Source organism: Rhinolophus sinicus, chromosome X, assembly GCF_036562045.2.
Source record: "Rhinolophus sinicus isolate RSC01 chromosome X, ASM3656204v1, whole genome shotgun sequence".
NCBI lineage: Eukaryota > Metazoa > Chordata > Mammalia > Chiroptera > Rhinolophidae > Rhinolophus > Rhinolophus sinicus.
Genome location: NC_133768.1, coordinates 11815971 through 11960149, shown reverse-complemented (window position 1 = coordinate 11960149; position 144179 = coordinate 11815971). Strand labels below are relative to the sequence as shown.

The following is a 144179-nucleotide window of genomic DNA, read 5'->3' as shown; positions in this document are numbered from 1 at the left end:
GGTAGGAAGCCACGCCCAGCAACCAGAGCGGCTCAGGCTCAGGAGAACAGTCAGTGTTGCAGGAAACAAAATAGACTCTCAATACACATGCATTTATGAAGCAGTTTCAAGGTAGTGGGCTGGCTACATTAGCATTACTAATGAATTCCTTTTCTTAGGTGCATGTGGGGTCAAAGAGCATAAGCCCTGAGGAGGAAAGGTTAAAAAACCTAGGGTTTTGAAGAAAGCCAATATTTAAAACCTGCGTTAATTCAAGATGAAACGTGGAAAACGTGTAAAATATACTTAGACTTTCATGAGACACCTCTCCACCAGCACACACACATTACCCTCTCCTAGCACGCCGGCTTCTCTACCAGGTCTACTTCGTCCCTCAGGGGACACTCAGGAATGTCGGGGACATTTAAGGATGCCATCCAATATCCTACAGTGCACAGACAGCCCCCACAACACAGAAGGACCCACCCTATGCCAGCAGTGCCGCCCGGGGGACACATGGATGGTAACTCAGATTTCAGCAGCAGGATGAGGCGAGAGGGTCCCAGGAAAAGCATCTGCTGCTCACTTGATGTGCTGTGTCCACAGCAGAACACACACTGGGCCAGCTGGCCAGCTAGAAGTAACTGCCATTTGTAACTCAGGAAGGAAGATGCCAGAGTGTGAGGCTACTCTTCTGAGCTGCTTGCAAACATGAATATGCAACTTCCAGAATGTTACCATGCACAGAAATCGTTCGCACTCTGGATCAACCTCAGTGAAGAGACGACAGCTAACAAGAAACATAAACAACAGGTTCCAAAGTCCTTGGAACGGGGACATCTTCCTTGGGCTATCTCTGCGTGACATCATTTTAACATGTTACAACTGTTCAAGGAAAGGCCTTTCTAAGCCTAACTGTGCCTAATCATTTGACAGTATATATGTGGATCAAATCACCACTTTGTACACCTCAGACTTACTCACACGTTGTATTGCAACTGTATGTGAGGAAAGCTGGGGAAAAGAACTTTCTGCATTGATGGCAGAGGACAAGTAGAGAAACAAGTAGTTAATTCTCAGTCTTAAGGCCTAATAGCCCCCCTGGAATGCCACTGACATCCTATCTACAAGTCCTAAACACGCATCATTCTTACGCCGCAACAAGCCTCCTGCCCTTTAAGGCAGCCGTGTACTCACGGGCTCGGTTCCGGGTTTTGTACGTGCAGGTGTAGAGGCTGCAGGGCCTCGCTGGCACAGACCTCGGAAGCTGGAACCTTCTCCACAGCCATTTGTATGGAGAGCCTTGAAGAATGACCCTCAGGCCATTCATCACCCCCATGTTTGGCCGAAACCTTGATCAGCTCCCGAAGGACTGGCAGGAACCCAGTAACCTAGAGGCAGGACAGGAGGAGAAGCTGTCAGCTGTAGGCACTGACGATCACGTGGAGACCTCTCATTAGCACAACATTCAGACTATGGATACACGCCATGGGGGGGGGGGCCCTAGGGAGAGCCAATCGTTTATCCATTTTCCTCAAACTCACTGGTCAGCCTAGGACGACAGACCCATCTGCTGGCGGTCCCGTCCACTTTCTGCTCCAGCCTGCACACAAGCCACATGGACTTCAGTTTTTCCACGTCGGATGCTGCCTCCTTCCCTGGCCCACCCTCCCTGCCTCACGGCCTGGGGCATTCCTACCCACCCTCTGATGATCACATCCACCATCATTGTCTAGAAGCCTCCCTCGCCTGTCTCCTCTCTTGCTGAGCCCAGTGGCCTCTCCTTGGTCACGGTGCTCGTCACAGATGAAGTCAATCCCTCGCCAGGAATGTAATTCGTGACTCCATCTCCTTAGTATCTAAGCCCGTGTTAGCGACTGAGTCTGTCTCGGTCACAGCTGCATCTCTTAGGGACACGGAGCCTGGTACGTGATGGCTGCTTGATGACCTGAGTCGGCTTCCTTGGTGATGGAAAAGATGCAGACCCTTATTTCATGAACCAAGAACTATGAAGTGACTGCCGGCATGTTCGCGGTATTGAGAGTTTCTCCTTTCCCTACGTGCCGCCAACACCCGTGTGTGGGTTATTAATACTTTGGAAACACTTTTATTTTAAGTGCTTGTCTTCTACGAGGAGGGTCCCATATCCTCCCGATAAGATCTGAAGGCCCCCCAAAGTTCTGCCTGATCTGAGAGAGGAACCTCTCCGCATATGGACCTAACCTGGTCTCACAGGGATGACAGTTCCGCCAGTCATCATTTTCCTTTCAGCAGGTACTGCTGTTTCCTTTGCTCCCGGCACTGTGTTGGGTGTGGGATGCTGAGATGAACAAGGGCACGAAAAGGAAGCCCCGACCCATGCTCCACGTGGATGACCCTACAAACCACGATGCCAAGGGAACGAAGCCAGACACAAAAGGTCACATATGGTAGGATAACATTCACACGACATACTTAGAAAAGGGAAACCTAGACAGAGAGAGCAGTTTGGTGGTGGCCAGGGGTGGCAGGGAGGGGGAGATAGGGACTAGGTGATAAATGGGTACAGGATTTTCTTTTGGGGTGATGTAATTGTTTTGGGACTAGATAGAGTTGGTAGTTGAACAACATTGTGAACGTTCTATCGCTCCTGAGTGAACTCTTTCACACGGTCCATTTTGTGTTGCTGAATAAGAAAATAGCATCGTGGGGAAGGGAAACACACCAATCCGGTTCTCAGCAGCTGTTAGTGCCTCCTCGGTGTGCCTCCGGGTTCCTGGAGGCCTTTCCACAGTGTGGCAATGCCGGGGGAGGGCAGGTGCCAACAGGCACAAAACAGAAACGGAGAGGGCACTAAACACAGGTCACTGGCACACTTGAACCGTATCATTCACACCATCTTTGCAAGAAGAGTGTAAGATGCAAAACAGCACCTCAGGATCCCCAGCAAGGAAGAGAAAGGAGGCACACGGTCTGATTTCACCCTCCCCTCTTCATCTACTTCCCTGCGATTGGCTGTGAAGTAGCTCTTCTCCCCGTTCTGCTGCCGTGCTCCCCGCCAGATCGGAGCTAGAGGGAAGGCCACACCCAAGGAAAGGGGAGAATTGTACCTGCGGTGTGTCCACTGAAAGCAGGAAGCAGTTACTTCCGCTTACTACCCTGAAAGGAACAACTGAGGGCTCCAGGCAGAACGCTTTATAATGAATTAGCCATTAACAAACCACGTGCCCGGATTGTACGTGAGGTGTGACAAGGAGGCAGCCTCCCAGTCCGGGGCCGTGTGCTCCACTGTCCACGTCACCTAGCAGTGAACACACTGACCTCGGGGACTGGAGATTCTCGTCACCGCATGAAAGGGGACCATACGTAGGGAGTTCATGAAGCCCACGGAGGCTCCTCACCTGCAGGCCTAACTCCCTACCTGAGATTTAGGCCACTGACACCTAAAGTAGGTTTTCCCTGCCAAAAAGTGTTAGAAATTCTCAAAGCAAGTTAATCACTTTTGTCCATAGTTTTAGGTGCGTGTTTCTAATGTATACATTGTGGAGGGAGCAGGTATGTCAGAATGTGCCTTCATTCTGTTCTTCTTTCTCTGTCTGACTTGAATAATGAGCGACTGACTGTCTCATGCAAAGCAGTGTGCCGAGTAAAGATGGAAGTCATGTTTCCCCCATTGCCACAAGCTGGCAATGTACAAGCAATAACTATTTAAACAAATAATTCCTGGGATTTTTAGTTACCTTTTTTATTGTGGTGAAATATACAAAATGTTTATAACTTTTACCTTGTTTTATGTGTTCAATTCAGTGGCGTTAAATACATTCACAACCTTGTGTACCCACCGCCACTGTCTATACCCCAAACTTTTTCATCATCCCCTACATGTTCTACCCATGACACAGTAACTCCCCACTGCTCCTGACCCCCAAACTCTAGTAACCTCTATTCTACATTCTGTCTCTATGCATTTGCCTATTGTACACACTTCGTATAAGTGGAATCATGTATTTCTCCTGCGTCTTCCTTATTTCATTTCGCATAATTAAACAAATGCTTCATCAAAGCCAGACGTATTGACAGCCCTGACTTAATGAGAACATGGGGCAGAGGCTCTAAGTATCAAGAGGTGGTGAATCGGACCATGTGTCGTAGGAGAGAGACAATTTTAACAGGAGGGGCAAAGGCAGAGCGATGCACAGCAGTAATGTCAGCCTGATGAGGACATTTGGGGGGGGGGCATAGGAGCCAAGGCCAGAGAGGACAACAGAGGTTGCAAAAGCAGAACCTGGGTTTATTCAGTAATCAGTCTCAGCGTCAGGGGGAGGTGGGCAAATATGTGGAAAAGGAGTCCTTTCTTGCGTACAATCTAGATAAAAAAAGAGACTTAGTAATTCCTGGGAACACAGTGCCAAGTGCAATGTATACTCAACAGAAGGGACGCGCTGGTTTGTCCTTCAAAGAGGAGGTGGTGATAAGACAAGGCCAACGGCAGGCCTGACCAGGAAGGGAGCGGTGCAGATGAGCAGGCATGCTCCTGGCCGACTCAAGGGGCCAGTGAGGGTGAGGCCCGTCACCACCCAGCTCCAGAGCCAGCAGGAAAGCCCCAAGGAGGCTGAGCTGGCGCAGGGAGGCTGGCACTGACCTCCAGGGCATTTCATACATGCCAGACACATTTCTAGGTCCACTGGGGAACCAAGCAAAGTCTCTACCCTCGTGGAACGCACATTCTAGTCGCGGGAGACAGACAACAAATGAGAATTTAATAACTAAGACAGTTGTAGAGACAATTACATTAAAATATGTCAGTGGCAAGCAGAACAGAAGATGAATTTGGAGTCCACTGAGAAGGGCGGGTTGGATTTTTAAATAAATTGCTCAGGGGGGAGGTCTTATTGAGAAGGTGAAATTTGAGCAAAGACTTGAAGGAGGTAAAGGAATGTGATCGATGGCTATCGGGGGAAGGGTGCTCCTGGCAGCGGGAATTAACTGCTGTGCACAGGCTGTGAGGTGGGAGTGTGTGCGGCACATACAAGGGGCAACGAGGCCAACATGGCAGGCGTGGACGGAACCAGGAAGACGGCAGCAGGAGACGAGGTCGAGAGGTACTGGATGCGAAATAAGATTTCTAGGCCCCTGTAAAGGTTCTTTCTTTAACTGAGATTTCTCACCCTCGGCATTGTTGACATTTCTGATCAGACAACTGTGGTTTAGGGGCTGTCCTGTGCGCTGTAGGAGGTTTAGCAGCATTCCTGGGCTCTAGACACTAGATGCCAGTGGCACCCTCCCTCCAACAGTGACAACCAAAAGCATCTCCAGACATTGCAGATGTCCTTTGGAGAAGGGGGATCACCTCTAATTGGGAACCGCTGCTTGAACAGAAATGGGGACACAATGCAGTTTTAGAGCAGAGGAGGGACAAAACCCGATTTGTATTTCTAAAAGATCATTCGGGTGCCCCACTGGAAATGGGGTAGGATGGGAGGCAGGAAGGCAGCAGGGAGACCATTCAGGATAATCCAGGGGCCGGAAGTAAGGACGTCGCAGTGGTGGTGGTGAGAAGTGCTTGGGTGTTGGCTGTACCTTGGAAATACAGCCAGTAGGACGCACAAAAAGGGCGTCCAGGATGCCTGGAAGATTCGTGGCCGAAGCAACTGGAAGAACAAAGTTGCCATGAACTGACGTGAGGACAACAGTGTGTGGGACAGGTTTTGGGTGGGAAATCAGTACTCAGATTTGGGCATGTGGAATCTCAAATGAAATTCCCACAATCCAAGTGGAGAAAATGAAGCACCGAACCGGGCAGTGGCAGCAGAGATGGACAAGGTATCTGGTATTGAAGAGATCACCATTTTGGTAAAACAAAACAAAACAAAACAAAACATGGGTTTGCACTGAACTGGAGGGGAGAAAAGGGAAGTCGTTGAGGAAGGCCTCGTGGTGTTACAGATGGACGATGCTGGTGGTAGAAAGAGAATGAATCCCTGAACAGAGAAATGGAAACCCGCACACGGAGCAGATGGGAAGGGAAAGATGGCACTCTTCCTCCACTTCCACAGTGGATTTGAGCTGCAAGGGACAGCTGAGAGGAAAGGTCTAGGAGGGGAGTTGGCAATACAGCTCTGGTGCAGGCAGGGGTCATGAGGCTAGAGAGAGATGGAAACCCCTCCCCCAGGAGTAATAGGTGTGTTGAGGGAGCCTGACAACATGGAGTCATTAGGAGGCCAAGAGATGAAGAAGGAACAGTCAAAGGCTATTAAGGAAGGAACGGAGCCTGGAAGGTCAGGGGTGAGGAGGGTTCCAGGAAACTCCAAATAAACAGAAACTCAATTTAGCTAATGCTAGGTTCTAACACCTGTAACAGTACATGAGATTATTTATGTCTGGGAATATGCTTCAGGAAGAAATATGCTTATCAAAAAAATGTTAATGAATTTGTTCCTAGACTATAAATTGCAAATTTCAGCATTAAAAATACACTGTCATTATGAAATAGCCTCCAGGGGAATCCTGGAATGTATAAATGTAGGATGTATTTCCTTAATAAGTTATATTTTGTAATGCAGGCACAGGAAAAATGGATAACACTGATTAAAATTATAACTGTTTTATATTGCTATTAATCATTGTGTATGAGGATAAATAGATCACTGGATAAAGTTTTAGAACAAAAATATTTCCCTTTTGATTTATAGATGATGTAATACAGAATTGTACACCTGAAATCTATGTAATTATACTAACAATTGTCACCCTAATAAATTAAAAAAAAAAATTTCCCTTTCTCAGAAGCCATATTCAAAGTAATAGCATTTCAAATGTATAAAATAATGCTCACTTTGACCAACACTATTCAGCTCTGCCTTAGGAACAGAATTATACACCAGAACATAAAATGGGAGACACTTTAGAGAACAGGTGTATACTGTAGAAGGTCATCAACGGTGCCTAAAGACAATCACTGAGCTTAAATTAATAGTAATCATTTAATGAGCAGTGGTTATTTAAAGTTACCCACAGATCTCATAAAACCCAAGCTTGTGAAATCACAAATAATGTTAATCCTCAAACATAACACACAACAATGAACTCCCAGCATTACTTTACTGGATTTCATAAACAATCTGTCCTTATTTCTGTGCATAAAGATGGGACCGCAGGCTGTAAGTGCCCCAGGGAAGCTACACTTCCTGTGCCATGTGCCTTTTGCTATCACTGATATTTTATGTACGTCCTTGGGTTTTACTTACACATTCTTTATGTTGTGCAGACTTGAAAATGTGTGAAAAAAGATTCTAACAGCCGTTTGAAATTATTCATAAATCATGTATTTATTAAATGCTTCAGCTCATGAACTCTGCCATGTACGTGTGTGGCAAACACCAAAAAAAAGGTACCTACCAAAGGTTACAATTACATTGAAAAAAATTCCTTGCTTCTTATCAGATTGACCCTTTATTTTCTTACCTCCTGATCTATATCGAAAGGAAGCCAGGATCTTGCAAGTCTCTGGATTTATATTGGAAGATATGTTTCCATGTCTTGACTGAGAAAGCTCAGCTTCCTCCTCTCACCCACTTTTCTGTATGTTCCTAATCTGGGATTGCCAAAGGTTTCAAAATATATTTCTTAACCTGGTTTGTGTGCTGCAACTAACTTCCCCAGAGCAGCCAATGATATGAAATGTATTATCTTCCTTCCATCTGATTTCCCCAATATTTATCTTCAGCCAAAATTCACTTAACTTTTATCGTGTTCTAACTGTGTGGTGGTAGCCTTTTGCCTGGCAGGTGTGTGTACAGGAGCAGGAATGGTGCCCCTCACTGCTCTTGGCCTTTAGGTGAATTTCACTGCTGGTACTGAGTTTACAATTTCTGATTGGAAGAAAGCCCTAGAGAACTGAAAGGTTTTCATTTCCAAAATATTCAAGAACACTGCAGCTCTTTACCAGGGCCAGGAAGGGAGGAGGGGCTGGGGTGAACTTTGGTTCACTGTGGACGCCAATGCAGGCTGAGAACAGGGATCTTTCTGAGGTATGTGCAGAGGCAGCTTATTGGTAGCGTGTGGGGCAGCTAGCTTCTATCACCAGAGATTTATGACTTCTCTCCATACTCCAGCAAGACTTTGGAATAGCAAAGTGGAGATGGCCAGATTGTAAGTAAAGGAAGAAGGCAAACCAGAAAGCAATGCGGTTTTCACTGACAGAATAAATCCTACCCAAGTTAAGGTGTACACATCTTCGTTACCTCCACATATTTCTCAGGCTTTCTCAGCAAAAATAAACGAGGAGGAATTACTGTGATAACAACAACGAGATTCCAGAAGCCTCAGAGCAGTAGCTTTCAACTCATGACACAGAGAATCATACCCACCCACAACGTTTATGTTTCGTAGGTTCTTCCCCTCCAACTCCGGGCGGGGCACAAAAGAAAAAAAATAGAAGAATTGAGGACTAGTGAAGGCTTCGAGTTGTCCACAGGGCACAGCTATGCTGCCAACCTCCTGCCCTGGGGGTAGCTGTGGATCTGTTTATAGCGCCTGGCACGGTGAGGGGAAAGACAGTGCAAGTCTGAGGAAGTCCCAGCTTGCTGCGACTGTTTCTGGAACCCCCTCAGCTCCCAAATGCTGTGAGCCAGCTGTTCTACCTTTAAATGGACAGAGCCCTAAGGGAGTGTAGCTGTCCGGCGGCCCTACAGGGTTAGAATAGGGAAGGGGCGATTCCCTGCCCCCTCCCCACCATTCTTCAGAGAAGTCCCGCCCGGACTAGGCCAACTTCGCGGGGTCAACAGCTGTCCCAGCTCCGGGGCGCATCGCACCGCGTGGCCGTGTGTGGGGCAGGGTCCCTGTCCTCTCTGGTAGGCTACGCCCCCCTGCTGCCCACCCAGCACATCGCCGCCGGACCTTACTCGAACGTTTACCTGAACGGGAACCCCTCCAACCGCTACAGGGATGAGAAGCTCATGCGCGCGGCCATCTTGGTCACGCCCCCTTTCGCTTCGTCACGCCCCTCACGCCAAGTACGTCATTTCGCTCACACGTCACGTCCCCCTGCGTCCGACTCACATCCCGGACAATGTCTCAAGCCGCGCCCCGGCCACGCTCCCACCGGCACCTCCACTGTCCTCGCCCCGGGTCTTCAGCCTCAGTCTCACGCCTGCGCGCTAACTTGGTCACCCCGCTTCCCTCCGCTTGGGCCCAACCCGTTTTCCCGCTGAAACCTCTCTGTGACGCCCCACGCACGGGCCGCGCCCTCACGTTCATGGTACGTCCTTGCGCTCCGCCTACAACCATGCCCCTTCTGCTACGTCATTTGCGTCCCGTACGCTACTCCGTGGCCCTGCTTCTCCATTGGTGTCCATGGGACACCTGATCTGAATTCTTTCACAGCCTGTTATGCCCCTAGGCTACCCACATTCTGCTGACTCCGTGTCTCTCCTTTGTGCCCAGGTCCCTGCTTTTAACTCTGGTAATTCTTCTGCCTGAGCTAACTACTCCCACAATCTCGACCAACTGTCAAGCCCTTACGAGTGGCCACACGCCGACTAAGACACTTTTTCAGGTCAAGGCCCTGGACTATGCCTAGGCCACGCCCCTCCCAACTTGGCCGTCCCCGGCACTACTTCCCACGGTTCCAGGCCCCGCCCCTCAGGCCCAGGTCACATTATTTCCCTCCTGCTTTCCACGCCCCTCCGTCCTGGCCTATTCCGACGCTTTGTATCATTGGCCACACTCAAGCCGGGCATGCGCATTCTCCTGTTTCGTTTTGGCCGCTCCCTGGGTTCCCAGGCTTTTCACGCTTGGTTCTACTGTGGCTGAGTCCACGCCTTTCGCTCTTTCTCCGCTGGCGGAGCCTGGTCCTAGGAAGCCGCTGAGGAGCGGGCAGGGCCCACGAGTTTCCAGACAAAACTCCCAAATCTCAGAGCTAGACGTCAGCGGCATTTATATAATGGAACAAGTCTGCACGTCCTAGTCTAAAAATCGACTTTCTTCATATTCCTCCCAGCTCCAAACAGAATGAGGAGAATCCGGATAGGAAGCAAGTGGGGACCTACTGGAACTGTGTTCCTACCATTCCTTCAACCGACCTTAGGTGCTAGTCAGCTGCAGGGAGTAAGCACACTCTAATTCCTGATGTGTCCCTCAGGTGATTTCTTGGGACCCTTAGTGCCCTGCTGTTGTCTAGGGTCAGTGGAGACACCACCACACTTAGATTCTGCCTACAGCCACCTGCTCCGAGAGTAATACTCCCTCCATTTACAATTCTGGATCCACAGGAAAAAAGCAAAGAGGTTATTACCAGCATTGTTTTTTTGGCTGTCCAGAAATCTCTCCATGGGCACTCCTGGGGGAAGGGCACTTTCCATTAGCCATTCAGTTATTAATTTAAATCATATTTATGGAGTACTATGTTCCAGTGATGAGTAAGACAAACCCCAAGGAGCTTACAGCCTGAAGTTCCCCCACTTGGGTTTGGCTGGGACTAGAATTGATGAGCAAGTTAAGGAAGATGTGGTCGAGGGGGAGGGTTTGGTTAATATGTGAAAAAGGACTTGGTAAGTGCTGGTCTTTTTTTTCTTATTTGAGGTATAATTGACATAACACTAATTTCAGGTGTACAACATAATGATTCAATATTTGTGTATTTGTCAAAATGATCACAATAAGTCTAACATATATCACTACACATAGTACAGATTTTTTCTTCTGATAAGAACTAAGATTTATTATCTTAGCAACTTTCAAATATATAATACAGTTATTAACTATAATCATCATACTGTATATCACATCCCCATGACATATTTATTTTATAACTGGAAGTTTGTACCTTTTGACCCCTTTCACCCATTTCACTCCTCCCTCTCCCCCATCTCTGGCAAACACCAGTCTGCTCTCCGTATCTATGAGTTTGGGTTTTTTTGTTTTTGTTAGTTTGTTTTTTACATTTCACGTGTAACTGAGATCATACGGTAGTTTTCTTTATCTGTCTGACTTATTTCATTTAGCATTATGCTCTCCTGGTCTGTTATTTGTTTGCTTTTGAGAAGCACTGTTTTTCTTGACTTTTAGTCCCAAGGGGAATCTTGATTCCTCATCATGCTGATACTGTGCACTAAGTAGGAAACAAAGTGTCGTAAGGAGTTTCTTATAGATATCCTCAATGTAAACTATTGCCGCAATCACAAAGCATGGTGCATTAACTCAATTCTATGAACCACCCAAATTTATTTGTTCATAGGCCCATTACCCTCAATTGTATGGCTTTATTCAGGCCACCATTTAGATCACCATTTTCCCATAAGTTTCAACTTATACGTCATCTGACTGAGTAACTGCGTTTGGAAGTTTTGTGGCTGAGTCCACAAACGGAAAGAAAAAGTTCTGTGATAGAGTAACAATGTCTGTCATGGGTGCAGGATGGATAAGTGGCTACAACAACTTATCTGGCATCTCTGATTTGTAGTAACAGAGGTCTCGCATGCATGACTTTTAGGCAGTCAAAAACAGCGTTTCTTACTATAAGCCTTTGATGATTTTCCGACAATCAAGGTCATTGTCCCTGGCCAAAACTTAGGGGCAGAAACTTTGATATATTGAGTAATTCATATGTTTTGTATATCAACCAGAGAGAAGTTAGTTTAAGATTCTGATATGTAAACGAGAGCATCTCATCTAAAAGATACGTGGCCCAACGGGCCCCTCCACATCTTTATAGGGGTTGGCAAAGGAAGTACCTATAAGCAAGGCTAACCGTCACTGGGTGACACTAACTGGCAGCCAAACAGAAGATTAAGGATGGAAAATGCTACTGCAATAATTTTAGCCAGAAAGAAATCATGACTTGCCAAAACTATGAAAAAACTCTTTATGTAACAACTAAGGAACATCGGAAAGAGTTAAACATCTAGGAAGAAATATCAATAAAATCTTGCTTTTACTGCACAGGACTCATTTTAATGTATTGGTCCTCATGCACAAGACGAGACACGCAGACAAGCACACATGCATTCTGTTTAAGAAACTCCTTTAAATTCCTACCTTAGGAATATTAAGTTGGCAGGGTTACACTCACTCAGTTTGTCTGAATTAATCTTTATTTCCAAACAGTAGTGATTAACTTTCTGTGAACCAGAAAAATGCTACCCTGTGAAAAAAGAGACAAAGTTCACAATGGTTATGGCTTTTGATTAACCTACAAAATTTGATGAGCCTTCTGAATAGTGTAGCTTCAGAATTATTTTCTCATCTTAAAAAGGACATAAGGTTTGGGAGTGGAGACAAAACTATTCCAAAGCCTGGGATTCCTTGCTTATTACAGATACTGGAAGTTGTTCTTCTCTGGCTAGGAATGTAAAAAAAAAAGCATTGCAGTGTACCTCATGATACTTCATTTCCACAGTCTCGAGCTTCTTAGAATGCCACTGTACAAATCATGTAAGTCAATTCAGTTGTATTAAATTATCAAATATTCACAGGCCATAAGAAATGCAGAATTAAACCAATATAATCCCTGCCCTCTGGGAACTTAAAATTTGTAGGACACAAAAGTGTTAGCAATAGATGCATGTACGAATGGAAACAAAATGCTATGGGAACCAGCAGAAGGAGAGAATAAAAAATTAGATTGTACAAGTCTACAACAAATAAAAATCTGTAACAAAAACAAAAGAAAGATTTCTCAAAGATGATAATTGAGATAGACTTGTAACAATGGCTAAAATGTTTCTAGGTAAAAAAGGAAAGCGCACAGTATTGACGTTAACTAAATAGTGTGAAAACAAACACACACAAAGAACAAAGGGACTAGCTGGCAGAATGGCTCAGAGGAGGATGGGGAGGTGGCATTCGTGTAGATACATCTGACAGCCCAAGTTAGGTCTTACAGGTCAAAGAATTTGGATTTTCTGACATAGGCACTGGGGTGCTAATGAAGATTTTTTTTAAGTTAAAGTTTATTGGGGTGACAATTGTTAGTAAAGTTACATATATTTCAGGTGTACAATTCTGTATTACATCATCTATAAATCCCATTGTGTGTTCACCACCTAGAGTCAGTTCTCCTTCCATCACCATATAGTTGATCCCCCTTACCCTCATCTCCCACCCCCGACCCCCCCTTACCCTCTGGTAACCACTAAACTATTGTCTGTGTCTATGAGTTTCTGTTTCTCATTTGTTTGTCTTGTTCTTTTGTTGTTTTTGGTTCATACACCACATATCAGTGAAATCATATGGTTCTCTGCTTTTTCTGTCTGACTTATTTCGCTTAGCATTGTAATCTCAAGATCCATCCATGTTGTCACAAATGTTCCTATTTCATCTTTTCTTACCGCTGAATAGTATTCCATTGTGTATATATACCACAACTTCTTTATCCATTCATCTATCGAAGGACATTTTGGTTGTTTCCATGTCTTGGCCACTGTAAACAAAGCTGCAATGAACATTGGAGCACACGTGTCTTTATCTCTAAATGTTTTCAGATTTTTTGGGTAGATACCCAGGAGAGGGATTGCTGGGTCATATGGTAATTCTATTCGTAATTTTTTGAGGAACCTCCACACTGCCTTCCAACTAATGAAGATTTTAATGTGGAAATGATTTCAATGTAAATGACAAGGAGAAGACAGGCAATGGAAGGTAGAAAGGTCATTCAATGACAGTGAGTTGTAGAAGTCCCTGTACATATCAATCATGGGCTGTTGGATTGACTCCAGCAACCAGGCAATTGTTCTTTCTCATTAGCCATCTTAATAAAAAGATAAATGGGTTTATGTGAATAATTTCAGAATATGGAACAAATGATGTTAAAATCTCATAGTATGCTTGATTTTACACACACACACACACACACACACACACGCACACACACACGGTTCCCTTTTGTCACCTGTTCTTCCTTTTGCGAGTTATTTGCCCAAATGCAAGGAGAAAAAAGTACCAGATAAAGGCTTAAATGATGTTTCTAAAGTTTATGGGATGTTCAGCAGCATCCCTGGCCTCTACTTAGTAGCATCCCCCCCCCCCAATTTGTGATGAGAAATCTCTCCAGACATTGCTAAAATGTCTTCTGGAGGGCACCCCCTCTCCATTGAGAACCACTGAGTTAAAGTATAGTAGTTTTTACAATAGACAAAAATACTTTATCTCCCCATGCATCTAACTACTGACAATTTAAAGAGAGTAAAATAATTTTTACCTCCTCATTATACTGAACATATTAGACTAATAGCTATGAACATCTTGATATTGTTTATTTTATAGTATATCAATTTCATTTCAGCTTAAATGATGAAGGATCATATTCAAAATTCTACAACTTCTAGAAAATGATTGAGTGGAGCCATTAGTTTAAAAAGTGCAAGGTTTTTATCTTATAAAAATTTACATGCTCAGCTATTAACAATTTGATTTCTTTTAATGTGTTGCAGCTAGATACATTTCCCCAAACCCAATAAAAATGTACAGAATAAAGTAACATTTGAAATGGTTGCACAGTTGACTAGTTTTGGGTGTTATAGGTTTATGAAATACCATTTGTGACGATAATCAGGGTCAAAATTTAAAAGCAACTTTGAGTCTCCCTGCCTCTTGCTTTACTGAAGGTAAATAGAGCATACATATCCCCACGTGCTTCTACAGCTCTGATGAACTTTAAAAGGAGTCTCACATGAATAAAAAGAATGACTCACATGTTTTCTTTTCATGTGATCTCATATTTTATTTCCCTTCAGAGCAGTAGATCAATAGTTATGTGCCGAGAAACTGCTTTTCACTAGTGTTGTGGAGTATGAAAAAACATGGAGAAATCAATTTCTTTTTCCTGTGTCAGGAGACATGCTTCCTTTTGTATTGCTCATGGCAACAGTAATCTCAATCTTTTGTTTACATTCTCTAATCTCTGAACATTGGGAGTCAATACTAACATATTTAGAATGATTGAAACTGCTTTACTTGTCATTACCACTGCTACTAATAAGTTATTAGGCTCCTATAGGTGGAATTGCTGAAATGAGCATTGGAGGTTTAATACTTAAAATTGTGCATGGAAATAAAGACAAAATTTGTGCAAGATTTTGAAAAGCGTTAAGAAAGTAAAGACAGTTTGTTAAAAGGCAAGAACATACAAATGTCTAGTTTTGTGTCTCAGCTATTTTACTGAGCTATCAAGTTCTTTATTAAATCATTTTTAGCATGTTTGAAGGATCCATACCTTGTAAGAGTTTTCATACTTTAAGTCAGTGTCTTACTTTATAGTAGTTATACATTTTTTCTGTTTTTATTCACCTGACAGGACCTATGGAAGTTGATATTTTTTATCATTCCATTTTGGGCTGCTGTTTATTTTGCGATTATCAGATACTTTTCTAAGCAAATACAGGAGTATAGAAAAATTAAAACTGTAATTATAGATTATTTAGAAAAGAAGAATGAGATCACTGTACATTTATACTTCTTATGTCATGTGCCAGAAAAGTACTCCAAGGAAAATTCATAGCCACAGATATTTTCATTATTAACTGAGAAAGATTAAAAATAAATAAGCTTATTAGCCAGCTCAAGAGTTATAATAAAAAGAACAAGAAAATTGCTATAATGGCAACAGGAAAAGGACTTAATAAATGTAAATAGGATTGATGAATCACAAAGTAAAAAGAAAAGAATTGAAAATTAAATCTAAGATCTTGTACTTTGATTAAGCAACAAAAATAGATAAACCTCTGGCAAGATAATGGGAAATGAGAAAAATATACACACTAGAAAATATAAAGGGAATATAAACAATCAATGTAGATATTTTATGGGAAATATTGTATAAAGTCCATGAGAATATTGGAAAATCTTGATGAAGTGAATGATTTTCTTGGAAATTGTAAATAGGCAAAATGGACTCAGAAAAAAATATCAAACCTGCAATAAATGACAATATAAGAAATGGAAGTTTTGAAAGAACTCTTCTCCCAAAATATGCATGGTCCAGAGTCTTCAACTCTGAATTTTTTTTATTTCTTACACATTTTTAAGTATTTGTAAACACAGACAATGTTAGAAATCTTTCTATACCATTTTCAAGATGGTAATACAAGAGCAGGAAAAAAACAAACTTCAAGAATCAGCACTTGAAAAGGAACCTACGTGATATTCCTCTATGAAAATAGATTTAAAAACCTAAGGGGAAAAAGCAGCAATTAAGTCCAGAAGTGCTCAAAATTACCAAACTGAGTTTATTGAAGGCATCAATGTCAAGAAATTTAATTTAATGAACCAAATGGTAAAACTGTAGAATCATATTAAGAGATGCTGAAAAAGCCGTTGATAAAGTTCAACATCAGTTATTGATAAAAGGAATTTTCAGTAAACTAGAAATAAAGGGAGACTTTTATCTCAGGACACATCAAATTTAAAGTGTCTCACCAGATCCTGTGGAGAAGTAGCATTCCCATTAGGGTGAGAAAGAAGACGGGGTCCATGTTATAACCATGACATTGCTCTGTTCCCGTAGTGCTGCTACAGTGAGAACAACAGCAACATCGCACAGGAACACAGAAGATCCAACGCTAAGGAAGGTGTGTTTCAACTATTACAATATATTAACGTCTGTCATCTGTGCTGGTGGCACTGTGGGTGTGTTGTACTTTTCTCCTTTTGCTTCTCTGTGTTTTCTGTACAGAACTTCTATTGTTCTTTTTTCTGTCGTTTTTAAAATGATACAACAAACACTGGAAAATCGTAATGTTTGGGAACTGAGTTCATGAAGAGGCAGCATGGTAGAGAAGAAAGCCGTGACAGCGACCCGCTGGGGGGCTTCTACTGGCCTCTGCAGAATGCCCACCAGGGGAAGAGTCTTCTGCACTCACTCTTGTCAGAGCACCTCTGAGGCTTTGTTGCAATGTCAGTTTATCCCAGGATGACCTGAGCCGCAGTGCAGTGTGGTTCTTCCGTGTGGTGGAGACAGGGTTCAAGTGCCACCCAGTCCACTCCCCCCAGAGTCACCCATGCCTGAAACACCGATCCTTGATTTCCTCAGATGGAAGATCATTACAACAGCAGCAACCGTGAGGCGCTGTTTTGAGGACCAGAGGCGTACATACTCCGCAAACCTAGCTCGTGGTCGGTAGCTCTTCATGACTGTTCTAGAGCTGCCCTGACCCGTGTACTCACCAGCCACACGCGGCTGCTGAAACGAATCACAAACTCAGTTCTGCAGCAGCACAAGCCCCCGAGCCCCATTCCACGTGCTCAGCAGCCACCTGCGTCTGCGGGCCTCCATCTTGGCTAGTGCAGCTGCAGAGCATTTCCATCAGCACGGAATGGCCCACTGGCCAGCACTGCTCTGTATCTCTCACTTTGATTTTACACAACTGCCACGCCTTAGGGCTGACCGACATCTTTCCCTTTGAATTGGAAGCTCTCCTCGGATGTTTGCCTGCCTGTGGAAGTGAGTCAGGTTAGGCCCCTCTTGGAAGGCCTTTGTTCACCAGAGACAGAAAGGAGTGATATCTGTTTGCCACATTAACACAGTTTATCTGGGAGCCAGCTATCTTAGGCCTGAAAAGATGGGAAGCTCATGCCCAGGAAAGCCTTCAGAGGGGCCTCAATGCTCTCCACCCTGCACTTAACCAGACAACAAAAGGGGCTGGGGGATTTGGACTTGAAGTCAGCAGAGGAAACATTCTTTCAAGGTAGAGTTTGGAATGGGCAACTAATCTGTTTTCCAAAGGGATTTTTGTAAATAACTGACAGGAGATGGGCTGCTTCCATCCAAGTATTAACCCAAGTGATGGGGGTTAATCATTAAACCCTCTAGCTGGTGGCTGGCTTATTTCTCTGATACTCTAATCCGGGTCACAGAATGGCTAAGGCAGCTTTAAGTGGAGGGTGGATTATTGTTCCCTTCGTATGCCTTGTGTTTTCCACTCTGAAAGAATGTTGTGGCTTCTCTTTTTTCTGGTGACTGCTATACACGCTGAACTCTGTCAACCAGGTAGGTAGCCTTGAAACTTAAAAATAGAGTAACAGTTTTCTAAATGTTTGACAAGTCTTTTACTGAAAGACCTCTTTGTTTTTCTAAATCTGCAGATGTGTTGTAGCTTGAAAGTTGACCCTGTGACTGTTTTATGAATTTGAGAGAAAAACTTAAACCATCTAAGATGATTTCAGTTACATTTCTAGGAGATTTAGGGGCAGTTTAATTGCCCTTCTGTTGATTTGATTTGATTTGCATTAAATATTAGAATTTATCAAGCTCTGTTTTGGCAGATTTATCATATACAGCTCTTTTTTCTTTCTGACAGATGCAGAAAATGCTTTTAAAGTGAGACTTAGTATCAGAACAGCACTGGGAGATAAAGCAGTAAGTGGAGAACGTGCATGTTCATTTTAAATTTTGTTTGCTAGTAACACTGTGCTTGCTCAAATATTGAGCCTCTCTGCATGGTTATCTTAAACTTGTATGGATTATTTCTAAAGACCTGAAGTCTGATATTTTCTTAAAGTAAAAAAGAAATTATAGTGATAGAAATTGTTAATAAAATGATTTTGCCTAAAATATTTCATCTGCAATGTATGCTAGAAAATACATGAAATTTTGTATTACACAAAACAGTTTTGCAAACTTGAACATTTCAACTCAGCAGAGTGGAGTACAGCAGCCTGAGTCAGGCTCTCAGGTCTGGGTTGGGCTCTGTGCCTCACTCTTGTGGTTATTTGAATTTTGTTAGCCTCAGCTTTCTAATCATTGAAAAGAGGTCATGTTCCACCTACATAAGACCTTTAATAGCAAAAATTTTTCAAATTCTAATGAGAAGTTTCTTTAATTCTTCTTAATATCTAACAACATGAAATATGTGCTTATGAAATGGAAATTTAAAAAACACTCATGGAGCTCGTGTAGCTATAGGAACAGTAAAGACTGTTGAATTAATAAGATGGTACAGTGTAATTCTAGTTTCAGTTTTCCAGTGTGGTGTGTGAAAATTTCCCCCAAGAGAAGGTGATATTAAGATGCCTCAGGCTAGAAACAGTAAAAGAGTGGTAAGGAAACTTCGAGGTATTCTGTTTTCAGGTCCATCTACCAACGTATGATTTTATTCACTCAATGGGTAATAATTGTATGACAGCCAACATTTATTGAGAACCTAGTTTACTTTCTAGCTGGGCCCCTTCTAAGCACTTTGCTCACATCAGTTGACTTAGCCCTCACAGTCATCCTTTGAAGAAGGTAATACAGGTATTCCCATTCTCCGTGGATGGATGAGAGGTGCAAAGAAGTGAAATAAACTGCTCTAGATCTCAAGTCAGCAGGTGGCAGAGGTAAGATTTGAACCCGGGCAATCTGACTGCAGAATCCACTCTCTACTAGTGTATGGTGTTGCTTATCCCAGGCTCCTCTGAGGGTGGGCATGTGCTGGACGCTGGGGATGCAGTGCAGCTAAAACCAGACTTGTCCATGCCCTCGTGGAGTTTATAGTAGTATGAGAATCGGTTGTCCATTAAATTTTCAGTGAACCAAGTGCAAATGTGCAATCTGGACAAGTATTACACGAAGGAAAACACAAGTGGTCTTTGGCCTCGTCAGGGGCGCCAGTACCTGGCATTTGCTGTGAAGGCTAAAGCAGAAGTGAACCAAGGGATAAGAGAAAAAAGGGCAGGGAGAACGGTGTGTGGAAAGGCTTATTACACGAAGAAACTTGGCGAGAGTGAGCGATGGAAGGGAAGACTCAGGTGCCTGTACATGGGAAGTGAGGATAAGCAGGGCACGTGATGAGCTTAGAGAGGAAGGGGTCAGGCTAAAGAATATGTGGGCTGTGTTAGGGAGTTCTGATATTATCTTTAAAGCAAGTGGGGGTTTTATGGAAGAGATGTCATGATAGAATTAGTGTTTGGAAGGCGGATTAGAGGGGACTAGAGTAGAAAGGAGGAACCAGTTAGGAGGTGATTGAAGTAGTGTAGGTGAGAGGTGATGTCCATTTGAAATACTGTGTGTTGGTGGAGAGAGAGTAGTGAAGGGAATCGAGAGCCACAGGGGCGGTATGACAAGGAAGGGAGAAGAAGGGGCCAAGGATGAAGCTTTTGTTTCTAGTTATGCAACTGGATGGGTGATGGCCCATTTATGAGTCAGGCAACCAGGTGCAGACAAGAACAAGCTTTAATTTTGGACTTGTTGTGTTTGAGCTATTATTGACAAGTAGGCAAGGTCAGAGCTGGCTTGAGATGTACATACCTGAGTCATTGGCACTAAGGTGACAGTGGAAGGCTGGGGTTGATGACAGTACTGAGGGAGAAAGTTCAGAGTGCCGAGAGGAGAGGGTCTAGCAGAGAGTTTCGAGGTTCTCTCACACCTGAAGCTGTTGTAGAAGAGGGTCAACCTGCAAAGGGGGGCAGGGGCGGGGGCAGACCAGGAAAATCTTGTATCGCAATGGGGAAGAGAGTGTGGCAAGATGAAGGGAGTATTCAAGAGCATCAGATGCTATTGAGAGGCCACGCAAGATGAGACTGGGAAATGCTCCTCCTGTCGATGGCTGTTCCACCCACCTCTGGTAGGAACAATTCCCTTCTGCCCTTCTCAGGATCTAAACAGTATCAGTTCCCCCGCTTCTGTGTGTTCAATGCTGACTCGAGCATGTCCATTGACTTTCAAGCACACTCGTCTTTCCCAATAAAACAGCAGCAGAACCAAATCACTTTACTCAGTCCTCCTCCTTCCACCTCCTGCTTTCTCTTTCCTGCCCTTCACAGCCAAAATTCTCAAAATGCCATACTTCTGTCATTATATGTTCACCGCCCTTCTTAACCCCCTCCGTGATGTGCCTCCGAGTTACCACTGACCTCCGCATTGCTTAACACAATGAGCATTTCCCAGTCTCATCTTGCGTGGCCTCTCAACAGCATCTGCTGCTCTTGAATACCCCCTTCATCTTGCCACACTCTCTTCCCCATTGTGATACAAGATTTTCCTGGTCTGCCCCCTGCCCCTGCCCCCCTTTGCAGGTTGACCCTCTTCTACAACAGCTTCAGGTGCCCACCATCCCTTACGGGACTCGAGGAATTAAACTGGCAACCTTGTGGTTGAGAGCCCACTGGCCCATGTGGGAATCGAACTGGCAGCCTTCAGAGTTAGGAGCATGGAGCTCCAACCGCCTGAGCTACTGGGCCGGCCCCTTTTCTTTTTTTTTAACTTTTATTTATTTAGTGTGTTTTTCCAGGACCCATTGGCTCCAAGTCAAGTAGTTTCAATCTAGTTGTGGAGAATGCAGCTCATGGTGGCCTATGTGGGGATCGAACCGGCAACCTTGTTGTTAAGAGCACCGTGCTCTAACCAACTGAGCTAACTGGCTGCCCCAAACTTCCTTTCCTTACAAGGACACTAGTCATATTGCATGAGGGCCCACCCAATTGACCTCATTTTAACCTAATCACCTCTATAAAGACACTATTTCCAAATATGATTACATTCGGAGACACTGGGGTTAGGACTTCAATATATAAATTACTTTTTTGGGGGTGCGGGGGGAGAGGAAGGAGTGACACAATTTCAGCCCATAACATGCACATACACCCAAGTTTCCAGCTAAGAAAATAAAATGAAAAATTGTACTGATGTTAAAGGGAGGGAGAAAGGGAGGAAGGGAACCGACTATATACGTCCAGGATGAGATGTCCAAATACCCGACTTGCTGACTGGCTACTGATACTGCAGGTTCTGAAGAAGGTAATGCGACGGGAAACACACCACATTTGGAATGATAGAATGTCCAAGAAACTCTATGCTGGACATTATGGTGACATGATTTATCATAGTCTCCAGTGTTTAGTGTGTGACAAAGATGAGGGGTGGGCACCAACACCACTGTGGGCACAATTAGAGCCCAATGAACCATGTTTTACCTCATGCGTCTTCACTTTACATTTTCTGGTTTACTTCTCTCTCAGTATGTCTGGGATACAAATGAAGAATATCTCTTCAAGGCGATGGTGGCTTTCTCCATGAGAAAAGTTCCCAACAGAGAAACGACAGAGTAAGTAAATGTCAGCATTCTTTCCACAACTATTTATGATAACTTTTTTCAGTAAAAATTAGATAATAGCATTATTAAAAAAAATTGAAAATAAAAAAATATTTAAGGAAAAAAGCCACTGGTCATCTCATAATGCTAATCCCTCAACTACTCTCTTTTTATCTTCGGGTCCTTGCTCATCAGGTTTTATAGTGGCTTTGTTCATGGTGCTTTTGCTTCCTCTAAGTGCCTAAATTTCACCTTGTGAATGGCTATGTTAAATCACATGTTTCCATTCTTAGGAAAAGTGCATTTCAACATTTCAGATTGATTTTGAAGAATTTGCTTCTGAAAAAAAAATGTTTTGGTAGTTGGGACATTGTGTAGGAGGAGTCTGGGAATATCGGGCCTGGTTTATTTGCAAAAATGTTTTTCTTGGAATTGGGTGCACAAGACACGTAGAGGGATTTGTTGCCAATACCACTTGAAAAAAATCAAAAAGTGCAAAATTAGATCAGGGGTCACAAAACTTTTTTCTGTATGGCTCACACGGTATGATTCCCAGCAGTAGTGCTGCCAGGGGCCGAGTGATGAGGCTGCCTAATGAATCGGGACGTGTTTAAAATGCAATCCCATTGCTGGGCCTACGTCTACATGCACGGCCAGTACACAAAAGGGCTTTCCCTATGGGGAAAGGCAGCACAAAATGCGAGCTGGGGCTGAAGACACTTTGAGAGAGGCGGCCAGACTGAGGGTGGCGGTGGATGGAAGATACCAGCAGCTTGGCAGCTGGGTCAGGTTTGAAATGTTCTGCCTTGCACAGGGCTTTTGGTGCCAGTGTGAGGCAGAGAGGATTCTGGAGGGTGAGAAACATCCCTCTCCAGGACGACTTCAGGGGTTCAAATCGTGAACCCTTGCTGTTTTTGTTTTCCTGCCCCGTTATGGCTTATTCTATGAATAATATAGAAAACTGGAGATACTGAGATGCACTGGATTGAAAATGTAAAGAGTAACTCCTAAAGATAGTCAAGTTATAAACAGGATAATGAACTCTCGTCATCCCACCTTTTGCCCTGTCCTTGCTACAGTATCTCTCATTATCAAGCGTGATCACCTCCAGTGACACAGAGCTCAGTGTCTCCTGTGGGTGTCCCTGCAGATTTGCAGACCTACACTTGGTGATTCCTTGATCCAGAATAAACCTGACTGATTGTGCAAGAGGAAGCCCTTTCTAAACAGAGTCCCCGGCTGCACCCAGGCAGGACGTGTTGGAGAGCTGAGCTGGTGCAGTCACCGGTCAGCCAGCAGACAGTGAAATAGAAGGCTGGAGGGTCAGAGAGGCAGAGGGGGTGGGCCTGCAGAGGCTGCAGCGTTTCCACTCCCTCCCCACGGGACAGAGATAGGAACGTGTCCCAGTGTGTACACAGCATGCAGCCAGGCGGGGTGCTGCCAGCTGGGCCCAGGCTGACGAGCTGGTGCCTCTGCCACACCGGTGATTGCGTGTTTTGAGTGACAGCCTTGCTTGTTTCCCTGCCTGCTTCAAGTCAGGCAGAAAACTGCTCAGAGAGTGGAGTTGTCTGTGAGGAGAGACTGGTGTCTCATCTGCTGGTCAGATGCTTCTCGACTTGCAGACTTCTCAGAACTAGTTCAGGCTCCACCTGAGCAGCAGCACCTGCAGTTCTAGACACTCACGGCGCTGTCCCCAGTTGTTGAGGTGCCCGGGAACGGAAACTGGGCCTGCCTGTAAGCAGGCTTGAGCCTCTGGGAATGGGACGAGGGTAGCTTTGCCAGCAGTCTGCACTTGAGTGCGTTGCTGGGGCCAAGTGGGGGTCTGCTGAGGGGAACTGGGTGGAGTCACTGCCTGTTGGGTGGAGAACCACCCGCAGGGCAGACATGGCTGGAGAGCCAGGCTGGAAGTGCAGCATTGGCAACAAGGTAGCCAGAGTGCCTCAGCCATGTCGGGAGGGTGCAGTGCCCAGGGCCCCAGACAGCTCCCCAAAGGCCCCACAAGTGCACTCTTCATGGAGAACATGAGGACTCCCACCAAGACAGAAGGCCATACAGCGAGAGGGACCTCAAAGAGCCCTGGCTAAGGACAAAGAACTTTACCTTGCTCTTCTCTGATTCCTGCCCTCTGCCATCTAGCTCCCTTTTCGATCCTTAAATGAGCAAGAATGTGTGTGTGTGTGTGGGGGGCGACATGCAGGAGGAAGTGGAGCTCTGAGTAAAAGAATGGCGCATGACCCTCAGGCCCGCGCTGCTGGCAGGAGAGAAGCTGTATGTTGTGGGCAGGAAGACAGTTTGGGTCTGGATTTTGATTAGACTGTCCTGCACTTTTTAATGGCCAGAGTGACAGGAAAGCTATACCAACTGCCCCAAATGCCATCAAGGGGTGTGGAAGCAAGAGCTGACAGAGCCCCCAAAGGCAGTGGTGTGAGAAGCAGGAGCCTGCCATTATTGTGACCTACTGAGGCCAGCCTGGTGACCCGCTTTGCTGGGTGGGATCCATAGAAATAAGTAACCTTTATTGGAAGCCTCTTGTGTGCTGGGCCCTGAAATTAATGTGATGGAGGAGACCAAATCCAGCCTGATCCTGTTTTTATACAGCTAACAAGCAAAGGATGAGTTTTACACTTTTAAATGGTAGGAAAATGAAAATGAAGAATATTTGTGGCACCTGAAAATGATGTGAAATTCAAATTTCTGTGTTCCACATAGTTTCAGGAACACAGCCATGGTCATTTGGGTACCTGTTGTCTATGGCTGCTCTCCTGTTACAATGGAAGACTGGAAATACAGAGGGTGCCAAAAAGATGTATACACATTTTACGCAAGGAAAAAACAATTAAAATTGTAATACTCAATATATACCGATAACAAAAGATGACTACAAGTCACATCTGACTTCTGCAATTACAAGAGGTGCTCAAAGTGGTTACCATCAGCGTCCAGACACTTCTGATGATGGTGAACTACTGCTTGAGCAACGCTGACCAAAGTGTCCACTTGTATACATTTTGGTGACTCCCCTGGTGTCATGCAGGGTGTCATGTGGGTTCTCAGCTCCCGCTCCCCACATAAGAAAACAGGACATGGTGAGGCCAAAAAGGAACACCCACGGAGCCATAGGTAGGGGAGTCATACCACTATATTCTTGCTGGCGGCTGGGTTGGGGACACAGGAAGCAGGAGCCACATGATACGCAACCTGCCATCCACTTCTCTGCCAAACAACCAACAACCAGCCCCCTAGCATAGCCACGGCAGTTATGGCTCACTGGTTACAGCTGATGGCCAACTAGTCACAACTAATGGCCACCTACTACCTGAGCCAGCTACCTTTCCCCATGAGGCTGAGAGCCTGGAAACTGCTCTCTGGGATTCTGTCCCCACAGCTGGTATGCATTTGGCTCTTTACAGAAAAGCTTGCTGACCCCCACAGAAGACCATAGTCTCTGATCCCAAAGGAAGTCAGTCTAGCAAGAGAGACCTCTTGGAAATAATTCGGGGTGGCTGGTTAGCTCAGTTGGTTAGAGCGTGATGCGCATAGCTCCAGCGTTGCCGGTTCGATCCCCGCATGGGCCAGTGTGAGCTGCGCCCTCCACAACTAGACTGAAACAACTACTTGACTTAGAGCTGGTGGGTCCTGGAAAAATACACTTAAAATAAAGAAAAGTTTTTTTTAAAAAAGAAAATAATTCAATGACAAATTATAATGTGTTTCTAAAATTTTAAAAGACGTGATGTGGTTTATTACTTTTAATCCGTAGAGTGAATCTATCTTAATCTTTCATTGTGAACAGCTAGCGATCTTACAATCAGATCAAATTAAATAATATGGACTACTTTGAAGCATACTGGGAAGAACCCTGAGTGTTACAAATTATTAATCTGTGTGGCACTCCCATTGTGCTATTCTCTAGCTGTAGCTGTAAAAATCAGGAAGGGGTATTTAATTTGCAGGATGCCGTGCAAAATGAAAATGCAGGGCCTTTTGTTAAAAAATGGGTAACAATTTCAAGATGGCAACAGCAGAGCATTAAACTAAGGGTAGAACCCTGGAAAGGGCAGGGGCCTGTGTGTCTACACAGGTCCCATGCCCAAGAAGCTGGCCCTGGTAAAAATTCTAGGAAGATAGATTAAATGTGATGGAAACAAGGCAATTCCATAGAAGTATTATTTACAAATTTTGGTAGGAAATGTTTTCTTATTATTTCCTTCCTTCCTTCCTTCCTTCCTTCCTTCCTTCCTTCCTTCCTTCCTTCCTTCCTGTCTGTCTTTCAGCAGAAAGGAAGGTAGATGAAAACATTTAGTTGATAGAAAGCTCTAGTTAAATTAGGTCAGGTTACTTGAGGTTTTCATGCAACTTTGATTGAAGATGGCCACCAGATGTTTTCAAGTTTTTACAGTAAGATTTCGGCCAGATTTATTAAAGCAGTTTCACAGGGATTTAAAAAATTGAAATATAGTTGATGTATAACATTATATAAGTTGAAGGTGTACAGCATGTTGATTTGATACATTTATGCATTGTAATGATTGCCACTGTGGCATTAGCTAACACCCCCATGATGTCACATAATTAGCAGTTTGTTGTGGTGGGAATACTTAAGACCTAGTCTGTTAGTATGTTTGATGTTTACAATTCAGTGTCGTTGTCCAAATTCATTATACTGTGCATTAGATCTTTAGGACTTATTTATCTACTAATTGCAAGTCACAAGGATATCACAGTGTTGAAAGTAGTTTCTAAGAAGGCTGTCATCTACATTTAAAGTGTACACTCTTTGCCAAGTTTTCTCAAATCATGTGTTTTTAGAATAATCTATCATTTTTAGCAAGAGAGGTAGGAAGTCTAATTGAGGCATAGTATTCTCTGAGTTAAATGTGTAGGGCCTGAAATGGATTTCTTCCTCTGCCTGGTTGTTCAGAGGTAAGTCCTGTGATCTAAAAAGGAACAACGTGCTGTTGTATCCATGGTAAGGGGATTAATGGTCTTGTGCTTATAAGATGGCAGCCTGGCTCCTATTTAGTCCCTTTGATTTCCCAAAACAAGCGCCCGATTCTTCCTACTGTTTGGATACATTTGGCCCTGTCTAGTGCCATTGATGAGAAATGGCAGTGAAGCCAGTTCTTAGAGAGAGTCACCTTCAGACCAGGGCTCCCCACACTTGAGAAAAGGGAGTGGACACTTTTACCTTTTTAGTGATTTGCTGAGAGAAGCCATTTGGTTTCCCATAAGTAGTATTACTTTGTAAAAGTGTTGGACAAAAATGGTTACTGAAGTGAATTCAAAGAATTCCATTAGACCCATCTATATGTACACTCTTGAAAAATGGCTTGTTCCAGTTCTTAGCTGTGACAGAGTGCTGCGAACAACATCCTCATTGATTGTGTGTGTGTGTGTGTGTGTGTGTGTGTGTGTGTGTAAGAGAGTTGCTGGTAATTGCACTCTCTTCTGGGAAGTACTTCAAATGCCCCTCCCCAATGGTGAGACCCACAGACAGCACAGCACTGCCTGGGCTCTCCATCTCTTTACCAGCATTTGATACTCATTTTTGCCTGAAGAGCTTAAATAAGTAACTGATTTAAACACAAGTTTACATTGTCTGATTATTACTAAAGGCAAAACCAGGAATAAGTCCCACGCCAGCATTCTACAAAATTGGGGGAAATGTTTTTGCCAACCACGCACTGCTTCATTTTGTTCCTCTCTGTATCTTTGATGTGTGTTAAAACCACATACGTATTTTGGGAAACCAAGCTTGACTGTTTCTGCCAGTAGAGGTCACTGTCCCTCAGCGGTTGTCCGCTAGTGTGATTGTCTTTTTTCATTTACAATTGACATTTCAGTACTATTTTATATTAGTTTCAGGTGTACAGCATAGTGGTTAGACATTTATATAATTCATGCAGTGATCCCCCTGGCTAATCTAGTACCCAGCTGGCATTATACATAGTTATTTCCATATTATTGACTATACTCTCTATGCTGTACTTTACATCCCTGTGACTATTCTGTAACTGCCAATTTGTATTTCTTGGTCCCTTCACCTTTTTCACCCAGCCTCCCAACCCTCCCATCTGGCAACTATCAGTTTGTTCTCTGTATCCATGAGTCTATTTCTGTTTTGTTTGTTTATTTTGTTCTTTAGATTCCACATATATATGAGATCATATGGTATTTGTCTTTCTCTGTCTGACGTATTTCACTTAGCAGAATATCCTTTACTTCCATCCATGTTGTTGCAAATGGTTGGATTTTATTTTTTTATGGCTGAGTAATATTCTATTGTACATATGTACTATCTCTTCTGTATCCAGCCATCTATTGATGGGAATTTTTGGTTGTTTCCATATCTCGGCTATTGTAAATAACGCTGCAGTGAACACAGGGGTGCATATATCTTTTCAAATTCGTGTCTTGGATTTCTTTGGATAAATACCCAGGAGTGGAATTGCTGGGTCTTAAGGTACTTCCATTTTTAGTTTTTTGAGGAACCTCTATACTGTTTTCCATAGTCGCTGCACCAATTTTCAATCCCACCAACAGTGCATGAGGGTTCCCTTTTCTCCACATCCTCACCAACACTTGTTGTTTGTTGACTTATTGATGATAGCCATTCTGACAGGTGTGAGGTGATGTCTCGTTGTGGTTTTAATTTGCATTTCTCTGATGGTTAGTGATGTCGAGCATCTTTTATGCATTTATTGGCCATCTGTATGTCCTCTTTGGAGAAATAGCTGTTCAAGTGTTCTGCCCATTTTTAAAATTGGATTGTTTGTATTTTGTTGTTGTTGAGTTGTGTGAGTTCTTCATACATTTTGGATATTAACCCCTTATCAGATGTATCATTGGCAAATGTCTTCTCCCATTCAGTAGGCTGTCTTTTTTCATTTTGTTGATGGTTTCCTGTGCTGTGCAAAAACTTTTTAGTTTGATGTAGTCCCATTTGTTTATTTTTTATTTTGTTTCCCTTGCCTAAGGAGATATATAAGAAAAAATATTGGTAAGACATTGAAGAAGGAAAATGAAGAAGATACAAATAAATGGAAGCATATACCATGCTTATAGGTAGGAGGAATTAACATCGTTAAAATGTACATACTACCCAAAGCAATCTATAGATTCAGTGCAATCCCTATCAAACTACCACTGGCCTTTTTCACAGAACTAGAACAAATAATCCTAAAATTTATATTGAACAACTAGTATGATTTTTCTGTTTGTCAGTCTCACACACACACTCCATACCTCCGTGGAATATTTGGCAATGATTGGACATATTTTTATTTTCACAATGTGGGTATGCTGCTGACACCTACGGGTTAGAGACCAGGGATTCTGCTAAAACCCTAAATGCAGAGGAGAGAACCCAGCAAACAACAAAGAATTATCTGGCCCCAAATGTTAAGAGTGCCAAGGTAGAGAAGCTAGGTGTTTGGATAAAATCCCAATACATGAATCTTTGAAAGAAAGACTGACAATCTCCGTGATGATAATGCTACCTATTGTTATTTAAAATTAGTACAAACTTAACTATACAAACTGGGCAAACGGGAGAAAGATACCTTCCTGGTAAGTGTATTCCCGGGGAGAAGGCCGGAGTGGGCGGGCGGGAGGAAGGCAAAGCTTTGATCCCAGCAGCGTTCCTGCCTGTGGGCTCTGCAGCCTGAGGAGAGGGGGCTCTGGGCCTGGCAGACCTGCCAGCTGGGGTGGTGGGCTGAGCTGGTGGTGTCAGTGGCTCCTGCAGGAGTAGGGCAGGGCTCACCAGGGTAAAAGGACTGTGGGTTTGAGTCTCAGTAGGTGGCGGCGGCAGGTCCTGGACTCTTAGGACCCAAGGGGGGTCCTCAGGCCCTGGGGAGAGCTGATCCCCTCCCGGCTCTCCAGCTGAGGCTGACAGTGGCCCCGGCTGATGATGTCCTTGCAGCAGGGCGTCAATGCCGTCTTCTGGGACACCCTTGTCAGAGGCCCAGGCCTGAGCACAACGGTGAGGACCACTCCCTTTCTCCGCACAGGCTTGAAGGCAGGTGGCCCGCGCCGGGGCTCTGCCTCCTCCTCTGGGCGTCCGTGGTCTCAAACCACAGCGGTCCGTTGAGCTTCCCTTTTCCTTTGTTGCCCCCGCTAAGGGCCCTCAGCACGGTCCCCTTGGCACAGGAATCCAGGCGCTCCTGGGTGGGTGGACACCATGGAAGCACCCTCTGCACTCTGGAGGAGCAATTTTGATGGTCCCCACGCTCCAGATGCTTCTGGGGTTGTGGGTGTTCCAGAGCCACCGCTTCACGAAACTCTTCCGATTGCCAGAAAAATCCAGCCCCATGAAATACTAGGGGGTGGGCAGGGGGCAGGGGGCCTGCTGGGAAAGCTCCTCTAAGCCTTGGGCACCATCACCATCTGGACTCTGGCGTAGACCCAGCCAGGTGGTGTGGTGGGCAGCTGTCGGCTCCGGATCCAGAGCTTCTGGTGGATGTAAGTGACTTGGCATTGATTCTAGACCCGCTGGCCGTGGGCGGGCCTGGGTCGAGGGTACCAGCGCACCCCGGCAGGGAGCCGCAGCTCGGCCTTGACTGTGCTCAGGTACCTGCCCAGGTAGCTGCCCATGACCGTGGTGCAGTGGAGTCGGGGCCTTTGAGGAGGGATTCTGCTCCCAGACGTTCCTACTGTTTGCAGTAGCCAAGTGCGCAGGGCTAGGCTGACGGTTGCCATAGGAGCACAAGGACAGCGCATGGGGTTGTCTGCATGTTGGAGACCTCCCGGCACTGGGTCCTGCACGTGCCAGGACAGTGTACCCTGGAACGTCACCGGATTCCCCCTGCTCTCAGAGACCACGGGAACCTCCAGTTTCCCACTGCTGGTCCCAGGCACTTGGCCCTGGGCAGAGGGGTCTAGGAGCACCTTGCTGCTGTACGTGAAGTTTGAAGGGAGAAAATACAATAATTCTACCAGGTTCTGAGAAGTATAGAAAATTATAGAAGGGCACTATATTTTGTTGCTGTAAAAATCAGCATAAGGCACTTGAATGCTCTTCTAAGGAAAAACAAAGTATTTACTTTTATTAGTAAAGGGGATGTGTGTTTCATTTTCCAGACTAGTTGCTAATGTCATTTTTTGCAATTTTGCTCTTAAGGAAATGGTGAAAGCCATTCAGGATTTTATGTTTTTACACCGGCAACATTTATTTAATGTGGACTCTTCCGTAATTTTCAACTTTTATACGTTCATATATAGGTGGTCTTCAGTCTATGCGCTCGTGCCATTTCTTTCTTGTCATTTCTGGTAATCCATGTGTGCAGAGTAGAGTGAGGCACATTTCCAATTGCTAGTTGGAAAGCATCTGCAGAAACAGTGTTCAAAGGCTTATGGTAAGCTGATTGTAGCACTTCCATTTGAAGGTCTGTTATTGGTCTGGCCCCAATATGGAGTGAGAGAGGGACAGAAATAGTAGCCAGCAGAGCAAGTATTGGATTAGGAGCAGGCCACAGATTTGTCTGGCTCTGCGAGGTGGAAAACTGAATGAGAACACTGCAGAGAGCTTGAGGAGGAAGCACAAGCCTTCTGTGCTTCCGAGAGGTTGAGTGTTGGAAAAGCAGGGGGTCTGTCAGCTAACAGGCGAAGGCGACTGAGCTCCCTAACGCTCTCTACTGAGTAATTCTTTGTTTTCTCTTTTTTGGTAGATTCCTTACTTAAGGAATGATCCTTAAGTATATGATTTTGAAACAAAGGAACTTTCCTCTATAATTTTCTTCTTAATAAGACTTTATAATTGTACCTTGTTTCCCCGAAAATAAGACCTAGCTGGACAATCAGGTCTAATGCGTCTTTTGGAGCAAAAATTAATATAAGACCTGGTAATATCATATCATATCATATCATATCATATCATATCATATCATATCATATCATATATCATATCATATCATATCATAAAGACCCGGTCTTGTATTATAGTAAAATAAGACTGGGTCTTATATTAATTTTTGCTCCAAAAGATGCATTAGAGCTAATTGTCTGCCTAGGTCTTATTTTTGGGGAAACACAGTAGAAACGACTTTTCATTCATAGCTAAGATACCTCTTAAGATGGTAATAATAACACCAGAGTGGATGGTCTAATGAAATTTGGTAATATTTGCTTACAATGTATTTTTTTCTTCCCATCATCTGCAGAATTTCCCATGTCCTACTTTGCAATGTAACCCAGCGGGTGTCATTCTGGTTTGTGGTTACAGATCCTTCAAAAAATCACACCCTTCCTGCTCATGAGGTACAGTCAGCCATAAGGTAATCACTGTTACACATGCCTTCTACCAGAAATCAACTTACTGATTAATTCAACTGTATTGATAAATATTGAAGAATTCTCTCTCTGCTTCACAATGATTTATTAAGATATCAAAGATTTCATTTTGTTAGTTTGTATTAGAGATTAGTGTAGACCAGTGGGTCACATTCGGGGTAATTTTGCCTCCAATGAGATATTTGGCAGTGTCTGCAGACGTTTTTGTTGTCACAGTTGTGGGGAAGCTTGTGACCAGCATCGAATAGGCAGAAGTTAGGGATGCTGCTAAACATCCAGCTGTGGCCCGGACAGCACCTCATAACAAAGAACTATTCAACCCCAAAGGTCACTCATGCTTTGGTTGAGTGACCCTAGTTTAAATATTAGCTAAGAATGTGTAGTACTGGGTTCTTTTGGCAAGAACACCATGTGTGGTACTATTGTGTGATGGTTCAGTCACTTGGGTTCTGGAGCCCGAATGCTTAGGTTTTGAATTCTGGTTTTGCTTCTTGCTAACTATTTGAATCCAGACAGGTTACTTCCACTGTTATGTTTTTCTCTTATCCTCTATAAAATGAGAATAATTATGGTACCCCTGTCTCAGAGCTGTTGAGATTAAATGAGTTAATAACTGTAAGGTGTTTTGAGGGACAAGTCATACCTTTTACTTTTATTTTGAAACCATAAACATATTCCAATTTCTTGGGTCTCTAAGGAATTACCTTCCTTAGTCAATGTACAGTCTTTATCTTTAAAAGATACATTTTTTAAAAAATGCAAAATTGTGATTCATGTAAATAAAAAATAAATGCTAACAAAGATTTTGTTACTTCATTGATTAAAGAGGAAACTAGTAGGATGTTAAAACCAGTTCAAAGGAGACTTCAAGGACCCATGCGTACATAGGAATTGAGGCATGGTGATGTTCATTTACAAAAAGATGCACCGGTCTATCCAGCAGGCAGCAATCAATTGTGTTCCACCAGACACAATTCACTTGATTTTCTGTGGACAAGAATCATTTACATTATGTTAGTTTTATACAATGTACAGATTTGCAAAATAACTGAAAGACAATAAAGATTAGAAATTGTCCAGAAATATGCACTTGCTGGATACTCAGTAATATTTTTTACCCATTTCAAGATTTACAGTTTTTCCTGACAGTTCCCCTCCTCCTCTCTTTGTGATCATAACAAACTTTCAAAAGTGAAATGTATTCTTTACTTCAGAGAAGCAGGAGGATGCAGTTTGTTTTTATTTTAATTAATGTGCACTGTATGTGTGTCAAAACTGCAAATCCCACATGATCGATGTTGGGCAAAGGTATATCTGAAGAAACAAACTATTTTTGGAAAAAGAAAGAATGAAACAAAGTAACTCTCTTTACAAGGCATTTATAAATTACTGAAATGCATATTATTCTCTTACCAAGGAGAAATATCTAGTGAAAGAACTCATTTGCTCTCTGTAAAATATTAACATTCAAGATAATGAGTATATAATCAAATCCCAAAAGTTTTGTATGAACAATCATCTATTTCCCTTGCTGAAATAAAGTCTTTGAGGATCTATACCAATGGGAAATTATTTAATCTGCTTTAACAAGAAGGTTTGAACTAAGGTGTTTCTGCCCTTTTGCTACTAAGAATACTGTTAAGACCCAGCAGTTAGGCACTAAGAATTAGGAATAGCGTATTTCATGTGAAAAGGGATTTTATTCAAGCCCTGTGATTTGGGAGGGCTACAAGGAAAATGGAGGCACTGTAGTTAAACCAGGCTTCAGTTCATGCAAGGAAGAAGAGTGAGTGTTTGGGATGAAGGTCAAGGATGTAGATGAATATGTTCACAAGAAAATGTCTGTTTCAAGGTTCTAGCAGGAGAAGCTGGGGGTGAGGATGGACAATAGAATGCGAATTTATGTCAGGGAATGGATAGGGTTCGTCAGGATTGGATGAAAATACAGGAAACGATACCAAGAGGGAAAAGAGCGCAGGTGAGAGAAATTTCGCAGTAAGAGAAATTTCAAGGCGGAAGAAGCTATATGGATGGGCAAAATAGTACTAGTTCCACCTTATCCGCAGAGTACTTTTTGGTTCACAAGGTATGTTCTTATGCAACTGTGGCATTTAATATCAACACCAGTCATTTTTGAGTAAGTATCCTTATCCCTGGCTTATAAGTGAGGAAATTGAGGCTTGGCAAGATTAATTGATTTGCCAAGGCCACTATGCTAGAAAAATCAAGAGTGAGGACTTCAACCCAGGCATGCTGCCATGATTCTTCCTCTCGATTAGAGTGTCCACAGCCTGTGGACTTAGGTGAGGGAATACCTGACCAGTTCTAAGATACCTGTTTTAGCTGTGTTATGAGGGTCTGCCCTTATTCAAGGCCAATCTTGGCTGAAAGATATTCATGTTGATGGATACCTGTTGGGGATTTCGGTGGTGGATGGACATTTAGTCTATACTGAACTAGAACTTGTAATCAGCCCGAGAGGTGATAGAACAGTGAAGGGTTAGCCAACTAGGTAGACAGAATGAGAATGCAGAGCAACTTTTCATTTTATTCTGAGTTCTACCTTACTAGTGGGGTTCACGATTTTGTAGAAAGGTTTGTGTTCCCAGATTATCAATATTAGTTTATGAAAAACAACAACATTTTATAGTTTGGTAAAAAAATTATGTTGACATTATCCCCTGCTGTAGATTACCCGGTTGGGATTCTCCTTCACATTCATGAATAATCATGTCTCAGCATAGGTTTTATTTACTAAAGGGGGTCTTTCCTGGTAGCCTGGTGCAGGTCTGCAGACAGTCTCCAGCTACTATCAAATTCAAGGCCCGCTCTGTGCAGTACATTAGTCACCAGCCACGTGTGGCTGTTGAACACTTGAAATGTCACCAATGGAAGATTAGATGTGCTGTAAGTGTAAGGTACACACGGAATTTGAAAGTACAAAATACAATGTGAACCAACCCAATATTGATCACATGTTGAAATTGTGGTTTTTGGATATATTAGGCAAAACCATATTATCAAAATTAACTTCACCCGTTTCTTTTTAAACAAATGCAGCTTCCAGAAAATGCTCAGTCACACATGAGACTCACATATTTCTATTTTCCGGTGCTGCTCTAGAGGTAGACGAAGTCAGCTTGTCTAGCATGAATTCTGTAACGGCTATACAATAGCTCCAAGAAGTCTCCTCATCTAGTTTGGAAGTTCCAGTCAGAAATCCACTTTTTTCGTTTCAGTCAGATAAGACTTTGCTACTAGCCTTTCCCTAACTGCTACCCCCACCAAAAGTGCAGATTCTCCCCAGGAAAAGTAGCATGTTTTCCTTTAAGTTTTCCAGACTTTTGGACTCCGAAAGCACCATTTACTTTAGTCATGTGGACCTACTTGCAGTTTATTAGCAAATCACACTATACCATGTCTCCGTTCCTGTGCTCACTATGCACTTTGGTGTAAAGAACTCTGACTTGTTCCTCAAAATAGCTCCCAAGTTGCCGTCTAAGGAAAGCAGCCCTGACTTCTCACTGTGATGTACTTAGCCCTCCACTGTGCTCCCACTGTGCCCTCATTTGCCTCTTTCATAGAACGTTTTGCACTGCACTGTGATTGTGGAGGGGCTGATCTGCCATTCTTCTAGACTGTAAGCTCCTTGGTATAGTTATTTCACTTTGTCATCAGCACAGTAGCTGCTATTAGGTTGGTGCAAAAGTAATTGTGGTTTAAAAGGTTAAAAATAATTGCAAAAACAGCAATTACCTTTGCACCAAATTTTCAGCAAATGTTTATTGAAAAAAAAAAAAAGATCAAGTTGATGGATTTGCAGCTGCTCCAGGCTTCATGATTTTTTTTCTCTTCCTGGTTTTCTTTTGTTGTCATATTTATCACCACTTTTTTACATATAATTTTATCTTTTGGGCTGTTGGTATTTATGTAAGTCACCTTGAATGGTGACTTAAACTTAGAGTCCTGAGATTTTAATCTAGAAGCTACCTCTCAAGAAATAACACATGAGGGAGAGCTCAAAGCTCAGGACTTCCAGTTAGACATTCGAAACAATGGAGGGCAGTAGCACACAGAAGTGTACCTCTCTGGCAGCCAGCACTGCAGCTTGTGAAAAGGATACATAGCATCACCTCATCAAACTGCATAGTCAACCTGCAGTCTCTTGCTACAAGGATGCTATGTTTATAGAGATAGTTATAATCATGCAGAGATAGGTCGGTACCTTCTGTTTCTAATGTTCTCTTCTGTCTTGTTTTGCTTGTTTTTGATTCTCATTATGTTTTAGAATGAATAGGAACCGGATCAACAATGCCTTCTTTTTGAATGACCAGACTCTGGAATTTTTAAAAATCCCTTCCACTCTTGCACCACCCACTGACCCATCTGTGCCCATCTGGATTATTGTATTTGGTGTGGTATTTTGCATCGTCATAGTTGCAATCACCCTATTGGTTTTATCAGGAATCCGGCAACGTAGAAGGTAAGATATTGAAAGGGAGTGATTTAAAGAGCATTTTCTATTTGTTATGAGATGGAAAAATAAGGAGAGGATTTTCCCTAGCTAAAGATAATGCTTTATATCTGAAACTTTGAAAAAAAGTGATTTTCAAAATACCACTTACGCTCTTGCTTTTAGAGACTTTTTGGAGTCCAGCGTCCGTTACTTAACAATGGCTCCTTCCATGACTGCTGTTCTCTCTGTCACACACCACATGAATGTTACATATCCAGAGTCATTTTAATATCCATGTCATGATTGTGTAAGCTGGTGTCATGCGGGGAGGCATGCGGGGTCTCTGCTCCCGCACCCCACACAAGAACGCAGGACATGGTGAGGCCAAAAAGGAACACCCACGGAGCCATAGGCAGGGGAGTCATACCACTATATTCTCGCTGGCGGCACTATACTCTCACTGGAGGCTCAATCCACACTGTCCGCAAACCGCCATCCACACTTGCCAGCCCAGCCGCCATCTTCTTGCTAGCCCCCATTCTTTTTCTCTCTCTTCTCTGCTAGCGTAGCCACAGCAGTTATATTAGTGGCCAATGGCTCACTGGTCACAGCTGACGGCCAACTAGCCACAGCTGATGGCCATCCAGTCACAGTTGATGGCCATTTACTACCTGAGCCAGCACCTCTCTATGTGAGGCCGAGAGCCTGGAAACTACTTTCTGGGGCTCTGCCCCCACAGCTGGATATACCGAGCTAAGCAGACTTTGTGGGTAGGCAGAGTTAATCTTTGGTAGTCACCTACATCCGAGTGCTAGCAGGTCCACAGCTCTTTCCGTGCCTCCCCTCCTTGGCTTGCCTCTTCTTGGCCCAGTGCCTGCAGCCGTCACCTTGTCCCAGATACTTTGTTGCTGCTTTATACTTCCCTCCCTTTGATGGATGCTCATCCCTCTACTGCCTATGATGCTATTCTCCCAACATCGGAAAATAATTTTGTTTCCAAGTACCTCTCATCCAGAGGAGAAGAGGAGGGCATCCTTAGCTCTTCACTAGACACTTTCATGCTCCTAAACCTTCTCTTCTAATACAGAGGAAGAAGAATTCTGGTAAGTGGGAATCACATGGACGTTCATTGGTTTCCAAAAAGGTTGGTGCCTAGATAGGGAATGTGCTATGTGTTTAGCCAAGTATGTGTTCAACTAAATGTTTCTGCTTAGGTTTACTACTTTCCATGTGTTTCACCCTGGTTACTAACAGAAGGTAATCGTTTTAAATCTTGGGCTTTGTAAATTTTTTCACAAATGAGAAAGGAAATGCTATGGAATAAATCTGAGTTATATCTAGTCCCTGAGTTAGACTAAAAGATTAAGATCAAGTTGTGTTTTCTTGGTTTTCTTGATCTTGGCATGACGTGTCATGCAGAGAGGCCTGGTACAAGTTGTTTGTTTTGGTTTGTTTGTTTGTTTTTTAAAGAATATTAAGAAGGATTCTCTTGCAATATTTGAATACCTATGTTTAATATTTTTAAATTTTGCATTAGTCCTAAAATGCTGTGATTCTATGGTTTAAAATGATTGTAACCTTTGTGAATTCACTTTATCTCCTTGGTTCCCAATTTTCTCTGTAGTACCATGTAGTATAAGAGTTAGAAAAATGGACTCTGGAGATAGACTGCTTAGATTCCAAGTATCTAGCTCCTAGATTCTGCTCTTATATATAATCCATTAACTGTACAGATATCAGGAAGCACAGGCAATGAGTCAGGAAACTGGGGAGCTCAGGAGAATATAGTTTGTTGTGCTAGGGTCAAGTTGGTTAAATTATTACCATTATTATTATTGTTATTATCATTATTATTATTTTGCTATCTGTGCATAGATAACTTTGCTAGAGCAACAGCAAGTTATACTGGAAATAATTAACTTAGTAGGATAAAAAAGGTTAATACAGTAAAGTGCTTAGAGTGGTGCCTGGTACACAGTGAGCGCTCAATAAGTGTTAGCTGTTACTATTATTTTATTATCCTGCCATTTGCTGGTCTTTCAGCTAGTTTGTGCTGGGATCAGCTATCTCTTTCCTTCTGAGAAGATTCTGCAGTAATGTCATAACTGGGTGTGTAACATCATAATCTGTTGCCTGGGAGAAGTGAGGCTGTTGTCACAATTTTGCCTTCACAAATTCATTTCATGTTCATACTAGGAAAACAGATGGACAAATCTCTTCGTAAACCTGGAGAACATCAATAATTAACAAATATAGTCAGGACGATTACGACAACCTTCTGAGGATAAATTGACTTTGTTTTAAGTTTGCTACAATCTGTGGTGGGTTTCTCTTAGGCAAAGTATTGCTTCAAAGGTGAGGAGAGGGTGCAGTGTGAAGTGGGAAGAGCCCTGATAATTGTGATGAAAGCCCTTTCTCATCATGGGAAAGATAGGAGTTGCCCCCAAAGCCTTTCGTCTGGAAGAAGACAAGAAAACTGCATACATATGCTTCCCAGTGATGTCTGTACTAGACCTGTGTCTAGCCCAGACCGGAAGTAGATGTTTCAGTTGTCTGGTCAGCTTCATGATGAAGGAGATGGAAGTGATCATGGTGGTACCGATGGGGACGATGATATTGACGATGCCCGTTATAATGGTGAGGGTGATGTGATCACGGCGATCGTGATGACGTTGACGCTGTGGAAAAGAGCACCGGATCAATGCTCTTGGTTTGGGGTTCCCGTCTCAAGCCCTGGCATGTATTATCTGAGTGACCTTGAGTAGGTCACATAAGGAAAATTAGAATATTTTCCACCTAGCTCCCTAATTGTTGCAGAAATTTTAGAGCTAATAGCTGTTCTTTCTTTGCTGTTCTTAAATGTACATACTCAATAAGAATCAAAGACATGTTTTGAGTGAAGCCTGAAGAGACTAAATAGGGTTCTAGGTCCACTCCTTTCACCAATCTTGTTCTATTCTGAAAGACAAGTTGCTCTACATATTTGAGTCTGAGCTCCTTCCTCTGAAAAACAGGGATACTGATACAATCTGCATTATATTTCAATGGGAATTAAATGAGATGATGTATGCAAAGCATTCTGGTTTCTGCCATCTAATAGATACTAATTATTGTTAGCATCACTATCACATGGCAGATATAAAGCAACTTGCCTGCAGTGGCATGGTTAGAAAGTAGTGGTACCTGTATTTAAAACTAGATGGGCTTTATCCCCAAACCCCCCAATCTCACCGTGCTGCAGTGCCCACTGAGATGGTTCCAGCAGCACTGTTTCCCCCAGGAACCATCCCTATTGATTATGAGGAGAGTCCCAGTTTGCCAGTAACTGATTCTGTGTTTCAAAATCACATTTGTCTGTCCGTTGTTGTTTTCCTGGCTATTCTTGGGCCTTGACTCCTCAGCCCTAGCTTGTGTGGAGGGAGACAAAAACACCCTTTCTGCTTTTAGCCGCCACTACTTGATCTTGAGCAAACCCTATTCCTTAACATGCAGTAGTTCTGAGGGCCACTCGATACTTCTTTTGTCCCCTACTTTCTCTGGATCTATAAGAGAGAGTCACTCTCAAGGCTCCTAGGAGCTTGTTTCAGGTATTTTAGTCACTTTTTGAAATCCTCTTCCTGAATTACCTGACATTGCAGGAAGAGTGGAAGTCATGACCACTCAGTTTTGTTTTTCAGGATAAAGAATTCCTGTTTTTAGCCGAACATCAAATCAGAATGATCCAGAAAGATAGTTAAGTTTTATTATTCTTAGTAAGAGCAAGGCACAGGCAGTGAATCAGTTTATTACAGTACACCCTATGAAATGTGACAAAGTGCTGTATTACTGTTAGATAACCTTTGAGCCGCTTATCATGTCCACCAGCCAGCATGTTACTGACACTGCAGTTTGTGAAGCCCAGCAATGCCAAGACTCTGAACAACTGGCTCTAAGGTCATGAAAAAACAACATGTATCTACTTTGCCACTGACAAAGCTTGATAAATTTCCACAGCAAGTTCGCTTGGAATCTCTTTGGTTGAGAAATCCTCCTTCTAAAGAAGAGAAGCGCCGCCTCATCTGTTTGCATCTTCCTTTTTAATTCTTCCCAATTCCTTTCTGATGCCGGATGGATTATTTTTCTTTTGTGCTTGGGGAGGGGCAGGCAAGATTCCTTGCAGTGATCTGCATGGGTCCAGCTGTCTGCAATTTTTCTTCTAACTCCATAAAAACATTTTTTAAGTGAAGAAACTGATAAACACTGGCAACCATTATTTCTAAGACGGTGTTGCATTGTCACCTACTTCAGACTGCTCCATCCACTAGGATTTTTGTAATATGGCTTTCATACTTATATACAGAAATTTCAGGATAATATTTGACTGTTTAAAATCTGTTTATTATTATGGAAATTATTGTTCACTCCAAGCCCAATGAAGGGTAATTTGGGGGGAAATTGTATGAGCTAGGAATTTTTTTATAATAATTTATAAATATACATTTGTTACCAGGGCGTCATCCTTACTGAAACATCACTCCTCTCTTTTATAATCCATACAAAACTGGGGGGAGGGCATTTGTGAAATTTGGAGTTTTTCCTTTTTATGGATCCTTTCTTTTCACTTTAAGTCAAGGACCGTCTCTTCTAGCACATGGTAGGCACTTAAAATATAGTTACTGAATGAATGTTGGATACTATGAATGAAGTGATGTGATTGGTGGTTATAGCACGTCAAATGCTTTTGCTTTCTGGAGGATATGGAACGTGACAATACTCCTGTCCGCAGGAGGAGGGGCCAAGATATTCTAGTCCTTGGTAGGTGACTTCACGTGGCTGGGGGACCTTCTCATCACATGAAACTCTGTGCCCACCCCAACCTGTGCTGAAAGCTGATCGCTGATGCTTGGAATGGCCAGTGCAGTGTCTTCACTCTGAGGATGGAAAAAAACAGCAGTCTATCTGTTCCTAGGTCTCTGGGACTACAGCCCCATCTTCCAACCCAGCATTGGGTCTGTAGTGACACATTTAACAGTGGTGTATACAATGGCAAAATACTTTCAAGTGATGACAGTGGCATCTACGCTATTGAAATGCTAATTTACCTTGCTTTATGAACTTCAGCAATTTGAAATGATCTAGTAAGCCATCAGGAAAGGCTGACAAAACCTATACTAACTCCCAATTCCTAAGGTAGGAAAATGAATATTTTCCTCCATTCATTTGAAAAAATAACAAGAGATACAAGAAATATCACGTGTATGTTCCCTCCCTCCCTCCCTCCTTTTCTTTCTCTGTCTTGTGGTAGATCCCATTCAAGTTAAACCTTGGGCTACTGTCTGAGTAACTTTGCCTACAGCATTAGTCCATCCATCCATCATCCACCCATCCATCCGTCTGATTTGCTAGCCAGCCACCCATGTGTCTGTCCATCCAACTCTAAGCCTACTCTGTGTTGAGTCCAGATGAGCTGTTTTACAAAATACCTTTAAATTTGGATTTGTCTAGTTACTTCCTCCTGAGAGATTCAAGTCAAAAAATTTGGTGATGAGGTGGAGCAGGAACACAGAATTAAATATATAATATCTAATTTTAGTGTATCTCATCTAGAAGCACTTGTCAGTTTGTCTCGTTGGTGCTGTTCACCAAATTTCTTCCTTGACAAAATACAAATGTCTCCTGATAATTAGTACATTGTGGGGGTGATACATTGCAACCATGTGAAAATCCTGTTCCCTACGCATTTCTCCCTCCATGGTTTTGTATTCATTGATGAGCCTCAGCCCAATCAATTATTATTGTAGTGGTGATTTTCTGTTTCTGTTACTCCTTCTATATTAGTTGCCATTCTAAGAGCTCTCTCTTTTCTCTCCCTACCGCTACCATATTCTTTAAAGCACAGCAAAATGGACTCTTGTGTAGGACTAATGGGAAATTGTACCTCACTCATCACTGGGGCATCTTCACCACCTCCTCTCCTGCCAAAGACTCCCCAAGGTTCTAAGGGGCTGCCACCATGGTAGGAGTCCATCCTGGTCACCACTGCCGTGCTCAGCACCCCAACCGTGTGATCTGCTCGGGTCTGCCTCTTTGGAGTTTCCGTAGATTCCAGGGACAGTAGAATCTTTAACAAGTCTGGGAGCCTTGTGCTTAACATCATGCCTCCCTGGGGCCCCAGCACCTGACTTGTGATAAGCCTCAGCGACACTCTTCCTCCCTCTGGTTGCCTAGAGGTACCCACCTCTCTTTTCTCCCCGCCTCTATGACATCAAGCATAATTGGTCTTTCACAAAAGACAGGAAGAACCGTTGAATTCAAAGCTACAGTGTTCCCCACGCCAAAGAAGTATTAAGGGTCTGGTTACCACTTGGGTTGGGATAGCAGGGTCTACAGAGGGTCTGAGAATGAGAAACTCAAAATTTACCCTGTCATATAGAGTTTTGGAATGACCTGGAGTTACAGCTGTGAGTTGTAATGTAATTAGTAAAGTGATTTTTTTTTTTTTAAGATTTTTTTTTTATTGGTGAAGGGGAACAGGACTTTATTGGGGAACAGTGTGTACTTCCAGGACTTTTTTCCAAGTCAAGTTGTTGTCCTTTCAATTTTAGTTGTGGAGGGTGCCGTTCAGCTTCAAATTGTTGTCCTTTCAGTCTTAGTTGTGGAGGGCGCAGCTCAGCTCCTGGTCCAGTTGCCGTTGCTAGTTGCAGGGGGCGCAGCCCACCATCCCTTGTGGGAGTTGAACTGGCAACCTTATAGTTGAGAGGACGCGCTCCAACCAACGGAGCCATCCGGGTGCTCAGTGGCAGCTCAGCTCAAGGTGCCATGTTCAATTTTAGTTGCAGGGGGTGCGCTGCCCACCATCCCTTGCGGGACTCGAGGAATTGAACTGGCAACCTTGTGGTTGAGAGCCCACTGGCCCATGTGGGAATCCAAATGGCAGCCTTTAGAGGTAGGAGCACGGAGCTCTAACCACCTGAGCCACCGGGCCGGCCCCAGTAAAATGTTTTTTGAGTTTCAAAAACCCAACTTACAAATGAACACAACTATTTTGTAATGAATGGAGCCAAGCAGTGATATCTGCAATTTATAGCAGTTACTACCTTTCTACAAAGTAGTGAGTTTGCTTCTTGATACCTCATTACAATTTGATTTTCACTCAACATTTACAGACCATTAATTTGTCAAATCCTGTGAGAGAAACTTACTACTTTTTTAAATTCAATTTTTGTGCAGTTCTCCCAGAGCTAATTTTTTAACTTGCCAATGTACCATACATTTTCTTCATATTCCAATTTGTGTGTGAATGTATATGTATATATGTGTGTATGCAAACATATTCATTCATATAAATATACATATACATTCATTTATATACATATTCATGTATATTTACTATTTCAAATAAGATCACTTGTTCTGATCAATATGTATATCTCACCCACGCAAATGTCTTATCTTGAAAGCATCTTTTCACCTCATCAGCTTTTTATGATCTTTGACACTTATTTGAAAATATACAGTCATGGATTATTTCATCGTTCTGAGGTTCCTCTCTTCCCCTTTCCTGCTCTCTCTGTTTGTACAGAAGACCATGTTTTCTCTTCGTAGATCCCAATCATTCTTTTTATGTGTATTTAGGAAAAACAAAGGACCATCAGAAATGGATGACACTGAAGATAAGTGTGAAAACACGGTCACAATTGAAAATGGCATCCCCTGTGACCCCCTGGATATGAAGGGAGGGCACATTAATGACACCTTCATGACAGAGGAAGAGCGGCTCACCCCTCTCTGAAGGGCTACTGTTTTGCTTCCCCAAGAAACTCAACACTTGTTTCTGTGCAACTGTTGAGTACCACAAATTAACAAAGGCAGATCACATATTTTGTTTCACCATTCTTCTTTTGTAAGAAATTTTGAATGTGCACGAAAGTGAAAGGCAATCAGTTATATTCGTGAAGACCATTGGAATCATAAGCTGTTGACTACTCCAAATATTCTGAAAGATTTCTCTGTGAACACAGTGTGTAAATGCAGTCATGTGGTGTTTGTAATTATTGATTTAAAAATGCATCAGTATTTAAGCATTTCCAGAAATAAGGTCAGGCGACTATGTATACATATATATTTCATACTCTGAAGGCCTAAGGAAAAATATTTTTCCAGTGGAGAATATCTATGATATGATGTAGAAATCATTGAAAATGAATCCTTTTTCTTATTGTTTATATCACACTGTCTACAACTAAGTAAGCAAGAATAAAAAGTAATTATTGTAAATGGGATGGATAAAAATGAGAGTGTTGACGCATAAAGTGGAATTTGATCCTGTTATCCTACCAACAGTTGCTTATATATTTTCTGACTGTCAGTCTCTAATAGGGCAGCTCTATTTGTTGGCTATTTGTGCAATTTGTAAAAGTACACTCAATGATAATTTAATAAAGTGATAATCATCTCTTCTTGATTATGTGACTGATTGTAGTCTGAAGTTTATTTTCACACTGTGGAACATAATAAGTGTAATTTTTATTAATTATATTTAATCTGCTCTACAGCCTTGGAAATGAATTATTTCTGTTGTGTGTACCCTCACCTAAAGACACCTTGTAATTTTTAGACTTGATTTTCCTCTCAGGTAGGCCATGTATCTTTCTAATTTTTTTTAAACTTTTATTTATTTTTTAAGTGTGTTTTTCCAGGACCCATTAGCTCCAAGTCAAGTAGTTGCCTCAATCCAGTTGTGGAAGGCGCAGCCCACACTGGCCCACGCAGGGATCAAACCAGCAACCCCATCGTTCAGAGCTCGTGCTCTAACCAACTGAGCTAACCAGCCACCCCTCTAAATCCTTTCCAGAAGCTTGGGATGGGTATGTGGGCCCTGAAGAGGGGACCTGATGGACCCCCAGAATATCTACCACATTCTCTCCAGTCCATTGGCTACAGTGTAGCTTGCATGAATATCCAAAATGCAAACCTAATCCTGTTGTTTCCTAACATAGAAGCTTTTATTTTTATTCATTTTTAAAATTAAGTTTATTGGGGTAACATTGGTTGATAATGACATTGTATCATTTTCAGTTGTGTATGTTTATAATATAACGTCTCTGTACGCTATTGTGTGCTCACTTGTGGGCATCCTCTCTTTAGGCTAAAGCCAGACTCCTTATCACAGGGTCCACTGTTGTTTGGCAACCTTCACTTTTCTCTCGAACTTCGTCTCTCATCTGTCTGTCTCTCTTTCATCAGTCATAGTAGTTCCCTCACTTCTAGACCTTTGAACACCTGTCCCCTATACCGAGGACACGCTTCCCTGTCTCTGAGCCACTCTTGCAGCTTGTCCTTACGGTCTCTTTCCAACAGCTTGCCTTTCTGAAGGTCTTTGCTGCATCTCCTGGACTATGTGCTCCTAGAATGCCCAGAAAATGATACGCATCTTGTTGTACTATAGTTATATTTAAATGTGTTTTATGGAGGAAGGAGGCCACAAGCCAAGAGTGCCGTAGGGCTCACAACCATCCTAATATAACCTTATCTCTCTAATCATTTTCATAACCTACTTCAGTTTGCTCCCACCTCTAACCAGATAGAATTAACCACTGCTTTGTAACCTCACCATATCTACACATCTTTTCAATTACAATGATAATGTTTCATTTTCTTGATTTGCTAACCTTTCTATCTTCACTCTAAATATAATATTTTTAGAGGCAGTCTTCAAGTCACTTAGCATAGCGCCTCGTCTTCCTCTTTCATTCCCTTCCTTTCACCCTTCTTTCTTTCTTTCCTTTATTCTATAATGATGAGAAAAGTTGCATACAATCCCTGGCCTCAGGGAGCTAAAAGTCTCCATAGCCAGAGCTCAATAAATGTGTGATGGACAAGCAAATGTGAGGGTAGCTGTCTCAAGCTCATAGTCTGACCCCTTCTGCAAAGCCTGCACCTCTTTCTGTACATGGAAGAGTTTGAATTGTGGGTGCAAGATTTTTGACTTGAACACCATTTTTAGTTGGCCACCATATGCTCTTTAATATTGTTAGGCCTTTCTTATTTTTAGGAGAGGAATGAGATTTGATCTCTCAGTTGGTAATACGTGATTTACTAAAGAACCATTTTCTATCTTACATCCACTTCAGTTGTTTACTCCCAAATAGGGTAGCTTTGCATAGAGAATCGTTGAAACATCATCTGAATTCAGTCAGTGTGTACTAGCAAGCATTAGCTGAGACATGCATTTTCTTTTTCTTTTTTTTTAAAGTACTGATTACTGTTCTCTATTTTAATTCAAAGTAATTTTTTTTAAAAAGATTTTATTGGGGAAGGGGAACAGGACTTTATTGGGGAATAGTGTGTACTTCTGGGACTTTTCCAAGTCAAGTTGTTGTCCTTTCAGTCTTAGTTGTGGATGGCGCAGCTCAGCTCCAGGTCCAGTTGCAGGTTGTTAGTTGCAGGGGGCGCAGCCCACCATCCCTTGTGGGAGTCGAACTGGCAACCTTGTTGTTGAGAGCCCACTGGCCCATGCGGGAATTGAACCAGCAGCCTTTGGCGTTAGAAGCACGGAGCTCCAACCACCTGAGCCACCGGGCTGGCCCAAAGACATGCATTTTCAAAAGGGTGGAAATTGTTCTTGGTGGGGAGAAAAAAGTTTAGATATTACAATGGTTTATAGTCCTCCAAAGGACCACAGTACATAAATAGATAAAAAGTATTCTATAGTATTAAAAATTCATGGGTGAGCTATTAGGAAAAGAGTCTAAAAGGTCTTAATGGTGGGAAAAATGGTTGAGAAGCACTGATCCTAGGTAAGCTTCTTATTTTTAAGGCCTGGATAAACCAATTTGATCACTAGATCATTTTCTTCACTGTTTATTCTGATGCCAAGGGGGATTTACTCCACTTGCAAAGGTCTGCTCTGCTAAATATACCTTTTGGGGACGTTTTCCATGCTAGCAGAGAGGTGCTATAAACCTGACAGTCAATATAATAGCAAAATGGAGCTTATGTCTCCTGCCTACTGCCTTTGACAAACACTCCGGGTAATTAGAGAGCAGTCAATCATCAACTACACATTTCATTTTTAATTTAATGATCCTGTAATGTGCCACAAGAGAACACATTCTGAGGTGATATGTACTGGAAATAAAATGTTGTAAAGCAATTGGAAATATAGCTGTCATTCCAGTCTCCAAGCCCTTAGCAAAAACTACAATGAAACGGGAAAGACGGGAGTGTCTGAAAACCCAGTCACTACAGAAAAAATTAGCTGGGATGGTGATACCTGGACTTATTTCACAGAAGTATTGTAAATGCAAAACTTTTGGGGGTTTTTGGGTGTAGTTTTATCTTCCATGTTTTCCACAAGGACTAACTAATAGAAAATATCACTGTATAAAAGAATGCAGTGAGTTCTTGAACTTAGAATGATACGTGATCAGATTCCAGATGCGAATATCACCAAGTGAAATATGCACATTTATCATTCCTATATAAGGAACCAAGAATAGGAAAGAACACAGGTTAAGAAACAAAAAGAGTAAAAAACAAAACAAAACAAAACAAAAAACCCTTAGAGTCCAAATCCCAGTTCTTATTCCAAATTCATGGGGCCCCTTAACACATTTTATTTCCCATTTTACATCTTGTTTTCCTTCATAAAAAACATCACATATCTAGCTACCTCAATCACATAAGCAAGTGCATGGAAGTTTTCTTTCCTTCTTTCCTAATATCCTACTATCTTCCTCCCTTCCTTCCTTCCTTCCTTCCTTCCTTCCTTCCTTCCTTCCTTCCTTCCTTCCTTCCTAAGAATTTATTGAATGTCTATTCTATGTAAGATATCATACTAAGTTGAGGAAATATAAACAGAGTAAGAATGTCCTAGAAGGGACCCATTCATTATTTATGACAAGATTAAGTTTATTACTAAGAATACCATTCTCTTTTAGGGAATTTTGGCTTGAATGAATGAATGAACAAATAGATGAATGAATAATTTCTTGTTGTTAGTTATTGAGTTATTTTGCTCTTTATTTTAATAGCATTCTTTAAAAAATGATTTTATGTCAGTTATGAGTATAGAATGAGAGCCAGTTTATAAAGTGTTAGTGTCCTCTTTATTCTAACACAGTGGGGGCAATAGTAGGGTACAGATTGTTGTTGTAAGTCTCTGTGGTGGTACTGGGCAGTAGGGGAATTTGGCCAGTAAAGAAATGACAACGGTGTTCCTACATGTTATTTTTTCACAGTTACCCCTTGATGTTGCTTATATTTTTTGAAAATTAGTGAATATATAACAATAATATGGATGGTGGGGTATTGGATGAAGGGAGACATTTAATCAGACCCAGAGAGACTGATACTATGTTTTTCTTTTCTCAAGTGTTTGATGTCTTTTGTCCCAATCTCAAAGTAGGTTCCCAGAACAGCAGGGCTAGGTCATTTCCAAGCCTGTTGGTAAGGATGGAACAAGAGCTCCTGGGAATGGCATCAAACAAAAGTGAGTGCCAGCCACTGGGGGCAGGTAAGCCTGGAAGGTGCCATTGTCAGGTGCCTTGCTACAGTGAACAAGTGACCCTTACTTCCAAAATTTAGCAAAAGTTTAATTAAGACTTATGTCTTAATTGCTCCTCTACTCCTTTGGTCATCCTAAATCATTGGTTTACAGCCCACCATAATTAGTGAACAATGAAGTATTGTGGCCATATTCAATTTTTATCAAGGTTGCATTTGAAAATTTCTGGGGTTGAGCCATATGAAATTGCTGCTATGCAATCACTTTTGACCTACAAAAATGTCAAATTCCTATGGTTCAAACTATTAGTTTGCTAGCCAGTTCTTTGGAATTTAGGAAATATATTCCACATAAATATGTCATACATGGTAAGACAGCCTTCAGGCCAGCTCACAGGACCATTCTGGCTTCCATTCCCATAACGCTGAGGAAAATGCTCCCAAAGGTCACTAATGAATTTCTGGTTGTCAAGGTCACAATTTCTTTGCCTTCACCCTTCTGAATCTCTTGGATTCATTTTACAGTGTATGGGGCAGTCTGCCCCCTGCCCCCGACACACTCTCCTTTCTTGAATTTTCTGTGACATGGAGATGTTAAAAGAGAGAGAAATAAACAGGTGAAAAATTGAGTGATTTTGTGTAAAGTGTAGTTTAGCTTTCAGAGGTGAAAGAAAGAAGAGAATTGCATCTTGTGCATTCTGAAGACAATGGAGAAAATACTTGGTGTTAATGGTTCTCTCTGATGACCACCATAGGTTGCTATCCAGAGAAGCCTTGGAGTACGAGAGAAAAGGTGTGCAAGTCATTGTATATTAAATGAGTAGTCACTTCACACAGTGGCAGAGAGCAACAGGGCTATAGGAATACATATTCACAATCCCTTGTCTGCAACTTCAAAATCCAAAAACTTCTAAAAACGGTTTGGCAGCAACATCTGACCTGAACAGGTATAATGTTCTATATGATCTTTATTTGTTGTACTTAATGGTCTTCATTTATTGTACTTAATATTATTGAATGCAGAAATATTCAAGTGTTTGGTAATAGGGTACTACTGGGAGTAGATTAATATATGGTATATACACAGTGTTTTCCTGCATGAGTTCTAATCCTAACACCACCATTTGCTCATTGGGTGGCCCCAGGTGAGCAGGGTCATAAAAGTGGAAAAGAGGCAATCCAGTGAAATAACATCTTCATTTGATGTAAATAAACTAGCTTTAAAAAGGAACTAATACTTGCCTTATCTGTCCAAAGGGTGATTGCGAGAATAGAATGAAACAAATACTAAAAAAGCAAAATTAATAAAGAATATGTGATCTGTGAATGAAATTTTTATTAAAATTGACCTGAGACTACTCAACGTGAAGCCATAAAAAGGAATAAAATAGTTTATTTAAGGGAAATATTTTACTATATAAATATATATTCACATCAACAATGGCTGAATCTCAAGTACATAACCTTCCCACCTAGAAAGACACAACCACATGTAGATCTGGTAGGGAGACAGCAGGTGGAAATATAGATAAAGTATCTATTTGCATTTTCAACACAATACAAAACAAAAAACCCCCTACAAAATCTCTGCTAATTGCAAAGAAAAAAACTTCCAAGGACACACTTCTAGCCCCAATAATACTGTAATTATATCCCCGAAGATATCATTCTATATGATCCCTAAAGAGAGAGAGATAGAGAGAAACTTGTGGTAACTCAGCTAATTATCCCAGTATTAACTTTAACTCAATTAGGTAATAATGATCATGTTTTTAAATGATTACTCTTTTATTTTGACTCTATGACTATCATTGAGCTAATTGACATTTGTTGAATCAATTGGCCTACCAATCAATTTAATTAAAAAAATTTGACTTGATGGACAAGCTGTTTTGATGAATTAACTAGTCAATATGGTAGAACTTTGTGCATCCGGTCAAATTCTGATACTTAGACTCTCTTACATTGAGAATTGGAGCCTGTGACTTATCTGCCATGTACAAGGGGATTAGTCACCTATCCTATTTCTTCATTTCTTGGAGCTCTTACAAGCAGACTCAAAGGTCCCTGGGAGGACTGGGCCACAAGCCAACAGAGGAACAATTCATTCATATGATAAACCTTTGCCTTTTATTTAGTATGACTCCATGAACAATCTAACATGTTCTTTGAAAAACTAAAGAAAATTTAAACTAGTGATTACAAGAACTAAAATCTGCTTGCTCAAAAGTGAAAGATACCGTTGCCCTCATTCCAAGGGTGATTGAGGCTCATATTAAATTCCCATCATGTTATAGTATTTGCTTGCTAGATTATCATCTGCTTGGCTATAAAGGGAAATACCAAGGTTCATTTCAGTTATACAATGATTGCAGGAAGCCTCAGTTTATAGTTTCAAACATAATGCTTTGACACAGCACATTCCAATAGATCAGCAAATAAAATGCTATTTATAAAACTCCCCAAGGATTATATCAGAGTCCTTTGGGGTAATTGAGGGTGTTGTGGGGGCTAGAAATCAGTGTACTTGTCCATTTTTCTCGTAATTTTGTAGTTTTTTGTTTCTTTGTGTTGAGAATCCAAATAGGTGCCTTACATATATCTATGTATTCCCTTTCACCGTTTCCCTGCCAGATCTATGTTTTTTTAGATTCCACATATAACTGATCTTCCAAATTGCTGATTTGATCCTCTGCTTCTTCTAATCTGCTGTTGATTCTATCTAATGCATTCTTCATTTCAGTTATTGTATTCTTCATTTATGACTGGTTCTTTTTTATGGTTTCACTCTCTTTGTATAAGTTATCATGAGTTCATCTGTTGTTCCCCTAAGTCCACTGAGCATCCTTATACCAGTGTTTTGAACTCTTTCCGGTAGATTGCTTGTCTTCATTTTGTTTAGTTTTTTTTTTTTTTCCCCCCTGGAGTTTTCTCCTGTTCTTTCATTTGAGACATGTTTCTTTGTTTCCTCATTCTGGCTGCCTCCCTGTGTTTGTTTCCATGTATTATGTAGATCTGCTACATTTTCCAGTCTTGACAGGATAACCTTATGTAGTAGGGGTCCTGTGGGGCCCAGTGGCGCGGTTTTCCTGGTCACTTGAGCTGGGTGCTCCGGGGGTGTCCCTTGTGTGGGTCGTGTGTGTCCTTCTGTTGTAGTTGAGTCTTGATTGTTGTTGGCACATCAGTGGGTGGGATTGACCCTCAGGCTGACTGGCTCTGATGACTGGTTGTGACTATAGCAGACAAGCTGTTGTGCGGGGGCTCACCACACAGATCAGGATTCACTTTAGTGGGGCTCTGGTGCCTGCTGAGTCTACTCTTTGTATGTGTCATTTGTGGAACTAAGTGGGTGGTGCTCTGGTGTGGTCTGAAGCCATCCACTGGGTGTGTTGGTTCTAAGTCCTCTTGGGAGGGACTCCGGTACAGGCCTAGGTCAGCCGCTGCCTGTCAGTGGCCTAAGGCCAACTGGTAGGAGCTATGACGTGATCTGCAGTTGGCAGATGCCTGTGCTGGGTTTAGAGGTGCTTGGGAGAGGCTATGCTGTGAACTGAGGCCTGCTGCCACTAATGCCAGGGGCTGCTTAGCAAGAAGTAAAGGTCACACTGAGGCCAGCCACTGCTTTTCTGGGGTTTGTGGACTTTTAAGAGACTTTAGGAAAGTCCACAGTGTGGGCTGAGGCCAGCAGCCTATGAAGAACAGCCACTGAAAGAGGTTTGGGCTGGTGCACGGGTTGGGTGTGGCAGGGTCTCAGGGAATCATCAGGGCGGGGTGAGTGGTGTTAGCCGAGTAGATGGAGACTCAGATATGGCAATGGCCTGCGCCTGCAGGCTGGGTGGGGGGAAGGCTCAGCAGAGGAACAATAGCATCTGCCAGCACTTTAGTCGGAGAGAGCTGCCCCTCCAGTCCTTGTGCAGGGCACATTTTGGAAGCTCCAGTGAAACTGTAACCAGAACTGCAACTTTCCTTTTTCTTAAAATTAATTTATTTTAAATTATAATTGACATACAGTATTATGTTAGTTTCCGGTGTACAACATAGTGATTCAACATTTATATAGCTTACAAAGTGATCACCACAAAAAAATCTAGTAACCACCTGTCGCCATAGTTATTCCAATGTTATTGACTCTATTCCATACACTGTACATTACATCCCCGGTATATAATGAGAACAGTGCATGCATATACATGTCTAAACAGGATTAGATACTTTGTGCCTGAATGCCTTGGCAGCTTTGCTACTGGGAGTAGGTAATTTACTGTTCTGCCTGGCCTTGATTGAGATGTAGAGAGGTGGAATCATGCATGCATGTTAGTTCTTGAGAGCACTATGTTCATAAGCACTGTCTAGACTGGGGTCATCTAAGTAAATTTTCCCAACAACACAGGTTGTGTGAGCCAAAGACTATGTGTTCTATATGATTTGCATTCTCTCATCCATCTCATATATTGGGTAAATAGTTAATTCTGCCCACTCTTATTTGGTTACATCATATGTAGTAAGTGGGTAAAGGCATCAGGATGATAGTGATACTAAGATGGAAACTCCCTCCAAACCAAGGCACAATTCAGGAAGATCCTCCAAGGTCTGTCTTTTGTGTCTGAAATTCATAAGAACCCATACTCATGGTTGGAATAAAATTTGTACAGAAAATGTCTCCAGAGATAGCCCCCTCTATAGTGGATGGAATAAATACTACCTATAGTATCTATATGAAAGCTATCCCTTCCTATTTCCTTAAGGCAGAGCCAAGTTTACTTGGATGTCTACCATTCTCCAACATGAATCAGGTGTAAATCTTGATTAGTCTAAGCCAATTATCCAACTCCCCTGGGGAAGTTTCCCTTGTTATTAAAAAATTCATTGAAAAAGAGATAGTGCCAGGGTTGAAATCTCAGCTGATTAAAAGATGTAGATTTTTGCCCTCCTCTACTGTTTCTCCAGTTTTCCAAGGAGAATGTTACTTTTGAGCATGGATCCAGACTACCAAAAGTACCTCTAGAGTGCCCCATGCTCGCAAGCATCATAGGTTTTCCAGAAACACCTTTGGATGTTTGGAGTGTTGGCGCTATCTCTGAATTTCAAGTTCATATTGAATCTTTATGGAACTTGGGCCTAAGGACTTCTTGAGCAAATAAATTCAGTGGGGATTCTGAATTATTTCCTAAATAGTATCAAGCTGTCCAGTGAGCTGTAACTGACTCCTGCTCCCCAACTAATTTTAGGGAGATTCCAGTGTTACAATAGGAGAGGAAAAATAAAAAAAACTTTGGACAACACCAATCACAAAATCCAGTGAAAAGGCTGAGCAGAGAAAGACACTCAGTATGAGAGTTCCTCCAAGTGTTTCATCGTTTTTTGCAGAGATTGCTGAGGCTTTGCCTAATCTTATGTAAACCAATGTTTACATAAGATCCAAAAAAAACCACAATGGCATTACTCAAATTCCAAGGCCATGAGGCCTTGATTCCTTTCTGGATTGAGTCCAATCCAAATGAATATTACCAATATCTACCACATTCCGACTGTCCCCAGCAAACAGGCGTGCTGCCTGGGGATTGATATACAGTTTCTAGACACTGAACATACTTCTCAGCCCAAGAAGATTCCTGATGAGATTAAAGACAGGCTCACATCTATTAGGAGTGTCTTTAATGACACAGAATGAAGTAATAGTAAGTCTCTTACCCAACTTAGCTTCTAGTTCTCATATATTCATCGTGACATTACATCTCCTGTGTCATCAAAAGCCAAGAGATTTTGATTAAAATATGGTAGATTCTGAAACCTCAGAAAAGTTCTTATAATTTATGTGCATGTATTCATGTGAGCATGGGATTAAAACTTTTCCCCTTCAATTTTTTTTTTTTTAAAGATTTTATTGGGGAAGGGGAACAAGACTTTTTATTGGGGAACAGTGTGTATTTCCAGGACTTTTTTCCAAGTTAAGTTGTTGTCCTTTCAATCTTAGTTGTGGAGAGGGTGCCGTTCAGCTTCAAGTTGTTGTCCTTTCAGTCTTAGTTATGGAGGGTGCAGCTCAGCTCCAGTTCCAGTTGCCGTTGCTAGTTGCAGGGGGCACAGCCCACCATCCCTTGCGGGACTCAAGGAATCGAACTGGCAACCTTGTGGTTGAGAGCCTGCGCTCCAACAAATTGAGCCATCAGGGAGGCAGCTCAGCTCAAGGTGCCATGTTCAATCTTAGTTGCAGGGGTCGGAGCCCACCATCCCTTGCGGGACATGAGGAGTTGAACTGGCAACCTTGTGGTTGAGAGCCCACTGGCCCATGTGGGAATCGAACCGGCAGCCTTTGGAGTTAGGAGCATGGAGCTCCAACCACCTGAGCCACCGGGCCGGCCCCTCCCCTTCAAGTTTTGACTTCCAGACTCATCCTCCTTGAAGCTCAGATATTAAGCACTCAAGGATTTACAATGTGATTTATCCACTCCCCATCTCTCTGATTTTGGGAACTGGAGTCATTGTACTTTTCCTCTATATCTCCCACTTGCTTGGGTTCCAGAGAGAGAGAACAAAGGAGCCCTACAACCAAATAAACATTAGCACCTTTGGGCAGAGCACCAGTCTCACAGGATAACCTAGAAGAAATCTTCAAAGCCCCAATTAAGCTCCCTTCTCTGGTGCTATAGACTAGGCCAGCAATGTCACTTCTGAGCCTCACTTTGGTCCTTCCAGCTCTTCAGAGCTCGTATGTCTCCAAAGAAGAAGCCTTGCCAGCCTTGAAGCTTACAATCCTTCCAGCACCACCAGTGTTAATTAGCTCTTATCTGGGACATTTTGTGTCAGAGAGGGTAACAAATGGAAAAGAGAATTCTATACGTTGTAGAGTCACTATCGTACACTCTGCCATGCCATTCTATCTATGCAATAACAATTTTTCTCTCTCTGCACTTTTGGAATATCACTAGCTATGACATAACCAAGTATCTTGACTTTATTTCTGTATTCTCAAAATCACATTAATTATGCATTCTGTTTTGAATTGGCCACTCAGCCATCAGTTATGAATCAAACATGTTACACAGAAATCTGGGGTGACATTATTTTCTCATGGGGCCTGGAAATGGAGCCTCAAAGAATCAACAAAAGGGATGGTTTCAAAATACTTTTTGCCTTATTTATCGACCCCATTTTCCTCCTGAGGTCTGGACTAAGTAATACTTTCTAGCACACTGGGATTCTGAAGAAGTAAGATTGTTTTCTCTTGGTCTTAACTGAAAAGACATATTTGACTATCCATCTCTTTTATCCTCTAGGATAAAAGCTCAAGTTTTGCTGACGACTCTCAAATTTTTATCTCCATCCTTGACCTCTCTGCCCAACTGCAGATTTGTTTTTCTAACTGCCTTCTCAATACTCTTACTTGGAGTCTAACAGATATCACAAACTTCCCTCCAAACTGTTTTACCTGCGACCTTCTCCATCTAAATTGATGTCAACATTGCCCTTCCAGTTGTTCAACTTCTTTCACAGCCCACGTCCAATTCACCAGTAAATCCTCTTGGTGTTACCACCAAAATGTATTCAAAATTCTACTGCTACCACCAAGCCACCATCATATCTCACCTGGGTTATTGTAATAGCCTCTTTACTGGTCTCTCTGCTTATAGTCTTGCCCCAATATAGTCTGCTTTCCAAACAGCAGCCAGCAGGATTCTTTTCAAAGATAAGTGAGATTGTGTCATTCCTCTGTTCAAACTCGACCATGAATTCCCATTTTCTTTAGGATAAAAGCTCAAGTTTTGCTTCTAAGACTCTGGATGTAAATTTATGCTAGTGGCTCTAGTGTTACCTGCTATTTTGTACATTTTGGGTGTAAAAAGTAAATTAGGATTACATGGCAAACACCGTAGTATCGTAAATTCAGACCAGTCATAATCAGTACAGCTCCCTTGAATCCATTTTGTCCTCAGAGATTTGAACTCTTGAAAATAATTTGGTTAATGAAGCTTATCTTTGCTCTATCTGTAGGAAAAAGTGACCACCATGCAACTAGAAATGTAAACAGGAAAGAGCTTTAGCTTTTCCTTTGGGCTAAAAAGTCAGCTTGGTATTTATTTTCTGTAAAGCACTTATAAATTCACTTTGTATAATAAATATGTGGTAAAAACCAATTGTACTAAATGCAAATAATTCTTGCATATAAGGTTTAAATTCTCTATGCTTTACATTCCTGATATCCTTTCCTATTTCTGTCAGAGGCATGACTATCAATTTTAAGATAAGAAATTGCACAAAACATCCTTTTTCCCTCTGAAGTTTATTGACGTTATCCTCTAGACTTGGGAACGAGAGGAAGTTTTTGCTACAGCTATGGGGCAACCTCACCATTTATGGCAGTAGGGAGTATGTAAAAAGTTGAGCAATAAGGGACATATGGATCTCAAAGTCTACGCACTTTGCTCCAGCGCAGTGGAGACCCACCCTTGGGTCTGAACCTACGAAGAGGGAGCTTTTCTGATTGAACACTATGGTTATCTAGTTTCCATTTAGGTTTCAGCAGGTAGCAGATCAGAAACAGGGAGGGCATTTGTGGTGGGCAGGGCTACCAGGAGCAGATTCCTTAAGAAGTGACAGCGAATTCAGAGTGTGCATAGACAGCAGAGTTAACAGCAATAAAGCTGCTTGGAGCCATTTAATGTAAAGCCTTGAAGACTTTGTTATGTTACAGCCTTGTCAGTAAAGAATGTTCAAGATGATGACACTGAGTCATCGTTAAAAAAAAAAAAAAGACAAATTCAGGCAACATCCTGATTAGGATGGAATATATTTTAGAAAATATTCTTCCTTAAATGGTTTAAAAATGCAAAACTGCTATAATCCAAGCAGTACATTTTAGTTTTGCCTATGTGATCCTGCTTTTTCTTGGAATACAACAGTTTCCTACAGAACTTCTATGGACAATTCCCTCATTTCCCTCACTTCTCAAAGTTCCCTAATTATTACACAGCTCCTCTCATTTTGAGTGGCTTTTATTCCTAGGTTCCCAGCATACTTCTCTGTGTTCTCATATGTATTAATTCATGTGATACTTACAAACGTCCCTATGAGATAGGTATAATATTGTCATCAGTTTTGAAAGACGGAAATGAAGTGCGGGGGGAATATCACCTGCCTAAAGTCACAGAACCAATAAGTGTCAGAGTAAATGTTTTACTACCGAAGTCATCTTCTATTAGGTTGGTGCAAAAGTAATTGCAGTTTTCACAATTATATTTCATCTGTTAAACCGCAATTCCTTTTGCATCAACCTAATAAATGGCGGTCCCATGATGGAGGAGGGCTGTCTGCCCTCAGTCTTCTCTTCCCTGTCTGAACTGTGCTGCTAATGACATTATTTTAAACCCAGTTAGTACTCTCTTATTTCTTTTCCTCTGGATACTCGCATGTGTCTCTCTAAAAGTGTGGTCCTCAGAAATGAGCGTGATGCTGTCAATTATTTTGTATCTAATACTCTATTAGCAAAATCTAAGAGAGTCTAAGATGGACTTACCTTTTGTTGGGCAGCCAAGGTGGAGTTACAGCTCATATTAAGCTCTTATTCAGCCGCTTGACTGGGCTACTGTAGCAGCTCCCTGGCTGGACCCCCTTCATCTACCCTTAGCCCTCAGTGTCTGCTTGCTAATCGGCAGTGAGAGTGATCCAATTAAAACTTTTGCCAGGTCACTTCTCTGCTCGAAGGCCTCCAATGGCTTCCCACATTACTCAGAGTAAAAGCCAAAGTGCTACAATTGTCTGTAAGGCCCTCCTGGTGTGGCCCTCAGCTTCTCTTTCTCTTCACCTCCTGCTACTTTCCCCTGTGCAATGACTGGGCTCCTGCCACAGAGGCCTCTGATTGTTCTAGAGACCTGCCTACACTCTTCGCACCTGCTGTTCCCTCTGCCCACAACAGTCTTCCCCCAGGTGTCCACATAGCTTTCCCTCTTCCTTCAGGTCTTTGCTCAAATGCCATACTCTCATCCCCGTGCCATCATTCACCGTCCTCCTTTCCTGCTTATTGCAGTCCTAGCATTCATCAGCTGTGTTTCTTCCGTCTACCCCACCTCATATAATATGATATCTACAGGAAGTTTTCCTGTCTTGTGAGTGTATATCCAACACCTGGAATAGTGCCTGGCATGTAGTAGGTAGACAATAAATAATTGTTGAACCAAGATTCTTGTTGTTTTGGACATGAACTGTTGTTGATCAGAGGACCACTTAATCCTATAGTTTGTGATGTCTCTGGGACCTTTAGATCTATCTAATCGTAGAGCTTTACATTTTGTTAAATCCCTTATTGAAACAGAAGATACACGGTGTCTTTGTTTACTGTTCTTTTATCAGAAAGGAAATGAGGCAGACAACATCTGACTTCTTCCTAGTGAATATATATATATATATATATTTCCCACCCAGGAGCAAACCACATTCTACAAATTATATTTGATAGTTTTGTGAGGTGTCAAGATCATGAACTCTTCCCTCTACCCCTTAGGAAATTCACCCTCCAGTTCTTGTAAAAAGCAGAACAGGTTTCCTGCATCTCCAGTCTCCTAATGTTTTCTGGCTCCATTCCTTCGTAAAGACAATCTGTTCCATTAGGCCAGTTGTTTATATGGGTCCCATCCCCTGGGTCTTTAGTGGATTCTTTCAGTTCTCAGAATCGGCTCGGAGAGAATACTTCTGGGTAGCTTTCAGAACAGTGGCATCTTCTCAGTGGGGAGTGGATCAAAATTCCACCAATATAGTCACTGCTTGCAGTTGGCCATCATTGAGCTGGTTTTCCTACAGAATTATTGTGGACAGTTCTCCCATTTCCCTTGCTTCTCAAAATTTCTTGCCTTCCAGAATTTTCCTGCCTCACTGTTATCTCAGGCGCCATGTCCATCTATTTTTAGCTTTTAGATTTTATATCCTGCTTTCTCCATTTCAATTTGATCATGTTAATCTTATTTTCTGCCTCAGTGACTTGAAGTTGGACTACTCCCATTTTTTTTCTAAACCCAAGAGCTTCATTCAGGAAGTGACCTCAGTAGAGTTTTGTTTTAGTCTTTATTAAAGTAATAGTCCAGCTCTTTGTTCAGAGCCCCACGCACTATTCTCCCTTCCCTTGACTGGTTTTTCTCCTAATGCCTGTGAGAACTGAGTAGACTCAGCTTCCTCGAATGTGAGAGTAGCCTTACTGAAACTTCACTGATTCCCCCCCTCCACCAATCTCACTTTCTTTTAACATTCGTTATCATCATTACTTAAATTTGTCAATTACTTTATCTCTTAGAAGGATTGTGTGCTTGAAGTCACATCAAGGTCAGTAAGAATCCACCTCTTTTTGATGCGGTGGAACCAAATCCATCATTGTCCCTGAAGGCACTGACCCTCTGCCACTCTTGGTCTCTGCCTCCATTATTGCTCTTAGACTACTGACTACAATCTAAAGGCCTGTACTCTAGAATCAGGCTGCACGAAATCATGTCCAGGCTCTACCACTTCCTACTAGGTGATTGAAGTTTGGCAATTTATTTAAATTATTTGAGCCTTGGTTTCATAATCTGTGTATTGGTGGTAAAAACTCTTTACCGAATTATAATGGAAAGCACTTTGAGCAGTTGCTTATAAGTATTTTTTCCTATGCTACAGAATATGTACAACTTTGGAATAAGGAGAAGTAGTGGAAACTTTTTTTAAAAGCTTGGTGACTGCCGTTTCACCTGGACTCGGAAGACTTGTTTTTCTGGGTGAAGAAATGTTTTCCCTGTATGAGGGTTTCGTAATCACAGTCAACCAGGCCGATGAGCCTTGCCATTTAAAGTGGCTCCTCTCTTTCTTTCATCTGTGACACCTATACCTACACCACTGGGAATAAGGATACTGGTCCAGCTCCTGAGATTCAGCGGGATAACCACCGAAGTCTCTTTGAACGCTAGATAGCCATGGTCTCACGGCTAAGGATGACCAGAACTTGATGGACACTCCTTGAATTTCATACCATGCAGAGGCATTTTTATTTCCTTGTGACCTTGACTGGGGTTTGAACAGGTAAGTGAAAGGGAAGGAGGCACACAATAGAGTCAGCCAAAGAACCAGCGTTTAACATGGTCAGCTAAGAAATAGAAAATGAATCTTTTGAAGGTTTTCCAAGCCAAATCTGGAGAGTTAACTTGTGGAGGGGAGAGTAGTCTTATTATTTTTAAAACTGACCATAAAAATTAAAATTTATCAGAAAAAAATGAATTCCATAAAGCCAAGGGAAAAGTCATTTATTTAGGAAGGGAAAATGTTACCCAAGTAGAGAGTTTCTGTAAATATGAACTTAAAATAAAAAGAGAGATAACTATTAATGGAATTGTCCGAAAAACATACAAGTACCAAAATTACTCCCATGATGGCTAATTCTAGGCTTCTTTGGTCATTGTAAAATTATAACACCTTCAGTATATCTTTAACAGCTTTTTAGGAACTTATTAACCAAATGTACAAGTTTTGATTTGGCCATAAAAACTAGGAGAACTATAATTCTCTGGGATTAATGAATAACATTTGTTTATTTGATTTACTTTAAAAATCATTCTAAAATATGCTTACATATCTGTCCTTTCCAGGATGAACTTTATATTGGTTCAGCAGATTGTTTACTGTTTCTTCTTCTTTTTTTTTTTCTGTCTTCCCTGCTCAGTGCCCAACCCAAGTTCAAAGGCTGATGAGAGAGAAAATCTCATGAGGAGGTTTTACTCTAGGGAAAGTTGCTCAGTGAATGGGGTTTTGGCGCTCAGGGAAAGATGTCAGGCTCTTCCTGGCTCCTTCTGAGCCTTGTTGCTGTAACCACTGCTCAATCCACCACTGAGGACGAGGCCAAGATGTTTTTGGACAAGTTTAACACTAAAGCTGAAGACCTGTCTCATCAAAGTTCACTTGCTTCTTGGGACTATAACACCAATATTAACGATGAGAATGTCCAAAAGATGGTGAGTGCTCATGGCTACATAGGGGTACTTGTTGCTTCTTAAAGGTTAGATTGCTGCCCGTACATCTGAAAAGGGAAATCAAAGAAATGCTCTGAGCTGGGAGGTTGGATATTTGCCTCAGTATTTCTGATTCTGGAGTCCCAGATGACTAAACTGAATTGACCTTGGGGTTCATTTGGAAAATTGTTACAAAGTAACTCACTGGTCTCAGTCCAGATTCTTGGAAACCAGTGAACATGCTTCATAAAGTTGCCACAATAATTCTCATCATAGTTGGGGTTTCGAAGCATTTCATGGAAATGCTGAAGTGATTGAATTAATAATTTCCCCAAGCCCACAATGTCAACCAGGAATAGCTAAAGACTCTCTAAACTAATATATTAACTGAAAAATGCAGCTGGAGGCTTAGTGAAAGGGCTAGCTAGTAATTATCTAACCATTGGTCGGGTGAGGCTAGACTTGGGAATTTCTTCCTTCGCTGTCACAGAGCTCTGAGGGACTTCCAAAGGTCACAGAATCCATTCAGAGCCCTCCAAGAAAAAACCATAATTAAAGCACTTCTGAGAAATCTCAGAACGCTCTGGGAAAGCAAGATGCTTTGTTTGACGAGTGCGAGGGTTTAGCGTTTCTTCTCTCACAGATCCCAAAGCGGTATCCTTACACATTCGGTGCTGGAAATTGAGCAACATTATTTAAGAAAAGATTTTTGTGGCACTCATAGAGCAATACATTCCTTCAAAAATGTAACTCAGAAGCTTATCTTTTCAAATGATTAGTAGCTTGCATGTTTAAATTAAATGACTGACATCCGCTCGCAGATCAAATCTGAACCTACTGTCTCATGTGAAATCTCCTAAGAGATTTTTTTTTTCCTATTTTTCTAAAGCTCAAAGAAATCCAGGAGATTTTGACAGCCCAATGTTGTCATATCATTTTTTTCCTGTCTCATATTTTGGTCTTACCTCTTCATCTCTTCATTGTTGCATTTTTCTCACTTGTTATTTGGACTTGGTTGGAGGTGCCTGTAGTGTATCGTGTATTTTGTTTTCATGCTCAGCTGAATGGTCCTGTATGGGGTGTGAAGGGATACCAGCATCGCGCCTGAGAGCTCTGGACCCAGCCTGCCGAAGTCCAAATCCTGGCTCCACCACTTTCTAGCTGGGTGAACTTGGGCTAGTTAATTAACCTCTCTGGATCTTAGCTTTTTTGTCTGTGAAAACTAACATAGCATCCATATCTGCCTCATAGGGTTGCTGTGACGACTGAATTAATACCCCAGAATCAGGCTTGATGCTTGTGAGCGTGGGAGCACAGTAAGATATCGCTGTTATTAGTGGAAGAGGGAGTTAGAATCGCTGAAGAGACTTATAACAGTTCTGTTGAGTGCCCAAATGCTGAGAAAGCCTGTGAGAGAGAGATGTAGTGATGTTTACTGAAATCATCTCTGGAGCATGAAGTGCTATCACTTTTGAATTACACCGGTTGATTAGAACAAAGGCCAGAAATGAAAGGGCATAAATGAAACTGGCCAAACTGCAGAAAGCTGGGGCCTTTTAAAGGAAAGTGAAAATATTTGAATGCAAGAAGCGAGCAAGGAGCCCCGGAGCTTCATCCGCAAGCAGTGGTGAAGGGTGCCTTAGTGAACTTAGGTGCACCTGTGTGGGTTTACATGGCGAGGGGGCAATGGGTAGGGAGGGAAATGGCCTTTCCTTCTATCCTCTTATCAATATACTGATATCCCCTAATGAAACAGGCGCTGTGGCAGGTGCTGTGAGGTACCAAGGTGAGCAGGACGCTAAGATACGGTAGGCTGCTGGTGGCCATGCTTAAAGAAAGACTTTTAGAAATGGAGAATGTTTCCCAAAAGAGAGCAACTGGATGACTTAAGGGAATCAGAGAGAGTTAGGAGGGAAAGTAGAATTCGTTGTACAAAGCCTGACTCAAAAAGAAAAAAAAAAATTAGCCTGAGATGGAACAAGAAAGGATAGCACATTCACAACTGTATTGGCCAAATCTCTTCATACTAGAAAGGTGGTGCCTTTGAAAGATCAAAAGAGATGAATTTACAATAAATAGAAAGAGGTGCTGTTTACATTACAGGTGGTAAAACTGGTAAGACTTGTAAAACTAGGCCATTTTCCCCCCCACCTCTCTCCCCTTTGGCAACCATCAGCTTGTTCTCTGTATCTATGGGTCTGTTTCTGTTGCATTTTTTCATTTATCTTGTTTTGTTTAGATTCCACGTGTAAGGAGAATCATGTAGTATTTGTCTTTCTCTGTCTGACTGATTTTACTTAGTGTCATATCCTCTAGGTCCATCCATATTGTTATAAATGGCAAGATTTCATTCTTTCTTTCATTGCTGAGTAATAGAAAAACCAGGCCATTCTTTTAAAAAGTGAGACATTAAAAACTACAAATAGGATCTTGAAGTATTTGAGCAAATGTAAGACCCATAGATCCACTGTGGGTGAGGAAGTATGGTCAAGTGCACTAGTGGACCCAGTTCTTTATCCTTCCCTACATCAATGCCCAAGGCTGTGTCACTTTGCAGTGTCATCCCACTGGAGGGGATGTGACTGGGTCCTTCATCATGTGACTTTTAAAAAATTTTTTTATTGGGGAATATTGGGAAACTGTGTTTTTCCAGGACCCATCAGCTCCAAGTCCAGTGGTTGTCTTCAATCTAGTTGTGGAGGGCGCAGCTCACTGGCCCATGTGGGAATCGAACCGGTGACCTTGGTGTTATGAGCACTGCGCTCTAACCACTGAGCCAACTGGCTGCCTGTGTGACTTACTTTTAACCAATGGGATGTTAGCAGAAGTGACAGAAGCAGAGGCTTGGAATGCACTTGAACAATGGGGCTTGTCTTTGGTACCATTGCCTTTGCCATGGGAACATGCCTGGGTAGCCAGCTAAGGAATGAGAGACACATGGAGTAGTGGTCCCAGCAGAAGCCAACCACCCAAAGTTGTAAGCCAGTCTTGTCAAGCTCAGCAGAGCTGCCTGGCAACCTCCAGTGAGTCTAGGCACGTAAACAATAAACACACGCCACTGAGGTGTTTGGTTGTTTACTACGTAGTGTTAGTGCAGCAGTAGATAACTAATACAGTAAGGGAAAGTTGGGCCATATTTCAGAGTCAGAATATTGGGCTTGTCAGCCTATGGATCTGACCTGGCATGGCGATTTTTAGATCAAGTTGTGAGACGATACCTTCAAATAATAGAAGGCATCAAAACTTGATCAATGTAGTATCCCCAGAGCTCCCTACTTGGGAGAGGTCCATCTGCTACAGACAAGGAGAAAAGCTTGGTTCAAAACAGGTTTCCAACAGTTTTGGAAACATGGAGGAAAAACAGAGGGTTGCTAGAGGGGCTGGGGGGTGGGGATAAGGGGAAGGTGAGAGGTTTTGGGAACGTACAGAGGGATAGTGGATGGGGGGAGGGGGGTTCACACAGTGTGAGGGATATAAATGATAAATGTCTAAGTTTTGCTTTGTCTTGTGCACCTGAAACTAATTAATAAAAAAAAAAATATATATATATATATATATATATATATATATATATATATATATATATATATAAAAAAAACAGGTTTCCAAATAGTTAAGAAATTCAGTGAAAATTAATTACCAAACACTTGTCATGTGCTATATAATAAATTGCCCCCTTACTTTGTAGCAAATACAGCTCTCATGTTTGAGATGGAATATTCACAATTGTAATTATCTTCTCAGTTAAATGATGTTACTTTTTTTGTTTGCATTGCCCCTTCTTTGTAAGTTTATTGTTGGCTTGACTTTCGAAATAGGGTCCTTTGTAAATAAAAAAGATTTTGTTTTTTTTGCAAAGTCAGAAGCTCTTTAGCAATATAGGAGGTCCACAGAAGAGAGTTTTATTCCTGGAGGAGAGCAAAATGATCCCATTGTGACAGAGGCATCCTGGTTCATTGTTCCAGTATTTGGCAGTAACTATTACAGCTGCCTCAAACAAACTTCTGTGTAGCTGAAGTGGGTGTTGCAGAATGCCCTCGGAGCCCTGGAGGTCTCCAAGAACACTTCATAAATATTTCTTGGTGAGGTGTCAGAAGCTGTGAAGAGCTTCCTTTTACAGCTCACTTGTTCCCACTCATGCATGTTAGACAGAAGACTAGAATGTGTCAAATATAATCTGTAGTCAATGGTTAAAGAGCATTAGCTTTGGAGGTAAGTACATCTGAGTTGGCACCCTGGCTCTTCCAATTACTAGCTGTGTGACCTAGGGAAAGTTACTTACCCACTCTGTGCCTTATTTCTCTCGTTGGTGAAGCAGAGAGAATCACAACTACCTCACAATATTGTTTATGAAGATTAATTGAGAAGCAGTTCCTGAGGGGTTGTGTGAGCTCAATAAAGAGATAAATCATTTTCATTTCCATTGCCACTATTCTAATCATCTCTTGTCTGATCCATTGTTGTCACTTCCATCATGTCACATGCCTGTTTGGGACCCCCTAAGTGACTCTCTAGTATTCATAGGATGAAAGTAAAATTCCTTGGCCTGGAAAGTGCAGTCATGCCTGGAATCTGTACTAGTTATCTATTGTGTAAAAAATTGCAGTAAGCTTAGCAGCTTAAAGCAACACACATTTATTAACTTACAACTTCTGTGGGTCAGGAGTCCAGGCAAAGCTTTGCTGGTTCCTCTACTTCAGGATCTCATAGGTTGCAATCAAGGTCCTGGCTAGAGCTGTGGTCTCAGCTGAGGCTTGACAAGGGGTGAATCTACTTCCAAGCTAATGTAGTTAGTGGTAGCGTTCAGATCCTTGTGTGCCACTGGACTGAGGTCCTTAGTTTCCTGCAAGATGCCAGCCAGAGGCTAGCCTCAATTCCTTGCCATGTGGCCCTTTCCACAGGGTAGGTCAGAACATGGCATCTTGCTGCATCAAAGTCAGCAAGGGAGTCAGTCTCCCAGCAAGATCAAAATTACAATCTTATATAACATAAACATGTACATCCTGTCACCTTTGGTATATTCTACCGGTTAGAAGTGAATCATGGGTCTTGCTCACGCTCAAGGGGAGAGCACACAAATGTGTATGTACACCAGGAAGCAGGGATTGTGGATGCCATCTTAGATTCTGTCCAGCACTCGATTGCCAGATCCTCTGTTTATTTCTGTCAGTCCCTTAATGCACACATGAAAAATGGAGATAGAATGCTTTTCTATCTCATGGGGTTGTTAGGAAGATCAAATGAGGTAAATTACTTTGCAAAGTGCTCTACACACGTCCAGCTCCTACCTACTTTAAGGTCTGTCTTAAGTCCCACCTTCTCCATGAAGGCTTGGCCAAATTGAGTTGCCTGCCTGAGTCTCTCTTTTCCTATAATAGAAACTGCTTGGCTCACTCATAGTTTATGCATCATTATATGCTGTTATTCACGATGCATATCTTATCCGTCTGATAAAAACAGTAAGCAACTTCAGGACAAGGGCCTTTTCTCTCAAAATAATAAAATAGCTAACTTTTTTGAACACATAGGATGTGTCGGTCACTCTAATAAGCATTTTCTTATTTGTTAATTGTTCTCATCCTTACAACAACCCTTGAGGTAAGTCCTATCATTACTCTCATTTTACAGATAGGGTAACTGCAGCTCAGAGAGGTGAAGTCATTTGCTGAAGGTCACGCAGCTAGTCAGAGGTATCTGACTCCAGCAATGGAGCTCTGACTTGCCTCATATGCTACCTCTTCTATATGGTCTAGAGAAGTACAGTGTACCAAGCAGTTGCTCACTTTAGTCTCTGATAAATGGAGACAGAGACTATACTGGAGAAGTCTGGAGGAGTCTACTTGCCTACTGATGCTCAAGGTGGGGGTCACGTGAGTCTTGCCATCTGATCTGCTTGTTAGTTTCTTTTGATGGTAAAAAAATCATCATGGCTGCCAAATGGCCATATTCTAGGCAACCTTCTTTGGGGAACATCATTTAAGATCGGAATCTCCGGTAAGTCATGGAGCCATGGAGCTTATTGCAAACTGGTGCTCATTTTTCATGGTTCTCATAGTCATGAGGGGCTGTATTCCCGCTAAGTCCACGCTGAGCTCTACTAGGCTCTCCCTTCAGAGCATTCATCCTCGAATCCTGATCAATGCACTCGTGTCACACTGCTGAGGCCATAAATTCCAGGGCCCCACAATGTGAATCATCTGTGAGAATTCACTTCCAGTTCTGGGAACAGGGCCCTTGGGAAAACTAGGCACTGGGCCAGAAAGAGAGAGTGACCAAGAGTGGCTTGGTCACTCTTAACCTAAGCCTTGACCTTCAGCAAAGTAGAGAACTAAACCACTCCGGAAATAGTAGATGTTCCACCAGATGTTCTTTGGATCATATCTTCTGTTCTATCTGTTCAAGCAGTGTCGTTCTGACTTCAATTTTATTTATTTTTTTGTCATTTCAGGATGAGGCTGGGGCCAAATGGTCTGCCTTTTATGAAGAACAGTCCAAGCTTGCCAAAAATTATCCACTAGAACAAATTCAGAACGTCACAGTCAAGCTCCAGTTGCAGATTCTTCAGCAGAGTGGGTCGCCAGTGCTCTCGGAAGACAAGAGCAAACGAGTATGTGAACATTCTAGCACTGATCCCAAGAGCTGGGATATTGGGGGAATAGTAAACATTAATATCACCCATGGCTGCTTCCTTTATATGCAGAGAATAATGCTGACAGTAAAAAAGGAGCTCTGTGCCTAGGTAGGGTGACCACATAATTTATCATCCAAACTAAAATCCCTTTGAGAGTGAAAGAAGACGCTGGTAATAATTATGTGAGGAGACAGAGTTAAACTGGGGTTATCTGGGCCTGGTAGTGTGTATGGACACCCTATAAAGAGGCCACTTTCCTGAGGTCCAGGCAGTCTGAAGAATACATGTAGTCTATGTCCCTAGCTCTCCACTGGGAGTGATTTTGCCTCCCAGGGACATTTGACCATGTCTGGAAACATTTTTGGTGGTCACAACTTGAGAGGGTGCTAGTATTGGCATCTAGTGGGTAGGGATGCTGCTAAACATTCTACAATGCACGAGACAGCCCCCAACAACAAAGAATGATCTGGTCCAAAATGTCTGTAGTGCCAAGCTTGAGAAGCCTTCTATTGTAGTCTATTCCACCCCCCTTCATTCTTGACTTTCCTCTGAAACCTCTTTAACAAGGGGCTAACAACCTCAGATCACACTGCTTTAGGCAGGGGGGCCCTCTTTCCAAGACATCAGTTCCAAATATGTGTCCCTCTAATTGATGGAAAGATACTCGTTCCTTCGAGTGGTAAGTGCTTTACCTCCACTGTGTTCTGCCTTCTAAAGCCAGATTGCCCTTTCCTATAATAGTCTTCAAATAAATGAAGGCAGCTAATTTTTTAACAAGTTGAGTCTTTTCCTCTCCAGGCTGAACATTCTTCACTCTGTCAATTTCCCCCTATACCATGGTTTTGAGTCCCCTAACTGGTTTTTGGTGCTGTCTTCATTCTGTCCATATCCTGGAACCTAGCACAGCACTCTGAATTGGTTCTGGTCTGCACAGAGGTGAGCGGGAATGTGACGTTTTGCACCCTGGGTTCTCCATTACTAAGCCAGTCTCAGACTATATTAGGTTTTGTTTTGTTTTGATTTTCGATAAATGCCATGGTTGGCTCATATCAACCCTTGTTATGAAGTGTCCAAATCTCTTTCCCAATGTTTCTCTCAAGTGATACCTTTTAAAAGTGTATTCTTAGGTAGCTAGTTTGTCCAAATTCAAGAAAGCCTATATTCACTCCTGTTAAAATAACAGCTCTCATCCCATCTCTCTAGCCTAGGAGCCAACAAACTGTTTTCTGTAAAGGGAAAGAAAGTGAATATTTTAGGTTTTGTGGGCTGTATTGTCTGTCACAATGAGCCAACTCTGCTGTTGCAGTGGGAAATCAGCCACAGCTAATACATAAACAAATGGGCGTGGCTGTGTTCCAATAAAACTTTACAAAAACAGGCTGCAGACAGGATTTGGTCTGCAGATCATAGTTTACAGACCCTTGATCTAACCTATTGAAATATTTTTTATCTAAAATATTTGGCTCTTTAACATCAAAGTCTTCTTTCTTAGTTGCTTGTCCTCTGGAACTCTGTGTTCTAATCTGCATCTGTAAAAGAAAAAATGCATGATAAGAACAAAGATGAAACCATATGGCACATATCTTCCTACAAGTAGATATTTATTATTCTGCATTCTTTGGATCTAATTATACAACTAGTTATTAATCCACTTTATCTTATCCATTCCATGCTCCCTAATCTTTTCCACGAAGACATCGTGTGAAACCTTGCCCACTGGTCTTTTTAGAGTCTAGAGAGTTGATCTAGCCTCAGTGGAAACTGGAAATTATTTTTTTAAAAAGATTCCAGGTAATTCTAGTGTGCAGGCAGAACTGAAAACCACTGAAATGCATATGAGAGCTTGAAGTGTTTGCGAGGAAGGGAGACCCAGGGATGCATGAATTCAATGGAGGAAGAAGGAGATTGAAAAAGCAGGTACAGAAAGAGACCACGAGGGCTTTTTTGCTGTGGTAAGGAATTTGGGTTGATTCCTTTGGACTATGGGATCTTCTTGAAGATTTAAGAATGGGATCTATTTCTTAGTTTAAGATAATGACTCTTAGAGCAGAGTGAAAGAATAATGGAAGAAGGAAATAGGAGAAGGAAAACAGGGTCTTTTATTCAGTGCTTCTTAAATCATCTGCAGGAGACAACCAGCCTTCCCGCCCTCCCTCTGTTTCTCTCTCTCTCCCTTTATTACCAATCCATCACAGATCAGTTAAATTCACTGATGGCATGCCTCGATGTCATAGAAATATCAAATGGTTTTAAAAGTTTATAAACATTTACCCCCTTAGTTCCTGTACGTATCACAGAACGGGAACAAGCCACGTGCTGACTTGCGCTGATCTGTGGACCATACTTTGAGTGGCACTGCTTTACTCTACTGCCTTTACTCTCCTTTACCCACAGGGTGAAGTTTAAACTTTTCGGCATGGCATAGAAGGTCCCTCATAATCTGGCCCCTGCTTTCCTCTCCATTCTCACGTCTTCCACTTCCCTCAACCCGCACTGCTACTGTACTTTCCTTCAGTGTCATCGCTCCCTGAAAATGCCGTGTCTTTCGCAGCCTCCTTCCACCTTTTAGACTCTTCCCTTTATTTCTGTTCTCTACTTGACCAATTTCTACTTCTCTTCCAAGACACAGCTATAATGTCCCCTCCTCTTTGAAGCCGTTCCTGAAGCTCCAGGTAATTAATTTATGCAGTCCTCCCCATACTGCCACATTACTTTTTGGTGACAGTTCTAGCACTTATCCCTCTGTTATGTAATTATTGATGTCATAGCTGCCTCACTGTCCCATGACTGTGGGGTCCTTGTGGAGCAGTGACTTGTTCACATAAGAATTGTCAGAGTGTAGGACATAGTAGAAGGTCAATAATTGTGCACTCAATGAATGCTGAGTGAAACAACAAATGCACTTCTCTGTGCATGCATAGCTGAGAAACATTTTGGGGATTTGGGGACAGCTGTTTGTTTCAGTCACTCCACATAGATTTATTACATGTTTATAAGACTCAGTGCTAGTTGATAGTGGGGATATTTAACTGAATTATTCCTGCCGTACATAAAGGAAGATACTTGGCAAAGAAGATGTGAACTGCTGTGTTTTGTGGCATTAAAAAAAAAATCACATAGCCAAAAGGACATCTTTCCATTAGCATTCTCTTTAGTATATTTTCCATTTTTAACATCGTTTATTATCTTTAATTTGCAGTTGAACTCAATTCTAAATGCAATGAGCACCATCTATAGTACTGGAAAAGTTTGCAAGCCAAATAAGCCACAGGAGTGCTTATTACTTGAACCAGGTAGGCTATTAATTTTAAGCAGTGATAATGAAATTTACTTTTTTATTCCAAGTTTTCAAAATGAGATTAACGTTAGATAATGACATCGTGCCTTTCAGATGGATAATCCAAAGATGATAAGATTCCAAATAAGTGTGTTTCGGCACATAGATGAACTTTTAACTTTTAACAAAACTTCATTTTAAAGTCTGTGACATGCACATAATTTAAGTTAGTAGTTAATTAAATGATGTCATTTTATCTGAAAAAATATTTTGGAACTATAATGAGGATGAGGACATTAATGACTCATGAGATTTCATTTCATAACTTTATGACCTTGATGTCTTCCAGCCTTCCTTTTAATTCGTGTAATTTTTTTACAAATACAAGTTTTACAAATGCATGTTTATTTCCCCTTGATTGCTTTGCAATAACAGGTTTGGACAACATAATGGGAACGAGCAAAGATTACAATGAAAGACTCTGGGCTTGGGAAGGCTGGAGGGCTGAGGTCGGCAAGCAGCTGAGGCCATTATACGAAGAGTATGTGGTCCTGAAAAATGAGATGGCAAGAGGATACCGTAAGTTTGCTGGTCTGTGGAGGTCCTGAAGCTCCGTTTGGGGCCATGGGGCTGTTGCTCATGAATTACCAAGGCTGCCCTTTGATATAATGTGTATCCCTAAGTTAATGATCATCTGCTGAACAATTCACGTCGCCTGTCTCAAAGAAGAAACTACTAGGGAATAAGGAAAGATGAGTCAACATTCTACAGTTTAAAGAGCTCCGGAGTAAGACTCAACTATAGGGCCTCAAACAAATCAGTTGTCTGGGACGTCCGCAAGGGTTCCTGAGGTCGTCTGGGGGTTGAGTAGGGATTCTATTTTTCAGAAACGATGAGAGACAGAGACATCATCTCTCACCTAAATTTCCATCTAGCTACAGTTCATTCTCAAAGGTCACTTGTGTGTTTACCTCAGGGTGGTGCCACAGAAAGAAAAAAAATCAGATCGATTTATGCTGGAAATCCACTATTTTCATCAGTTGTAATCATAACTCGAATTACGTGGTCATAACAATCTTAACATGGGGAGGAATTTCCATATCTGTTCACTTATTCTCCTGCCTGAGTAATGAGCCGAAGCCATGGCATTATGAGTAATTTTAGGCTTTGGTGATTCACACCTCCTGGGCTTGAGTGAGGAAGTTTTTTTTTTTTCATCTGTTGTTTCTACATGTCTTTCCCCGCCCCTGGAACTCACATTCTCAAGCCATAGGCAAACTGGAGACAGCAGCTCATCATTATATCCTTCTGTCCAAATATTTATTTCTGTCCTCATTTTCCTGATCATCCATTGCCACTGTGCATGTAAAAATAGAAATTGTTAAAATACGTTTGCAAACTGTATTAGCTAATACCCTAACACAAGCTCGTGTTTCCTGATGATGAGATACTACATGAAACGCACATAGATGTACTGTGTATACATTTGGTTTGCAAAGAAAATACAGGCTCCCGGTGGCAATGTCTAACATGAGTTGGGTTGGATTTGAAAATAGAAGGCCCTGGACAAAATAAGAATTTAAAAAACTCAGATCCCATTACATGTTTCAAAGCTGAAAATGCAAACTGACTTATGGCGAGAGTAGAGACCCAGCTTAGGAGACTAGGAGTATACAGCTGTGTGCCTTAGCAGCTGTACGATGTGGACAAATGATTGAACCACCTAAGAGCAGGCCATTAATCTGCACAGCGGGGATTAGAATAATGGCAACCTCAGAGAGTGTTTGCACTTATTAGATGAAACAATGCATTTCAATTTCTGGCACAGAGTGAGTGCTTAATAGACATTAGCGAGTGTTATTATTCATTTACATCCCTTTGAGTTGATATTTATGAAGGCAATAAAAATGTGACAGATCTCTGGATTTTTTTTAAAACCTGCCCGGCAAAGCTAATCTATGTATACTGTGCTTTATCTCTTTCTTTCCCTTATGTTCTTCTCTTTCTCTTTTTTGAAAACAGATTATGAGGACTATGGGGATTATTGGAGAAGAGATTATGAAACAGAGGAGTCACCTGGCCCTGGGTATAGCCGTGACCAGTTGATGAAAGATGTGGAACGTATCTTTACAGAGGTAACTAAGGAACTGTGCACAATGACAGATGTAGGGCAGGGCACGGGAAGAAGGAACAGGAACCAAAGGCATTCTGGCTTGTTCTGAACACACCGGGCAGCCGTTCCCAGGCCTCAGAGTTATGGAATATTAGGGCTTGAAAAGCTTTTAAAGAATAACAGGGCAGCTCCTACAGATGTTCAGAAATGTTGTGCTTTCCTCGCCTTTTCAGCCACTAACCAGCAACTACCAACAGCAGGATTATAAGAAGGAAAGATTATAGGAAGGACCGGTCTTTAGGTTGTAAGAAGGGATGGTGTTGGCGGGCTACCTGGAGCCAGCACTGTCTTCCTTTGTTAGCAGTCAGAGCCTTTGCCTCCTTCCTCCAGACAATCAATACTATCGTTTTCTTCTCTTTGACTAAGGAAGCCTTCACGGAGAAGGGAGAGTCCAGTGAGTAGAAGTATCCCATGGACACTTCTTAGTGTCTCCCTCTTCCCTCATTTTCACCCCATCTCCCTGCCTTACCCCTGTGCCTTCCAACTTCTTAGGGGAAGCTACTCTGTCATAGCCATTGTTGGGCAGAGCTATTAAAAATGGAAGTAGAACAAACAACACTCCCGCCAAAGAAATGGGCAAACAATTTGAGTAAGGACATCATTAAAGAAATGGCAAATAAGTGAGTAAAGCGTTATGAGGAAAATGCAAATTAAAAACATGGTTAAAACAACCTCATATCACCAGAATGGCTGTGGTTTGAAAAGACTGACAATACCAAGTGTTGGTGAGGATGTGGAGATCCTGGAGCTCTCATACACTGCTGACTGAAATGTCAAATGACACAGCCACTTTGACAAGTAGTTTGACAGTTTCTTAAAAGTTAAACACACACTTACCATATGGCTAAGGTGTTCCACTCTTAGGTGTCTATATGAGATAAATGAATACAAAGACTTATACCTGAATGTTCACAGAAGCATTATTCATAATAGCCCCAAATTGGAAACAACCCAGTTGTCCCCAAACTGGTGAATTTTATCCATGAGATATTAAATGAGTCAAACTCTCATGTATTCATACAATGAAATGCTACTCAGTAATAAAAAGGGATGAACTACTAACACATGCAATAACATGGATGAACCTAAAAAACATGCTAAGTGAGAGAAGCCAGATACAAAACGTCACGTGTTGTATGATTTTATTTATATGAAATGTCCAGAATAGGCAAAACTATAGAGCTAGAAATCAGTTCAGTGATTACGTGGGGTTGGGGGTGGGAGTGGGATTGACTGCAAATGAGCACCAGGAAACTTTTTGGGGTGAGGAAATGTTCTAAAACTGGATGGTGGTGATGGTTGCTCAAGAGTTTAAATTTACTAAAACTCCTGAAACTATACACTTAAAGATGGGTGAATTTTATGGTATATAAATGATACTTCAATTTAAAAGCAAAGGAAGTAAGTAGCATCTTAAAAATGAAGATTTTTTTTTTTTGCATGTGCTTTCATTTTGGGATCTGTATTCCTCTAGGTGTGTCTATTGCTTTATGCAGTGGAGCTAGTCATCATCAGTGTCTGGGAAGAAGGAATGTTTTCAAGCTCTCCAGAACATTTGAGAGAAGAAATTAGAACTTAGGGAAATTCTACTTGTCTAAAGAAACTCCTCTTTTTAGTGTTGAGGATTGGAAATTGGAGCAAGCTTCTCTTGGTCTTAAACTTTCTTCCTGGGCTTTTCAGATTAAACCATTATATGAACATCTTCATGCGTATGTGAGGGCAAAGTTGATGGATACCTACCCTTTCCATATCAGTCCAACTGGATGCCTCCCTGCCCATTTGCTTGGTAAGAAACTCCAGGAATTCTTTGTGTGCTTTGCTCTGTGTTATTTCCACCAGTAAAGTATTTTGGAGTGAGGCCCAACATAAAACTTTTGAAAAAAAAATCTGTGAATGGAATTAGTAACATTATAGAAATCATATTTTGAAAGCACTGTCTTCATTAGAAAAGCCATTTTAAATCATTGGCTATTGCATTACTTTATTTTATACGTAAACTGTTATTCTGTTGGCCACAATCCAAAGGATAAAAGGGTTATTTAAGATAACGAGAGAAGGAACTCCAAGTTCAAATGAAAGTGGAAATGGGGGGAAAGAAATCTTACTATTCAAGTTGGTTGGCTAAGCTCTTGAGGTGGAGTTTAGGATTTTAGTATCATATTGTCAGAGGAAAGAAGCTTGGTAGGCTGGAGGTGGTCAGTCACGAGAGAGAATTAAGGAATAGCCTTTCTAGAATTAAGGAATAGCCTGAGTGAAAGCTTCATAAGTTCATTTTAAACTGTATGAATTATTTTTGCTGAAAAGTACTTGGTTTGGAATCATATGAGTAAAGAATGATGTCTTCATCATGGAGGAAGATGACTAACTTAGGAGGAAAATCAGTCTTCCAAGAACTTCGGATCCTGCCACGGAGCCTTTGTAGACCATGCAAAACCTGGGGTCCTTTATTGAACCTCCTAATTCCTATCCAGAGAATGGCTATCCTCCACTTCCCTCTCCATCACCACAGAAGCTGAGGCCAAACAAAATACACATGTTTGAAAAATTCACATCATACATACATAACGTTCCAGCTACAGTCAAACTAAGTTGCTGGTAGCTGATTCTTCTCCACAGCCAAGCCTCTCTCAGTAGGAGAGAATTTGGACAAAGGACCTGTGGAGACTTTTTATTCTAAAGCAATATGTATATAAATACTCTTTACAACCTCTTTAGGCATCCTTTAGTAATTCAGTTTCTGCTTAAACTTGTCTGGTGTGATGTGGCTCTTTCTTCCTTCCAAGGTAGACCAGTCTATTGCTACTAACTATAACAAAGTTCTACCTGTGTGGAACTGAATCAACACCCCTCTAATGCCTTCCATTCATTATGCCTAATTCCATGCTATGAGGTTACCCAGGGTATGTCCATTTTTCTACAAGATGGCCTTCCAGATATTTGTAAATAACCATTGTAGAAGACATAACATAGTACTTGGCACAAGATTATGTACTTAATGCATTTTAGTGAGTATTATTGATATCATCATGTATATACTGTTTTCTCATCTTAAATGTCCTATACAGATTTTTAACCATTCTTTAAAATCTGACTTTTCTAAGTGTTCTCCTTTGGACAAGCTATACTTTGTTGATGTCCCTCTTCAAATATCATGCTCAGAACTAAACAGTGATTCCAAATGAGATTTGACCAACATGGAGTAAAAATGGTACCATGGCTTCCTTTGTTCTAGAACAATAATTCTATTTATTTATACTAAGGTCACATTTGGGTTTTGGAAGCCATGCCATAGTGTTGGTTGGGTCCCTTTTGGTCTTTTACACGTGGACTGTGTTTCAGCCTGATGTTGCGTATCAAATATTTCTATAGTGGATAGATTTTTCTTTAAAATTTAAGCATAGAACTTAAAACATAAGTTCATTGGTGTATTCTTTATGTAGTTATAATGCCCCATTCCTTTGGTGTCAGGATTCTGTTCCTGCTATTAGATTGACTTTTTTAGATCCATCTTTTCAGGGTCTCTGGCTTTGAAATTCAATTTAACATGTATTTGAGATGTTTGAAAAATCACCCAGTTAAGTGTTTTACTATAGTACAGTAATAAAACTGGAACTTAGTCACTAGTTAGTAGAGATTCCTGAATGATGATCCTATATGTCTCTTTTGAATCCAACATTAGGGATTACTAATAGTTTAATTTGTAGTATTTTGTCCCTTGGATGGTGGATTATATGAATATGTTTCTAATCTATAGTAGCTGTGATGTTCCATATATTTAATAAATTGTGCCTTTCCACTGTAATTTTAAATAGGAGGAACTGAGATGATTCCCTAATAAGTTTTGCCAAACCACAGAATCCTCTGCCGTTTTAACCTTTTAGAAGACGTAAAAAAAGAAGGGACTGTTGAAAATTTAAAATAAGAGAAGAGAGAAAGAGGTAGTGAAAAGGAAACACAGAAACCTGATTAAATCTAGAATACTATATAGCCTGTTTCCCAGTCTCACCTCATGCAGTATGTAAATATCAAGTCTATACTTCTGTTGTCCATGTCATGTATTAACAAAGTCTTTTCTTAACTAGGTGATATGTGGGGTAGATTTTGGACAAATCTGTACCCTTTGACAGTCCCCTTTGGACAGAAGCCAAACATAGATGTTACTGATGAAATGTTGAAGCAGGTAGGAAGAAGAGGCCTTGAAAATGAAATCTAAATCCTCATTTCTTTTTACGGCATCCTTCTCTTTCTATCTTTCACACATGAAACCATGTAAATATGAGTAAAACCATTTCAAGCTAATTTAAACTTATTTCTTATGTAGCTTTCTTTTCACGGAAAAGTGGTTTACGATGTCAATAACATCAAGTACCTTGAATAACAGGTAAGGTATTGCTATTACTGAGCGATATTAAAAATGGAGACGACCCACTTTTCCATTAAGAAGTAAGATGTGAAATTCTCAACTAGTTGGCATCACACTTTCCAACATTAGTCATTGCTAAATAATCAGTTAGTAATCTCTATAATAGTGAGAAAAAGGATATCATTAGAAGATTTTTGCATTTTTAAAAATATTATTTTAAAAAATATTATGAGACTCTTTAAAATAAGTTCTAAACCACCTTTCTGTTACCATCTTGGTATAGTTATTTAAATTCTTTGTGTTCCCTTCCATTGATGAAATCAACTATATGCTTATATATAATTACGTAGTTTTATAAAAGTTACAAAGTTATAATTATATATATATATTTTTTTATTCAGTAATGGTCTACATTTCTGGGTTGAATTCATAGTCATACTTCCATTGGCTATATAAAATTTCTTCAGATAGGTGCACCATAATTTACACTTTAGGCATTGCTGGACTTTTGCTTGTTAACAGTTTTAAATCTGAAAACAGCAATGCAATGAACATCTTCACATATGTAACATACTCCTGGGAAGGGCCCACAGCTGAATAAAAACATGAAGCTACAAGGGCCTCCAGACTCCTGCCACTGTTCTAGCCCTGTTTCGGAGTTGAGGAGCAGCAGAGGCCCATCTTTATGTCGCCCCTTAGCCTATCTGTAGTGCTTTTGCACCCACCAACACTTCTAATGTTATCTTTACAGAAAACCTATGAGACTATTGGGACAGGTATTGTGATAGTTCTATGTTGTAAGTGAGAAAACAAGCTCGGATAAGTGGCTTGCCCAAAGTCACAAAGAGTTAATGGTAACTAAGGATTGAACTCGAGACTCCTAATATTTCCAGTCTGGTTTTCTATTCATTTATTCCTCATTTAACAGATGTTAACTGTCTACACTGTTTTGTACTAGTATACATTCATTCTGCTTAAGAATGCCATACTCATTAATATCAATATTGCCCAACATTAAGCCTTTATAGGCCAAAAAAAAAAGTTATAGTGTCATATCCTGTTTCATATCTCCAGGGCTGACATAGGAGAAAAACCGGACTTGACTGGTCTTTGAGATCAGAGGAAGTTTTTCAGTGTCATTAAAAGTGATTCATGAAGTATCTGTCAATTATACAAACTTAGTTTGTCTGACGTGGGCCTTATCTCCAAAGAAGTCTTCGTCAGCTCCAGGGACACTGGCTCCCAGAAGAGTTTGCTGGAAGACAGATACCAACGGCTTCCCCTTTCTAGTTCTAGAACATTCTGAAATTTCGATTCCCATGCAGACTGTGAAGCCAAGCCCCAACTACCCATTGGCTACTGGGCCACATGTGGGCTTTTTGGTTCCCAAACCCCATGACTTCATGTCCCCCTCGTATTGTTTGTGTCTTCCACTGAGCCTAATACCATGGCTTTGCCCCTTGAAGAGCTCAACTAATGATTGTTGGCTTGAGTTAAGCACTTTTTAGCAAAGAGGTCATTGTTGCTTATGAAATATAAAGAATAAAAACAAAAACATCACACATCATGTCACCCAGCCTGTTAATATTTTCATGCATTTCCTCATTAAGATTATACTATATAAGTGGTTTATATATTCTATTTTTCACTTACTAATTTATTTAGATTTTCCATTCCACAAAGTTGTCATTAATTTAACCATTCCAGTGGTTGTTTCCACTTTTTCCATATTAAAAATCATTTTACATGTTGTACATCTTAAATTTACACAATGTTATATGTCAAATATATTTTAATTTAAAACAATAATAAACAAAAAATCATTTTAAATGTAATTCTTTGACCTAATTTATGAGAATTTCCTAGGTTAGTTCTCTAGAGACAGGGTTACTGAGACAAAAAGTGTAAGTATTTTGAAAACTATCCATACATGTCATCAAATTGCCCAAATAGCCAGAAAGGTTATGCCTCTGTACATATCCAACAGAAAGAATGCTGCTATTTTAATGCTAGAATTAAATGCTGTTCTTTTTTTCCCCAGGGCTGGGATGCAGACAGGATATTCAAGGAGGCTGAGAAGTTCTTTGTGTCTGTTGGACTTCCTAATATGACCGAAGGATTCTGGAATAATTCCATGCTAACTGAGCCAGGTGACGGCCGGAAAGTGGTCTGCCACCCCACAGCCTGGGACCTGGGGAAGGGTGACTTCAGGTAACAAGGCTGATACATTCACAGCTAATACTAAAATGGGAAACAAAGGAGGCAGGGATGAGGATGAATTTGGATTCCTTCTCTGCTTCTCTGAGCACAAAAGAGAGGAATGAATTCTCCTTGAACAAAGGCTAGGAGCCCATGAGAGCACATCTGGGCTTTCCCAGGAAAAGGGGATTGTCAGCAAGCTCTAACCTGAACCTTTAGACAATTTGCCTCATTTGAAATAATATGCACACATTATAGTTGCATGGTCATGGGTATGGTGGTGGCCCCATTAGGAAAGTTTGGTGCTAAGATCTATGGAAGATGGATGTGTGAATCAGGCACTGATCCTCCCCTCCATGTTTCCCTCTATAAATGAGACAGGACAGGTGAATAAATAAGCTGGCGTAAAAGAGAGAATGTTGTACGTGTCATAAGAGAAACACAGAGAACACTCTAGGGGGAACTGGAACAGAACCAACCACACCTGGAATAGTGGGTGGGAGCAGACAGGCCTTTCCAGGTGGCATTTGAATTGGACTTGAAAGACAAGAAGGGTTTGGACAGACAGAGCTGGGAGGAGGACGCCGGGTTGGGAGAATAGCAGGATCAAATGCAGAGAGGCGGGACCTGGCATTGTGTCCTGGAGTCAGCAAGTTAGACTAGAATAAAGGGCATGTGTAGAAGGGTCTGTGTCATATAGCAGAATGATCACAGGCTTCGGAATCCCAGGTGTCACTTAATGACTAGGCAACCGTGGGCAAGGTATTTAATCTTCTTGGGTTTCAGTTTCCTCATCTATAAAGTGGAATAGAAATCCCCAGTCTGCAGGTTTGTGAGTATCTTAGTGGGGTTCCCTAGCTTGAGATGGGGATTCTTGTACAAGTGCTGTGCTGAGGGAGAGCTCTCAGACAAAGGGGAATGAGGGGCGCAGGATGGGGCAGGGGAAAGGGTTAAGTGAGGATGTGATCTCTGCTGGAGACTTGCGGCAGCCTGATCTCACGTGGCTGTCTGTGGCTGTCTGGAATGTGATTTGTACCACAGAGCTGGTCACACTGTGAGACAAGAGGACTGGCCTTTGTGCCCCCATGTGAGTCCGTCATTGGCTGTGGACTGCCCCAGGGTGTGGGGGGACATAATCTGATTGAGGCAGTGAAGAAGGAAGCAGCCATTGGCCTTCAATGGCTGTGCTCAGGCAACTGGGAGATGGATGGATCTGCCTGGTAAAGCAGGTGTGGGCAGGGCCCCAGCAGCATCCACTAGGGTACAGGTTGGTAATCCTTTCCTGTAAATGGTCAGATAGTGAATACTTCAGCCTTGCTGGTCTCTGTTACAACTACTTAGCTCTTCTCTTGTGGCATGAAAGCAGCCTTAGATAATACAGAAACAAATGGGCGGGGCTGCGTGCCAATAAAACTTTGTCAAAACAGGTGCTCAGCCGCAGGGCAGTTTACTGACTCCAGTACTAGAGTGAGGCTTAAAAGTGAGTGTCTGTACGTTTCCTAGCACAGGATCTTACATACAGGAGACATTACGTATGTAGTCGCTATTCTTTCAAAAGAGAATGGAGAATAATCAAGTTAGAAAAGCCGGTCATGCTGGGATGTATAAAGGATGTTGAGTTTATTCTTAAGCAATGGGGAGTCCTTAAAGGGAATTTATCAGGGAGATGACATGGTCAGAGTGGTAGGAAGATTAATTTGGAAATTTACTGAAATATGGCCCTTATATTTACCTGAGTGAAGTTACTTTAGCCAAGTTGAAAAGGACCACCACCTAACTGCCAAACACACTCCTTATTTTGTTGGGCCACAGCAGCATTAGATAACACTTACGAGCTGTCTTTGAAATGCTGTTTTTCACTGGCTTCTGCATTGTGACCCTCTTCTGGACTTCTTTCATTTCTCTTTCTGTCTGCTCTGAACCATCTTCCTCCCCCCACTCTGTATGTATTGGGACCTCCTAGGGCTTTGTCTTTGGCCCTCGTTTCTCACCATTCTACACCTGATGCATAGCCCACCACGTCCACTCCCTGACTTACATGCTAATGATTCCCAAATGTCCATTTCTAACCCTTTCTACTACCTCTCTATCCTTGCTATACCAAACTGCTTCCGGTGTCCTAAATGCCACACTCTTCTCAACTGAACACCTCCAGGAATGTCAACCTTTTGTCCCTTCCTGCCATCCACCTGGTAAACTTCTGCATGTAGATCAAGGTCCAGATTGCTCATTGCATCCTCAGTTATGCCCTTCTTAGTGCGTCTAGGGGACTGTGCCTGCATTCACTGGTTGTTATGTCCAAAGCCTGTCTACAGATCACATACAGAGTACTCGTCCCAGAGTTTTTGTAGTTGTAGACTCTGCTTATCTTTCTTCCTCTTAGTCTGTGGGCAGGGGAGCAGGATTCAGCCCTGCCCATCACTTTATATTGGGCACCTTCTATAGTTTCTAGGACATAAAAGATAGGTCCTCAGAATCATTGGCGAATGAATTTTGGGAAGATGATCCATGCTGCCAATATCTCATACAACTCTACTCTGATAAATCAATGAAATTCATTTTAATCTTGCCCATGTGTGTGCAGGATCAAGATGTGCACGAAGGTGACAATGGAGGACTTCCTGACAGCGCATCATGAGATGGGACACATCCAGTATGACATGGCCTATGCCTCACAACCCTACCTGCTAAGAAATGGAGCTAATGAAGGGTTCCATGAAGCTGTTGGGGAAGTCATGTCACTTTCTGTAGCTACACCTAAACATTTGAAAACCATGGGTCTACTGTCACCTGATTTTCGTGAAGACAATGGTATGGACATTTTTTCGTTGCTTGTTTTTGAGATTCTTTAGCCTGATGTGGGCAAAGGTATTTATGATCATGCATAGCATATATTTAATTTTTGCCACATAAAGTATAAGGTATTTATGAGTAACTGGGAACTGCTACTAGTAAAAATTTTTTAAAGTATTTATCATAACATACCAGTTTGTGGTTTTGTATCTTTGAAAAGGGCATAAGAGAGAGAACTGAATGAATGGTCTTAGAACTCCAAGAAACATCTAACAGAAGATTTAAAAAACGATGTTCAAACAGGCCCACAGAACTGAAATGGCTTATCCAAGGTCACTTAGCTAATTACTCAGAGATCTGACTAGATCCTTCTGGTTCTAGGTAAAAACTTCCCACAGTGTTAGAGCTGGAACAGATTCTAAGAACCATTTCACAGAGGAAGGAAACTGAAGACAAGAGAAGGAAAGTAACTTGCCCAAAGTAAAAAAGCAACATGGCAGAACCAGAACCAGAGCCCTAATCTAAAGCTTTTCCCATCATATTACACAAAGTGAAGGGTAACTTGAGATTTAGGAACGCTTAAAGAACGGGTAGTGGAATATCAAGATTGGAAGGGACTGAAATGTTCCGTTCATCCCGTGGAAGCATGAATTTGCCCCTGTGTCATCCCCTCAGATCCATGCTGTTCTTTGGATGAGGCAGCCTGTTTCTCTTGGGATGGCTTGGACTTGATAGAACAGGACAAATGTTCACAAGATCCAGATTCTTTAGTGAGGATGCGGTGGCTTTTGATTCTCCCTCATAAAAGAGGGACACTTAGAGCCAAGTATGTTCTTTTCTTTCATGTATTTCTGTCCTCTCATTTTAGTTATTTGGGATATAAACATCAGCTCCGCTGGCTGGAAGGTTTGGTCAGTGAGGTCAAGGTCAAGAGCTTCATTCTTGTGTGGGCAATTCACTTTGCCTTGATTTCTGGCCCAGACCTTGGTGATCTCATGAGGGCCTGGGAGTAGGTCAGTGTAAAGCCATCATCCTGTCTGAAAAGGCTTACTGTAAGCAGACCCAGTGGGAAATAAATGAGTAGCAGCATCCTCCCATGAAGGGAGCAACAAAGGGAAGGGGCTTTACAATAACCACACCTTTTTCTACTTTTCAAGTGTCATTCGGAAGTCAATTGACAGACAATTATGTGTTTTATCATTTTTTTAAAAATATTCCCTGACAGCAGGCAAAGATGGTTGAATCACTAAGCCAGTAGTGAACATGATTAAACCTCTGGTTTGAAACACTCCTCTTCTTTCCTTGGCTCTGCCCCTGATCGGTGAATGATGTTAAACAGAGAAGGCCCTTCATTCCTCCTCTCCCTCCCTGCTTCCCTCTCGCTTCCTTTCTTCTCCCAAATCCGTTTATTGAGCACAAACTGTGCAAGGCATATTTCTAGATACTAGAGATAGATTGGTGTGCCAAGCAGATAATGTCCCCCTGCTTACATTTCAGTGAGCTTCATTTGTACACTGGAGTGAAGCCTACTGCCTTTTTACACCACTAATAAAGGACAAATGAAATAGCATAATTTGTTAAATCACTTTAAACTCAGGTAAGGAAGATGGCAGTACATTTAAAGTACATTGTACTTCTGATTATCCAGTAGATGGTTTCCTCCGGGAAGGCTCTTTTTCATTTGTTTTTTTTTCTTCCCTTTCTGTTTTGCTGGCTTTTGGCCACATCTGTTTATTATTTGTTTATTTAACAGTGACACAGAGGGTATCATACAGCATACATTGGGATAGGTGTACAGTCTTGAATGAAACATTACCAGTCTCTGCCTTCATGGAATTTACAAGAATAAATAGTATGACTGGGAAAGTAGATGAAATAGCCCTAATTAGCTCTGATAAGAGGTACTTAAGGAAGGCAATTGAAACTAATGAAAAAAGTGAGGATACTTTGGATTTATCTTACCTGTTCTAGCCAAAGCTTCACTTTACTGTAAATCTCTTAACTGAGAAACTATATGTACATATTATGATGCCCACTATCAATATTTCTCATGTAATCATCCTTATAGTGAGTATATCTTGGGGAATATTTTGAGATTAGGAAATTACCCAACACAAAACATCCACTGTCATCCTCATCTTAATATTTATCCTTTTCCATTTTACTTTCAGAAACAGAAATAAACTTCCTACTCAAACAAGCACTGAATATTGTTGGAACGCTACCATTTACTTACATGTTAGAAAAGTGGAGGTGGATGGTCTTTAAGGGTGAAATTCCCAAAGAGGAGTGGATGAAAAAGTGGTGGGAGATGAAGTAAGTCAATGAATAAGCAATCAGCAAAATGTTTTCCCATGACTTTGCTGTTCACTTAAAAGCATTTGACTGGTAACTGGCTTGATAACACACCTTTTGGGGTTGTTTTCCTTTCCCTGTTTCACTTTCCTCACTCCTTTGCCAATGTTTCCCGGGATCATTTCCCAGGACCTTGTCTCAGGGTCTGCTTCTGGGAGAACCCAATCTAAGGAAACTAGGATTGGGCTTCTCAGTGAACTCTTCAGTCAGAATAACTGGGATTTCAATAGCTAAATTTTGAAATCAGGTGATGTGGGGCTAAATATCGGGGGTGCCAAAAAAAGTGTATATACATGACTTGTATTCATCTTTTGTTATCGATATATATTGAGTATTACAGTTTTAATAGAGTTTTTTCCTTTCTTAAAATGTGTATACATTTTTTTGGCAGCCTCTGTATGTGAAAATGAGAGAGAAGTACATTAGGGTGGGAAATGCCATCAAAACACACACACACACACACACACACACACACACACACACACAGCTGCTTCCATTTAATTTTTTTAGTCTTTATTTGGGTGCCCTCTTCTCAGATAACATTTTTTGGCTCTGCCCCACCCCACCCAAACAGGGTCAGGTGACACAACTTCTCACTCTGTCTTCTTAAGTGTTCAGTCACCTATTACACTGTGATATTATTTAGGACATGGTCAATTTACTCCATTTTTGTTCGTTCTTTTATTCATTCTTTTAAAACAAAAAATATTGACTCCACCTTCTACGCAAAGCACTGGGATCCAATGCTGGTCTTTCAGATGTTCTCCTTGATTTCAAAGAGCTTTAGTCTGCAGAGGAATGTGGAAAATGAAACCACTACAACATGCGATGTTGTGATGGGACGGAATGGGGATCCATGGGGACCCAAAGGGTGACCCAAAGCCCAATCTGGTGGGTCAGATGAGGAGAGGCATCCAAGTTGAGCTCTGAGAAAGGTGTGGGAGTTAAGCAGGTGTGTGTAGAGGGGAACAGAGAAAATTCCAAGCTAGAGAGAGCCTGGCATGTTTGGGCAACAGGGAGTGATCCCTTTCAATGGTTTCAGCACTATGTTTTTGGTCACCATGTCCCAAGCGCCTTGCACAGTGCCTGGCACGTGCGGGTATGAACTAAATGGGTTTTAGATGAAAGATTCTGAAAGAAGACAGGATGGCAGGATGGAAGGAAAGAGGGATGGAAAGAGGGAGAGAGGGAGGCAGAAAGGGAGGGAGGGAGGAAATGTTTTCCCCACCATCTATGAGACTCCTGTCAAATTTTTTTGTTTTTCTTGTTTTTCTTTTTTGTCATGAAGATTTACCTATGCAACATTGAGCCCCATATCCCTAAGTTTAAATCAGTGCCACTTTTCCGGCAAGATTCTCGTTGTTAACATAAATCCCACTTGGGAGGAAGGAGGCAGCAACATCTATAATCACTGTTTCTAGAATTTGCGTATTACTGAAATTGTGTCTATAACGATCCCACAATCAGACAAATGTATTATATTTAAACAATGCCAAATACATGGTTTTCCTACCTTTTTTCTAAATGAATTACTTTTTGATCGCTTTTAGTTTATTTTTAAAGGTACCCTAATGGAAGCAGACCCTTAAGGTGGTTCATTAATGCACTAATTACTCTGTTCATTCAACAAATACACATGAAGTCTTTCCTTAGCATCAGACACCATGTTTACATTGCAACTGTAGAGGTGGCTGAGATACGGCACCCTGCCCTCTAGGAGCTCGCGTCTCTGGAAGAAGAAGGCGCTGTATGTAAACAATTACAAAACAGAGAGAGAAATGACAAAGGAGGCCCGGCTAGAGAAAACTAAGGGAGCTGGAGGGCTTCGCTGTGCTGGCAGGAGGGTGCCTTGAGCTAACCTTGAAGAATAAGGAAGATTTCAACTTGACCAAATTCTGTCTGCCAGGGGCACATCAGCTATGGTGCCAGACAGAAATTATTAGGACTTTTACTGTATGTTTTTGGCCAAGAAATACACTTTATCAAATCAGTGTTTTGAAGACACAGCTATTTTCCAATGGTATAGTCTGGCTGAATTAAAAAAGGAAGAGGTAACCACATAATGGGTTGTACTCTGTCATTTTTGGCACTGTTTCTATTACGTCTGACAACCTATTCCAGTATAAATACCATCTGTTGATGAAACTGCACCCAACTGTGCCTTCTCATGGTAAGTGATCCACAGCTAATGTTTCTTCTTTTTTTTCCCCAAAGGCGAAAGATCGTCGGGGTGGTGGAACCTGTACCCCATGATGAAACGTACTGTGACCCAGCGTCTCTGTTCCATGTTGCTAATGATTACTCATTCATCCGGTAAATGACACTCTTCTTCTCACGGTTCAACTTGTAGGCTTTGTGGACAGCTGTGCTAATGGCAAAGAAACAGTGATCTACGAAGTGATGACTGTAATTTCCCTTTTTGTCTCCACCCACCTCCCCCTTAAAACCTCAAAATAGACCTCAAAAATTGTATATCAATTTCCATTAAATTTACCTCTCCATGATTTATTGGGTTAAATTAACATCAAGGAATTTATAGTATCCTTGGGAGAAACAAACAAGTATTTCTGTTTGTCTTCTTGTTACTGGCAGAGTTCAGAGTGATTGGAAGGGAGAGTGTTTTTAACGTGAAGTCCCAAACCCTATGCTCTTCACTGATTAGGCCCAGATCTTGAATTTGCTAAGCCTCAGTTTCTTTTTTGTAAAGAGGAAATAATATTAACCTGCCATAAGGATTGATTGACATCATGTATATGGAAGGGCTATAAATCTGTAAAACACAACACAGATGTGAGCTAACATTTAACAAAATAGCACTGCATTTTTATCAGCTGATACAGAAATGCAAAAAGGTTATGATGAGTCTGTAGGTTTCATGTTCGGGTCTTTCTGGACAAAGAGGTTTGACTAGTATCTTTTTGGTTACTAGGACCTCAGAATTTAAATAAATGCTCCAATCTATGACTGTACCACAGTAACTAAACGTGGGCCTGCTTTTTTGTTTCTTCGTGTCTTTTACAGTTATTACACAAGGACCATTTTTGAATTCCAGTTTCATGAAGCCCTGTGTCGAATAGCTCAACACGATGGTCCCCTGCACAAATGTGATATCTCAAATTCCACTGACGCAGGGAAGAAGCTGCAGTAAGAAATGTTACAAAATGTTGACCCTCTCCTACTATCCAAAATTACTCATTTCCATGCCTGGGTTTAAATTTGATTTCTTTGTTCTAAAAAGAAAAGTGTCCTCAAAATGTCCTCATCTACCAATTAAATGTTTCTTTTCTGGTCACAGAGGAAGCTAGATCATGTGATGGCTGCAAAGGCTACCTGCTTTCTCCCTGTCATAACTACAGCGTTCCCTTTGTAGTACCTGGAAGGAAGGAGAGCTTGAAGGATGTATACATCTGTTAACACACCTTAGTTTCGCATCTGCTAGGAGCAAACTTAGACAAGCCAAAGAGGAGAAACCATAGATCATACATATGAATATATGTACATCCGGAATCCCTCAAAAGACCCTGAACCCACCCTCCCCTTTTCTCATGTAGCCAGATGTTGAGCGTTGGAAAATCACAAGCCTGGACCAAAACACTGGAAGATATTGTGGACTCAAGGAATATGGATGTAGGCCCACTGCTCAGATACTTCGAGCCCTTGTATACCTGGCTGCAGGAGCAGAACAGGAAGTCTTATGTGGGATGGAACACTGATTGGAGTCCATGTGAGTTCATCGAGTTGACACATTTCAAATGGCTCCCTTTCTTCTTCCCCTGGTCTTCTCTGGCCCAGGTCTCACGGGGCTCTGACACAGCAGGGTATGTTCTCCCTCTTCTCACTGTGCTGTGATGGCAACTGCCATTTTACTGGGGAGGAAACGCATTATTTCCTGAGTACCTACTATGTACCAGTGAGAAATCTCTCTCTCTCTCTCTCTCTCTCTCTCTCTCTCTCTCTCTCTCTCTCTCTTTCTGTCTCTCTCTCTCTCTCTCTCTGCAATCCCCATATTTAAAACAAAAGAATATATATAACAGTCCCCAACTCGCTGTCCTCGAATCCTGCTCCTCAAAGACAAACCCTTCAACAACCTTCATGCTATTATCTCTTCTTTCTGGCAGTTACTTTCATATTTCTAAACAATTTGTGTATATTGTTATTTCTTTATTGGTCAGTTTTAGATATGCACTTCTGCCTACTCTTCCACCCCCCTTCTCATTCTCCCAAAAAGCTTTATAATGACTTTTAGTAAAGAAATTATCATTATTTACATCATAATGTCTGCAGAGCCGAGTAATATAGTATTTTATATCCTTTCTTATGTGGCTTTTTGTTTGTCCTGGAGTTTCTACTCCCCCATTGATTTTTTATGCCTGATTTGCTATATGCAGTGCATTCATCTTTTCCAACTATTCCGGTATATCCATTCTTTTCAATCTCATTTTTCCTAGACTTTCCTCTTGGAGTCTTATTTCCTTTTGTCTCAATCTGGACCATAGTTTTCATCCTGAGTCATCCCTTTGCTGCTTTCCTGCATTGAATCCACTGCTTCCTGGATTCCATGTCTTCTTCCTTGATTAATTCTTGTTTTGGTGAAGCACAACCTCCAAGTAATTTTCTATGCAAGAGCATATGGGATAGGAGGATTAACTGTTCCCCAAAGTGGCTGTAACCATACTTGACTTTCATCCCTGTTGTTTTCAGTCCAGTATCTTCTTCCCACCCCCAGATGTACCTTAATCCCAAGCTTGTATGGGATTTCAGGACTTTTGGGTTCTACACTGCCTCGGTGTACTCATTAGGCCATGGCTTCCTGACCCTTGAGAAAGCACTTAGCACTCCTCCATTACTTCTCATTTTCCAAAAGTGTCTTTATACCTTTTAAAAAATTCCTTTAGTGTCGGTTTAGTGGGATCTTGGGAGGGGAAGGAAATAAACAACACACATGGTCGATCTGTCACCTGTAACAATAGTCTGTGATTTCTCTTTAATCAGACTCTGACCAAAGCATTAAAGTGAGGATAAGCCTAAAATCAGCTCTTGGAGAAAACGCCGTGAGTATTCTGGACAGTGCATCCGTGACTTTTTCGTGCCCTCCCTTAAATAGAACACAACAGGCCCATTCCAGAATGGTCTAAATGATGAGAGGCCACGTGGTTCTCCTAAGAACAAGTCCCAGATTCTGGCCTTCTGCTCTTTTACCCGCCCCCCCACAGTAACACATTCTTTATTGGATTGGCTATGTCTACTTATTCCTTGTTACCTTGAAAGTGTTAAGAAGAATGAGAAAACATCCAATCTTAAATAACAACCACCCACCCTTCCAATTTACTCTTATCATCTTTAGTTATACTCAAGGAAGAGAACATGGTTATATTTTGAGAGATGGTTTGTTTTTAGAAGTAGTGTAGGGACCTTTACTTTGTTTTGTTTAGTCAATCTATATCGTGGAAGCTTGTTAAAAATGCAGACTCTTAGGCCCAGCCCTGGTGCTGCTTAATCAGAATCTGCATTTGCACAAGCCTCCAGGTCCTGTGTGTACACAGCAAAGACTGCGATGCTCTCATTCAAAACACTGTTTCTCAGACCTGGCTGCACATTGGAGTCACGTGGGATGTTTTAAAACTGTTAATGCTTGAGTCCCATTCCCAGAGATTCTGACTTCATCCCTCTGGGGTGTGGCATCAAGAGTTGGGTGTCAGAGTTTTAAAAGCTCCCCAAATGATTTTAATTACAACAAAGTTTGAGAACCACTGATGTAGAGATGCATTTTGGGATAATAAAATGTTTTACAGAAAATCATATCACTCACACCTTCATGTGAATTACATTAATCAGCTAATGCCTTCTCCTAAACACCTGTTTCCGGTTATCCAGTCTGAAGAAGTAGTGGCTTTGGCTGGGAAAGAGGAAAAGGTTGTCCCAGGCAGATGGGGATCGAAGGCCTGGGCGAGGACATAGCACCCTGAAGGCCTTGCAGGATTGAAAGACAATCTGGGACTAGTGGATAAAACAGTCCAAGTGCTAGAGTAAATTGTTACTTGCACTGGAAAGATCCAAAGATTGCATGTCTATCCCCTTCCTTTCCTGGGAAGTTAAATATTGTCCAAGGCTCCACAGTACCTGTAGTGTAATTTCACAGATGAGTAAGACATCTGAATATAAATAACGTAGTAGGAGTCAAAAATGAACATTTAAGAAAGAAATAATAAAAATGGACGTGAATCACTTCCCAAACCATAAAATTCAACTTACTGTTTCTTAACAATCATTGAGTGTCTGTGGGATTATTTCTCTTTCTGTCATGTTTTTATTAGCTCTCCCTTGGCCTAATAAACTTTAATCACTCCAAAGTATCCAGCAGACTGGGTTCCCTTTCAATTATCTTCGTTTTATTTTGACATCTGTGCCATGTGTTCTTTCCATGCAGTGAGGAATTGGTAAATACTCTTCAGAGGGTTTGATGGTGTAACATTCTGAGGCCAATGTACTGAGTAAAAGACTCCTTTGATGAGACCAGAACCATATTTCTAGCACACCAGCTACACATCCCCAAAGTGGGGATCAGAGCCAGAATGTCTGTCCAGTTCAAGCTATTTCATGACTAAGTCCACCTGGATCTTTTGAGAGAACTCAACCTTTATTTATTTTTTTAATATAGAAATAGTAACCAGAATATTATTAGTAGTGATATTAATAATATTATTAGTACTAGAGCAACTTTTTCTCAAACCTGAGTGATATCAAGCTGTAGTTAATGTAACAATTCCTTTGAGAAATCCTGTAATTGTTTTTCCTGAGAGGTCAAGGACAGATGCAAACTTTGTGCCATTCGTTGATCTCTACTGCCATCTACTGGAGGAAAGAGTGAATGCTTGTTTTTCTCTTTTAACAAGTTTTTCATAGACTATGCAAATGCATAAGCCATTGTTTTGGATTGGAAAACAAGAACAAACAAATTGTCTTGTTGTTTACAGAGTTATTTTTTCCTTTGAACCTCAAGTTTCTTTATCTTTTACATTATACATATCTGAGAATTTACTATAAAATAGTAAAAACTCTGCATATTTGTCTACAGTATATGGACATTTTAACCAAAATCCATGACTTGCGTGACTCCCCTCTATAAACACCCTGCCCTCAGGGTGTTTATTTTAGTTTACACCAAACTAAAGTAAAAGAATCAGTGAACCCAGTGGTTCTTGGCCTGACCAGCAGCATCAGTACCAACTGGGAGCTTGTTAGAGATGCACATTCTTGTAGGTTTTGCATGTATCCTGTGATCCCTACTGAGCAGTGTTTTTCTTTTGAATTTTCAGTATGAATGGAATGACAATGAAATGTACTTGTTCCGGTCATCCGTTGCGTATGCCATGAGAGAGTATTTTTTAAAAGAGAAACACCAGACAATTCTTTTTGGGTGAGTTGATTTGCTGTGCTCTCAAGTTATTTCCATCAGAACTTCCCTTATTCTTGGGTCTGAGAAGATATGCTTAACCTTTTATTCAAGTGAAATTAAGAAAAACCTCCTAATATCTTTCAAACTTTGACTTTCTGGAATTTGGATCACTCTATTTAGGGATGATTGTGACTTATTTGACTTGTAGATTGTAAAGAGCATTTTTCTTATTATATGCTCTTTCCCCTCCCCTCCCCTCCTCTCTCCTTTTTCCTCCTCCCTTCCCTCCCCCAAGTGCTCTCATGCACCCTCAGCACGGAAAGAAAAAGGCAGAAAACTTTGCCTTCATTGAGCTTGTGTTCTAATGCGTATGTTTTACTTGTGAGTGTGTGTGTTAGACAATCAACAAAATATATAAGTGAAATATAGTAGAATTAGATGGTTATAAGCGCTAGGGAGAAAAATACAATAGGAAAGGGGCTGGGGAGTGCTGGTGCATGTGTGTGTATAGGCTTCACTTTTAACTAACATGGTCAGAAAAAGCCTCATTAATATTTGAAGCAAGAGACAGAGCCAGAGGGGGGTTATCACTGTGTGAGGGATATAAATGATAAATGTCTAACTATTACATTGTTTTATATACCTGAAGCTAATTTAAAAAAAATAAAGAATTTTCCAAGATTGAAAAATTTTAAAAAAAATAAGTATACATAAATAAACAATAAAAGCAAGAGAGAGCCAGTAAGGCCGACAGTAGGGGGAAATGTTTCAGTCAGGGAAAACAGCAGATGGAAAGATGCTGAGGAACGACTATCCTTCAGCAGCAAGGAGGCCAGTGTGGCTGGAGCCGAGAGAGCTAATAGAAGATAAGCAGGAGGTACTACGGTTAGGGTGCTACTGGGGCATGGGTGGGGAGGGGAGAAGAAAGTTCCCGTGGGCCTCACAAGCCGTTCTAAGGACTTTGGCTTTTGTTCTGAGTGAGAAGGGCTTTGAGCTGCATGATCTGCCTTAGGTTTTCCTGGGATCACCCTGGCAGCTGTGAGAGCACAGCCTTGTCACATTGTACTATGAACCCCACTCCTCCCCCTCACCCGTGGGTGTAACATGACACCTCTGTTGGGCGGGGTAGCGTTGGAGGATGTAAATTCACCACTTCTGTCCATGTTACCAAGCCACTGCTGCTCACCAGGTTGTTTAGCACAATCCTGGGTCACCAGTGGTTTCTCGCTGATTCCTCTGGTGCTTTTAGTTTGAAATTTTTCTATCCTGGAAAACAAATGTGGTTCTTACATGGTGGCAGAAGAAATAATGCCAAGACTTGCTGTCAAAACTTACGGAGTTGAGTTCATGTGCTTTGGGCAGCGTTAAGCTTTTGGACAATTACATTCTTCAGTCGTTGCCCTGCCCCATATCTCCTACTTCGCCCTGTGACCCTCCCCCTAATCTCCTTTTCACCAGCAGCAGAAGTCTTCATTCTCTTTACTGTGTCCTTTCTTTACAAAGGAAGATGTTTCTCTTGTTTGTCCACAGGGCCGAAAACGTGTGGGTGAGTAATTTGAAGCCAAGAATCTCCTTCAACTTCCATGTCACTTCACCTGGAAATCTGTCTGACATCATTCCTAGACCGGAAGTTGAAGGGGCCATCAGGTGATCATTTACTTTCAAACTATATAAGGCTGAGGGGTTAACAAATGCAATAATAACAATAACTAATAGCAAGTGTGCTCTTACTGTGTGCCAGGCACTGATCTGAGTCATTTACATGTTTTACCTCATCATAAAATCATGGGTTTTAATTCCAGGAGGATGTCATAGCAACGGCATTGTCTTGATTTGGGTTCCTTCAGATGCAGGCCCTTAGACAGCATTTGAGTGTGTAAGTAGTTTATTTGGGAGGTGATCTGAAGAAGCACTGACAGAAATGTGGACAGGAGACAGACAATTGAAGAACGATAATGCGTGACCTGTTATTGAGCAAGTTACCCTTGCTCAATAGAGCTTCATTCTGCTGAGAGTTCTGGGAGACTGTATAGAATATGCCCCTGAATTGTCCCAGCAGAGCTGGGGTATTTATTCACCACCTCCCATCACTCTTTGGCTGAGAACTGCTTCCAGGGGACATGAATCCCCCAGCATTTTGGGCCCACAGGCAGGGCAGACTCTTGTGACCCGAGAATGCTCTCCAGCAGAGGCAGCAGGTCCTGGCTGAAGAAAGTCTGGCTAGCACTCATGGGAGATGTTTCACTGCAGAAGGGACATGGGCAGGTATTGATGGCCTTCATTTGCTAGGGGACTTTGATGTAGGATCCATTTAACTAACCCAAGTCTGAAACAAAGTAGACAGGAATAGGTTTCCTTAGACACTGGGGAACCTCCACGTTAGGAGAGGGACGTGCTGTGCACAGTGAGTGTTTAGAAGCAACAACCTGTCCATTTGCCTCAGCCGTTTCTCAAAACAACAAAAGCAAAGAATGGGTAGATGTAGCTGGTTCCCCTTGTGTTCAAAAGCTTAGGATACCCACTTCTGTGGGAAAGCGCACTAGGTGGCCCCCTTGAGCCGCTCTTCATCTTTGGAAGCAGAACTAAAATGTGCTGGGCTGTGTGTGTGTCTAGAAAATCTGACTTAGTTGGGATGTCCAACCCAGCCACGCCCAGAGACTCACTGACTTCCTCCAAATGACTTGTCTCTGTTTGGGGGAAGAGTGCCAGCTGAGATCATCATGAAAGAGCACGGCCCTCCTGCACGCTGCAGGGGACCTCGAACTTCCTGTTTCCAGAATGACTTGAGACTCTTCCAGGCTGAGGTTGCCAAGGGTTACATGACTAATTCTGCTTTGACCTCTCTCTCTCCCTGGGTGGGCTCTGACCGCCTGCCCTGCGTTTTACCCAAGGGTAGGAGGGTGGGATGCCAGACACTTTGGTTTTCCATCCAGAATATTCTCCATTTTGCTAGTTTTTGTTTTGTTTGAAAAATAATCTCCATCCTTTCTTTCTCTATAAAATTCAGCCATGTCCCATCCTGGTGCTGGATAAATTGGCAAAGGCCCCTTTCCTGTGTTCGTCCCAGTGCTGCCTCCAAAGGTCGACACCTTTTAGTTGGAAAATATAGCTGGGTATAGGACCCGGTTCATTGGTAGAAGAGGTGGGCCCGTTGTCCTCTTCCATTATTTCATATAAAGTCATTGTAGACAGACTCTGACAGAAGGGAAGTTCTTGCCAAATATGCTAACTTTGCCTTTGCAACACAATCGTCACAAATGAACAAGTGCCAGCCCTTTGCATGTTTCCATACTTGCAACCCACTTTCCAGTGAAGCTGTTGCCAAGCCTAATCCAGGTTGTAAGTTGTGAAAGGAGCATCATTGTCAAAACTCATATCTTGCATTGGACCTGATTTCATTGTTATGTAAGGAGTACATTCTTAGGATAAGCCTTATCGGATCCTTTCAGGAGCAATGATATATAGAGTAAATAATTACGCGCCATTTTATTTTGCCTAAGTGTCCCTGTTGCCTGTGTTTTGCTTTTGGGAATAGGATGTCTCGGAGCCGTATCAATGATGCTTTCCGCCTGGATGACAACAGCCTGGAGTTTCTGGGTATTCAGCCGACACTGGGACCCCCTTACCAGCCACCTGTCACCATATGGTTGATTGTTTTCGGGGTTGTGATGGCAGTGGTAGTGGTGGGGATTGTTGTGCTCATCATCACCGGAATCAGAGACCGAAGGAAGTAAGTGATCTTTCCTAGACTTAGCTATCCGAAAACAAAGGTTTAGGGAAAACCAACTGGGAAATGTGCAGTAAGTGGCAGGTTGCACAGAACAATGATCAGGTTTCCTCAGCACTTCCCCGTCCAGCCCTCCCACACCGTAGGTGTCCAGCCTGGGGTGTACTGGCACGCCCGTGCTGGGAAACTCCATCCTGGCCCAGCATCCTTGCCCTACTGCCAAGAGGCACTGCAGACTCGGCAGCAGGTGGGCGCCGAGGATTATTCTTACCGATGCATCCTCCCCGGTCTAGGCATGAGCCTAGACACTGGGTTGGTGATGGGTTTGAACTGTGAAATCGTTGAAGAGTGAGCTCTGAGATCTACTCTTGAATCATCTTCATTCCTCCGTGGGTGTCTCAGGCTCCCTACCATTCCCTTAGTTCATGGGTCAGGCACCCTCTCGTTTGTTCTTGAGTTGAAGATCCAAGTTCCCTGAGGATTTAAATCAGTAGAGGCCTGGTTTATAGTCTTGTTCTGCCACTAGATATTTTTTCCTGATCTTGAGAAATCATTTACTTTCATTGGGCGTATGTAACTGAGGTTAATAATATGTTATAACACAGAACAAAACTCTATGCACACATTTTAGGTTATTTAAACATGTTCTTCGTGGAATTTTTACAGGCACTAGTCTATTTTGCTCGATTTTCTTCACTATAGAGATTTTCAGTTCCCGAAAGTAGCTTCATTTTTAAAATTAGGTATTGAATAGAATACATCCATATGGTTAAAAATTTTTTAATGCAAAAGGATACATAAAGTCTCCCTGTCACTCTTTGCTTCTAAGTTCTCTTCCCAAAGCTAACCAAAATGATCAGTTTCTGGGAGACCTATTGAATCAGAACCTTTATTTTAGTAAAGCCCCCGCCCCCAGCTGATTCACATGCACATTACAGTACGAGAAGCACTCGTCTACTTACTAAAAATTTGTGCATGAGATGCTATTCCAAAGTTAATTCATTCAGTTATTTGGGGATACCTCCAGCATGCCACACACTATGTCAATAGAAGGTACACAGAAAAATAAGACCAGCTACTCAGCTCAGTACTTTCATACATTAATGTCCTCAGCAAACCTATGATGTAAATACATAATTATCTTCATATATATGTAAAACTGAGATTCCGAGAGGCCAAGTACATTCTCAAGTTTACACAGCTAATGAGTAACAGATTGGGATATACACCAGATTCCAAAGCTGGTTGTTGTGTACTACAAAGCTGTCCTACCCGCATCTTTATACTTTGGAAGTTGCTAATTTAGTAGGGGAGCTCTTTAAAATGAGGCGATTGGCTACATGACCACTGAGTTCTTAAAAATAATAATAATGGTTAATATTTACTGAGGATTACATGCCAAGTACGGTGACTGATCTGCCAGCATTATTTCATTGATGCCACATAACTGCCATCATTTTCTGAATAAGCAAACTGAGGCCCAGAGGCCTCTCTGACTCCAGAGCTCAAACCTACCCAGTCTCTTACTGCTCTGCCAGCCATCTCGACAATCACAGGGCTAAAGAAGTGAACCCAGTGCACTGCAGGTGTTTATAGTCCATTACAAGGGGACTGATATGCAAATGAATACACCAGTGATTAGATGCTGAAATGTAAAAGACCCCAATGGAGTCTAAGGGAGGCCATGTCATTGTAACATATTAACATTCTAACATTCTAGTATTCTAACATATTAAGGTGACTTCACTTTATTTAACAGGACAGATCAAGCAAGAAGTGAAGAAAATCCTTATTCTTCCGTGGATTTGAGTAAAGGAGAAAATAATCCAGGATTCCAAAATGGTGATGATGTTCAGACTTCGTTTTAGAGAAATCTATTTTATTTCCTCTTGAGGTGATTTCATTGTATGTAAATGTTAATTTCGTAGTCCAGAAAATATGAGATTATAAAGATGTTATTAAATATCAGAACCATGGCTGTGTTCAGGAAAATTGTCCAAAGAAGACATGCCCGAGGGGAGGGCCTCTTCACTTGCATTGCTTTTGGTATTTATTTCTGCATCAACATTTGACTTCTTTTCTGTTTCCTAAAAGAGATGTTTATCTTTGAGAATAATAGAGAAAGTGTGTCTTTAGCCTCCCGGGCTGTTCAGGGGTAATGGAAATGGAAATGTCTGTTGTGTTGCTGGAGCGGAAAAAAAGCTACATGGCAGGAGTAAGTGTAGGAACCTTCTACGGAATCTAGCTGGATGGCTTCTAAGGCCAGTGCACGTGAGCTGATGGAGCTCCAGGGATTGGGAGTGACACACACTGTTCACTTTCTTTAAATTCACGTGTGAAGGATGATGCGCTCTCTCCACATTAACGTAATCTAAGTACTATACTGATTTGCCCAGTAGGGGTTGGACTAGACCATGCCTTCTACAGGATGACAAGTCTAAAAAGAGAAGAACCCAGAGAGTGTCAGAAGGTGTTGCCTTCTCAGTTCCAAGCTGTTTGATCATCATCTCCCAGACAAGATTAAAGTAGCCCCCAGGGCCTCCATGACCCCCCACCCTGCACACCTGGTAGAAATTCGCTTCTATTGTTCTCTAACTGTGGACTGAATGGAAATCCCAACTGAATATCACCCTCTGAAGTGGGCACCCAGTTTCTTAAATCTTTTGTATTCACTCACAATGTCTGAGCAGTGCTGAGCACAAAGCAGACACTCAATAAATACTCGATTTGCACACTCTTGTGGTGTCATGGGTACTTATGTGTTGGGGCTTCTGTAGGTTCTGTCTGTTTTTCACTTCCAGGGACGAGGTTGCCCTCTGACCACCTGGGACCCTTGACCTCCCAAGTATCCTAGAATGTATCCCAATTTCTTCAATTGCTTTATTGTGCAAAGCAATTGTAAAATCAGTCTGAAAAGAGTATGTTAAGATGACATACACCCTCAGGTTAGGAACCAAACCTGATGCTGCTTTGACATATTTCAGAATCCCCAGACCAATTCTGAGCACAGCATCCACTACCTACCTGAAGACTCACTTAAGATAGGTTAAATGGATCAAAATATCCAAACTCTACCTGTCAACTCACTCTGCGTGGTGACCAGCATAATGTTAGATAACTTTGTTCTTAATAAATTCTATAGAGATAATGGTGATGGTGGATCAGTTAGCCAAGTCAGGGGATAACGAACATTTTCTTCGCTTCCAAGACAGTGTAGGCAGGCCCCTGGTTTAGAACAACGAGAAATGCCAGAAACCACCACTAAACACAGTAAAACAGCATTTTAACAATTATTGTGCATGTTTTAAATAGTATGACTATTGTTCCTTTACCTGCCCACCCCAGCATCACTGGACTTATTTTCTGATAAACTTCTACTAGTATCTTAAAGTCTTGCTTGACTTCATTTTCGGAGGCAGGTTTCTAAGCCAGGCTTTGGCCTCTTTTTATAATAGACAATTCTGTATTGTTTGAATTTTTTTCAATGAGCACGTGTTCCTTTAGTTAGAAAGAAGATTGTTAGAAGATCAAATACATAAAAATAAGAAGAAAGGAAAACAACCTTCAAGGTGCGGGGGGAGGGGGCACCAGCAAGACCTAGTTTAGGCTTGGGACATCTTTCTTTGGGGGGGTTCACAGTCTATGCTGCAGTTCCTGGTGGACAGGATGGGAGAGCGCAGCAAAGGCTGCTACCCCCACGTGACTGTGGCCCACTGAGGAGGGGGGGATGTGTTAATTGCTCCCTGTACCCCCTACCAGGAAAGAACCTGGCACATGGTACATGCTAAATAAATGCTCACTGAATGTATAAATGCCCTAGTGGTTATTTTTAAAGTTCCATTTATTATGCATTGAGATTTGTGTGCCTCTGTAAAAAACAGAAGACTATTATCATAAGGCAATTCTGCTGAAAAGAAAGGAATCATTATTTAAATGTCAGGAAACAAATAACTAAGAGGGCTCATTTGAAATAGTTGGGGGGTGAGGGGGTGAGTGGGGTGAGAAAGAGTATGAACGACACCCACAGCATAATGAGGTCCCCTAAGGCAGTTCAGACTGCACAGGAACATCTGGGCGCCTGTTAAAAATACAAATTCTCAGGCTTCACTCAGACCTGCTCTACCAGAGTCTCTGGGGTAGTTCCTAAGAATCTGTTTTCGTAACCGTCCATTTGATTCTCATGAATGCATGCATGCATGCTAAAGATTGAGGACATTGAAACACGAAGGCAAATGTCCACATTTCTGTACTTGTTAATAGTATATTTAATTATCGTGAGAGTGACAATATAAAGAAAAGAATATCCAACAAGTAATTTTTCAATTCTGTTCAATCTTTACACATGTTATACACCCTCTCTATATTCCAATCAGAAAATATGCTTCTGCTATAGGCTGGGAAGTGTAATACAAAGAACAGCATAAACAAAATTACTAATTTGACCTAAATTTCAAGGAAATCTTTTGTTTCCTACCTTGTTCATTTCTAGGTACTATAACAGATAAACAGCACACAGAATACTATTAAGAACTAGCTAGATTACATTGTCTGTGCCTTGCTACTTTCCTTAAAAAGAATAAAGATGTTGGCCAACATTTACATTCATTCTCATCCGATCTCCTAATTTCTTCTTCAAGGCTTGTCTTTTTCCCGAAGTGGTTCAATGGAAGTTAAGAGTTGCTGAAATGTGGGACGCTTCTCTGGAAGCTAAATAAAAGAAAAACCCAACGGTTTAGTTTCTGAACATTGTAATTAAAAATAAAATATTTATACCTCAGTCCTAAAGCTAGCAACTTTTAAAACACTACAAACATTTCTACTACTAAAGAGAAAACAACTACAGCCATAAAAATTGAAAAGAAAAAGTATCTTTATTTGCATGAGATATTATTGTATACCTGGAAAAACTAAAAGAATCAATGATGGAATCAACCCAAAGAATAAAGGAATTCACCAGGAGAGTGGTAATAAAATTAACATACAAAATCAGTAGACTTCACATATGTGTACCAATTAGAAGACATAATGGAAGAGAAAATCCCATTTATAGTAACAACACCACCAAAATAAAGTACTAACAAAAATGTACCTCCCAAATGAGGAAAACTTTAAAACACTGCTGAAAAATACAAATTTAGACTTGAACACATAGAAAAATATTTCTTGTTCTTGAATAGGACAAATCAGTACCATAAAGATGTCAAATTTCCCAAGTTAAAATGTAAACTAAATATAATCACTTTATAAAGGGATTTTTAAAATCAAGGTGGGGAGAACAAAAATCTGAGAGAAAAAAGGGAAAAGACAAAAGACATAATTCTCAGAAAGATACACAAATGCCCTTACAAATATACCTCACTCATAATGAAAGAGGGACATGAAAGCTGCACTAAATACCATTTCTCATCTATCTGATTGGCAGGAATTCAGAAGCTTGACAATGCTCTGTGTGGTGAGACTGTGGGCAAATAGGCACATTGCTGGAGGGGCAACTCCTGCAGAGAGAAATTTGTACGCTACTTTTTTGATAAGAAAGAAAGGGAAACAAAAACATGCATATACTTACCTGCTTATTTTTGTGCAAAGAAGTACAGGAAAGATAAATCAGAATCTAATGAAAATTGTGTTTTTCCAAAAGTTGCAAAATAAAATATAAAGAGGGGAGACTAAAATGTACAAAATGCTCACTATATGCAGAACCTCCAGTTGGTGATTGTCTCTGTGCAAGCCCCTCTCAATGGATTCTGCCACAATCCACACACTTTCACGGACCATCTGCCGGAAGATGGCAGTTCCTCCCTGTTCAGGGCCCCCTGTTCATGGATATTGCAGTCCTAGCCCCAGGAGCCAGAGCAGGAGGGCTGGAGAGGTCCCAGCTGCAACTCTTGTCTGCTCTTCTCCATCTGACAGGTGATGGCAGTAAGTCCGGTACTTGTCTCTGTTTCTATTGTGCATGTATAATTATAAACTGCTTGGTGTTTTCAGTTTCACTGTGTGTGTCTGTGTGTGTCTGTGTGTGTGTGTGTGTGTGAGTGAAGACTGAGTTCGGTGAGGGCAAATCAGTCCCCCTGCAATTTCAGCTCCATGTCTACCCCAAAAGAGACTTATTCTCTACTTCCATGGAGGTATGGGAAGAGAGGACGGAATCATGTCCATATGTGTTCTGTACACGTGGTTATATGTACTCTGTCACACATTTTCTACTCAAGCAGAGACCATCGTATGGTTAAGAACAGCGACCCCAACACTAGCCAGCCTGCCTCTTAAAAGATATGTGACCCTGGGCAAGTCACTTAACCTCTCTGGGTCTCTGTTTCCTCTTTTGTTAGTTTTAGCCATGATAATATATTAGTATCTACCTCATACGTGTTTCCTGATGACTAAATGAGTTAATATTTATGAAGTTTTTAGAATAGTGCTGAACGTAAGTTTTTGTTAAACTGTTGGCACCTGCATTGCTTGTTTTAGATGACAAACACTTGAGGGCAGAGGCCCAGGGCCATTCCCACCTGATCTGTAGCAGGTGCCTCCCCTCCAAAATGCTTTGCCCAGGGTGGCAAAGCCAAAGCTCCCCCAGGTGGTGCACTTGCCTCGTGCCAGCAGCTGTACATGATCTGGTAGATGGTGTCCGATGCCAGTTTGGGCCGGTAGAGCCTGTGGCCCTGGGAGACCTTCACAACCACCTGGGAGTTGTCGTACAAGTCATAGGGCTGCTTCCCCAGGCTGTACACTTCCCACATCAGGATCCCTGCACGACGCCGAGGGGCCCGGCAGACAAGGGAAGAGAGCAGATGTCAGAAGGTACGGAGTTTGTTGAATGAGCATCACAGGCCAGGTTAGGAAGGCTATGGGTCAGAGCTAGGGAGCGCTGGGAAACGAGTCCTGGCGGAAGGGACAGGGTATGGAGGCTGGGTCTGTACCATTACGTCTGGAGCCCAGGGTCTCTCCTCCATGTTTACTGAGACCCAGACGCCCATTCTTGCTGGTAAATGGGGAAATGGCTAGGGTAGCTGCAGAGGGAGCTACTTGGGGCCAAGATTCTTGGCTGCTTCAGAAAAGCAGCTGGGGCCTCCATCCACCCCAAAACTACCCAGCTCCAGCCCTTAGGAGTGATTGATTGAACTCCTCACCCTTCCTTTCTCTCTGCCTTGGCCGTGTGTGTGCAACAATTTTATTGTGCAATCAAATTACCATTCAGTGGAAATGTATAGATAAAATCATTGACAGCATTACTCCTTTTCTTATTGCCACAGTGGTTCAGAATATTTGGTGGGTCAAGTATGCTTTTGAGAATCTGATAAAAGCCATTGGCTCTCCCTTGGGGCCATAAATGCACAGCATTTTTGTGTTTGATTTCTGGATGTCCACAGTCCCCCATGCAGGGCATTGTGGATTTCAGGTTAAGAAACTGAGTTGTGGTCATGGTGGTCAAGAGGGTGCCATTTGGGGTGAGTCAGATGTGGCCTCTGAGGCCCAATTCTGCCACTTATAAGCTGGGCAAGTTTCTTAATCTTCTCTGTCAGGTTCCCTGTGTACAATATGAAGATATTCACACATAATGGTGTTGCCATGAGGAATAAATAGGATAACACACCCAGAGCATTTAATAGAGCACAGGGGCATTTTAACTGCTCTCTAAATGGTGGCCATTTTGCCGTCATACTGGCTAAGCCAGAAAATTTCAATAGTCAGTCAGCTTTAAAAGTTCAGAAAACCAGAAATATGTAAGAAGGAAGAAAATTGTTCTAGAACCATAACTGAAGTACTGTCTTCAAAACTTCTTTGACATTTAGGGCTACGGATTTTGTGTAAATTGTTTACAATAAGGTAATATTACAAGTTGTGGCTGCATTTTAAAAAGAAACCAAAACATTCTAAAGCAACCACCCCAAAGCGTGTTGCTCTCTTTACAACTCTCTCTTTGGAAGGCTAGCCACTTATCTCGAGAATAATTTTACTGCTTAAACTATCTTTGTAGCTCTTCTTTGAGGATTGCTTTCAGAGGCCCTTGTTCATTTTGAATGTCCGTATTGCAGACAAATTATTTAAGAATGGATTTAGTTTTTGGAAACAGCCAGAAAATATCGGAAGCCATGTTCTCGTGCTTAAGTAATCAAGCTGGGCAATGCAATTTTTTTGGTCAAAAACAACGTATAACTATTGAGTAAGCATACTAATTTTTAAAAATATCTTTCATAAGACATATTAACTGAAACAAGGAGATTGAAACTAATTTTGACAAGTTAATCAGCAGAAAGTGACATCAAGTATTTACCAAAATGCCATCTTTGTGGTTTTTCTTCTTTCTGTATACATTGAATTATTATTATTATTTTTACAATGAACAATACCACTTTAACAAAAGGAATAACTATTTTTGAAAATCATGTCATATAGAAAAATCAATGGCTAACTAAATTTTGGATTTTTTTAGGAGTCTTAATGGATGTCATGTAGAAAGTTAAATTATTATGCTTGAGGACCAAGACAGGCATGAAATAGGTCTTAGCTGAATTTAATACATTCTATAACTTTATAATAATTGGGATCATTTATCCTGGATCCATCTGACAGTGATTGTAAACAGGCCTGACATTCCTCACAATGCAGAAAAATATCAGAAAATCTACAAAATCATTATATAAGAATTATTTCTGTTTTATGTTTACTAAATTTCAATATAGATCTTTTTGTAACCCTATGTGGGTTACATTTTCTTCAGAAAACTTTTTCTGTAAATGGTCACACAGTAAGTACTTTAGGTTTTGGGGGGGTCATGCAGTGTCTAGTGACTGCTCTGCACAAAAGCAGCCAGAGACAACAGAAATGCATGGCCGTGCGCCAATAAAACTTCAGTTACAGGTACAGGCCACTGGATTGGGTCCTGAGCTGTGGTTTGCTCACCCCTGATCTAAATTATGAATTTTAACGAGGATATGGTATGGGCCAAAGACAGCACTGAGTCACATTTGATTTTTAGACCAGGCAAACTGGTCAATTCAGAAGGAAATGGTTATCATGGCTGCTTTCATGCCAAAAGTCTATGACTCTACTATAAATCCTTCAATGTTTTGGCCTTCGTGCAAACTCGGTTTTAGTTCTCAATGACTCCTTTATAAACATTGTTGGAAATTTGCAGTAGAAGAGCTTTTATGAGAAGGTGATAGCAGGAAATTATACAATATGCGGCAGACCCAAGGAAAGATCATCTTCTTCTAACTCTTGCTTGTCTCAGGCCATACAGGTAATTTTGTAAGTGCTCAGGACTTTTGCTAAAAATGGATGTTGCTGCTCTTGTGGTTTCCTGTTGTGGAAGCCAGCTTACAAAATGCGGTTGGGGCCTCTGTGGCCATTTTCTTACCGAATGCCCATACGTCTGACTTGCTGCTGTATTTGAAGTAGTGAAACACCTCTGGGGCTGACCACTTGACCGGAAACTTTGTTCCTACTGAACTGACATACTGGTCATCAAGAACATACCTATGAGGAGAAACATTGACACACAGCATCAGCTGCTTGGTTGTGCAGATGAGAAGACCTCTGCTGCCCACCATTGCCTCCTGGCAGACAGGCTGATGGAGAACATGGCGGCAGCCAGTCTCAGCCCAGGGCCACTGTGTTCTGCATCGTGTCCTTCCTTTCAATGTGTACGCTTAGCTAGAGGCTGCTTATGACTTGTAAACTTTAAAAAATGATATCTAACTTTGAAAATACCAAAATCCCAATGCAAACTATTTGGTAAATATAGAAAAACACAAAAAAGTAAAAAAAAAAAAAATCACTCAGAATCCCACCCCAAAGATAACCTGTAATTCTACCATTCAAGGTACAATTTTTTGCTTATATACTTCCCGATCTTTTTTTCTGTGTATATATAATGTGAACAAAATTGGGTTTTGTCGTATTGAGGTTTGTTTTTATTTTTCCTTTAATGCATATCAAGAACATTTTCCCTATGTGGGTTACATTTTCTTCAGCATCGTGTTTAATGGCTGAATTCCTTCTATGGATTAACATAATTTGTTTTACCATGTAAATGGCTTCCAATCGTCTACTATTATAAACAATGATAGACAACAATATCCTATGGAGATATCAAGACCATAAAAATATATGTTCAAGGATATTCACTACACTCTTGTTTATAATAATGATAAGAATGGAATTAATCTTACTGTCCACATTTTGAGAAGCAATTAAATATGATATGGTGCCTTAGTACAATAGACTAATATGCAGCCATTAAAAGTGAGATAGCTCTATATTTACCAAAATAAAAAGATGCCCATGATATATGGAAATGTGCAAATGCAGGTATATATAATGCAATTCCATTTTTGTGGAAACAAATGGTAAATGTACTTACTTGTGTAAATGATTGGGAATACGTACTTAGGAATAGGATGTGGAAGGACATCCATCAAATGTGTTAGCAGTAGGTACTCCTAGTGCTAAAAATGGGATGAAGGGGTGGGTGGGGATTCTCCTTTTGACTTTGTACACCTTTGCTATATGTTTTACAATAAGCACATACTATTTATATAATTCATAGAGGCGAACCCTATATCTTTGCTCACAAAAAAACAAATAATGAGTCTTATAAATAGGAAAATAAGAAAATGAATGGAAAGTCCAGCATGTATGTCCTCATTTCCTATGTAAAATCGTGAAAATTGGATTCAAGGCTTAAATACTATGAGGATACAGAATTAGGAAATGGAAGCCTCTTTTAAACTGTCATCATAATCAAAATGATTTCTCCAAATCATGAAGTGATGATAGAACACCCATCAATAGAATCTCAGAGTCAACTTTCATGCCTACTTGGTGGTAAAGAAAATGAACATGACAACAAAAATTTTCCTAGTGTTAATGCTCTACCCATTTGAACAGATATTAAGAAAAAATCCAGCTAGGACTAAAGGAGCCTTGATTGAAAATGTGTATGTGTGTGTATGTGTGTGTGTGTGCACGCGCCAAATAATCTGGTTGTAACATGTTATATTTAAATATTTAGGAGCTTTCATGGAATTTATTCTTAAATTTAGAAAATATTTATCAGAATGTTGAAAGAACTAAAAGGGACTGTAGATAATTTCTGAAGTACAGTTTCATCTTATAGGTGAGGAAATGCGGTGAAACATGTTTTATAGGTAGTCAGAGGTAGTATGGGGGAGGGGATCCAGGTTTCTAAGTCCCCAGTTCAGAACGCATTCTAAGCGTATATATCCCCACAAGACCATCATCGATGATGGCATTTAGGTGTGAATGAAAATACCACTTTCATTGATTGCCCCTTTGGGACTGGCTTACCTTGTCATTCCAAAGTCAGATACTTTCACAGAGAGATCACTGTCTACTAAGCAGTTCCGAGCAGCCTTTGGAGGAAAAACAAAATTACCAAGTAGTAAAAGTGACCACGAATTTCCTGACATCAGAATCTGGCATTTTCCTTCTCTTTGGCAGAATTCTCAGCAAAAATCTAAGATTGCCTATCAAAACCTAAATGTTGGGAAGTTGTCTTTTTTTATATTTGTAATTTTTCGAAATGAAAATGTGTGCCCATAAGTATTCTCACCCAGGCATCCATCCTTGTCAAGCAACACAAAAGGTATTAAACACAGAGCCTTAGCCCATCAATGAGAAGGGAAACATTAGTTCTAGAGGCTCCCTCTCTAGCACTAGGATAGTGTGCAGTGACAGGTGCTCTGAAAGCACAAATGTGGCACCAGAGACTCAGAATGAACTTGCCTAGTGTGCCTGGCATGTTTGCTGTTTGGCACAGGAAAATCTCTAAATATAAGTACCAGTGCACACCAAGCAGAATACTTCCCACTCCCACTCTGACCCAAAGACACAAGTTGCATATCTTTCTGGTATTTCTTTGTTCATTTTTGTATTTTCAGTTATTGTATGAAATGACTGCTTTGGCACTCAGCCCTTCCACAGTAAACATCAGCTTGGGTTTAATGGTTCCGAGACACAGTAATTGACCAAAGCTTTTCCCTTCCGTCTCTTTTCCTTCAAATCACAACACAACTACATAGATCTTGATGGTTTCTTTTACTCTTTCTGTTCTTTTTGTACTTCAAATATTTTATTTTGAAATTGTGATTTTTTTTTTAAATCACAAAAGTGTCATGTGTTTAAACAAGTCACAAGTGAGCCAAATAAAAGTGAAGGTAGCCTCCTCGTCTTTCCACCCAATCTATCACTGAAGGCAGAAACTGTGGATTGCTTTCTTTTCTTTCTTTGATCTTTCAATGGCTTTGCTTACCAAGTCCCGATGTATGAACTGGTGGCTCTCCAAGAAGGCCATGCCTTCACAAACATCATAGCACATTTCTAAGAGCTGGGAGGGTTCAAGTCCTTTTCCATGACTCTTCAGGTAATTAAGCAAGCAGCCATTGGTTATATATTCAGTCACTATGTATATAGGGTATCTCTTTGAGCACACTCCATAGAATTTTACCAGCTTGGGATGGTTGAGTTTCCTGGAAAGAACAGATTTTCAAAGTTCAGTACTGAATTTCCACACTCCATTTTCCAGATGTCCTGAAAAAGAATCACTCACAGATTTTTGTTTGTTTTAACTTCCCCCCTTCTACTTGAACAGAGAAGGGGAGGGAAATGTTTTGGATCTTATTCTGGGAGCATTAACCTTTGGAGGTGAGAAATGCTGCCTTATATTGCACATCGACAACCCCAGAAGCAGTTTAGCAGTTGTGGGTGCTGTGTTCAACTTTCCTACAGAGAATCAGGGAAGCAGTGGTCTGATGGCATCTTGAGAACTTCCACGACTAATTTGGAGAAAGCTACACCCTAAAAGCACTCACTTCCATTTTAAAACATCTAACTTTCATGTCTAAATATTTCATTCTGAAAAAAAGCATTATATCAGAATATGAAGGGTGTAAGTAAAATGGAAATAGTTGCCATGTAAGGGAAATGAGGTTAGGTATAATTTTTATTTAAAAACTAATTTTCCATTACTGTAGCATTATTTTTTGCAATAATACATTTAGAAAATTGTAACCACATGACATAAAACTTCTGGTAGGTCATGACGGACAGATACTCAGCAGTTACACTGGGCGTCAACTTGTCTTTATGTAATTTATCTATTATCAAGTCACAGGATGATTCTTTAATGTTCATATATGTAAAAATCTAAATTTAACATTTCAACTTTTAAATTTGTTAATAATTGAGGACTTATTAAATATTTAGTTACTTTCTTTCTTCTTGGCTGAACTCTACGGGCATGCCTTATCATGTTACTCAGGGCAATGAGCCTGGTTACGCATCTTTCAGCAACTGGAGAGACCTGCGTGGTACTCAGCGGTGCTCCCTTGAGAGGCAGGACAAAGGTCTATCACCCAATAAAAGCTGTTCCTTGAGCAAGTTCCACCATTTACCAGAGGGCACATAGTGGGAAAGAAATATATTTTAAAACTGCACCAGGACACAGGGGTTACACACTGAACCTAAGGGATTTTCTGCCAGATTTTTCTATCTTATGAAAGGAACACATCAAGGATCTGTGCCCCGGTTTTATGATGGTCCAACTGCCAAGTGCAGAATGAGCTACATAATTTGCAGGAACCAGTACAAAATGAAAATGCAGGGATTCTCATTTAAGATTATTAAGAATTTCGAGATGGTGACAGCAGATCATTAACCCAAGTGTGGAGAGAGACCTGCTAAGCGCGGGGCAACTCAAGACTGCAGGTTGCATACATGCGAAGCCAGCCCAGCCACAGGCTTGTATTCACATAGTCCCTCGCTTCCAAACAATTCTGCAATTGTGAAAGTGATTGTTCTGACTCTCTCGGTACCATTGGTCTTCGTAAAGGAATGACTAAGGAAATGGGCACTGGAATATCTGCCTGGGTTTGCATCTCTGCTCTGCCACTTTTACTAGTTTGGTGACTTGGGTAAATTATTGAACATTTCTGTGCTTCAGTTTCCTATAAACCAGATAACAATGGTACGTGCTTCACAGGCTTCATATGAGGCTTGAACACATTATTAATAAAGTTCTCAGACAGATGTCTATAAACACAGTGTAACTGTTTAAGTAAAATTTTTAAAAGGGCTGTTACTTTGTAGCAGGTTAGGATTTATGATTTCAACTATCTTTGACCAAAGTCCTGCTATAGCATTGTTTTTTATACCATGCTGTTGTTTCCCTAAAAGGATGACCAGCGGTCACAGTTTGCCTGGGCCCGGGGTTTTCCCCGGGACACAGCACTTTAAGTGCCAAAACCAGGAAAGTTCCAGGCAAACCTGGATGGTTGGTCACCCTTTAAAGTCTCATTCACCATGTTGACAAGAAGAGGTAGAATCATTAAAATAATTCTTTGTACTTGCGAAGATGAGAGATAGGGAGGAAAGGAGAGGAGGGGACGGGAACGGAGGGGAAGCAAAGGGAAGGAAGAACAGAGAGAGAAAGAGAACACATATGTATTATCAAGAATTAAGGACTGTGCTTGGAACTGAGGACCATTAGAAAGAGTATCTTCATGATAAGTGAGGGAAGAATAGGGTGAGAAAGGCATTTTTATCAGACTGTGTTGAAGGTACCAGGAAGGTAAAGGATATTGTCTGGAGCACATTCATTTTCAATCTGGCCCATGTCCCGGCCACTACAGGCTCCTGCCGCTGGATATGTGCTTGCAAGGCCCCACTCTGTTCCTCATTCCATCATGTACCTCCCCACGGGGCAAGGAGGCCAGAGGGCCAAGGAGACATGCCTCCTCAGAACCCATACATCCCCTCCTCTGTCACCCTTGGGGTCCCCGGACTCTGGGATCCCCTGTCCGTATAGTCCTGAGGCCTCTTCCAGGACCCATGCAGACTCTTTCTGAGCCTGGTCCCCCAAGAGTGAGCCAAGAGTGGTATGCCTGCCCCTAACAAGCTCATTAGTCAATAGAGTTGTTTTGTGGGAGACATGGGGAGGTTGGAGGTACAGAATGCTGTGTCTGCACATTAGTGCTAAGTGTAGTGTAGGACAGAGCAGGGGTGGGAGGAGGAAGGGGAGGGGTGGAGTTTGTGGAGTCCTTGGACCACACGCGGATTTCTCTAAAGAGTCTTGAGAATTCTCAATTTGAATATGACCTTTCCGGTTGTCACAAAGGTGTCCTTGTCAAAGGAAGAGCACAGAACTGATTTTATCTAAGAGTGTTTTCGCTTTATACCTTCTCAGTATTTGTATCTATGATGTGTGGACTCTTGCTCCAGGCCTTGCAGATGTAGGGCCAGGCCTGTGAGCAGGAATGTCCTCCCATGGTGAGGGCTAAGCTGCCATTCCTCAGGAGAACTCACATCATGGTCTGGGCCTCCTGGAAGAATTCATCCTCTGACATGGAGCCCTCCTTGATCATCTTAACAGCAACATCATACTGCCCCTTCCACTTGCCCAGATGGACCACTCCAAACTGGCCACTTCCCAGCTCCTTCAACAGGGTAATCTCTTCTCTTTTCAGTTCCCAGATTCCTGAAAAGGCAAGACAGACACTCTTCAGGACGGGGATAGAAGCTTTGGGGCTGATAGCTTCCCTAGTGATCTCCTCTCCCATGAGTTTCACACTGACAATATGAAGAACAGCAAGACAATTTAAGTTGATCACTTAAAAAAAAACCCTTAGTGACGTGGTCTTATGACTTCTTAGACCACATGATAATGCCACCAAGACAATATTGCTCTCGAAGCAGCTCCAGTTATTGATAAGAAAGCTTCGAGGATAAACACTTTGCCAACCAGAGGCATCTTGGAAAGACTTAGTGTCAAAATGTGCTTGATGCCCTTAGCCTGGTAAAATATCATTGCATTGTCTTATAAAACAAATTAAACTGATCTGGGGTAGTCATTACTCTAAATACACAAGGTTGAAAACTGGCTCAGAGCAGGCACAGAATCTGGGAAGAAGAAAGAACAGGCAATGAGGTTCCAGAGACTGATGATTGGGTCTAACAAGATGAAAATTTTCACAATCTTTGTCGTAATACTGGAGAGATTACAGAGTTAGGTTGGGAGGAGAAAGAAGGACAGAGAAGATTTGTGGTTTTTGTTATTTATTTTTAGAAAATGAACAAATATATTAGAGCGGAAGCCCTCCCTGGCACAATGTAAACAGGGACCACCTTCCTGTCTTCCCCCTTTTTTTCAGTAAATTCACCATATATGTATATTTTAACCCCCAATGGTGGGAAATAGAGTTTAAGAGACCAAGGGTATGTCCATACCACTTCCCAAGGACACGGAGCTGGGAACCTTGTTGGCCTTTGTTGACACAGGGTGGCGGAGCCGTGTGATCATGCCTGCAAGGGAATCAGCATCACATCATCACATATCACCTCATCACATCATATCACATCACATTGGTTCACCCCTCTGCTTATGCTCTCTCCAGAGTAGCTGAAAAAGCAGAGTTCAGGAAGTTGAGATGCCGAGAGAGAATCCATTCTGACCATCCTCATCCTGTAATTGTATTACTTTGTCTGGCTTTACTAATTAGCTCAATGCAAAAATTAAGAGTAAAACCACTTCATGTGACTTTTGAAAAGCCCATCAAAGTTAGTTCTTTGATGGAATCTTTGATTAAAACACATCCCATTTTTATTTTGCTATCTTTTTATAGTCCTATATTTAAATATGTATACACACAGCAACAAAGAGTTGGTAAAAAATTCCAAAAAATACAGAAGGGTACAAAATAAAAAGTAAACCACTTGAATTTTTAAAAAGTAAACCTATTACTAAATTGCATTAAATGGTCAAGTCATTTTAAGTGTTTACATCACGTTATGGTAAAGCTGGGTTAAAATAATTATAGTATTTATAATGACTTAACCCATCCAAAAATATGTTTCTTAACTAATAATAATAAAAAATATGTTTCTTACTTTAAATGTGTGACATTTTCCTAGTCCTGGGAATTATCATACATGTCCTTTTTCTCTCTTTCCTTTTAGTATATTATTTATTTACTTTTTATATGAATGGTCTCCAAATCTTTTAAATCCTGCACCTTTGATTGGCAAAAAAAATTAGTGTACTCCATATATACAGAGGGTGCCAAAAAAATGTATACACATTTTAAGAAAGGAAAAAACTATTAAAATTGTATTACTCAATATATACTGATAACAAAAGATGAATATAAGTCACGTTTGACTTCTGCAATTACAAGAGGTGCTCAAAGTGGTTCTCATCAGCGTCCAGACACTTCTGATTACGGCAAACTACTGCTTGAGCAACGCTGACCAAGTATCCACTTGTATATATTTCTTTGGCACCCCTGGTATGTATGTATGTATATTTATATATGTGTATACATATATATATATATATATATATATATATATATATATATATATATATATACATATGATTGCTGTATTGATATATTATGTGAATCAAAATACAGTCACGAAGAGAAAACACTATAAGAGAACTACTTTAAAAACAAATCAAAACAAACATTATTCTCTTGTACCCTGTGGAGTGGCTTGTGTACCTCTGGAGTGGAATCACTCCACTTGGAGATGTCTATTTATATAATACATTTCCAAGGGGGTACTTTTGAGGTGCTACAAGAGAAAATAAACAATTGAGGAAATTAGAACAAAGGAAAATACAAGTAGGAAGCAAAATCAAAGCTAGGAAGAAGGCTAATTCACTTATGTGCATGTAATCAGGTTAGGTAGAGTTGCATAAATTTGACACTGAGCCCACAGCTTATTTTTACTCACTGTTGGAAATTCATCCAGTCACTGTGAGTAAGTGACACTGGTGTAGAAAAGGCATTGAGAGGGGATTTTTTTTTTTTAATTTTTTTCCTACGTTTATTGAGATGTTATTGACATATATTATAACATATGTAACTTTAAGGTATACAGCGTTATGATTTGATACATGCATGTATTGTGAAATGGTTACCACAATAAAGTTAGTTAACATTTCCATTAGGGATTTATATATACATTTTCACCAGTTGATTAGGCAAAATTTAAAAGCAGTAATAGTAGTACCCAGTGTTGGTGAGGATGAAGGAAATTGCTGTTGGAGGGAGTGTACATTTCTCAAAAGAATTTGATGATGTTTAAATTTTAAATGTTCTTAACCATTTATATCAGAAATTCTACTTCTAGGGAATTTGGCTACAGAAACACTCACACAGATGAGCAGAACTACGTGTGCAGGACTGTGCACCGAAACAGCGATTATAATGGGAAAATATTGTAAATGATCCAACTGCTAATCAGTGTAGTGTTAGGTGAGTACATAGTGGAGTAATTATATAACAGAATGCTCTGTAGCTGTTAAATAGACCACAGGAAGCTGTACGTATTTGCATGGAAAGACCTCTAAAACATGCTGAGTAAGAAAAGCAAGCTGAAAAGTAGTCTGTGTAGAATGAGCTCATCTCAGTAACAATATAGTGAGGAGATTAATACAAAATGAATGTTAGTATCAGCATAGAAAAAAATTCAGAACAGACACCAATTTGTATATCATTAGAGAGATAACCTCCATGGACAAATCTATAATATTTGAATCTTGCAATTAACTTCTAAAAATACCTACAAATATTTTTATATAGAGAATGTCTACTTCTAAGTCACTCAACTCACTGAACTTAATTTTTTTCTGGCATTATAGTGTGTATAATGTTATAGTCCAGGAAATGTAGGTTAAAAAATCACAGTAGGCATAGGACTCGAGAGCATTTTTTTCTTACTTTCATGGTTCCCTATATAGTCAACAATATTAGGAGGATCAGTAGTATCCAAGCAAAACCATGTTTATCAAGAAGGACCCATAAAAGAAAAACTGAGATAAATTACCTGCTGAATTGTGTTGATGATAGTGAATAAGCTTTGGAATAGAATCAAAACAGTAGTTTTCTGCCAGGTACAGTTTATTCTCAGCATTTGTATGCACATGGTAATGTTTGACGGTTCCTTTTTTATCACTAGTAAGGAAGAAAGAGTATTAGAACATTTTTAATAAACAACTGAAGCTTGATTAAACAATAGTTAAAAGTAATTAGGTGCATTTGCAAATTTTGGAGAGGGAAGTGAGGAAAGGTTGTTCGGTCTCGATATCTGGTGTTTTTCTGGAGGTATCCATGACAGCCTGTAAATATAGAACAGGGCTCCTCTCTGAACTCAGCCTATCTTTTGTGCACATGCAGAATTCACGTACAATAAAATTCCAACTTTCTAGACCGTTCCTCCCTTAGAAAGTATAAAGCTGACAATTGAGAGCCCTGCAGTTCTTCAGAATCATTATTCTGAACATCAATTCTCTTTTAGGAGAATGAAGATTAAAATGTGGGAGGCAAAGGTGATTAGGCTGTGGGTGCTCTCACCTAGAGCATGGGTGGCAGACTCTTTAGGGAGCAGAGCAGGCAAGATGGAGTGGGTGGGGATGTCCTTTAATTCCTCATGTGAACTTGTACCTTTTCCACATAAAACATTTTTTTCTTTCACTCTACATTTAGGAAATAGTGGTGAATTGAGGCAAATTGGTTTAGGCTAATCAAGAATAATATGCCTGATTAGAAGGAATAAAAGAGCTAACAACCAATGGGAACATAGCTTGTAAAACTCTGGTGGTGAATGCTGATGTTGGTAATGGTGACTTACATGAGATGACTGGGGGGCGGGTCTTCTATGCCTAAGTGTTTGGGTGGGGGCAGTGGGACAGGTAGAATCACTCTTTAACAACAACATCAGTAATAGCTATTAGTTTATTAAGTGACTACTATGTGCCAGGCACTGTTCTGATCCAACACATGAATTATCTCACTTCATCCATAGAACATAATAATCATTATTATGTCCCCTTTTCAGATGAGAAAGTTAAGAAACGTGTTTAGTGTCATAAAGCTTTGTAAATGGTACAGTCAGAATTTAGGCCCAGAGGGGTGGCTTCCAATCAGAACTCTTAACCCCTCAGAGGACAGCACCCTAGAAGACGCTATTGAGGGAGCACAGCTACATTGATTCAACCTTCTGCTAGCTCTGCCCTCACTGGAAAGACACTGGAGCAGGTTTCCCAACTCAGCGGGCCAAATGGTAGAGGCTCCAATGCTATTTCTCTCTTTCTGGGCGTAGGACTAAATGAAGGGGAATAACCCAGGATTCCTTTCACAAATGTTTACAGAGGCACGATGTGCACTGGGCACTCAGCTGCTGCCAGGGATGGGCAGGAGAGGATCACCCGAGAATAGTCTCTTGGAAGTAGGAAAAGAAGAAAGGCCACTACGAATGGTCACGTTCAACAGAAATATTTTCATCCAAACTCCCAGAATGGTAAGATGGTGTCTTATCCCAAAATGTGACTAAATTACCAGCACATTCAAAGAATGCACAAGAAGATATAAGAAATGAATGCATTTTATACTTACTTCACAGCCTTACTAAATAAGGACACTGTATACATTCCCGCCTGGCTGGAATTTCTAACCATAAAGGCTCCTTCTTTTCCCTGAAAAGGAAGGAAAACATGCAAGGAACAGAAAACATTTTCATTATCCTTGGAAACTATTTTTCCTAGTGGATAGTAAGAAAACAGATCTTTTAAATTCACTTTACATCTCGTTGATGGCACAGATTATCCAACAGTTGTCACAGAAGGGGGCCCACTGTTTAGCTTTCTTCCTTTTCTCACTCAGTTTCTTTATAAATCTACTACCTTGTGTGCTTCAACTTTTTCTTTCCAGTTAATTTTTAACCCTCTCTATAATTTTCTCTTTTGTATTTGTGTAAGCCTAATGTTTGAATCTTTCAGAAATAAAATTTAAAACCACATATTATATCATGCTCTTGGTAAATTTTAGAAAACCAAAGGTGCAGAGCAGATAATTTTTAAAGTTCTCACCTCAACTTGTCCTGCTTAATGTGCTAATTCTAAGCAGATCCAGATTTAGAAAGAGCATTGACTAAATGATGAACTTGAGAAAAATGCCAAGTTAGGTAGTCAAGTCATCGCATGCTCACTAGTACCCTCTCAAAGAGATAATTGGTGTGTTTTATTAGGTTGAACTATATCAAAGTGTCATTTTGTAGGTTAAAAGAGTTTGCTATTGATAATTCATACCAATTGATAACTATAATGTCCTGGAGATTTATTCCCCATTACGTACATCTACTTAATTCTGATTCAGGAGCTAATGAGGAATGACACAGCTGAGGTAGACTGTTGACACAGATGGCCCCAATAAATCATCTCTGTATTCATGCCCTGGGTAGGCCCGGCACATTGACTCTGTGCTGGGCCATGTGACTTGCTTTGGCCAATGGGACGTTAGCAAACATGACAAAAGCAGAGACTCCATAAGTGCTAGCACAGAACTGTGGGGATCATCCTGTTCAAACACTGTCTTGAGATCAGCATGCTGTGAGAAAGCCCAAGTTAGCCACATAGGGATGAAGTATAACACCCTGGTTGACTGCCTCAGTTAAATCCAACTCCCCGCCGCCGACTGCATCCACCAGCTAACTGCAGGCTCGTGAGTGGCCCTAAGCAAAACCTGCAGAAGAACTGCTGAGCCAGCTGAGTCACAGAATTGTGCGAATCATAATCTTGTTTCAAGCCACTAAATTTTAAAGTGGTTTATTACACAGCAATAGATAACGGAAACAGAAGAAGTGGCTAGATGCGGAGGGCCTGGTAACCTGAGGCTGGGTAGCCCACACTGTGATGACATGACTGTATAATTAGAATAAGGTTTCTCTCAGAAGTGCGTGACCCTCTGGGCCCAACAGTAGAAAGAGATTCTTAGAGGCTATTTTAGAGACTAGAATATTTACCTTTTGTCTCAGTAACTGCTCAGATTGTGCCCTGGAGATGTTACCTGCAAACCAGCTGCAATAGAAAAGAATTCCGTATTTGAGAGTTAATCCTTTTTAACTGCATAACTTGTCACTTCGTTTTCTAACCTGGAAAATGAGACATTGGCTTTGATCAGGGGTTTCCAAACCTGGCTGCCCCAGAGAATCACCTGAGGAGCTTTTCTAAAACACAGATTCCTGAGTCTCCACCACCCAATCAGGATTCTGGGGTGGGCCTGCAGATCTGTATTCTTAAATGGGCTGGCATTTAGGAAACTTTGGCCTCCTTCTAGGTGATTTCTAAATTCTCCTACCTTTCACCATTTTGAATAAGAGCCAGAGATTAGACCAATGGAGAATATTCCAGTGAGAAAGTCGGGGTTGCCAAGGATGAAAGTTTCTGTCTTTCAACCCTATAATTTTCTTTTAATAATCCAATAGAAACACACTTTACAGCATCTGTTTTGAAAGCAAATGCTTTTCCCAAAAATATTTTTTATTTGCAGGATAGTAATAGATAAGTGTCTATGGTTATATGAAGATGGGAACAGTTGCAGTGAACTGAGAAAAAGAAGATGGGCAACAGCAAGGTGTAACCTGAAATATTGTCCTTCTTACTATGTTAGCCAAGAACATCACAGTTTATTTTATAGGGGAACCTCAACGGGTCATGGAGCTGTTTCTCATGTGATACCAACAATATCTGTAGCTTTTTGGTTTTGGCCAAAATGTCATACTTAGGAAACTGACAGGGTGGGAGCTGGGATGGGGCATGGGTTTGGCGGTTTGGGAGGATCTTCTGGCTAGAAGATAACACCTGAGGAGGAAAGAAGTACATAGGAGGGTGAGGGTATCACTGGTAGGCAGTTCAATGAAGTGGAAAGAGCCTTAGATGTGCCAGCTTGGAGTTTTGGGTGGTAGACATAACTTCCTGATAAGTAGTTGTATGGCTTTGGACTGAGTCTCTTTAGACCTTGGAATTCTGCACTTGTAAAATCAGGATGAGGCTTGAACTTGGTAAGTCTTCTAACTCCACCCTTATAGATAATATATAATTAACACTTGAGACATTAACTGATAGTTTTCTTATTAATGAACTTCTCAACATTAAAAATATATATATATATATATATATATATATATATATATATATATATATATATATATATATATATTTTTTAAGCTAATCATAGCTAATCCAAAGACTCTTCAGGCAATATGATCCAGGATATATGCCCATGGGCGATAGGAGAAAGAGATGATCAGGAATAAGGAAAGAGGCGAGGTGAGATTGTGTGTAAACCCCCACACCCACATACATACTTTGTGTTACAATTTTGCTGAATCCCGGCTGTTTAAAAAGAAATTCAGCATTTCAATGTCACAGCAGCAGAGGCTTATGCCTAGTCCTATCACATGATTTTCAATCTAAACCTTGGTGCCTCAGTCTTTAATGGAATGGGTAGAGTTGCTCATGAATGTAAGGCCATAAAACAGATGCTTCAGTGGCACTGACAGAGCAGAAAGCTGGGGCACCAAGCACGGTGTGCAAAGGCTAAGCCTGAGATCACATAGCCCTCTGCTCCTGATCTCTTTGATTTTAAGAGGGCGGGTCTTTCCTGGTCATTTCCCCCAATGCACACCTCTCACACACCATGTGAATCTAGAAATGATGGAGACACAGACTGTCTATATGGTCAGATGTGGGCTTTCTGAATCAAAGAAAGATTTGCAGTTCATCTAAATGTTAAATATTAAAATCCATGATTGGAAATTCACGCCCATTGCTTTAAGTCTTTGTCTTCTGTTGAAGTGCAATTCTCTTTGGATAATTTTGGTGCTGCTCTGAGTCTTTTAGGTCTTTAGGTCTTAGTTTGAATTATTCCATCAAATGCTTTCCTGAGAGCAGATGCTGGGGAAGAGGTAGGACTAAAGGGAAACTAGAGGGTGGTAAAGAGACCATGCTGCAAAGGGGTAGAGGGTACAGCACGTCTGCCCCAACGTGACAGGTATGCCTAGGGTCAGGCTGGGTTAGAAGGAACAGGAAGAAGCAAAACAGAGACATGTATTTTCTAAAAGCTCTCACTGTACTTAGGGCCAATAAATCAATAACATAGCACTTATACAAGAAAAGAACTAGAAATATGCATAATTCTGTTCAAGTGAACTGGTTGCTGTTGGGAAATAGCTGCTGAGAGATACAGTATGTCCTATTACTCACACCTCTCCTTAACACGAGTCTTTAAGTCCAGGAGATTTATTTGTCCTTATTTGTAGGATGATAGAATCTTCGATGTTGGAAAGGACCTTAACAACCACTTAGACCAGCCTAGCTCAGTATAGTTGGGATGATCATGCATTCTTATTTGGCTAGAAGAATCCAGTTAATGCCTGATGTCCAGGTGTAATATTTAATAGTACACTCTTTCTCTCCGTAAAGTGTCCTAATTTGGATGTTAAGTGATAAGGTCACCCTAGGAATAGGAATCTTTCAACATAAATGCTGTCATGTTTAAGTCTCAGTTGTGCTACCTTATAAAATTACTATATCATAAATAACTTCAAAAATTGGACTCAATGCTAATAAGAGCCTTCAAGTGTCTCCCTGGGGAGAGGTCTCTAGGGAAGAAATAATCAGCAGAAATGTTATACGCAGTATCTATGAAGACAAAGTGAAATGACAGGGACACCAGGTATATGATAAATCTAATGAATACGTGCAGCCAATTTAGATCATCCAGATTGGGGGTAAATATTTTCATTAGTAACAACCCAGATCATTGTCACCCATCATCCACATAACTGGCCCAGAGACTCACATGAGTTTACTCATGTAACACAGCTTCCTGAGCAAGTGTGAGCCATCTGTTTTAATGCCTTTGGGGACGAATAGAATTGAAACATCTATATCTAGTTTGAGAGGACTTTCAAAACTCACTCATAGTCATCCAGGTTTTCCTCTTCTTCAGATGAACTTGACTCAGGGAATCCCCTATCGAAGAAAGGAAACAACATGAATACAAAAACCACCAAGAAGGAATCCAAGTATCTACGGTAGCAGTGTGATGTGAAATCCCACCCTGCTTTCATCCATGTAAATAAAATTTAGCTGTTAGGTTTCCCTTTTTGCACTTGGGAAGGTATCAGCCAAGTGGAGAGAGAGTTGCTCACAAGTTGAGTTCATGTCCAGTTTTATGAGAAAATGGCTGTTTGGTGTAGGTCCCTGGGAGGTCCCCAGGAACATGTATTTCTTTGAGTCTCTCAGAAGAGTGGCTCGTGAAATAGATGATGCCTCCTTCAGGGACAGCTGTAGTATTCAGTCAAAAAAATCCTGGGTTGTGTAGAGAGCTATTCTTAGAGAAGAGTTATTGAACTCTAGGTTGTTTTTCCTCCTGCGAGTGGTGCCCGAGCCAGGTACACGCATGTTCATGCTAACACCAGTGTGTCTCAGGAGTGATGGAGAGCAAAAGTCAGTGTGAGGAAAATGGCAACCCACAAATCATCGATTCAGACCAACTAACTTAAGGGTTCAGAGACGCAAACTACATGGATTTGGGGGGGGTGTTATATTTACTTTAAATATAAAAGTCTAGTTGCAAAATTATTGCAAATTTGGTTAGTTTTTCCACAAATGGAGCAAATCCTGCGTGTGAAGGACTATTTGAATTTGATATACCATGACATCTTTGAGGTGCTGTGATTCACAACATTTCTTTCACTTTGGTTACTGCAGGCAAAATCTTCACCGCTACAAAAAAAGATACATTTCGTAAATTTATGTTTATTTAGAAATGCTAAATGACAAAAGTAATTTTGTTAGGTATGTTTTAGCTTTATTCAACATTTTGACCCAGACGTTTCACTTGGTTTGGAAATTGAAGCTAATGAGTCATTTTTACATTTTCGTCCTTGCAGGGCCTCCAATAAAAAGCAGTAGTTTGACAGTACTCCTAAACAAAAGTGAACTGTTAATAATGGTTCGTAATGACCCCAAACAGTAGAAAACTTGGATTAATAAATCATCTTGACTGGGTTTGCCCTGATTTTCTTGTACATATGCAAGCATTCTGCCACATATATTTTAAAATAAGTTATTTTCTTTTTTTGCTGTGGTGATTACAATTAAAAGTCTTGAAAATACCGAATTTTCGACTCCATATAGACGCAGATGGACAGGCAGGATTTTCATCATCCTCTACCACCCACCATTTTCTCTTTTTCATTTTGGGTGTTGAGCAGAGCATGAGGAAATGCCTATCTCTCCAAGTTCAAAGCTTGTTTTATTTGGAACGTAGGACCTATTTCCCGTTTGCCTTCTTATCTCAGGCTCTTATTCAAAACCACACTTCACAGTGACAAGCTTCCTTAACAAGGAAATGCCTCTCTGGCTCCGTTTCCAGGAGTGCCTCCGTCTCTGCCTTCCTGAAGAGCCTTGCTCACTAGCATAGCTTTTTAACTTCATCTCTTCATAAGAAAACTCTTATTTAAAAATGCTAAGCAATCTATTTAGCCTTTTTTTTAAAGAACACATGGACAATGGCCATCAATAGTGCATTTCTTAGGTTTATCCATGTAATGGAATACTATATCAACATTCAAAATAGTCAGGTAGATTGCATAATACTGTGAAGGTAGTTAACACACTGGACTGGATACTTAAACATGACTAAGATGGTAAATTTTATGTTACGTTTTACCACGATTAAAATTTTTAAAAAATTAATAATTAAGTCTATCCTCATGTATTCAAGTGGGGAAAATGCCCAAGATGTTAGTGAAAAGAACAAGTGCCAAAGAACCCTGTGTGGTCTTCTTTAAGAAGACTGATTTTTAAGTTTGCTCTTTATATAACACATGCATAGACAACATTTTTAGAGGAATGTACACTGAAGATTCTGCAATATTTGAGTGCTTCAATGGCAGCATGGATTATTTTACTACTCAGAAAAAATAAACATTAAAAAGCAGATCAGCTGAAGGTAGTATAAATGACAGAAAGTTGATAAAAAGTATTATCTACTTATATGAGCTGAGAATCATGGCTGCATTTTTAAAATTCAAGCTCCGTGAAGACCTTTTAACAATTATCATAATTCACTCACAGATGATGTAATGCTACTCATGCTAAGAAGTGATTAATCGATCCTTTGTCCAGATAACTAGCTTTCTGAAGTTCGAGGGAAAAGTCCAGGGTCGGGACTAAATATTAGGTGCACAGTCTAAGAGGATGTCAAAAACTCATTAATCAAGATAAATACTGTTTTAATAAAATATTTTTAAAATAAAAATCAATGCAAAATCCATGGTGAACAAAATAGCCACATTTTAAATAAAGATAGGACGTGGCAATCTGTGAGTTGATAGCTCTGCAGCAACCCCAGGTGAATAAACAGTGTTGACTACTTATTTGTATACTGGTCCATTAGTTTCACTGTACCCCTCTGAATGAGTCACTGGGGCTTCTGGCAGGGAGGGGACCTGGCACAAAATTGACAGGACATCTATGCTCTTTGGATCTGGGCTTATCGATTGTCCCCTTCCACAAGAACACTGGCTGCAGGCAAATTAACCCCTCCCCCCGGCACCAGCTGTGGATTAATACACTTGGATTCTAGCTCTACTTTAGAATGAAAGGTACCATGGCGTGTTATACAGAAGACAACAGCAAGAATACACTTACATTCTTTAAAGTTCCATATGGCCCTGTGGCTGTATTATTGGTACAGCGAGGCACTTACTTTAGGTAATAATGAGGATGGCAAGAATAAAAGAATAAGAGGGCAAGGAAGAAACAAAGAAAATTGATACATGGTGAGTCAGAGAGATACTCTGCATCCATTGTGGGGAAGGATGGACATCCGTACCCTGGGGGAGTGGGCCCATTTGGTGCCAGACGCCAGAGAGTCACATGATTTAGGTATTGCCTTCAAGGTAGTTTCAATTTTGGCTTTAGGTAGCATCTTTGGCTTAAAAACCTGAGGAGACTAATCATGTCAGGAGAGGCAAAGGTATACATCCTGAGAAGCCAAGCCACATCTTGCTTGAAATACTGCTCGTCATTTGGTCAGTGATGCCGAAGCACATTGCAAAAGCCCGCTCTAAGCTCTCTCATGTAAAGGATATATTTTAAAGTTTCAGAGTTCTGGAATGTGGGGTATTTGGGGGAATGGGGAGAGAAAGGAGGGAATAAAATGCTCACGTATTACTTGGATCATTAGATTGGATAATCTAAATGGAAATGCCATGCTGCTCAGCCCCAGTGGGGCTGCTGCTTCTGGCTTCTGGCTCAAGTGTGGAACATTTTCTGAGAGGACAGCCCTACCTCAGCTAAGGTTTGTGTGGGCAGCTTTGAGGCTGAGCCCCAAGGCAGTGAGGGAATGTCTATTCTACATGCTGGCAGCAAGATTAAAAGCTGAGGTTTACCTTTTCAGTTTTCTTACTTGCCACCAGTCAGGGTAGTCTTCTCTTGGAATATACCTCATATTGACGTTTGGCTGGGAGCCATAGTTTTTCTTTGTGTCACTGTCATACTGGGCTAGACTGGTACTTGAAGATGGTTCATCCATTTTGAAAATAGGAATTGCTCGAGGAATCTTTGGCTTTGGAGAACAAGAGATTTTAATATATCACAGTGAGGCAGGGATTCACGTACTGGTAACTAACAACCAAAGTGTGTCAGACCTTAAATTAAAGAGAAGGGAAGGGAAGGGAGGGAGGGAGGGAGAGAGAGAAACACACACACACATACAGAGGGAGAGAGAGAGGGGGAGAGAAAGAGAGAGAGAGAGAGAGAGAGAGAGAGAGAGAGAGAGAGAGAGAGAGAGAGAAAGGGGCAATGCTAAACATTATAAAGATCTAGAGCAACTGGAACTCTCATACTTTGCTGGTTGGAATATGAAGTGGTATAACCATATTGAAAAGCTATTTACGGAATCTACTAAAGCTGGAAGTGCCCATACCCTGTGATCTAGAAAGTCTATATACATACCCAACGGTGAAATAAAAAGGCATGTAAAAGAATGTTCATAGCAGAATTATTTCAATTAGATGAAAACTTGAAACTACCTAAATGCCGATTGAAAGGATAAAACAATAAACATATTGTGGTTGTAGTAGGTTAAATAATGTCCGTCCCAAAGATGGTCATGTCCTCGTCCCTGGGATCCATGAGCATGTTACCTTACACAGTAAGAGGGACTGTGCAGACGTGATTAAGTATCTTGTGATGGGGAGATTATCTTGGATTATTGGGGTAGGCCCAATAGCAACAGGGCCCTCATAAAAGGGAGACAAGAAGGTCAGAGATTAGGGAGATGTGAGAATGGAAGCAGAGATCACAGAGGAAAGAAGATGCTACCCTACTGGCCCTGAAGATGGAGAAATGGGCCAGGAACCAAGGTTCCTGCCACCATACGTGGCCTCTAGAATCTGGAAAAGGCAAGCAAATAGATTTTCCCCTAAAGCCTCCACAAGGAACACAGCAGTGTGGACCCATTTTAGACTTCTGATCTTCAGAACTGTAAGAGAATAAGTTTGTGTTGCTTTAAGTCACTAAATTTGTGGTAATTCGCTATAGCAGCAATAGGAAACGAATACAGTGGTGTATTCACCCATTGGAATTCTATACAGCAATGAGAATAAACTAAAACCACATACTAAAAAATGGGCAAATCCCATACTGAACAAAAGAAGACAGAAAATGAATGACTGTATACTTTATGATTCCACTTATATAAAGGTCAAAACCAGGCAAAAAATCTATGATGTTATAAATCAAGCTAGTGATTACTCTGGGTGGGATGTAGTAACAAAAAGGAAACAGGGTACCCCTGGGGTTCTGTGATGTTCTGTTTCTTAATCTGAGTGTGTGTTATACAGAAGTGTTCAGTTTATGAAAATTCATCAAGCGGAACACTTACCGTGTTTCCCCCAAAATAATACCGGGTCTTATATTAAGGTTTGCTCCAAAAGACGCATTAGGTCTTATGTTCAGGGGATGTCCTCCTGAAAAATCATGCTAGGGCTTATTTTCCAGTTAGGTCTTATTTTCGGGGAAACACAGTAGGACTTGTATACTTTTCTAAGTGCATGTTATACTTCAATTAAACATTCACATAAATATATAAAGCACTGAATTTAATTTTTTCACACTGTATTTTACTTTTTTCCAGGGATTAGTATCCTGGACATTTGACTTATGCAGCACACTGCTACCGTGTTTTCCCCAAAATAAGACCCAGCCGGGCCATCAGCTCTAATGTGTCTTTTGGAGCAAAAAGTAATATAAGACCCGGTCTTATTTTACTATAATACAAGACCGAGCCTAATATAATATAATATAATACCGGGTCTTATATTAATTTTTCCTCCAAAAGACGCATTAGAGCTGATGGTCCGGCTAGGTCTTACTTTCGGGGAAACAGGATATTTATCAGCTGTGGGGTGGTTCTCTCCAAAGATAAATGCAGTAGAAAGTTCCCTAATCGGAAAGCTGAACAGAATAGCTAGAAAGCAGATTTTTATTTTCCTCAGCTCAGTAAAGTAAGTTCTCTACCAAATGCTCTGGTAAAAACAAGACAAAAGAAAACATACATTTCCTGATACTCTCTCTGATCCCTGATCCCTGATCCCTTAGGGCAGCTTATAATCAAAACAGACCTTGGCCACTGATTTGCCTGACTGGTAATTTTTTACTTGTACACATTTCCCTGAGAATTCCATGCCAGAGACTAGATGCGATGGTTTCTGGCTCCTAAATTATCCTCTACTCTTAGATTTGTTTAAAACAAACTTGATTGGAGTATAATTTATGTATCATAAAATTCACCCTTTATAAGTATAGAACTTAGTAAATTAATCGAGTGGGTTAATCATCACCGTAATTCAGTCTGAGTATATTTCTATAACCTCTATAAGATCCCTCATGCCCATTTTTAGCCAGTTCCCATGCCCATGCTGGCCTCAGGCAACCACTAATCGACCTTTGCCCTTATGGATTTGCTTAGTCTGGACATTGCTCTTAGGTGTTTCACGGGGCCATAATTTTCAAGTTTCAGGACTGGAGCATGTATCCAAATCAAAATAGCAATATCACGATAATGAAATAAAACTCCAAACCTTTATAATTGTATTAGTTACCTAAGGTTGACGTAACAAATTAGTACATGTGTAGATTAAAACAACAGAAATTTATTCTCTCACAGTTCTGGAAGCCAGAAGTCCAAAATCAAGGTTTCAGCATGGCCATGCTCCCTTTAAAAGCTCTAGGGGAGAATCTTTGCTTGCCTCTTCCAGGTTCTGGTAGCTCTAGGCATTCTTTGGCTTATGGCAACATGACTCCAATTGCTGCCTAGGTCTTTAAATGGCCTTCTTCTCTGTGTATCTCTGCGTCCTGTCATCTTTTTGTGAGAACACCAGTTGTAGGATTTGTGACCCATGCTAGTCCAGTATGATCTCGTCTCAGTCCTTAACTAATCACATCTGCAAAGACCCTGTTTCCAAATAAGGTCACATTCTGAGGTTCTGGGTGAACACGAAATTTGGGGGACACAATTCAACCTATTATAAGAATGGATTTCTTTTTGCCCTTCACGTTGGTTCACAAAAAATATATATTGTTTTTACTTAGGTAGAAAGATAGAAGTAAGTACGTGTGAATGTGTGTAGCGGAAAATAACTACCCGAGATACTATAGAGCTGATGGATGGGTAGAGACACTCCCTTAATTTCAGGTGAGCTTCCAGAAAACCACTGGGAGGCCATTTTATGTGTCTCCTGGCATTTGAGGAGGCTGATACCTGCCTGGGAAACCTAAAAGAAGGAGGCTATGGCTATGAAGCCAAGAAAGCAGGGCACAAGGAGAACAGCAGCCTGTACTGCAAGAGCAAGCCGCATACAGTTTTACTGACTAAAGCAGTTAAGGTTTTGTTTGTTTTCCTGGAGGCCAACCCAACCCTTGGGAGAGGGTTGGCTGGGAGCCATCTTGAAAGGAATGCTGCCCAAGATTGGTGAATTGACCCAGCAGTAAAGTTGAGGGCTAGAAACCCAAGAGCTAAGGGTCAAGATATTTCCTCTGTCATAAAACTACATTTGGATATGCACCCCAGTGGTAAACCCATGAAAGTCTCCCATAAGATAAAGAATTAGCATTGCAAAACTGTCTCACCCAGAAGCCACCACTATGAAATCATAATGGGACCAACCACGTATAACTGTCTCTTTTATTAGACCTGCTCTTTCTGGAACTCAACCTTGAAAGGGTCAGAAATCTCAGCCTCTCTAAGACTCCTCCCCCAAAGCAGGCTGCCTTCTGTGCAGACGCGAGCTAGGTGAAGGGGAAAACTTTTAACTTGGAAAGCTGTTTGGATTCGTGTGAATGTAACATTGGATGAGAAAATTTAGAGGCTGTTCTCATGACTACCAGTAAATGGGAAATTTCATGTCACCTGAGAGTGACTAGAAAACTATGGAATCTCCCTGAGATTCCATTCAGGGACAGAGAAGAAAGCCCACCGAGTGGCTTTGAAGGGATAATGGAGAGAAAGAATTATGTTGTTTTCTGCTAGTGCCCCATGGGGTCCCGTTCCTCACAAGCTGTACTTACCTGAGGCAGTCCTGGCCATGCTGCTGCTGGTGGTAGGAGAGGAATGGCAGCTAGTAACAGCTGCCTGTTATGTATGATACCATCTTAAGAGTTTCTCCCACATGTACTCATTTTTAGTGATTATTTACATGCTTACAGGTTAGAAAAAGGTCCAGTTCTTAAATACAAGAATATAAAATGGAATAACGGTTCTGTATTTACATTTATTATTTGATACTGCCATTGCTATTGGTGATAGCTCACAGTTTTTCTCTCTTTGCTGAGCATCTGAATGAAGCCTGTATTTTCTAGTCTTGAATCTGGCAATTCTTGATTTATCTAATATATCTTGACTATGAAAAATTTAAATGTTGACTTACCATTCTGTCTGGGAAAGTGGGAGCTCTGTGTGTCTCTTCCTTTGCTGCAATGTGCAGATCAGCATCTGAAAAGTAAAATCAAGCAATATCAGAAGGAACTTTAAATAAAACAAAGCAAAACATCCAATGTCATGAATCAAAAGAAAGAACTAGCTTGTGTGTGAGCAATAGTTCACATGAAATGAATTCAGACACATTTGGAGTGATTCTGCTGCTTTCCTGTATAACACCCAACTCAAACACCACCCCTCCACCATTGTTTATCAATATGGTCCCCAAATGGATAAAAAATTCAAGTTTCTCTAAATCCTAAAAACTTAATGTGTACCACATTTCCACCCTGTATTTGAGTAGCATATATCTAATCCATTGGGTTGTACCTGTCCATGTCTGATTCCTCTTTGATTGGCTCATGCAAGATGCTTATAAATAGCTCATCTATAAGGAACAAACCTATCCCATGATTTTTTTTCCTGTTGTATGATAATTTTTGGTTTCTCTTTCTACCCACACATGTAGGTAAATGTCCAGGCTATAGATGTGAAGCCATTATATACTTTATAAGCCAGGTGGACATATGGTTTATTGACGAAACTGGATCATTTCTGACAGTGACAGATAGGCTTTTAAAAATTATGCCAGTTCACCAGCTGCAGAATGAGACTGCTCCAAACAAACTGGGGTGTATGGTCCACTTGTAGGCCACATACCCTGGAAAGAGGGTGGTCCCGGGTATTTTGAAGACAGAAGGAAGCAAAGATACTCAACTGTTTCCTTTCTGTGCCCATGGGCTTCCCTGTAGCTCGGCAGGGGAGGCCGAGGGGATAAATTACACTTGAGGAGCTAGACAATATCACAGCTACTACTGGGCCATAACACTTCTACATTCTGTAGTTTTCTTCAGAGGCTGGCAAAGAGCCTGTGGCACCTGGGACACATGACAGGTGACATCCAGACAGATTCTAGAGAGATAATTCCAAGAAAGTGCTCTCTCTGGCCTTTTTCCTGCTCTTCCCCTGGGAGTTAGGGCAAGGTCAGAGCTGGAATCTGTCCTGCTGTGTAATGATGCTAGACCATAGACAGAATAACTCGGGGAAATGATTAATGCTCTAAGGCGACATTACTTCTCAGCCCTTCACAGTGGAGAGAAGGTCCACATATAGTAAATTCTGTATAGTTCATCAAATCATTATAACTCATGAATATAAAGGGCAATATGATCTAATTAAGATGAAGAAATATTCATTGTGTAGTCTAATTGAGATGGAAAACAATGAATATTCATTGATTTTGGTGTAAAATAACCTGCGGTAACATTAACATAATTGTCAATGCTGTTATGAAGTGGATTTGGATATCTCATGTCTCTGTGTGTTTCACAGTTTATGAAGTATTATCACATAACTGATCTCATTCAAGTCTTCAAAGTCATTGTAGTACAAGCATATTTTTTTCCAGGCTGGTAAAACTGTTACCAAAATAAGTTCTCCTTTTTATTTATTGATAACTTCATGTTGTTAAACAATGATAAACTTCTAAAATATGTAAGACTGCCTCATGTAAGTATCCTGGTGAAGGAATGGGACTCAAGGGCACAAGCAGAAAATAACATAATTCTTTCCCTCCATTATCCCTTCAAAGCCACTCAGTGAGCTTTCTTTTCTGTACCTGGATAAAGTCTCAAGCAGATTTCCCTAGGAATATAATTCTGGATAGAATCTGGCTGCATTTAAAGCAAATCCTTTTCTGATGTTATTAAGAAATCAATAAATATACACAGAATGGCAAACTACTTTATATCTTTTAAGTCTTGTCCATCCATAATTTTGTTATATATGGTGATTGAAAGTGTTACTTAAATTTTTATCCTCTGACATATTTTTAAAAAGAATGCTGTTTTTGTCACTTTATGATTTTAGTTTGGGAACCATGCTGACATGTTCACCACATTCCAGCCATTTGTTTGGAGTTTATCTTAAACCAGGAAGAATTATGAGAGGGAATAAACAGCTCCTTGCTTGATCATGATTCAAATTTAATGGCAGATGTTAATATTATTATTTTAATAAAGATGACTTAATTCACCCTAGAAATAGACTTCATTTGCCAGATAGTATCTTTGGGGCTGGAATTTCATGGCCAACCAATCTGGCACATCTTGTTCTCCTTAACTATCAAGCTGTTCTGGTATGTGGCAGATTTGCCTAATGGAGCACTGTCCACCCAGGGTCCACCCAACACAGGGGTCACATTACATGCTTCCCAGAGAGTACATCCTGGGGCCGCTTTGCAACTCTGCTGGCAGCACAGGAACTTCCCGTCCACGAAGAACCCACTGTGGTACTTGATCAGCAGGTGGGGGTTGCCCCTTATCTCTGGGGAGCAGGCAGGAAGAAAACACAACGTGAGCAAACATTGGCCCAAGAGAAGAAACACATCAGTAAGTGCTGTTATCACAAAACAATGACAACCTCATTTTGCCAGCAATCAGTGTAAGAGTAAATGGTTCCCAAAGGATATAAGTCTTTCACTTAGAAGTTAAAAAGCCAAAAAGAAAAGTCTAATCATGTATATTGTGAGAACAACACAATAACTTTTGTCAGTCTTAAAAAAAAAAAATCTAGTAGTGACAGCACATGGTATTCTCTTATGGCAGAAAGAGGCCAGAAGGTAGGACTAGATCTTAGCAAAAAGAAAAGAAGTTTCTAATAAACATATACATTCTTCCCACTTTTTCTTTGGAAACCTTTCAAATGTACAGAAAAGTTGCAAGAATAGTACAATGAATGTCCACATACCCTTTACCCAGATTCACCAATTTTAAGTGTTTGCCACATTTGCTTTCTCTCTCTCTCTCTGTACATACATACATATTATTATGTATATATTTTTTATCATTGTTGTATTTTGCTTAACATTTGAGAGTAAGTTACAGATATTATGACCTAAATAATGTCACCCACATATACTTCAGCATGTAATTTCTGTTAACAGGGACATTCCCTTATATAACCATAAAGCAATTATCAAATTCAGCAAATTTAACAGATACAACACTCAGTATATTTTTCATATTCAATTTTTTTGTAATTGTTCCAAGAGTGTCCTTTATGATCACTCATTTGCTTCTGCTCTAGGATCCAGTCCAGAATCACACATGGTATTTAGTTATCTAGTTTCCCTTGATCTAGAAGAGTTTCTCATGCCTTGTCTTTCATGACTGACCTGTTTACATTAAGGAATTAACGTTTTACGAGGCTGCTTTTCTAGGAATATGTGCATATTTTAAAACCCATGGGAACAGAACAAAACAATCCAAAGTAATGAAATTCTAATATTGGAGTGTAATACTGTGCCTATAGCAAACTAGCCTCTCCCAAAACCCAACAGAAAGACCTACAGGTCTTAGAGAATACTTCAAGAAGAGTCTCCAGGAGGGGAGGGCTGCTTCTAAGTGTGCCTTCAACTTTTTCTTTCTTGATTTTATATTCAACTTGAGGATTCCTTATTTTGCTCCCAGGAGGATTCTGCTCCTCCTTTACAACCCTGAACTGAGGAAGTGTGTGGAGGTAATAATAACTACTTCGCTGGGTCATTGAAAGGATATGGGAAAATGTATGTAAAGCATCCAGCACAGTATTAGGCCCAGAGTTGGTGTTCGATGAACAGTGGGCTTTAGAAATATCATCCCTTAGTTTAACTCAGTTCAGCTTACCTGAAAAGGCTGGCATTCAAAAATTCTTAACTATTAATGGGAATTGAAGGGAAATGATTACAGAAATCACAGAAAACAAAAGGAGTTAAGTTTATAAAACATTACTTTCTGACCTTAAGCTTTCCAGAAGCCTAGCCTTTATACTGTACTGGGCAAAATTTGGATTTGGGCAATTGGATTATGAGTTCTCCATTATTAGGTATGTGACATTGGCCATGTCTCTTTAACTCATTTATCTGAAAACATGGAGAATAGTATGATCCATTTCCTTAGAGTTGTCAAGAGGGTACCCAAGAAAATGTTTTACAGGTACTTGACACAGTAGCTGGCAAATGACCTGCTTAGTAAGTGTTAGGCATAACTTTCTGTACACATCCAAAGTGCAGTAGCTACAGAACCTGACACAGCCCCGTGAGGACCTAGACTTTGCCCTGGTAAAGGTGAGCACACTGGGTGGGGAGCAGGTGGCCTGGCTTCCTCCAACGCGCTGGGAAGGCACAATAGCCAGCTCTGTGCAGAGCAGGAAAGGGAATCTGACCCCCAGGCCTCCCCTATGTAACAATGAGAATGCAAAATGAGGATGAACATGACACAGTCTCTGAGGTTGGTAGGAAAATCAGTAGATACTCGCTTGACATTGGGTCCTTTTACGGTCATATCTTTCCTCCACCGAGTCTCAAAAGAACTCAACCAATGACTCCCTTTTATGACTTTTTAAAATTACCTTTTTGTAATGCTTTCAACCACTGAGTTCGGCTCTCTTCATTTGATGCATAGACATAGAGAAGCCCATCTTTATAGACAATCTGGAAATGAAAAGATTTGGTGCATTTGGATATAATGCATCATAGTTCACTCTGGTGCAACGGCAGATTTTCTGTTATCCAAAAGAAACTTTGAGTTTGCTCATGTAATATCCATTAGCTCTGGAACTAATGGGAAAAAAATCTAGTTATTTTTATCCTCCACCTTGCCATCTGTTTTATCCCAGACCCCGCTACACTCTGGAACATTACAGCGGGGATTCTCTGGACCTGGAAAATTAGAAAATTATAAAATGTTAGATATTACACGTGTCTTAGGCGTGTCCTGGTCCATCCACCTGCCCAGTGCATGATTCTTTACAGCCAGTTTACCTGTTCTAGCCTTAAAAATATCTTCAGGGATGGAATGTTCTTTACTTTTGCTATACCATCCTTGCCAATTTTCATGTATGCTGATTGTTGTATAGTTCATGTGTATTTTGGGTAAAAATATGTCTCCCTGTTACTTATTCCCTTGGGATATGTCCCAACCTAGGAATCCCCAGTATAAGCTATTTGCTATTCCTTAAGATGCTTGTTTAAATGTTTGAAGATTACAATATCTTCCCCAGATCCTCCTCTTGTTTGCTCAACTTTTGTGGGTAAATATTCCAGACCATTTATTAAACACCTAGTGCCTTGGCTCTTTCCTATTTTATTATTTTAATCCTATTTCAACTCTATGAAAAATATATGATTATGCCCATTTTGGAAGTGAAGAAATAAAGTCAGAGAGAGGTTGAGTATGTTGTCCATGGTTACACAAGTATAAGCACTGGCTAGGAGCTCTTTGGGGCTCCAAAGCCTGTGTTCTTTTGAATACCCCATGCCACTGTGATACGGATTTGAAGCATCGTCCATGAGCACATGCTCCCCTGGTTTCTTCCAATTGGGTAACGTTCTTTTTTTAAGTGGGAAGTATAGATTGTTCAGCAATCGGCTATTTTATTTTCCTTTTTGGCCACAGTTCCCTCATACTAGCACTGAGTAGTCCAAACATCGGAAGGGTGATCCACCTGCCTTTAGATCAGAAAGGTAAGTATGCATGATAGAATAAAAGTAGGGCATGCCTTAGATCAAGCCATGTCCCAAGGGTACTGTGGGCACACTCTCCATAACATACCACTTAAAAAAAGACTTCAGGGTAAAAGTAAGACTCGTGGCATGCTGTGCAAAGCCCTTCATGATGTGGCCCTGCCCACCTTTCCAGGCTCATCTCTTTCACAGGGTTGCTTTATTCATAAAGACTACTTGGAGCTCTCCAAATGTGCTGTACGATTTCACCGATCAGTGCCTTGATTAGTGCTGATCAGCAGTTTCTTTGTTTCGCTGCCCTTCCTGTTTAACTCCACGTGTCCTTCCCAACCCACCTCCAGTAGAAAATCTCCCTAACCTCTTGGAGTGAGGGGTGAAGCTTCTGCTTCCCGGGGCACCATGGCTACTCTGCTGACCCTTACCTTACCACTCACCCTCACTGCCTTATAATGATCTGTAAATGCGTTGGGGACAGGGATGGCATTTAATGCCTTATTGTGTGCCTAGCACCTTGTAGCTCACTGGAAATGCCAGATGTCTGATGAAAGAGATTGTCAGAGCCCCAGGCAAGTCAGGCCACTGCAGCTGACGTGCTCACCTTTCTTCCTTTCCCTCTAGGAAAGGCAGATGGGTAGACAGAATTTTAGCAAACTTCCCAACTCCCATCTGGAGATGTTCCAAGCCTTGTCACTGTCTTAATGAATCATTTCACAGCATCTTGATTTATCCCAGATATATAGAGTTCATAATAGGAAATATTCAAAGAAGAGCCACCCGTCCAATGGAAGGAATGTTGTCCCTCCACTTACCTGAAATGGGTACTGTCTCTCCACAGGGGTCTGCTCCTCGAGATTGACTTTCTCCACACATCTGATTTTCTTAATGTCGATTGTTCCTTTTCTACTGCCTCTTTTCTGAATTAAACAAAATATATGATGCCTCATGTGATACACAATGGTGCACAAAGAAAAGCATGAAGTTAAGGTGTGTTTGGAAGGGAGATTGGAAGATGGGATGGACATGTGAGAATCATTCCAATTCATCCAGAATAGTCAAAACCCAGTGACAATAGAATATATTTTTTGAGTGTGGACACAAACTCATATACTCCTCCAAAAGCAAGTCTTCAAGCAGCACTTAAAAATTTTGTTTGATAATCTTGAAACACATTTCAAATCACCTGCCATGTGCTTAATCTACTCAGGTACTCAGGAAAATCAAGATTTAACTTCACAAAGCATCTCCATCTTGTTTCAATTTTATGTCAGTATTTCTACTGTGACAGAATTCTCAACTGTATAGAGATAGTCTTATTTCCAGAACAGTGTTAAGACAGGGTTTCTCATCTTCAGCCCTGTTTGGAGACAGATCATTCTTTGTGGTGGGTGCTGTTCTGTGCATTATAAAATATTTAGCAGCGTCCCTGGCCTCTACTGACTAGAAGCCAGTAGCACACTACCTCCACCCCCAATTATGACAACCAAAAATGTCCCCAGCCATTGCCAAATGTCTCTTGGGGGCAAAATCACCCTTAGTTGAGAACCACTGTTCTAAAGTGGTTTACAATTTTCCTTAGTAAAGTTAACCAATATTTTAAAATCCTTTATCTTACATTGGTTATACCTTGGTTAAGAAAAGACAATGTGACAAGTGAGTGCAAGCTGATCTTTATAAGCTGAGGAACCTGATATTGTTTCATTATAATTAAGCCCTTTGGGGAGGCTTAAGAAAAATAAATAGTATAAAAACAATGGAATAAGCAGGGTCTCACCATTTTGTCATATTCGTAGTAAGAGAGGTTTGTTTTGGTCAAAACAAAAAGCCGCTCTTTGTAGTTATTTGGGGACATTTTCTTCTTTTGCTGTGACCTTTTGAGAAGAAGTTCTTCTAGAATGGATCTTGTATCCATATTGTCGTCCTAAATAAAATAAAATAATTAAAATGAGTGTTTACAGCATCTAGCTAGGTTCTCTTCTACTTTCATAAATTTTATTCAACTATTTCTCATTCAGGGATAATATACATACTATAAATTTTTAAAAGTTAGATTTAGGATTATAGAGGAAAGGTAGTTAAGCAGGCCCTTAAATACACACAACTGCACTTTTTTTTTTTCTCCTGCTTTGGCTTTGACTTTTATAAATATTTTTATTTTTTACGGCATTCTATGCATTTTACTCACCTCCTCCTCTGGATCATAAATTCACCATCTTTACCATACCCTCCAGACTAGCTTATCAAAATTCTCCTTTATTCCTTAAGCATTCTATAGGCATTTGTTGAATTGAATTGGATATAATCAAACTTTTCAAGATTTCAACTCCAGGCAGTTCACTGTGTCTGAAGTAATTGATCAGCTCAGTTTCTTTCCATTAATGTGACCAGTTTGACTAAATTATCCAAATCACTGTGAGACTCTGATATCATTATAAATTACGCCCAGAGCCCCTGAGCATGATCAGATCTTTAACATAAAGAATGAGTTTACTTTTCAATATTTCTGAGACTAAAACATTTAAAAATGATATCAAAAGAGATTTAAAAGAACTAAAAAAAATTGGTACTTTATAAACTAAAAACACTCTTTTCCTTCCCAGACCATGTAAGACATGAAAACTTAGAATATTTCTGAATACTAATGCATTCATTCATTTTCTGGTTCTACTAATACTTGTTTCAACCCTCAGTCTGATATCAGGTCTGATAATGAAAAGTAGTGTTAAGCAGTAGGCTAGAACAGTGTGTTCTTTTCTTTGTGAAATCACATCATTAGCAGCAGTCAGATGCCTGATAATGACTATCTTTCTTTTCTTATTGATAATCTGAAGGTAATTAACTTTACTCACCTTACATTGGAGAGAGCCCAAAGTGTGCTTCTGGGTCCTTACCTCAGGCTCTAAGCAAACAGTTATTGCTCTGAGGCACCATCACTCATTCCCTCTGGCTATGCCAGAGTCGGGCATTAAAAAGAAGATATTTGCATCCTATTTATCACTCTGAATCAGGAAGCACCCACACGGGCATTGCTCAGTCTGGATGGAGGCAGATGCCAAGTGAACCTGTCCAATTGCTAACGGGCACGTCTCACTCGCCCAGGGGTATGATGGGCCCGTGATGGCAGAGGAGTGGAAAGAAAGGGAGACTAAGAAACACAGCTTGGCATTGAACAAACCAGAGTCAGGCCCCACCAGCTTCCCTTCCGACATAGACCACACCACTCTAGAAATGGGAATCAAAATCAGCTTTTATTATTTATTTACATAGATCAGAAGACACTCCCTCAGATGTTCTCCAAGGGCATCGTTTATTTATAAGCAGAAGTAGTAGAAATCTTATCCATTAAATATAATAGAGTTTTGGTCACTTTTTGCTTTGCATATTGTTTTATCTGGAAAAAAAAGTACTGTATAATTCTTTCACGAAAGTAGAATGGGTTTCTTTTGAACACAATGGGTGCTATTCACCATGGTCACTGGTTTCTTTGCCCTGGACTCAGAGACGAGGCAGAGGTCAGGGTGTAGTAAACCCACTGGGACCTGGGAAGGCAGGTAGCAAACCTATCTTTCACCTTTGCCTCCATTATAAACTCTACACACACGCCTGTTCAGATAAGATCATTTTTCTACACCCAAAGTCTATGGCCGGAAGAGAATTTGCTTGAAGACTTATTGAAATAAACTATGGAAAGTCTACTTTTTGTTCGTTAAAGTCTCCTTTTGGCCATAGGTGTAGGGTACTTTTGTCTTTTACATTAAAAAAGTTGATTAACAAAGCAAAAAGAAAAAACTGAAAACTTGTCAAATGTCTTTTATATCCACAGCTAATACATTACTCCTCAAAGCAGAGTGCTAGTTAAATAGATCTGGTTAGTGGAATAAGTTTACTTCACAAAATTTTTTCAAATGCTGAATCAATTCGTAACATTAAGAACACTGTTTTAAAAATGCAAATTCCCGGTGTTTAAGGTAATATGCAGCCCTTCCCAGTACCGCACGAAGATACACACGCTTTTCTGTTTGTAGAACTTTCACATTCATCACGTTCAAGTTTGTTTTTGGGAGGGGGTTTACCTAAAGGTATTAATGATGAGTCACAGAAAGCATTGACAAATGAAATTCACAAAGTTGTTTCCGTCATGCGGTACTGGGAAAAGCTGCATATTGACTAGAAAGGAAAATACCAACTCCACAAGCACATTCTCTAATACATCTCCAAGGGTTTACACACACTGTTGTATCAGAAGCAGTATAATTTGTCAGAGTTCAGCAAAATTGTTCATTCCCAAATCCTGCCCTTTGTGAATTTTTTGGCTTTTTTGGCTCATTTTAAAAATTACATGTGATATACTTATTCTACAAAACCAAGAACTACAGACAAGCAAGAGGAAAAGTAAAACTTAACATTTTGGTGAACATACCTATAGATTTTTTTCAAATGTATACACGCATGTGTTTATTTTCACAAACACGCATTCACATACTGTGCATGCGGCTCTGTAATCTGTTCTCATGTAACAAACACTCGGAACCACACATCTTGGAAGTCCTTCAAATTTCCACTCCCTAAGTTGGATTCTCATGCTCCCGAACGAACTTGAAGAACCCTGTTTAAATGACTCACACTTTTGTCATCTCCAGATCAGTTTCTTCTAAGATAACACCTGGTTCCTGCTCAAGTTTGGACCTGCCTTTCTCCTTCTATTTGCTTCTGTCCCTTCCTTGTACTTCTGTCTTCTTCTAGATTAGCCTAGATTCTAAATTGAAGGCATTTCTCTGGTCTCACTTGGTATAGGAGGTGATAGTCAGTGAATACTAATTTTTAGAAATGTAATATCTGTTCCCTTGTATTAGGACAATAAATCAACAGGGCCCAGGTATCACTGTTGACTCAAATGCCTGTCCAAGGACCAGCAAACTCGACTCTGCCTTCCTGTATTTAAGTGACATTCAGTTGGAAAGGTGGCAAAAAAACTTTAAAAATAAAATGAGATCCTAAAGCTAGTCAGTATTAACCAGAAATCTATTTCCATAGAGGTGCTGGTGGGATTTGGCTGGAATCTCATATTATCACCTACATAGAATAGACACATCAATTTGCTTACCAAATAGGCCCGCCTGCCTATTTCCATAAGCACATGAAACTAGAAAGAGATTAAAATACAGGGGAGGTGAAAAAACACGCACAAAAAAACAAACGAAAAAAAACCCCGACAGAAATCAATATAGTATTTTCTATAAGGAAGCCAGTCAATATTGTGTACCCTATAACACACATAAAGGATGTGTGTTAAATTAACATGACTTGGAATCACTAGGGTTATTTAGCATTTATAAGGAAATGATATCATGAGGGTAAGGAGTGCAACTCTGCAGGTCTATTTAGCACACTTGATTTTGAGCCTCCAGTGTGCCCTGAATGACAATGAACGGGTATGAGAGCTAGGTTTCATAGCTAATTAGCTAGGTTTCATAGCTAATTAATATGCAAAGTTACTGTGGTGGTAGACTTAGAAGGCTTGGAGGAGGTGACAGGGCTGTCATTTGTGAGCTGTGTCACCTTGACCAAGCTTCTGCCTGCTTTCCACTTCAGTTTTCTGACTTTAAGTCACATAAAGTCAAGTGCTAGAGCAGCCTGATCCCAGCAGCCCGAGTGACTTAGCCAGAACTGCAAAGCTGTGACCGAGACACACGGGTTAGGGAGCCGGATTTCTGGTGTCCTGCTTGGAGCATTGTCCACGGCATCGAGGCACTAAATAGACTAACAGAGATCTATGTGTTCAGCTAAACGCACTACAGCCTTGCTAAGGCACGCCGTCTGGTAGAACTAGGCATAAATCTGAGTCTTACCAGACCCATGCAAGCCACTTTTATTGGAAATATCAGAAAGATGTGACTTATAAATAATCTTTCAGCAGGAACGTCCAAGGCAGCGTTAAATAGCAAAACTCTAGCCCATATTTTGAAAATAGGTAAGAGCATACAACTCAAAAGTTGGAATACATTCTAAGCGGTGCAGAAATGGGGGGCAGGAGGCAGGAAAGGAAGGGAGAAAGGCATATAATAGTTAAATGCGGCCATTGGCTATTTCCCTTAATCAAAAAGTATATTCCCAGACTGGCTCAGAACAATGCCTTTAAGGTTTTATTCTTTAGAATTGAGATACAACAGTAGCAATTCCTTACTTCTTCAGTTGATTTAGTTATCCTGTCTTACTTTACATGTCATTTAGCTAAAGGTTTGGATAGTTGTCAAGATATTAAAATAATCCACATTCTGGGAGGGCAGTGGAGGGGGAGGGTAGGAAGGAAAGGGAAGATATTCTAAGTGAGGGGCTCTGAAAGGGAAAATGGAGTACTCTGTGAGAAACTTGGCCTGTGACAAATATTTGCCTAAGGCCAGGCCTGCTTATCTTCCTGCTAAGTAACTGAACAAAATATAATGGTAAATTAAACAGGAACAAAAAGCTTAACTCAGAGTCAGGTAAAGTGGCTCAAAAATATAACTCTTCAGATGTTAACGACAAATACCAGCGCCACAGAACCTGCCAAATCCCTGTGTCACATGTTATGCAGGAGAGCGAAAGTTACAAGTGTCTTGGCATGATATGGACATAAATCTCTTAACATTGACAGTCAAATTCTCATCATTTTGAAACACCATAACTTAATTACTCCAAAATGAATGTATGAAAACCAGATGTTTGGGGAAGGCCATTTTTGCATAAATGAGGCAAGTATTCCAATGCCATTCTTGCTGGAGTTAAGCTTTGCTTTAGGTGTGAAATTTATCTTCAGTACCCCACAGAGCTTTATTAAGCCCTTCCTTCTTTTCAGCCACCTCTTTCCTTCTCCCTCCCCTTTGCCCAGGGCACTCCTCTGGGTACCGTCCTTAGGAACAAAGTAAAAAGTGATAAGTCCATGTCCTAATACCTTATGCTGAATTAACACACAGCACTGCTTAGGGGATACAGGTTGATGTGTGCAAAAGCACCAAGCTTTGGTGGGTTCAAATCCCTATTCTGCCTCCATGCAACCTGGCATGTTACTTAACCCTGCAAAACCTCAGCTTCCCCATCTGTAAGGGGAGTAAAACAATAACCACCTCAAAGGGTTAGAAGGAGTCAAGAGAAAACGGCAGTACTATGCCTAGCACCCTAGTAGATGTTCCAGAAACCCATAACTCTTCCCCTTGTTACTTTGTAGGCAAAGTTTTTAAAAGATCATAGCAATAAAAATGACATGACCCTCAGTATAAAATTTCAGTCCTCACCCCGCTGCCCTGAGCTCCTGGGGATAGGAGATAAGGGGAGGCAGGAAGACTCCCCATGTATTCTCTGGGCAACAAACACCTCCTTTGTAGGTCTGTTACAAGCTTTCAATCCTGGAATTGGTTACCTTAAAATCAGGTTGAGCCAGCCCCTTATTGTCTGTATTTGTGCCACCAGATTTCTTACAAACCAATACATAGATGTTACTCAAAATGGGGTCCCTGGACCAGCTGCATCAGCATCGCCTGGGAGCTTGTTAGAAATGCAGAGTCTCAGGCCCCTCCCCAGATCTGCTGAATCCGAATCTGCATCTTAGCAAGATCCCCAGGTGATCCGTATCCATAGGAGAGTTGGAAAAGCGTTGACCTAGACCACAGTATAGTGTACTACTTTTTAAAGTCGATGAAATCATCAGGGTCCACAAGAACTTTCAAAATTATATGGATGTGGGAGCAGCTGTATGGTTCACCTCCCTTCCATCTTCCTATCTCCATCTAAAACACCTCTAAGCCTCTGATTTAGGGAGACTTCAGAAACCTAAGAACAAACGTCTGTAGCAAAAATAACATCATAAAAATAAAGATAGAGAAAAGAAGTTACGAGTAACACTTCTGTGCCTTTCAGACGCACTTCTAAGCCAATATGAAAAGGGCAATGCCTAAAGAATACCGAGGAGAAAATCAGAGGAAACAACACAAAGCTAGAACCAAATGGTGGTGATATACACACCACCTGACAGCTTCCCCAACAAGATTTTAAGCCAGGGGGAATTTACAGTGAAACTACAGCAGGCCCCCAGATTACATCATCCCATCTAAAGTCTCCAAAGGAACCCCAGCAATTTCATCTTCATAATTTGGTAGTAATTTTTAAAAGCAGGATCCCCAAATTTTGTGAACTTCAGACTCTACGACACCCGGATCTGAACCTATGTTACTATAGGATATGCCATTGCATAGCCACCTGCCACTTAAACGCACCATTTTTGTCTTGTTCCGCCGCCAGGGTCCACCGCGGTGAAGTTAATGTGCTCTTGCAGGAACTCAGCCCCAGCTGTCCTCCTTCCAGCAGCAGCAAATTGTCTCACATTTTCCCGGCTGCTGGGTCAGAAATGGCTACATTACTCAGTGCCCCCAAAACGTTTATTGTCCTGCAAGGCCTTACACAATCCCACAGGAAACCACGCTCAACACTTAGCCAACACTTGTTGATCTGATTGAATGCAACAAAAACGGAGACAAAAGCATATTTCATAAAGTTTCCAACTTTGATAACTACGGCTCCTGCTTTTCCCAGGCAGCTCTCGAGTACATGTGATAACCCTGCCTTTGTTTATGGTGTTTGACGCTGGAAAGGAAAAGAAAGGACAAGAAAACATCTCTGCAAAACTCCACTTCTGACGCTGACTTCTCTCACATGAGTCAGGAAACCATGAGGTAACGCCAAAGTGCGCAGAGAATAAGCAATGAAAACTTCAACTCCACACTGAAC

At 41.1% G+C, this 144179-nt stretch overlaps 3 protein-coding genes across 4 annotated transcripts; 2 read left to right on the top strand and 1 right to left on the bottom strand.

Annotated features, from left to right (window-relative positions):
• Positions 1 to 17784: 17784 nt before the first annotated feature.
• CLTRN (collectrin, amino acid transport regulator) lies at positions 17785 to 45156 on the top strand. The gene is made up of 6 exons (XM_019746339.2): positions 17785 to 17941; positions 18252 to 18310; positions 21889 to 21974; positions 32120 to 32233; positions 36538 to 36732; positions 44320 to 45156. Exons 1-6 carry the CDS (start codon positions 17857 to 17859, stop codon positions 44474 to 44476), a joined length of 696 nt encoding a protein of 231 aa, XP_019601898.2. The 5' UTR covers positions 17785 to 17856; the 3' UTR covers positions 44477 to 45156.
• Positions 45157 to 61020: 15864 nt separating this feature from the next.
• On the top strand, positions 61021 to 99798 carry ACE2 (angiotensin converting enzyme 2). Of its 2 annotated transcripts, XM_019746337.2 has the most exons (19): positions 61021 to 61224; positions 61862 to 62150; positions 68596 to 68754; positions 71978 to 72071; positions 72491 to 72634; positions 74078 to 74190; positions 75909 to 76014; positions 78311 to 78408; positions 80633 to 80802; positions 83375 to 83601; positions 85755 to 85899; positions 88153 to 88251; positions 88960 to 89082; positions 89490 to 89662; positions 90931 to 90989; positions 93255 to 93355; positions 94865 to 94981; positions 96870 to 97064; positions 98821 to 99798. In XM_019746337.2, exons 2-19 carry the CDS (start codon positions 61965 to 61967, stop codon positions 98927 to 98929), a joined length of 2418 nt encoding a protein of 805 aa, XP_019601896.2. In that variant the 5' UTR covers positions 61021 to 61224; positions 61862 to 61964; the 3' UTR covers positions 98930 to 99798. The 2 variants fall into 2 exon arrangements, with proteins under 2 accessions (XP_019601896.2, XP_074179505.1); XM_074323404.1 differs by lacking the exon at positions 61021 to 61224 and having other exon boundaries at positions 61855 to 62150.
• Positions 99799 to 101310: 1512 nt separating this feature from the next.
• On the bottom strand, positions 101311 to 143805 carry BMX (BMX non-receptor tyrosine kinase). Its single transcript, XM_019746241.2, has 19 exons — positions 143669 to 143805; positions 137194 to 137340; positions 136232 to 136336; positions 134309 to 134390; positions 132125 to 132244; positions 129870 to 129934; positions 125331 to 125506; positions 122584 to 122655; positions 121846 to 121899; positions 118887 to 118941; positions 117482 to 117561; positions 115914 to 116041; positions 113310 to 113384; positions 112389 to 112560; positions 109339 to 109555; positions 108375 to 108439; positions 106423 to 106541; positions 103652 to 103809; positions 101311 to 101768 (listed from the first exon to the last, which is right to left on the bottom strand). The coding sequence occupies exons 1-19, from the start codon at positions 143669 to 143671 to the stop codon at positions 101694 to 101696; spliced, it is 1968 nt and encodes a 655-aa protein (XP_019601800.2). The 5' UTR covers positions 143672 to 143805; the 3' UTR covers positions 101311 to 101693.
• Positions 143806 to 144179: the final 374 nt, after the last annotated feature.

Bases quoted from the DNA above. Each gene is read 5' to 3' on its own strand.
- CLTRN (XM_019746339.2), top strand. From the start codon at position 17,857: ATGCCTTGTGTTTTCCACTCTGAAAGAATGTTGTGGCTTCTCTTTTTT. The intron at 17,942-18,251 runs GTAGGTAGCCTT...TCTTTCTGACAG, and splicing joins CGCTGAACTCTGTCAACCAG to ATGCAGAAAATGCTTTTAAA. The intron at 21,975-32,119 runs GTAAGTAAATGT...CATCATCTGCAG, and splicing joins CCCAACAGAGAAACGACAGA to AATTTCCCATGTCCTACTTT.
- ACE2 (XM_019746337.2), top strand. From the start codon at position 61,965: ATGTCAGGCTCTTCCTGGCTCCTTCTGAGCCTTGTTGCTGTAACCACT. The intron at 78,409-80,632 runs GTAGGAAGAAGA...TTTTTTCCCCAG, and splicing joins CTGATGAAATGTTGAAGCAG to GGCTGGGATGCAGACAGGAT. The intron at 94,982-96,869 runs GTGATCATTTAC...TTTTGGGAATAG, and splicing joins GAAGTTGAAGGGGCCATCAG to GATGTCTCGGAGCCGTATCA.
- BMX (XM_019746241.2), bottom strand. The intron at 116,042-117,481 runs GTAAGTATAAAA...CTTCCTTACTAG, and splicing joins TTATTTAGTAAGGCTGTGAA to TGATAAAAAAGGAACCGTCA. The intron at 106,542-108,374 runs GTAAGCCAGTCC...TTCTCCTCATAG, and splicing joins TCTGACTTTGGAATGACAAG to GTATGTTCTTGATGACCAGT.